The 131854-nt window shown below is 44.1% G+C and overlaps 4 protein-coding genes across 4 annotated transcripts; 1 reads left to right on the top strand and 3 right to left on the bottom strand.

Annotated features, from left to right (window-relative positions):
* Positions 1-5212: 5212 nt before the first annotated feature.
* LOC137144881 (cytosolic phospholipase A2 gamma-like) lies at positions 5213-39891 on the bottom strand. Its single transcript, XM_067535367.1, has 15 exons — positions 39874-39891; positions 39397-39513; positions 37559-37701; positions 35900-36098; positions 34073-34190; positions 33097-33237; positions 30761-30814; positions 28257-28322; positions 24807-24845; positions 22779-22898; positions 22304-22433; positions 10884-10975; positions 8566-8720; positions 6846-7014; positions 5213-5379 (listed from the first exon to the last, which is right to left on the bottom strand). Exons 1-15 carry the CDS (start codon positions 39889-39891, stop codon positions 5213-5215), a joined length of 1728 nt encoding a protein of 575 aa, XP_067391468.1.
* A 15888-nt stretch (positions 39892-55779) lies between these two features.
* Positions 55780-106801, top strand: LOC137144882 (cytosolic phospholipase A2 gamma-like). The gene is made up of 14 exons (XM_067535368.1): positions 55780-55884; positions 76462-76578; positions 79646-79788; positions 81281-81479; positions 83625-83742; positions 84511-84651; positions 87821-87874; positions 89332-89389; positions 93553-93716; positions 94091-94216; positions 100661-100747; positions 103007-103161; positions 104371-104539; positions 106518-106801. The coding sequence occupies exons 1-14, from the start codon at positions 55780-55782 to the stop codon at positions 106682-106684; spliced, it is 1803 nt and encodes a 600-aa protein (XP_067391469.1). The 3' UTR covers positions 106685-106801.
* Positions 106802-114701: 7900 nt separating this feature from the next.
* On the bottom strand, positions 114702-115688 carry LOC137144883 (olfactory receptor 10A7-like). The gene has a single exon (XM_067535369.1). It carries the CDS (start codon positions 115686-115688, stop codon positions 114702-114704), a length of 987 nt encoding a protein of 328 aa, XP_067391470.1.
* Positions 115689-125288: 9600 nt separating this feature from the next.
* LOC137144830 (olfactory receptor 14A16-like) lies at positions 125289-126245 on the bottom strand. The gene has a single exon (XM_067535315.1). The coding sequence runs from the start codon at positions 126243-126245 to the stop codon at positions 125289-125291; it is 957 nt and encodes a 318-aa protein (XP_067391416.1).
* Between the last annotated feature and the right edge of the window lie 5609 nt (positions 126246-131854).

Raw genomic sequence — 131854 nt, forward strand, 5'->3', positions numbered from 1 at the left:
TCCATCGATAATTGAAATTTATAGCTAGGCAAAGTAAGAAAAACGCTGCTTAAAAATGTTTTGAGTCAAAATCCAGTGACTAAGATTTTGTATTATGTTACAAGCAAATGAACGGCAATAATTTATTGTATATTCTTACAGGGGATGTTGACAATTTGTGTTTTAAAGGTTTATAAAGCTTTAACTCTTTTAACCTCAAAGTCTATTGTTATTAAATACTTCCCCCCATAATTTACCACAACTGTGAACATTTAAATCAATTAAAAATAAAAAAATGCTTAAAAATAAGCTTTGATATGGTCCATCATAATTATTTAGAAAGATGAATTCTGCCAACCCTATGCTCAACACAGGCCAGAGATTCTCACCCCATGATTACAGCATTAAGCAATACCACTTCTAATTGTATCTTCTTGGAAGAAATGTCTGATCTTGACTTGGAGGCCTGGTCTACACTTACCTAGCAATTCAGCGGCAGTTGACGGGAGATACGCAAGCTACGCAGAGTAGCTTTCATAACTCCCAGCAACTGCTGTGCTTCCATTCTGCAAGGGGTCTTCACTGCACTGCGCCGACAGGAACCGTGCTCCCATCTACGCAGCACTATGCCACTTGAGGGGGTGATTTTACAGACTCGACTTCTGGATCGATTGAGTGGGTCTTCACTGGCCGCTCAGTTGATCCAGTAAGATCGATCTTACGGCAGCGACTTTGCCACCGTCAGTACAGACATGCCCTAAGACTCCAAGAGATGGAGAATCCACCACACCCCTTGGTAAATTGTTCCCATGATTAACTACTGTTCCTTTTCAGCTTTGGTGTCCTGAGCACAGGAGAAAGATTGATTCCGTGAAACGCCCCTGTGCAAAGCTTGAACCTACTGGCCAGCTGTGGTGCAATTTTGTTAATGGTGATGTAGAAAGGGAATAAATATACTTGGTCTCACAGAACCATGCCTTATGATTTTGCCTGATGCTCTGTTCTTTCACTCAATATTTTCATATATATTTTATGGTTCAAATTTCGGGAAGCTCGCCCTTTCTTTGGTGTGCAAAGGAAAAGAAACTCAATATTCACTTGAAAGTTTCCCACTTGGATCACTTGTGAGCACATTTGATTTCCTGAGTTTTCTTCTCTCCTCACAGACTGGGGGCCAAGGCACAGCTTGCTGTCAGTTGGTTTGAACGTGTGTTCTTTCCCTGATCTGCACAGATAGCTGATTTTGCAGACCTTGAGAGAACAACCCAGTGCGAATTGCTGCAGGCGGAAATGTTGTTGCCTCAGTAGCGCTGGTTAGGCTCCTCAGTGTTTCTGTCCTTGAAGCTTCAAGGTTATTAGTAGCAAGGACAGCATGTTAGTTCAGCAGACTTTGATGTTACTGATAAAGAAAGATCACAGGCACAGTTCAGTGACAAAGGCTCTCAGACAGGCTTATTGCTGTCCAGACTTGGCTCTAGCGCCCCGGCTCTGTGGTTACAGGTATGCTAACACATGAGTGCCCTGCAACAAGGAACGGCTCAGTCAGTGGCAGGACTTTCTGCTGCCCCCTTGGCCAAATGAAGAATTAAGGCAAAGTACCCCGACATTTACAGGCTAAAACAAACTACTAACGTACCCATTTTGCATGCCACCTCACATATTTCATGTCATCTGTTGGTTATTGTGGGCGGGGAGACAAAGGAAGTCAGCGCTGGGCCAAATTTTGGGGGGGTTGGGAATTGGGCCCAGGCTTTGGGCATGAACTGTCCTCCGTGGGACCCCTGACTTGGGCTAAAAAGTACTACACAGGCAATAATTACACAGCAGCTTCCCAGCCGTGGAGTTAGGGAGGGGGGGAAGTAAACGCTGAAGCAGAGCAAAATGACCTGACCAATAGATACCATGGTAATGGGGTTATAATGTCGTCCCCCCCTTCTATTCCTCCCCTCACCATCTGGACAAAGAAGTGTGTTATCTCTTCTTTCTCAGACAGCATGTCTGTTAGAGAAAACTCGGGATATCTCTCCCTAGTTCTTCCCGTGCAGTTGGATCGTTAAGGTGATTTATGGTCATTCCTGCTGTCAAGATAGCCAAATTCACGGCGAAAATGCATATGTCACGCAGGTCAAGTGGTCAATAATAAACCAGGGTGGGTATAATTCTGTGCCCCCCATAGCCATTAATATTCATTGTATAGCCATTTATATCACCAAATAGGGGTTTCATGGGGAGTTGTGGAAATTTGTGTGTTTACATATTATTTTAGATAAAAAAGGTGTAAAGTAGTGAACTTGGGGCTCACTTCGTTGGACGTGTGGTGAAGGGGAATGAGTGATTTACAGGATGTAACTGAATAAATGCTCCTTATCGCTCCACCCGGCTCAATCTTTCTTCACTCGACCCTGCAACATTTTGGCGCAGCGAGCAGGATGCCGGGGTTCGGGACTGATCACCCCGACATGGAAGCGGGTAAGTGTAGTGTTCCATTCGGCTCAGCTCCTATGATGCGGTCCTGGTTGGACCACTGAGTGGAAAAGGAGGGTGGTCCATTCCTTCCTCCTGTGAGCGCTCCTGAGGAGCCTGTTTAAAGGGGATGGAGGACACCTTGGGTAGTACAAAAGCCTCCAAAGGGAGGAAGAAAGCTACATGCCTGCAGGGTTTGATGACAGGGATTTCCCTGGTGTGGAAGGAATCTGTTGCAGCTGCTGCACGGATCTCAGCTCTGCAGGATGTGGCTGACCAATAGCGTGTGCTGACCTATCAATCGGTGATGGCAACACAGCTGGTGGAGAATCGGGCATCCTCTGCACAGGAATGGGAGGATCAGGCCCTTCAAGCTGAAGCTGCTTTGGCTGAAAAGAGCCACTTAACAGCAGCCTCTCCTTCCACCCCTGATCTCTCTAGGTCAGGGAAGGCAGTGCTCCTGCCTCTATATCCGTCCCTGTCACCCCTTTCCCCGTCTGCCCTCCCCTCGACCCCCCGCCCCCTTCATATGAGGCAGCGGGTGAAAGCCCCGTTTGCCTGGTTATGGCCAAGACCATCATAACGGCCACTAATGTTGCTATTCCCCACAATCTGGTCCACTGTGGACGTGGACACACACGCTCTGGCTCGGACAGGGAATGCCCAGCAGGAAATCATAGTGTCGACCCTGGACCCCTCTGAAAGAGCAGCTCTGATCCGGTAGATCGGCCCCGTGCCAAGGGTTTTTAACCCCTTCCTCACCTGGCTGGTGGGGATGGAAAGGGCAGTGGAAACTCTGGAGGTGGGTGATGTTCCGCGAGTGCAGGATTCAGTTTTGGGACCTCTCGCCTCCTGCATTCAGACGCAGGATTGAGAGTATCAGGCCATCACTTCTGATTTAGTGGCTACTGTTTTGGGGATTCGTAGCTTAACTGCCGGTCTCTCAAAATTGCAACCCCTGCCCAAAGGATACCCCATGGCGGCTATTCACTGCATTCAAGCATAGGTAAAAGTCTGGCAATCCCCTTTCTCAATCGTATGGCAGATGCCCACTGGAGGAGGACAGGATACCAAACTGCTGGAGGCATGCAACAGGTTTTGGTCCTGCTGCCTGAATTAAGGGACCATCTGCAGCTCAACCGCAGCCCCCTCCAGGCAGGCCAGCTGTGAGCCTTAATAAATGCAGCCACCACTTGGTTGCGTCAAAAGGGCTGTCAAACAGAGGGTCGCTTGGGACAGGTGGAACCAGACACGGTTACGGGTGGGCGAGACGGCAATTGGCGGTTGCAGGAACTGGAGGAAGAAACACAGAAGCTTAAGACCCTGCAGGTGCCTCAGCTACATGGAGGGGCAGTGCAGAATAAAAATTCCATTGACCTAGATACTACCCCTAGGTGGGGGGGTGTGGATTACCTACAGAACCTCTCCAGTCACTGTGGTGAGTGTTTACACTGAAGTTCTGCAGCTGTGCTCCTGTAGCATTTTAAGTGTAGACATAGCCTATGTCCCTTTGAGAATTTAGTCCTTTGTGTTCTCACTTACTGTGGAACAGCCAGACCAGGAGGGAACAAAGCAGGCCTATTTCCAGCACGGAGTCACACAAGGTGAAAAATGACGAGGCATTATAGTTTATTGATTTAATATTCATCACACAAAAGGAAAGAAGGTTGTAAAGTGTTGTTGTCACACACAGCAGAAGAAAAATGATCTGGAAATTAACAAGTAATAAAATCTCACAACAGGCCAGATTCTAACTTCAGTGTAAATGTGGAGTGACATCATCAGCTTCAGAAAAGTTACTCCACATTGACCAGGTGTGTAAATAAGATTGTAGCAGGGCTTACAGCTGGGCACAAATTTCCTTGCTTACTTTCTTTCCCTTTGTAAAGTAGGAAACCCCACAGAGAAATCTTGCAGACACGTTTGTTTGCTAGGCAGCTGTAGGATTTTGATTCTGCACAGTGTCAATTTCTGTGCCATGTGATCACTGATAAACCAACATGTATGTATGTCTATCTTACGAATTCTATCTATCTAGGAACATTTTACCAAATTCATTATCCCACAGCCAGGGTGACATTCCCAAAAGGATTTGGATTCCAACTGCCACCATAGGCACCTGAAGCCTAGCATCAGGATCCTCTGGGAGTCACCAAACCCCCACTCAGCTGTCACTGAACCTTTCAGGTGTCTTAGCGCAGTTGACACCTAAGTTCCTGCAGTAAGTTTCTAGGTGCCTCTGGGCATGAGCAGGGCTGACCTGCTCCTGGCATACAGATGCTTTAGCCCCACAGCAGTGCATGAACTGGGGGAAGACGGACGTTCCTCCACACTGCTCACCTGCAGAGCCCACTGCAGTAGGTGAGTGAGACTGAGAAAGGCCTGTCTTTCCCGTGTCAGGAATCATTTGGGGCTTAGGCATCTGGACACCGAGATGGAAGCTGCGGTGTACGTGCCCCAAGGTAGAAACAAAGGCACCCAGGGATATTTTACTGCAAAAAACTTAGGTGCTGAGGGAATTTAGGTGCTACAGGTTTCTGCGGCAAGTGAGCAAGAGTTTTGCGAATCTCAGTGGTGCCTAAATCTGGGACATATGCACCAAAAGTGGCAGAGAGGTGCCTAAATCCCTTTGTGAATCTAACCCCAGGAAACTAACTCCTTCCTGCTGCACTCAGTAGTCACCGTGTACAGGATCGTGGCCAATGTGCCATTCAGGGCCATGCACAGATTTTCCGCCCTTCATGAACATGAGCCAAACAGCGATGTGGTTTTAAAACTCCTTGGTGGAGGAGGACACAATCTGCTGGATCTCCTCCAGAATCATCTTCTTGTTGTTGGATACATTCATCTTTGCTTTCTTGAGGAGTTGTTTGACATCATCATCTGGGTAGGACATACTGAAGGTGGGAAACTTATTTCTGAAGTTATCTATTTCACCTAGGAATAAAACGGGTGGGTAAGTGCCAAAGAGAGGAAAATAGTGGTACTCGTTTTACACTTTTACTGCTCCCAGAAGCATAGAATACAGGTGTGATGCTGTCTAGAATAGAGGTGATCATCTATAATGTTCTTGATATCAATATTGCAAAACTACAATCATTTATATGAGATAGTCCGTATCAGTTACCATCGCAAAGGCTATAATTTGCTAAATATGATAACGTTTATGTGTAGGTATCATCTTACTGTTATAAACTCTGCATATGTATGGTATATTTGTATTTCAACTTATCTGTGTTTCTGGGTGACACCCAGACAGGAGGGCAGGAGCACTAAGCCTGCTTAATGGCCCATCAAGGGAACTCACAGGTACAAAGAATCCAGTGAAAGGACCCAGGGGTTGCACCCTCTGAGTACCAGGGCATGTAAGAACATGCCTAGGGGCAGGGGAATCTGAGGCTTTTCCATGCCATGTGCTGTGGGGCTGTTTGGAACAAGCCACATGGCAAAGGGACTAAAAGACAGCTGCACCATCCCCATCTTGTCTTCATTACTGCTTCCTACCTCAGGATCAACTCATCTACAACTGAAGCTGTGAAACAAAGGACTGAGACCCATCCAAGTACTGGATGTACACCAGAGGGACTATACAAACCTGCAAACCCCACAATTCTGCTGAGAATTTGATATATATGGACTTAAAGTCATTTGTATGTGTCCGATTGCTTTGACCATTTATCATTTCTCTTCTCATTTGTTTCTTTCCTTTAATAATAAACATTTAGTTTTAGGTGCTAAAGGATTGGCTGGCAGTGTGGTATTTTGGGTAAGATCCAAGCTAATATTGATCTGGCAATGTGGCTGACCCTTTGGGAATCAGGAGAACATTTAGGTAAAGGGAATAGAGTTTAAATAACTGATCTTTTTACTGGACCCAGTTGGTGATTGGGAGCCAGAGACTGAAATGCAGTAAAGGGGACTGTGTATTTCTTGCTTCATGATAACCAGTGTGGGAGATCAGAAGATCTGTTTGTGACTGGTTGCTGACTAACTGCAGTGTTAATCACCAGTTGGGAGAATCTGCTCTCCTTTTGCAGCCTGCCCTGGCCTTTGCATATTCAGGTGGGCTACCCTAGGCAGGGAGGAGTCACACCAGGTACCTGAAGAGGCAGGAGAACAACATGGCAACTTCTGAGGTTTTCACAGAATCACAGAAATGTTGGCCTGGAAGAGACCTCAAGAGGTCACCAAGTCCGTGCTGAGGCAGGACCCAGTGAATCTAGACCAACCCTGACAGGTGTTTCTCCAAGCTCTTCTTATAAACTTCCAATGAGTCTGACGGCAGCTGAGTGGGGATTTTGTGATTCTCAGAGAGGCCTGATTCTGGCATTTAGGTGGCTGAACCAGAAATTAGGTCAATCTAGCCCGTAGAACTTTTGAAGAGCGGCATGCAGTTAAGTTACCTGGACAATTCATGCTGTTGAAGAGCGGGAAGTGCATGACGGTGGGAACGTCCTTTCCTTTGAAGATATAGCAATCAGAGGGGTTATTTGGGTTCTTCAGCTTTTTTTTATCTATCTTGGGAAATGGGATCTGATTTGCCTCACAATACGTGGCAGTTTTCTTGATGGTCTGGGAAGGAAGGAAAAGTGATTTTAAACTAAATTAATTAAAAAATGACCATCTCCACTAATAAAATGCAATGCCATGATATGGCCACGATATGCTATAAATTTAAAAATTTAAAAAAACCCTTACCTTAAGTACAAACCTTCCAAGGACCCTCTAAGGTACTGACTAACAGAGGGCCTCCATTGGAAACCAGACAAAATCCTGTTGCTATTTCTATGTCAGCAGAATTGTTGTGTAACAATGCGTATTCTGTGGCTGAGGCTTTCAAAATCTCCGAAGAGATATGGATAACCAGTTCCCACGAAAATAAATCCCATAGTTGGCTTTTGAAACCGCAGCTAAGGTAATAAGCAGGAATCGAGCCCACCCTTCAATCTCCAAAAGCAAAATTGTTTGCTTCTTTGTGTCTTTGTTTACAAATTCTCCCATAGGAAAACTTGTGTTTGATGAAAACAAAGTAGCAAAGTGTTATAGTATCTGGAGCCACTAGAGAGAGACAAAATCACATCTGGAAAAGGGCTATATGTGAGGATGTGGTTAATGAGCTTGCAGAGTTCTAAAGGACTTATTGGAACTCAGCAGCATCACAAAATCATAAAAGATGAGGATTGGAAGGGATCTCAGGAGGTCATCTAGTCCAACCCCCTGCTCCAACCCCAACTAAATCATCCCAGCCAGGGCTTTGTGAAGCCAGGCCTTAAAAACCTCTAAGGACAGGGATTCCATCACCTCCCTAGGTAACCCATTCCAGTGCTTCACCACCCTCCTAGTGAAAAAGATTTCCTTAATATCCAACCTAGACCTCCCCCACTGCAACTTGAGACCATTGCAACTTGTTCTGTCATCTGCCACCACTGAGAACAGCCTAGCTCCATCCTCCCTGGAACCCCCCTTCAAGTAGCTGAAGGCTGCTAAATCAAATCTACCCTCACATTTCTCTTCTGTAGACTAAATAAGCCCAAGTCCTTCAGCGTCTCCTCATAAGTTATGTGCCTCTGTCCCCTAATCATTTCTGCTGTCCTCCGCTGGACTGTTCCCATCCTTTCTGTAGTATACATTTTCACTGACCCCATTTCCTCCTTCTAAAGTGCTCTTGGTTCTGTAGGCACTAACAGAAATAAAAAGTAGTCATACCTATTGATTACCATTTAGGCCATCAGATAGGCTTGTGATACACACAGGGACACATCTGTGGAGTGAGCAGTTGCCATTTTGTATATAGAGGAAGCTGAACCTTGAGGAATTTCCTCTTCTTCCATGATATCCAAAGGGAAAGAGAGGTCATATTGACTAGATCATGCTCGGTCACACCCCAAACCCAAGTGATGTTGTAGAGAATAAGTTAGGTATTACCAGTGGATTTTATACCACCACATGCATCAATTTGTGATCCAAATGGCACCTTGAGTGAATCCAAATTACTGCTGTTAACAATAGCATAACCTCAGCAGGTCGCAGGTCGGGTCCTGGGTATTTGTGCAGTGCCCTGCACAATGGATTCTTGATCCTGAATGGGGTTTTGGGACACATCACCGTAAATAACATAGTTACCTCGAAAGGATCCCCGGCGCTGAAGTCGAAGGAAAGAATCAGTTTCACTTTCCTCTCTGGACGCAGGACAAGGGGGTAGGCGGAATTGATGGCAAGGCCGGCATCGATCAAGTGGATGACTTTGTCCCTGGCCAACCCAGTGGAGTGAGCATCACCTGCAAAAATCCATCCGAGTGTTGTCTGAGGCAGTGATTTTTTAAAGGGGTCACCATGAGTTAGGTGCCCAAATCCCACTGAAATTCCACATGCATTTTCAAAGGCACCTGGATTGGCAGATAAACTCTGAGTGGGATTTTCTAAAGCAAGTTAGGAATAAGGACTTGCAGCTAGCCCTGTTTACATGCTAGCTTAATCCCCCGGGAGTCTAACGAGCACAACTGGGTCCCAGATGAGCCACCTGATTAGCCCGACTGCTCAGTTAGGTGCAGGGATCTGCAGACCTACTCTTATGTCCAGCAGCAGGACGTTGGCTGCTCAAAGCATTTAGCCATGGCTGTGATAGCTCCTGCTCCTGTCCTGTCTCCAGCCTTGCACCCGCCTCGCCTTGCTCCAGATAGCTGGCTCTCATGCCTGGCCTCTGACCCTCAGCTCCGGTCCCTGATCTTTGACTCCTGCTCTGACCTCAGTTCCGATTCCTGGCTACTGATGGCTGCTGTAACCACTAGGCATGATCGACCATATCATGGTCACTGACAGGCACCTAATTCCATTTGAAAATAGTGGGATTTAGGTGCCTAACCTGCTTGGGTAATTTGTAATGATCACAAGTGACCACACTTGCAAAGATGGGCTGGTGTCCAGAGAGATGCCCAGCAGGATTTTCAAAAGTGCCCAGGACCCAGATTGTTAAAGGTAATTAGATGCTGCTATGCTCAGTGCCTAACAGATTTAGGAACTTAAATCTCAATTTTCAAAAGGAATTTAGGCACGTAGGAGCCAAAGTCCCATTGGCAGTCCATTGTCCTAAATCAGTTCAATGTTGAGCACAGCAATGCCTAATACATTAACAATCTGGGCCTAGGTATCCAACTCCCATTAACCCCAGATGTCTCTCAATATCTTTAGGCACCAACATCTCGCCCTAAGGCGCCATGAAATACCTCATCTTAATGTTGGGAAATTAGCCTCCAAACCAACTTGGTGGCACATGAGCATCATCATCCATAAACTCATTTTTGAATGAGCTTCTGGTGAGCCTCCATTTTAGGACAATCTTGGTGCCTTATTAAGAAGCTCTGACTCAGTGCAGATTCAGCCTCATACTAAAACCAGTCACATCTAATGTTTGCTTTGACCCTATTTCACAACAATGTGGGGCAAACATAGCAACAACACTTTGACAATCATCTGTCCACATTCCCTTCAGTTGCATTTGAAGTGACTTTTAATTACTTTCCACTTCAAAAGCAATTAAAGCTGGCCAAAACATGAACATAAAATCCTCCCAACCAGCAAAAATGTTGACATTTCAAAATTATTTTCATTGCCCATCGATAGAAGTTGACTCATTTTCTGTTTTTCGCAAACAACAATGATGGATAATTCAATTCAATTATTTCCCAGAAAAATTTGACATTTTTTTTCCATGAGAAAGTTGATTTTAGAAAACGGCCTTTTGCCACGTGGAATAAAAATGTCAGTTGAGAAACGTTGAGCAGATCTCGAGAGTACATCTTGCTTTAAAAATAATTGTGGACTCCTTGCAGTTTCACTCTAATAAAACCTTAGAAACTAAGTTTCCACTCTAGCTATTAGACAGTGATAATGCAAAACCAAAACAATCAGAACATTTTGTTGGAACAAAACCCCAAATTTCCCTTTTTGCTGCTACTTTTACAAGCTCTCTCTTGTGCACACAGATGTTCATAAGGCTGTGATAATTGTCAGAGTCCTCAACACCCTTCCTCTGGCACCTTGAGAAAGTTATTTCTCATTTTTGCACCCCCTTTCTCCATTGGCTCAACGGAAAAATTAAAACCTGTCACCAGATAATATGGCAAGAGGGGGTGGGGGACAATAAATATGTAGGATACTAGATACAGAATTAATTATAATTTTCATGACAATCTTCAAAGCTCTTTGTGGGCTCTCCCTTCCCAACCCCCATCCTCTGTTGAGCTTAACACCCATTACACAGTATAATGGCCACGTTGCTATTTCTCACCCTCTGAGGCCTCCTTTTGCCCATTATACAACACAGCTGTCCTTTTCTCATTCTTTTCTGTTTAATCTATTGACTGTCAAAACAGAACCTTGAAAAACAGAGCAATTGTCATGCCAGATGTATACACAGATGTGGAAAGTGCCATTTTGCTTACGATATTTGTATAGAAAGTTATTGATGCTCCCCCACTTCCAGTGGCAAACACAGTTGTAGATTTTCCATAGGAAATTATGTCCACTCCATATACTTCCTGTTGGGCAAGAAAAATCAGGCTAAAAATCAAAGCTGAAAATAAGTTAAAATAAACAGCTAGGGGAAATGTGTAGACATGTTCATAGAATCATAGAAGATGAGGGTTGGAAGGGACCGCAGGAGGTATCTAGTCCAACCCCCTGCTCAAAGCAGGACCAACCCCAGCTAAATCTGTCTTCCTTTTTTTTCTCTCGGTTGTTAGTAGGTGTGAGAGGGGGCAGGGCCACAATGGAGGGGGAAAAAACAGTGCCTGATACAGAGCAAGTCTCCAATAATTCTGCCCACTTTCAAAGGGTGAGGGACATGGACAGTTTTTGGGCTCATTGAGTAAAATCCTGACCTGGTCTGCTCCTGAAGCAGCAAAACTGACCACTGCCCTTTGCAAGGGGCATGTGGTATGTGCCCACATGGGATAAAAGCTGCAAAATTCCCAGCTCCAGGATCTTTTCACACAGAGATTTGAAATGTTGGGGTTTGGTTCTGAATCAGAACTAAACCAAATTTCAAAATATCAAACTCAACCCATGAACCAGAATCACCTCTCGGCCCAGCTCCAATCCCATCAGGGGCAGTGGGACTGATCAGAATGGAAGAACAATGAACAATGGAATGACTCACTGCCTGTGTCCAACTAACAACTGGACTATGATTGTAATGGGGCAACTCATGCGCTTAAAGATAAGCACATGCTTGTGAGAAATTGATGGAAAATATTCACTGAGATCTCTTTTAGAAATAATTCCTTCTCCTTGTTTGCATAACCATACCTAGCACAGTTGACACGGAACCAGCCACTGGTTCTGTAATAAAATAAATAAAATAATACATTAATTAATTGACTAATGAAGTCATTAATAACATTGCATTGCCAGTAATTCTGTTGAACTTAACAATTAAATTTACTTTCTCACAGGGTAGGATTTGCGTTTCTTTGCTCAAAGAGCCCTGCCCTTTACATGTGACAAAAGCTGTATGAACAAATCCCACCTGGAATTGATTGGACATATTTCAACAAAACATTTCTGCCGTGTATTTGCCTCTTTGTTGGGATGGGAACATTCTATGGAAGCAGTTAGATATTGATAGAACCACCGGAAATCTGCCTGATTTCCTGCCAGCTGCTTTACCTGGCTTAGCATATGGCCCCAGAGTTGAGGACCTCGGGGCTTTCCGGATCCAAATCTCTGGGGCAGCCTCACCATCCGTACTGCCTTTGGGTAGGAGGAACCCCCAGCTCTAGGGTCTTTTCCCAGAGAAATTTGAAATGTTGGGTTTCATTATGAATCAGAACGAGACCAAATTTCAAACTATTGAAGCCCCCCGTGAAACATCTGGGCCCAGCTACAGTCCCATCAGGGGCAGGGCGATAGGACAGAATTAAAGAACAACAGGCAATGAAATGACTCACTGCCTGTGTCCGGCTAACAACTGGACTATGGCTCTAATGCGGCAACATATGCGCTTAAAGTTAAGCACTCGCTGGGCTGGATCAAAGCCTATGCAAGGAAAGACAGAGGAATTCTTTCTCCTTGTTTGCATCACCATACCTAGCACACTTGACACTGAACCAGTCACTGGGCCTGCAACAAATAAATAAATAAACCGATTAATATAATTAATTAATTAATAACATTAGAATCATAGAATCATAGAGTTGGAAGGGACCTCAGGAGGTCATCTAGTCCAACCCCCTGCTCAAAGCAGGACTAACCTCAGCTATATCATCCCAGCAATGACTTTGTACATCTGCAGCTTAAAAACCTCTAAAGATGGAGTTTCCACCACCTCCCTAGGTAACCCATTCCAATGCTTCACCACCCTCCTAGTGAAAAACTTTTTCCTAATGTCCAACCTAGACCTCCCTTCCGCAACTTGAGACCGTTGCTCCTTGTTCTGTCATCTGCCACCACCGAGAACAGCCTAGCCCATCCTCCCCAGAACCCCCTTTCAGGTAGTTAAAGGCTGCTATCAAATCCCCCCTCATTCTTCTCTTCTGTAGACTAAACAAGCCTAGTTTCCTTAGCCTCTCCTCCTAAGTCCTGTGATCCAGCCCCCTAATCATTTTTATTGCCCTCCACTGGACTCTCTCCAACTTGTCTACATCCTTTTTGTAGTGGGGGGCCCAAAACTGGACACAATATTCTAAATGCGGCCTCACCAATGCCGAATAGAGGGGAATAATCACTTCCCGTGACCTGCTGGCAATGCTCTTCCTAAGGTAGCCCAATATGCTATTAGCCTTCTTGACAACCAGGGCACACTGCTGACTCATATCCAGCTTTTTATCCACTGTTACCCCCAGGTCCTTTTCTGCAGAACTGCTGCCTAGCTCGTTGGTCCCCAGTCTGTAGCTGTGCATGGGATTCTTCCTTCCTAAGTGGAGGACTCTGCACTTTTCTTTGTTGAACCTCATTAGATTTCTTTTGGGCCAATCCTCCAGTTTGTTTAGGTCCTTCTGTATCCTATCCCTACCTTCCAGGGTATCTACCACTCACCCCAGCTTAGTGTCATCCGCAAACTTAGTACTATCAGCAATTCTGTTGATTTATAATAAAAAGTTAGTAACTAAATTTACTTTGCCAGAAGGTAAGTATAGCCTTTGTTTGCTCAAGGAAGCCTAAGACTGCTAAATACTTAATTACCGTACATACTCCTTTAATATTTTATTATTTAGAAATAACACTTTCTCCTAGTTTGCATAAACATACCCATCACACTGGACTCTGAACCAGTCACCTGGCCTGTAATAAATAAATACATGAATAAATAAATAAATACACAAATAAATAAATTAATAACATTGCACTGTCAGTAATTCTGTTGATCTTTCATAAAAACATAATAACTAAATTTAGTTTCTCACCATGTAGGGATTACCCTTCAGTTACTCGAAAAGCCCTGCCTTTTGCAGGAGTCATGAGAGAAAAGTTGCACAGACAAATCCCACCTGGAACTGGTTGGAAACATTCCAACAAAACATTTCCCCCCATGAATTTGCCTATCTGTTGAGATGGGAATATTTTGTGGAGGGTGTGCAATGCTGACAGAACCAGCAGAAACCTTCCTGGTTTCTTGCCCATTGCCCTGCCTGGATTATCAGCAGATGGCCTCACAGTATAGGACCCAGGGCTTTCTGGGTCTACATCTGTGGGACAGCCCCACCTCATGGACTGCCTTGGGCTGGGGAACCCCATACACAAGGTCTTTTCACAGAGAAAGTTAAAAATTGGGGTTTGGTTCTGAATCAGAACAAAACAAAATTTCAAAATATCAATGCCCCGCCTCCATGAAACAGAATCACCTCTCTTTCCAGTTCCAGGTCCCCTGGGGGAAGTGGAGTAGGTCAGAATGAAAGAAGAACAAGCAGTAGAATGACTCAGAGTATGTCTACACATCTGGCAGCATTATCGGCAGTGCAGGATCAATTTTGCAGGATCAATTGAGAGGCACCGGAGACCTGCTTAGTCGATCCAGAAGTCAACTAAATATATCCATCCCCGCAAAAAGATTAATGCCTCATTGACGCAGCACTAATTAGAATTTTTGTAAGTCAATGGGAGATATACAAGCTGTGTAGACCAGGTCTCAGTGACTGTGCCCTACTAATAACTCGACTATGACTTTAATGGGGCAACATATGCACTAATGGTTAAACACGTGCTGGGCTGGATCAATGCCTACGCAAGGAAAGAGTGACCCAGTGGGGTGAACTGGTGGAAAATATTCATTGAGAGCTCTTTTAGAAATAACTTTTTCACTTTGGTTGCATTACCGTACCTAGCACACTTGACACGGAACCAGTCACTGGTCCTGTAACAAATAAATAAATAAATAACTCTATACTGTCAGAAATTCTGTTGATTTATAATAAAAAGTTGGCGACTAAATTTATTTTCTCAGATGGTAGAAATAGCTTTTGTTTGCTCAAGGAAGCCTAACACTGTTCGGTACTTAACTGCCATACTCTTTTAATATTTTATTATGCCTGGATAAGTTCTAAATGTCCTTGTGTTCTCTTAAAATAAAGCAAACTCATTGAGGGCCAGTTGAAAAAAAATTAAGTACCTACTGGTCTTTTCAAATCAGTGGGAGATAAGTGCCTAGATTCTTTTATAATCCTGGTCCATGCTTCGGGATCTTGAACAATATGGCCCTTAACCTGGAAAGACTCGTGATTACAATCTCTCTTTCTTTAGTGGAATTCCTTATTTCTTAACTTTAATTAGGCTTGGGAAGGATTAGTCTTTTATCAGTAAATTTCAGTTTTACAAGACACACATTGATTAAAAATAAACAACTGGACTGTTACTCTAGTGCAGGAATTCATGTGTTTAAAGTTAAGCACGTTTTGGGCTGGATAAACACCTATGCAAGAAAAGAGTGACTGAGTGGGATGAACTGATAGAAAATATTAATTGAGATCTCCTTTAGAAATAAGTCTTTCTCCTAGTTTGCATAAACATACTTAGCACACTTGACACGGAACCAGTCACTGGGTCTGTAATAAACAAACAAATAAATAATCAAATAAATGAATGAATAACATCGTACTGCCAACAATTCTGTTGATCTTTAATAAAAACTTACTGATTACATTTATTTTCTCACAAGGTAGGATTAGCCTTCATTTACTCAAAAATCTCTGCCAATTGAAGGGGCATGTGGCAAAAGCTGCACAGACAAATCCCACTTGCGTTTTTTTTGAAACACTCAAACAAAACACTTTTCCCTATGAACTTGCCCATATGTTGAGATGGGAGTGTTCTGTGAAAGCAGTTCAATTTTGAGAGAACCACAGAAACCTGACTGATTTCCTGCCTGCTGCTTTGCCTGGCTTATCAGCAGATGGCCTAGAGCAGTGGTTCTTAACCTTTCCAAACTACTGTACCCCTGAAGCCTGAGTCCCACCCCCACGGGGCTGAGGCATGTAACTTAGTTTCATGGCGCCCCTGTGGCTCCAGGCAATTGCCTTTCTTGCCACCCCCAATACCAGCTCTGCACTTGTGACCCCTCTAAATCCCCAGGTTGAGAAACACTGGCCTACAGTGTAGAACCCAGGGCCTCCTGGATACACAGCTGCGGGGCAGCCCCACCATGTGGACTGTCTTGGGGCAGAGAGTACCCCTCAGCTCCAGGGTCTTTTCACAGAAAAATTTGAAATGTTGGGTTTGGTTCTGAATCAGAACCAAATTGAATTTCAAAATATGGAACCTCCCCACCCCTCCTTAAACAGAATCAGTTTTGGGTCTCTACTCCAGAAAGGATAGGGACAAATTGGAGAGAATCCAGTGGGGGGCTGGAACACATGACTTATGAGGAGAGGCTGAGGGAATTAGGCTTGTTTAGTCTGAAGAAGAGAAGAGTGAGGGGAATTCGATAGCGGCTTTCAACTATCTGAAGGGGGTTTCAGTGAGGATGGAGCTAGGCTGTTCTCAATGGTGGCAGATGACAGAACAAGGAGCAATGGTCTCGAGTTCCAGTTGGGGAGGTCTAGGTTGTATATTAGGAAAGACTTTGTCACTAGGAGGGAGGTGAAGGATTGAAATGGGTTACCTAGGGAGGTGGTGGAATCTCCATCCTTAGAGGTTTTTAAGGTGAGGCTTGACAAAGCCCTGGCTGTGATGATTTAGTTGGGGTTGGTCCTGCTTTGAGCAGGGGGTTGGACTAGATGACCTCCTGAGGTCCCTTTCCAAAGCTAATATTCTATGATTCTATGAACTGATGGAAAATATTCATTGAGATTTCTTTTAGAAATAGCTCTTTCACCATGGTTGCATTACCATACCTGGAACACTTGACACAGAACCAGTCACTGGGCCTGCAATAAATAAATATATAAGCAATTAACATTTCAGCAGCAATTCTGTTGATTTATAATAAAAAGTTAGTAACTAAATTTACTTCTCAAAAGGTGGGAATAGCCTTTGTTTGCTCAAAGAAGTCAAGGGCTGCTAGATACTTAACTTCCATACTCCTTTCATATTTTATTATGTCTGGATATGATCTAAATGACCTAGTATTCTTTTAAGTTATGACAAATTCACTGAGGGCCAGTTGAAAAACAAAATCATCTAGTGGTCTTTTGAAATCAGTGGGAGTTAAGTGCCTAGATGCTTTTGAAAAGCCCATTCCATGTGTCGACATCTTTAACAATATGTCCCTGAACCTGGGAAGACCCTTGATCACCATCAGTGTTTATTTGTGGAATTATTTATTTTTTAACTTTTATAAGGCTTTGAAGGACTGTATTTTTATCAGTAAATGTCGATTTCACGAAACACACACACATTGATGAAAAAAATGCTTCCACCGATGATAATGGAAATTTCCAGAGGCAAGCAAATATGATTTAAGGATATTTACTTTGTATATTTTGACACGTGATATTGACAGTTTGTGTTTTAAGGTTATAAAGTTTTAATATTTTGAATCTCAATGTCTACAATTATGAAATAATTATTATCTTAACCTTCCTTTTGGAGGGGAAGAAAATGATGTTATACGCAGAACTCATGCCCAGTACGTCTGCCCTCTCAGAGGACGTGGTACAAGAGACGTATATTGAGTTAAAATCCTACCCCTGATCTGCTCTTGGGACAGCACAACTGAGTCCTTCCTGTTGCAGGGGGTATGTGGCAAAATCTGCACAGACAAAACCCACCTGGAACTGGTTGGAAACATTCCAACAAAACATTTTTTTCCCCATGAATTTGCCATTTTTGTTGAGATGGGAAAATTTCACGGAGGGTTTTTGATGGTGACAGAACCACCAGAAACCCGCCTGGTTTCCTGCCTGCTGCCCTGCCTGGCTTAGCAACAGATGGCCTCAGAGTCTAGGAATCCAAGTGAGCTGCCTTAGGCAAGGGAAACCCCAGCTCCAGGGTCTTTTCACAGACAAATTTGAAATGTTGGGGTTTGCTTCTGAATCAGAATGAAACCAAATTTCAAAATATTGATCCTCCCGGTGACACAGAATCACCTCTCGGCCCAGCTCCAGTCCCATTGGGGGCAGTGGGGTAGGTCAAAATGAAAGAACGACGGGCAATGGAATGACTCACTGCCTGTGTTCATCTAAGAAATTAATGGGGCAACTCATGTGCTTGAAGTAAAGCACATGCTGGGCTGGATCAGGGCCTATGCAAGGAAAGTGACCGAGTGGGATGGACTGGTGGAAAATATTCATTGAGATCTCTTTTAGAAATAACTTTGCCACCTTGGTTCCATTACCATACCTAGCACTCTTGACACTGAACCTCTAAGTGATCCCGTAAAAAAGAAATAATTCAACAATTAAATAAATGAATAAAATTGCACTGTAAGCATTTCTGTTGATCTTTAATAAAAAATTAGAAACTAAATTTACTTTCTCAGAAAGTAGGCTTAACCTTCATTTTCTCATAAAAGCTAAAAGCTGCTCAAAACTTCACTGCCATACTCCTTGAATATTTTATTGGTTTGGAATAAGTTCTAAATGGCCTTGTGTTCTCTTAAATTACTGGAAAGTTACTCAGGACCAGTTAAAAAAAAAAACACCACCACCTTGTTGGGTTTTTAAATCGGTGGGATTTAGGTGTCTAGATTCTTTTGAAAATCCTGGTTCATACTTAGATACCTTTAATCAATCACTCTTTTTTACCATCTCTATATCTTTTGAGGAATTCCTTATTTCTTAACTATTATTAAGCTTGGAAGGATTATATTTTTATCTCTAAATGTGGATTTCACAGAACACACACACACACATGAAAAAAATATGTCCACCGATGATGATAGAAAAATACACTGGTAAGCAAGTTTGATTTACAGATATTTACTTCCTATATTTTGACAACTGACGTTGACAATTTGCATATTAATAGTTATTAAGCTTTCCGTTTTTGAATCTCAATATCTACTTTCATGAAATAATTATTGTCTGACCCTTCCACCAGTTTCCCACAACTGGGAAAATTTAAATTCATAAAAATAAATACTAATTTGGAAAATAAAGGTTGATTTTGTCTGTCAAAATTATTTAGAAAATGAATTCTGTCAAGACTAACTACTATTTTCGTTAGTAAAATGCATCAAATTGGAATGCTGGAATCTGTACATTAGCCAGAGATACCAGAGTTTCCAGTGAGCATCAAGAATGTATTATGGGTAATTAAAAATTCTAATCTATGTGTTTTAATTAACCAGTGAGATTTTGGTAGGAAATAGACCTGACTGCTTTACATAAGAACATATTATTGGCTATACTGGGTCAGACCAATGGTCCAGCTACCCCGGTATCCTGATTTTTGACAGTGTCTGGTGCCAGATGCTTCAGAGGGAATGAATAGAACAGGCAATTTATCAAGTGATCTATCCCCTATCATCCAGTCCCAGCTTCTAGCAGCCAGTGGTTTAGGGACATCTAGACTGTGTTCCTGACCATCTCGGGTAATAGCCATTGCTGGACTGATTCTCATGAACTTGCTTAATTCTTTTTTGAACCCAGTTCCGCTTTTGGCCTTCACAGTAAACCCTGGCAATGAGTTCCACAGGTTGACTGTGCGTTGGGTGAAGAACTTCCTTGTGTTTGTTTCAAATCCGCTGCCTATTTATTTAATTGGGTGATCCCTGGCTCTTGTGCTATGTGAAGGGGTAAATAAAATTGCCTTGTTCATTTTTTCCACACCAAGATCCAGAAGTCGATGTATCAAAAGCATCTCCGAAAAAAGCATAGCACTGCATCGACGGATACGCATTTCCCATCAGCGCAGCGCAGTGGAGACGGCACGCTAAACAGAAGTTACAAAGTCGATGGGAGTCACAAAAGCTACTCTGTGTAGCTTGCATAACTCCCATCAACTGCCCCCGAATTTCGCTGGCAGTATAGACCAGACCAGAGACAGGATAGTGGGCTAGATGAACTATTGGTCTGACCTATTAGGGCACTTCTTATGTTCTTATTTGAAATCTAAGGACCTAGGGGAAGGGTTTTGAAATTATTTTGACACCAAAAGATGCAGATAGGTGCCTAAAGGCATTTTCAAAAGTGCATAGGCAATTTGGACACCTAATTCCTATAGAATATAATGGGGGGTGGGCACTTAATCTGCTTAGACATGTTTGAAAATGCCATTAGGTGCCTATCTGCAGCCTTAGGTACCTAAATACCTTTGAATTTCCCCCCACTCTCCCCAAAGTAATGAGTTAGGGAGGCAGTGTGGCCTAATGGCTAGAACTCTAAAGCAAGACTCAAGAACCCTGTATTCTCCCCCGAACTCTGGCACGACGTGTGTCACTTCACTGTCCTGTGCCTCTGTTTCTCCTGCTGTAAAATGGGGATAATGAGAATGGCCTCCTTTATAAAGTGTGTTGAACTTTTCTAATGAAAAGTACTACATCAGAGCTAGATAACATTATTATGAATAATAACTAGGCTTGGCAGAATCTGGTGGGTTTTTTATAATCTAAATGGACAGTATCAATGTTTCTTTTTCAGCTTTTTTTAAAAAAAAGATTATTATCGATTTAAATTTTCACAGCTGCGGAAAATTATGGGGCGAGAGACAATGATGTAATGGCAGTAGATGTGGAGAGTCAGAGAGTTAAAGCTTTATAAACCATTAAGATGTAAACTGTCAACGCCCCATTCAAAATATACAAAGTAAATGTTCTTACATCAATAAATCACACCTATTTTTACTATTTATTTGCAACTCCATTTGTTGTACCAAGCCTAATTCAGCAGTCTGAATCACTGGTTCTTGACTCTGAGAAGTTCTCAAATAGCATTTTTCTTACTCTGCCAATCTGCAAATTTTGATTATTATCAACGGAAATATTTTCCTGTGTGTGTATTGTGAAATCGACATTACCAATAAATATCTAATCCTTCCAAGACTATTAAAAGCCTTGCTGTTTCCTGGTCTTCTAATTGCAGCTGTCTGCATCTCTTTTTCCGACTACACCAGGAGAGGGGGTTATAATCCATTCTTTTGGAGATGCACGTCACCAATCTAGACCTTGCTATTGGGTTACTGGAATGAACTCTCCATGGGGTTTATATATTAAATTCACTCCAAACTTGAAACTAACTGAGGCGGAATCCAGCAACCTCTTTGTTATGCTGGAAATCCTAAACTTAGCACATTGCATCAGGGCTCTGGGATCTGCCCTGACTGCTTAGAGCTTTGTAGGGTGGAATCTGAGGCATTGGTCTGAACTTCTAATGACTGAAGTGCCTAAGACCCAGCTGAGAAAACAGTGCTCTTTGACATGCCGACAAAGTCGTACTCAGGTACTTCTCAGTGTAGGAGAGGGAGACATTTGGAAAGATTCAGGAGATCATATTTTTTAAGGCCAGAAAAGGCCATGTCTAGCGTGACTCACTGCATAACACACAGTAACTCCTGCATTACTCGCATAACGTCTGGTTGAACTAGAGAAGATATTTACAAAAGTAACATCCAATCTATATTTGTGTGGCGAATCTGCCACACACCCAGGTACATTTTCCAGTGGTTAATTTCCCCTCTGTTAAAATTTCACAGTTTACCTCTAACCTGAATTTGTCTAGCTTCAACTTCCAGCCACTGGAGCTGGCTCTGCTCTTCCCTGCTACAGCAAAGAGTTATCTGCTCTGAGAAATGTCCTTCTCAGATAAATACTTGTTTCTCTTTGTGAAGCTAAATCAGTTGAGCATCCTTAATCTCTCATTAAGAGGCTGATTTTTATTCCAAGCCTCAGGTAATTCTTGTAGCTCTTTTCTGAAACCTTTGGATTAGTGAGCATCCTTTAGGAGGTCTTTAGATTAGTAGGTTTTGCACCCAACTGTGCCATGGTTTGACTATTGTGTGACCTTCTGCAAAGCTCATTATTGCAAAGCAGTTAGCAGTTGCTTGCTGTACGAGTCACTGTATATTAAACTATATTTGGAAAGATTCTCAAGGGTGCCCCGACCTCTTTTTGTTCTTACAGAAACCAAAATAAATCAGTGAAGAATAAATACATTTTTAAAATCTTATTAAGAGAAGATGCAAAATTATTTATTTGCCTGGCTTTTGTCTTGAGTGGGGACTGGCATTATATTCTAATGCAGCTCTTTTACCATGAGAACCATCAGAACTCTCTGGTTTTTCCCCTTAAAGTGAGGAGAAAAAATATATTAGAAGAAAGAGGGGAAACAAATGAACTGATGAATTATGCAGGGAAGGAGTTAAATTACAAATTTTCTTCCATTTAGAAGACATCTGGTTCTTAGCACCCACATCTGGAGCAATAATTCAGAAAGTCAAGAGGCCAGATGCCTTTGAAAAGCCCTGTGTAAGTGAAAAAACGTTTCTATAAGACTTGCCTCCATGTTCTGTTTCAAAAATCCGGTCAAGTTCAGCGCAATCCGCCATTCTTTCTTTCCATGTCTTCGAACCCCAGGTCTCACTCATTTCACAGCACTTCTGGTAGGCCTTCTTACTCTTCTCACCTGCTTAAATAATGGGTGAAATGAAATTTGATTTGGGGCAACGGACAGAAAGCTCATTCAGAGGCACAGGGATGTACAAAGGGGGGCTAAAGCGGTTTTAGTGCCCACCTAGGACTTGGGGTCCTAACTCCCTTAGGCCTTTTTGAAAACCTCAGCCTGCATGTATTGCAACAGCCCTGGGGATCTGTGAAAAAAAGTTGTCATGGAAACAAGCATGCGGCAATTCTTTCACCTGTTAACTGGGATGACCTAAAGTGCCTAAGGAAGTACATTTTGGACCCCATTTGAAAATCCCATCTTAAATGATCAGACACAGGCACAGGTGGTAAATCTAGTGCCACCTGCCTTTCAGGATTTCCTTCAGCTCCCTGAAGACTCCCTCGCTGTCTTTCCCCTCTGAAGCTTGAAACTGAAGTTCCAGGAGGAGGATAATGCCCCGACAATGTGCACAAGTGCAATCAGTACCTTTGGGGGAAGAGAACATGGTATGATTGTCTATCCTGTGAGCCCCCGGAGGTTGAGAGAGGAAAGATTCATGTTCCCGGTGCCCAAAGTCTCTTGGGAGCAGGGATGCAACAGTCCGTGCAGGGTCAGACACCTGGCTGCTGAATCTCTTTGTACCTGGTGTCCTAGAGCGTCAGGCCCCACCTCAGTAGAAGGAGGAGTGTAATGTGTAGAACTCACCTTTCTTCCTGGCTTCTGGTCTGAGCTACCTGGGTCTGACAAGAGATGCTCAAAATATTTTTATCATTTTTTAAATGAAAATCAGCTGTTCAACCAAACTGGCATTTTGGTTAAAAATAAATTGGTTCCTAGAAGGAAAACTGGAGCTGCAAATTTTGTTAAAAATATATATATTCCGTTGCTAGGTTCCAAGGGACCATGGGGGTCATCTACTCTGTCCTCTTGTGTAACACAGTCAGCTCCACTCAATTTGATTTTACGTAAAAGATTTTGTTTTTTTTTAATTTTGAAAATGAGCCACTTTTCCCCTCAGACATTTTTCCAAACGCTGAAATTTTTGACCATACCCAAGCTTTAAAAACAGAGGGGGGGGAAGCCATTTAGGTCAGCGGTTCCCAATCTTTTTGAGGGTTTTCAACTTCCAAACGTTTTGTGGACCACCACATGCTCTTTTTTCTAATGGAAATCTAATGTATTAACAAAGAAATAATATGAACTCAGTAATAATTTCCTTGGTGAGGATATTATTATTTTTCTTTTCCATGGACTCCCTGTAGTAGCCTCACGGACCACCAGGGGTCCACAGACCACAGGTTGGGAACCGCTGGTCTAGGTTTCGGTTTATTGTCTGCGCAACCCTCCTGCCCCAGCTCCAGTCATGATGTGAAAACAACTTGAACCCTGTAGAGAGAAATGCACATGCCAGTTAGAGGTGTATTCCCGTTGGATTCCTACCTTATAGACCAGATTTTCAAAGACTCTAAGGAATTTAGGCACCTCGCCAGGACTGGAATTCAATGGTTGTCAAGCATCTAATTCCAATAAGCTTCTTTAAAAATCCCATCACTGATGCTGACATTATTCATCATCACCGTGAAGGACCCGGGCTATGATTTTCAAAGAAACCTATGGGAGGAGGTACCCACCTTCCATTGCATTTTAAATTATTTTAAATTCTTCTATCATCAAAGAACAGAATGTCATCTGGCATGGCAGTGCTTGTGTGTAGGGGAGGTTAGCAAAGACTGTGAATCATGCCCTGTGCACCCAGGAATCTAATGACCTACCTCTTCCAAGTGAAGGCGTGGCCATTTCTGATGTTCTTTCTATAAGAAACCGTCAAACAACCAGTTAGAGTTACGTAGTTACCTGCTCTCTGGCCTCCTAACACCCACATCCTGCCCGATATTCAATCATTAGCCGTATTTTCCTCAATTGTCAATGACCACATCAGCACCAACCTTCCCCAGCTCCTTCTTGCATCAGTCTGAAACACCCTCAGTACCTAGCACAACTCCAGCTGGGCTAACTCCCAACAGAGATTTGGGATGACATTCCCAGGTGGTGTGGGATTGCAATGGAAGAAGGAGCCCACAAGAAATGCCTCTTTCAGCCACACTGAAATGCCACCAGCTTAGGGTATGAGCCGCTTGGTGCCGACTAATCTCTGAGGAGACAATTTGGGGATCTTAGACTAAACGCACCCACCGCTGCTTAGCACCACCCCCATTGGTCCAACTACAGAGATAAAGGAAAGTTCCCCTCCGTCAGGTAGTTGAGGTGGAGAAGTAACTGCAAGAAACTCTGTTCCTTGCAGGGGGCTTGTCCAATTTAACTGGGTGACACTTGGTTAAGCCTGGGATGGGAGAGGTGAAACAGGCCCAGTGATCCAAGGAATATAATACCTACTTCTTCCACGTACAGACATGACCACTTTGGGCAGCTGTCCTAGAAGAAACAATGCAAAAACTCATTAGGATAATATAGCTACCTCCTCTCTGGCCTCCAAACAGCCACAGCTGGCTTTGTCCAGTCTGCCCCTGATTCAAGCACTAAAATGATCTTCCTCACCTGTCAACCTGACCCCATCAATGCACACATGGGTCCCTCCCTACATGTCCTTCTTGTATCAACTTTAATCACCACTGCTATCTGGAACAACTCCAACCAGCCGATTCTTAGCAGAGGTTTGGGGTTACAATGCGTGGTATTCCCACGTTGTGCAGGATTGTAATAGCACAAGGACACCACCAGAAATGCCTCTTCAGGCCACATGGCCAAACCTGCAGTCACTGGATTCTCCACAGGTACTAGCAGGGAAGGGTGGGGGACATTTCCCACCCATGCCCAAATAGCTACCAGTTTGGGGAGTGAGCCACTTCATTCTGATTTAGCTATGAGGAGGGAATTTGGGGCTACTGGGATAAGTCCACTTACTACGGAAAGTCACAGAATATGCTGTTCCTTGTAGACCTCCAGTAAAAAGCAAACAGCCCATTAGTATTGTCTAGTTCCCACCTCCCTGACAACCACCTCACACATTCTCCAGACTGTCAAAAATTGAGGTATCCTTGCCCGTACACCTGATTAGTTCAGCATCCTCTTTGGCCTCTCCCCCTAGCTCTCCCTTGCATCAAAATTAAATTTCTCTTCATTACTCCACCCTGGGCTACTCCCAGAGGAGGTTCAGGACTCCAGTGTTAGAAACACCACCTGGAACTGGGTTGCAAAGGTGGATGGAACCAGTAGGAAGTTGCAGCTCACACTACACTACCAACCCTGCAGTTGCTGGATCTCCCTGGTCAACAGCTACTCCCCATTCATGTTCCAGTGCAATCTGCTTTAAGATACCAGCTGCTTGTCACTGGGGCATTCTAAGAGGACACCCAAAGCCTCTGTGATCAATAAGCACATTCTGGACGCTTGGTGCATCTAAGGAAATGGTTTCCATTGGATACAGCAAGCCGGGTGAAGGGTAGACGTTAATAAACTGAACTTTGGGATTTTGGGCTGGTAATGGGAGCTAAGAATGAAGCCTTAACTTCATGACTTCACAGTTGACCTGGTTACAAATGTCCTAACAGCACTGTCTGCATCAGAAACAGCCATTTAGTCACAATGCCAACTTTCCATGGGAGCATATTGGTTTTCACAGACTTTGGAATGTGTCCATTTTGGTCCAAATTTGGATACATATTGATGTTGTCATTTCTTTTGGGGTAAAACAATTGAAACAAAGTGTTTTGAATGGAATGTTTCAATTTTAACCCCCAACATTTATTTTATTTTATTTTAAATAGATTATAAAGTCATTTTTTTAAAAAAGAGTCTAAATCAGAATGACTTGTGTCCACTTTATCAAAAGGGAAAGTGATTGACCTGAAAAGATTTTTTTTACAAACATTTTGAAATAGTTTTGTTTCATTCTGATTCAATTTTGAAATATCAGAATTTCTCTTCTGCACAAGGTTCACCCAGATGGACTTCAGAGGCACACCTTTGAAATGCCTTCTGCTTGCCAACCACCCACCACTGGGAGATCAGAAAGACATTTGGGTCCTTTTCCTGGCTCCCTATTGATTCCCTTGGAATATGGCCTTGCGATAGTCAGTTGGGACCAGATTTTTAAAGGTATTTAGGCACCTAGTGATATTTTCAGACGTACCTAGCTGCCTCAAAATAATTGATTTCATTGGGAGTTAGGCATCTATATGCTTTTCAAAATCCCATTAGGTGCTTAAATACCTTTAAAATCAGGTCCCAAGGCTGCAATTTACAACAGAGATTAGGGAAGTTAGCACCCATGTATGTCAGTGGCATTTGGGCACCTAACTCCCTTCGTCTCATTTGAAAATCACAGGCAAATGACTTATGATGAAGACTTTCAAAGGCACCAATGGGATTTGGGCACTTGGTCAGGTTTTTTAAGGTATATATGTGCCAAAAATGCAAAGAGATGCCTAGCGTGATTTTCCAAAACACCTAGATATCTAAGTTGCATTAAAATTCATTGTTGTTTGCAGTGTTGTGGTATCCATGTTGGCCCCAGGATATGAGACAAGGTGGGTGAGGTAATACCTGAAGAAGAGCTCTGTGAACCACCAACAGAAGCTGGGCTAAGAAAAGATGTTACATCACCCACCATGTCTCTTTCCTTAAAATTCATAACTTCTCAGGCCAGAATGGGCTTTTGGGATCATCTGTTCTGACCTCCAGTACAGCAAAGCCATAAAAGAACTTCTGGATTCATCCAGGATTTCCTCCCGATGTAGGTACTTATAGGTGCATAGAGGTATAATATGATCCAATGGCTGGACCTAGAAGTCAGACAAATTCATACTAGGAATAAAATGTACATTTTTTAACAGTGAGAGTAATTAACCCTTGGAAGAACTTACCAAGGGTTGTGGTGGATTCTTTAATTTTTAAATTGAGATTGGATGTTTTTCTAAAAATAACTGCTCTAGGAATTATTATGGAGAAGTTCTCTGGCCTGTGCTATACAGAAGATCAAACTAGAGGGTCACAATGGTCCCTTCCGGCTTTGGAATATATGACTGTTTTGAAAAGTTCCAGAGGGGTAGCCGTATTAGTCTGTATACAGCAAAAACAACAAGAGTCCTGTAGCACTTTAAAGACTAACAAATGTAATTTCTGCAGGCATAAGCTTTAAAGTGCTACAGGACTCTCACTGTTATGACTGTCTTGTGGATAGTTATTTCTGTCTTTTTACGTTTAGCTTATAACTCATCGGAAGTGGTGATTAAGCTGATGTGATAAAGCCACTTTTATACCAGAATAAGTGTGTCCACCTGAAGGTATAACTATTACTGGGTAACTGGTAAAATTTCTCATGTACAGAAGGTCAGATATGAGCTTTCAGGCTGATTTTATTCCTGGCAAGAGTTTGTTGAATACAGACCACAAGTTACAGACTATATTAATTACGAAGGGAGAATGAGACCATGGAAATCACATGTCATTAACGTAAATAGCTTGATTCCCCTCTGACTTGTTCTACACTTATAAGGCATACCTGTGTTGGTCACGAGTGTGAAAAAACCCAACAACATAGCTAAGACCAAAAAACTCAGGTTATATGCAGCTATGAAGACAGAAGAGTGCTTCTGTCAAGGTAGCTAATGTTGTTGGGGGAAGGAGTGGTCAAATACTGTCTGAAAAACTCCTTCTGTCTGTGTAAACTGTATCTATGCCAGGGGGGCTGTAGTGTAGACATAGCTCCTCAGAGTGGTGCAAATCAGAACCAGCTCCTTTCACATCAATGGAGTCATGGCAAGATAAACCCAGTGTGAGTTTGAAGAAAAACAGACCCATGGATCCAGAAACGGAATGACCCACCTGCTTCATGTTCTGCATTCTCCTGCTTTCCTCCCAGTCCTCCAAAAAACGTGTTGTGAATAAGTTCTCAACAATGGAAAACAAAACACATGCATTACCAGTCATTTCACACAGCTAAGGAGCCTAACCGTACAAAGTTATACTAGGTATCAGCGTACTAGGTAGGGCAAAGAGGTGTGGTCTCTCTCAGAGAGTCTCAGTGAAGGAAGTCCAGACCCCCCCCTGGTGGGAAAAAGAAGGAAAGCTGTGCTTGCCACGCTGGAAGCAGGTGTGGAGGTACCAAGACAGGAAGTATAAAAGTCGGGGCCCGTAGCTCAGTCAGGAAAAAGCCGCCGAGGAGGACAGAGGAGCTGCCAGGGCTGCTGGTTGCAGTGTACCCCGGGCAGATGGAGAATAACTCTGAGCTGCAGGTACACCACAAAGGGGGTGGAGGAAGAAGCCCAGAGGTAGCCGACTTTGGTCCGGCTGGGCTCAAGCTCCTGTCAGCAAATTTCGGATGGAGGCCCGCTGACCCATTGGTGGAACCCTCTGCCGCTGATAGGGCCCTGGGCTGGAATGTGGTGGAGTCAGGCGGGCCTGCATCCCCCTGCCCCACTGAAGCCTCCCTAGGCTACAGCCTGCTTGTTTGCCCCCCACAGCCTGAGGGCCTGGGTTATAGACCACTTGCTTGTCTCCCCCGCTGGAGGGGCTTGAGGCCATAGCCTGCCTAAAGCTTGCCCCCACAGCTGTGGCTGCGAGAGGGCCTGGCTTCCCCCCAAGACTGACAGGGAGGGACAGGCCATCCCCTCTACACTGGAAAATCACATTTGGACTATAAGGTCAAAGAGGAGTCTTTTTTTTTTCTTTCAGGTTTGAGGTTCTCTTAGAGGTAGACATCCGGGACCTGATTTTGATCTGATTTGCACTGGTGTAACTCAGAAGGAGCACAAGTAAGAAAACAGAATGTCTACCCCATGGGGAATTTTGGGCATTATGAAATATGTTTTCATATCAAATTGTTTGAAAAAGTAAAAATCTTCAGAATACCTTGGAAAACAGAAATGGTGAAAAAATTCCCTCAGAATTGTCAACTTACTACAATGTTTTCTTGGTACAAGAGTGGAGCATTATAAGGTAATATAGAATACTACATATAAATATATAATAGAAAATATAAGGTAAATACATGATATTTTAGCCAGCTAGCCAAAAAAATAAATAAAAGTTGAAACCAAATATATAAAGTTCAAACAAAATTATGAAGCCAAAACAAAATACTCCATTTTGATTTTCTAGCATTTTGAAAATTTTAGGTATTGACACATTCCTACAAAACTTTTTGACTATGACAAAACAGAATCTGCTGGTAGAATACACTTTAGTCTAAATGTCTGAACTGTCTGTATTCAGAAGTAACTCCAGTGACTTCATTGGTGTTTCTCCTGGTTCATGGTACTGTAAATGAAGACATAATTTATCTTATGGGGTTAGACCAGTGTAAAACCAGCCTGAAATCAGAATCAAGCCTAGATTTTATAATTATCTAGGTTTTATAATCTAGATGTTACCTGATCATTACTGTTTTCAAAACACTACCACAAACTTTCAGGCCCGTCCTTGAGTGTTTGCTTCCCTCTAAAATCATCAGGAACTCATCATTTCCTGCACTCCTACAGTTTGAGTCCAAAAGGCCATTACATTTCACACTTGTGCCCTTGGTTGAGCACAAATGACCTAAGTTAAACTAAGGCAGTGCTCAGGAGATGGAGCTGTTGTGTGCCACAGACAGAGAACAGGAGAAACTGAGGTGCCCCAGTGGCAGAGGTCCCAGCAATGGCAGGGAAAGATTAGGTGAGACATGCCCAGATAATCCCAGCAGCTGGCCTTCATCTCATGCTGCTGAGAAAGGTGAACAAATCCCCATGGTTTCTGCCAACATGATCTGGGGGAAGATTCCTTCCTGACCCCAACTCTGGTAATCGGTTGGATCCTGAGCATGACTCATCAACATCTAGAAAGTACCAGCATTGGGCTACCCCAGTTGGCATCCCAAATCCCAAAGGTGGCTGATCTCTGACGCTTCAGAGGAAGGCAAATAATAATAATAATATAAACATATTACAATTGTGTATCGGGGAGAAATTCCTTTCTGATTGCTGCTGGTGACTGGCTGAAGCCCTGAAGCATGAGATTATAGACTATGCCCAACTCTCATTAACATTAGTGGAAATTAATATCCAAATCCCCAAGTCAGCTTTGAAAAGCTCATCCTCAGATCGTAGAATCATAGAAATGTGGGGCTAGGAGGGACATCAAGAAGTCATCAGGTCCAGCCCCCTGCATTGTGGCAGGACCAACTAACCCTAAACCTTTCCTGACAGGTGTTTGTCCAACTTGTTTTGAAAAGCTTCCAGTGCTACGGACCCCATAAGCCACCAGAATGGTGCGGTAGCTCTTCCACTGAGAACCTGTTCCAATTCAACTGAAGACTTGACCCTACTTTCAATGCACAGGAATTCCAGTACCTGCTACAAATATTCTGTTTTCATCCATGCTTCCAAGGGCGCTTCCCCATAAAGCTGAAAATAAGATGGAAAAGACCTTATTTACAATGGCGGAGATAAGAATGCATCAAGGTCTTTTTCCATAAAACCACATAAAGAATTGGCTGGATAGGAGACCTCATTGGTTTAAAAGTGAAGGGGACGCTGGCAGGCCAATTTTTCATGAGTTGTGTGCTTTTGCAAGTCAATTTCACCCAGTGATCCATAACAGAAACGGTTTATTGTAAGAGCTCGTCAAAATTTTTCCAGTTCAATATTTTTTGCATCAGAATATACTCTTTTCTGAACATCTCAACTTTCCATGGGAAAGTATTGATCTTAAAATCTCATTTGAAAAAAATCTGAATTGAAGCATGTTGACCTTTTCAGAACAGAACGTATCGATTTTCATTTTGAAATGACCTTCCATTGCCAAACTTATTGGATTGTATAATACAGTGTAAATGAAACTATAAGAGGCAATGTTTAAAGAACAGAAGGCAACATTTCAATTTCTTAGAAATGGAAAATTTCAACTAACAGAGAATGAAAATCATTTCATGGAAAAGGTCGTAATTTTGTGGTTTCATTCTGATTCGGCATACAAACAAATTTCCAAATTTTCTATGGAATGGAAATACCAAATTTCAACCAGTCCTAATAATTAGTATTAATATTTGTAGTATCAGAGTGGATAGCTTACCCAGCCATGAAGCAGGACCCCATTGTGGTAGGTGCTGGACAGACATAAGACAGAAAGACAGTCTGTACCCAGAGAGTTTAAGAACTTTTGAGACATCCCTGCCCCACAGTGAGTTGAGGATGGCTGAGACCGGGCAATCTCAAGAGGCGGTGGTTTTCTTGTTGGTGGGTGTGTTAAATATTTTTGTTATGTTTACAATCCTGCTGGGCTTACTGTTCTCTCAGGATCATAGGAATGTAGGGCTGGAACGGACCTTGAGAGGTCATCTTGTCTAGGGCCCTGCTCTGGGGCAGGACCAAATAAACCTAGACCAGCACTGACAGGTGTTTGTCCAGCCTGTTCTTAAAAACCTCGAAATAGTGGGGATTCCACACCCTCTCTTGAAAGTGTATTTCAGAGATCAACTCCCCCTACAGTTAGAAAGTATTTTTTTCTAACAATAATTAATTGCTGGAATTGTCTTTCATTATGAGATGTATTTTGAAAATTGTCTAGGACACCCAAAGCCAAGAATAGGCTGTGTTTTGATTGCTATAGCACATATTTGAATGAAGGAAGGAAGGAAGGAAGGAAGGAAGGAAGATGGAATTTTCAAAGGAACTAAGGAATTAAATGCCCAGGGTAGGATGTTCAGAAACACCTGACTTAGGAGCACACATCCCCATTAACTTGCAGTTACCTTTATTCCCCTAAATCACTTAGGTGCTTTCAAAAATCAGAAACTCAAAACCCATTGAATTTGTGTGGAAGTTGATTGCCAAACTGTCCTTTGTCCCTTTGACACACACACACACACACACACACACACACACACACACACACACACACACACACACACACACACACACACACACACACACACACACACACTTGCCTAACCCTTTTAGACCCCCTGGAAATTCCCAATCTAAATAAATAAATATAAAATACCAAGACATGCAAACATTGGATATTAAAATAGGAAGGAGAATGGCTATGATTTTCAAAGGAGATTGGGAGTCAGGTGCCCAAATCTCACTGGAATTCAGTGCAAGTTGGGTATTCTAACTTCCCTAGGATCCTCAGAAAATCCCAGCTCTAGTGACAGGGGCAGTAGGTTCAACATTAGGAGACCTGACTTCTGTTCCTGCACATCCCATTTACAACCTTCATGACCTGGGATAAGCCTTCTGGTGACTCAGTTTCCTTCTCTATAAAATGGGTATGTTGATACTTAACTTCTGAAAAGCATGTTGAGATCTGTGGATGGGATACACTATGTATACAAATGCTGACCATGTTTCAAGAGGAGGTAAGTGGATTGAAGAAAGGATGAGTTGGTAGAAGAAGAGTGACAAAGGGGGCCACATGTGAGTGAATGTTATAATTGGGGTGGAAATAGAGGTCAGGCAACAGAAGGAAGGTTTATTGAGTTTGAAGAAAATCTGTGTAAATACAAAGCAGTGACCAAGAAAGCTCTGAGATTGGGAAGAGACCTACAAGGTTGGGTGGATGGAAACATTCCTAATAAGTCTATAATATGAAGTAGATCTTGTGCTACATTGAAATAACATGGTCGTCCTGCAATATCTATCTATCTATCTATCTGCTAAGAATCAGGGGCTTGAATACACACCTTGCAGGAAGCAGACATTTTTCTCTTCGCTGTTATTTTTCAACTTCCCGTTCTCGAATTTGCTTCCCAAGTCCTTGGTGCACACAAATGCCCCCAGCCCCGGAAAGCCAGACTCATGGGGGGTGAATTCAAACCAGGTCCCTGTGAAACATAGATAGGGTTTGTAAAAAGGGCCCTTTTAAGGGCCAGCTTCTTGTTGCCCCTTTTTGGCTGATTGCAATAATTTCTCAATCCCCTGACCATTCTATTTGCTCCACTAATGAATCCCACTCACTTTTCTGTCTGTTCCTTCACCCACTGTTATTTCTATGTCATTTTCTATGGTGACCTGCTCCATGTGTTGTCTTTGCATATCCCAGAAGTCCTTTTGTGGCCATCAAGGCACATGTCCACCTGACCTACAACAGCCTGTTCCTAACTATGACCCAAAGGGATAAAGAAAAGAGCGACTCATAATGAGTCAAATCTAAAACCGATCAATTTAACTGTAGAGATAATTAAAAAATGCAAACATCAATTTCACAACATTTTCTGAAGATTTACAGGTTCTTTTCATTTTCAAAACTTATCCTCATTTAGCAACTTATCACAATCTTATTTGATAGACATTTCTCTTGAAAAATATTTACAAAGTCGCTATTGAAACAATTATGGGAATTTTTCATTTATGGAAAAACCTGGTTTTTTTTGAAAATGAAGAACATTGCTTACCATTTTTGTAGAGTTCTCAATAAAAAATTGTTTGCAAATTAAATATTTAAATATATATGTATATATATAAAACATTGACACATTTATACAAAAAATCCCCACACTTTCTGATTCCATTCAGCCCTATGGAATAGAGACTCCACATAGAAGTGTTTATAGTAGGAGAAAGAGCAAGAGGCAACATCAATATTCATTTTTCCAGGGAATACTGGAAATTTCAGATGTAACTGTACTCATTAAAAACACCAATGTGTTATTGTTTTACCTGGGCTGTTTTCACTTTCTTTATTCAATTTGTTCTCCTCCACTGCCGCATAGATGGGGTAAGGATTTGTCCCACATGTGGAGGTGTCCTCATGTTTAGATAACTTAGTCTCATCATACTGGAAAAGTAAGAATTATTTAGCACAGAAAGACACACGTTGTGGTGATGTTCCCAGCAATTCTGTTCCTGACTAATTAGTTCAGGTTAGGAATTAGAAAGATCCTTTTTACTGAGACCATCGTCATCTTTGCTGTTGTTGCCTCATTCCGATATGCACTGTATGGACAAACAACAGAGTATTTACAGGCTAAATATTGTTAAGACTTTCAAATGGGCCTAAGGGAATGAAGCCCAGATTTTCAAAAATATTTAGGCATCTACTGTTGCAGATCAGCACTTAAAATACTTTTCTAAACCACTTAAGCAAGGTAAATACCTTAGGATACATCTATCCTAGAGAAGGAAGGTCTGATTAGCGGCTCAAGGAGACATACCCGTGCTAGTTACTCGCCCTGAATATGTACCTACGGTCCCATGCAGGTGTGTCTCCTTCAGCTGAGACTTACACTTCGGGCTCCAGGATAGACATAGCCTGAGTTACATCAAAATTTATAGCAATTAAGGAGCAGTAAAGCCAGGCAAAATTGTGTTGGCTAATAGTAAATTCAATGAAAACTTCATTTTCTGAGCACTGACATTATTTGTGAATTCAGGTCAAATTTGGTGAATTCTTTCATCTGAGGAAAAAAATTGCAAAAATTCAAATGTGGTTGGCCATTTTGGAAAGAAACATCTCAACTTTTTATTTTGAAATGGTATTTCGTTTGAAAATGTAGCTACATTTTATTAAACAAAGAGAAAAAAAAACCACCTCCAAAAATGACCTGAAACCAACCAAAAAGCAAAACAAAAAATATTTTTGGGTTGAATTAAATGTTTTATGTGACCCAAAACAAAAAACAAAACCAATTCCTTTTTTTCTTTCATTTTGGTGAGAAAAATCACAAACAAAATCTTCCCTTCAATCTCAGCCTAAAGTTTTTTTTTGCGATTTTTCAGTTCAGCCCCCATACTCATAGATTCCAAGGCCAGAAGGCCCATTGTGATCCTCGTGTCTGACCTCCTGAACATCACAGGACCAAGAATTTCCCCAAAATAATTCCTAGAGCAAATCTTTTAGAAAAAAAATCCAATCTCGATTTAAAATGGTCAGTGATAAAGAATCCATCAGAACTCACTGTCAAAAATGTAAACCATTTCTCCAGTCTGAATCTCTCTAGCTTCAACTTCCATTGGCTCATGTTTGACCTTTCTTTGTTAAATTAAAGAGACCATTATTAAAAATTCAAGAACGTGATTGAGACTTTCATGCCTTCTACTTCTCTTTACATCAGTTAATGTTCTGGAAAGTCAATGATTTTGAGATCAAATGCTAGGGTGAGATTTTAAAAACCACCAAAGGGATTTAGAAGGCAAATTTCTAGGTTACCTGGGGAGGTGGTGGAATCTTCATTACTAGCAGCTTTCAAGGCCCGGCTTGACAAAGCTCTGGCTGGGATGATTTAGTTGGGATTGGTCTTGCTTTGAGCAGGTGGTTGCACTAGATACCTCCTGAGATCCCTTTCATCCCTAATCTTCTATGATTCTATGACTATTTGTAAGGGGAACTGGGTATCCAAATCCCTTAAACAGCCTTGAAAGCCTCACTTTAGAAATGCACAGATACCTCAGTGATCTTTGAGAGCTCAAGGGAAGAGGCTGAGATTGACAACGTTGACGGAGGGTTCCGGTAGCATTGGCCCACTCTCAATTTACACAGCAACTCACCTGCTGTAACATTTTATAGACAAAAAAAGAGGCCCAGACATCAGTCAGAGAGAAGAGTTCATCTTCAGCTGCTTCTCTCACAAGTGAGTATGCCTCTTGACGACTCCATGAAAAGGTGGAAAGTGTATTGCACAGGTATTCTTCCAAGTCCTGCACTTTCTCTGTCCAGTCCTTGTCTTTGTAGAGGAGGGACATGCACCTTTTAATGAACCAGAACAGAGATGGCTGAGACTAAAGGAACAGGGTGGGAAATCTCCCTCCACCTTTTTAATATTCAGACCTTTTATTTTTAATTCAGGGAATTCTAAGTATCATACTGGCCTTGTAACAAATCTGTGACTTTACAAGATCATTAACTTGACAATTCAACCATGGCTGTCTGTCACCGTGGCCACTGGGAAATATATGACAATAAGAGAGATACAACTAAGATCCTCTGCTGAAAGCCATGGCTCCTGCCTCCCTGAGCGATGGAGGAACTCCATTATCTGCTGTTCTAGGACCGATGAGGCATTCATGAGCCATTCTGACTCTACTCAACAGAGGGCAGTGGTGAGCACACTAGTCATCCCATTCTTCATGGGACCCGGAGCCCTGGGTCCTTCTTGGGCTAATGGGGAAGCTACATTGGCAGTATGGGGTGCTACTCAGCAAGCGAAAGAGACCCCAGTTTTGGCCTTGTTTGATCAGCTAGAAGTATCCGAAGCTTTTCCTTTCCCATCTCTTTTTCCTTTGACAACGCCACTCATCTTCCTTCCTGCCAAGCCCCAATAGTGGGGCCCTGTTTGACTCTTCCCTCTCCTTCTCTCTGTGTATTCTCCATCTCTTGGTAAACCTCAACAAAACCCCTTAACAACCATACACAGGTTGCCCATTTCTCAGCTGGAACCGTGCCCTCTATCGCCCTGACTGCTGGAAAATCACTTCTCTGGTCTCCACTGAGCCTCACTTCTCCAGCTCTTGAGTCTGCCCAGAATGGCTCTGTGTCTTCTAGTCATGTCACCCAACTCCTTGGGTCCCAGCACGAGCTCGCCATGCCTGGCCAGGAGACAGAGGCCCAGGCAATGGGGCACTGGGTTAAGACTCAAGAGACTGGCCTTCCAGGCCCAGCCTAGCTGCTGTGTGACCATTGCATGTGTCATTTCAGCTCTGTTTCACCCTGCAGCCTTTCCCTGTCTGATCTAGCAGGATTTCCAAAAGACATGTAGGAGCACACGTCTCGTTGCAAATCAAAGGGTCAGTCCCTTAGCACACGTCTGCCCTGCAGTCAGGGGTGTGATGGCAGCGTGTGTAGACCGGCCTCCGCTGGCTTTGAACCAGCCACTTGCAGTGCAATGTGGCAGCACGGCTGTCAGTGAGGGCCGGCTGCCTGGCAAGGACCCAGGCTCCTAGGCAGCTTTGTACAGCCCGTGCTGTAGGCCCAGAGCTTCTCAGCCACCGGTTCCCAAGCCAGCGAGGTTAAAACTAGCTCAGGGATGTCTATGCCTGCTACATCACACCCCCTGTCTGCAGAGCAGACACACCTCTAGGCACTTTTGAAAATCTCACCCGTAACACCTTGAAAATGCACAGAGCTAACGAACACTCAGAATGCCCCAGTGAGCACCAATTCTGTGCAGGGAAACCAGCTCATTCACACAGCTACCGACAGGCACCTACCAGGTGGAACCCGATACCCCACACAGGTACATGACGGCGTCCAACAGGCCCTGATTCTTCATCTCCACCAAGGTTCCCAGCAGAGCAATCATGGCCCGCAGACCTCCGCCGGATCCTAGGACTGCGATATTGGGCACGTTATTCTGCAGGAGGGAAAAGAGAGAATGACAAAGGAACTAGGAATGTTGATAAATCTCTATTCATCAGCTCTTGGTCCAGATCCTTTCAAGCAATTCACAAAGGGAGCCTCAAGTTCCAAGACTTGTTTGCCGTGTGTTAGGAAGCATTCCTTATCTGGTGCTAATGACTTGTATCCCTTGCTGAGGTAAGAGCAAATGCATTTATCCTGCATTTTCAGCCATAATCACACAATGGTAGCCTCGTATCCCTTTGGGAACTTTGAAACTCTCAGCCTTTGTGCTTAAAATCCTATACACCAAGCCACAGATCAGGGCCTTGATTTTCAAAGGGATGCAGATAAGTGCCTAGAGAGCATTTCAAAACCACCTGAGCAATTTAGGTGCCTAACCCCCAATGATTTTCACTGGAATCCTGACTGAAACTTAGTAGATCTCTTTACAGTCCTCCATGATCAGGTCCTCTTGTTCTGTGTGATTAAAGGGAGTGGGTTTTTCTGTTTTGTTGTTTGAACAAACATGTGTAATGTAGAAGGCCTATGATTTGTGTCCAGAAATAAAGTATGAAATGCAGCTGCTCAAGAAATGATTTTTGTTCCCATAAGAAAAAATTGCTTTCTTTTTTGGAGGGGCCAAATTGCTCATCAAAAAATTAAAGGGGATGGGGGATTTGTCCAAAACATGAAAACCCATAGAATGATCCCCCATCCCCTGGGAATACCCCCCAATCAATTTTTAGGATCTCTTTATTTCAAAACTTTTGAAACATTTTGTCAAAAAGGGACATTTCTGTTTTCACAAAAAAGACATTTTTCATTAAAAAATGTGTTAAATTAAAAAAGTCAGCTCACTGTAATACCAAAGCACCAACAAGATTAGTGACAAATGAGTCACCAATGAATATGGAACCTTGAGTACCAAAAAACTCCTCAGTTTTCTTCCTTCCTTGAGCTGAAAGAAAACTACAGTAAGGAGGAAGCAGTGGAAGACTCATAGGCTGAGATTTGCAAAGCCATCAAAGGGGAGATGTTCCCAAATATGGCAGGTCCACAGGATCTCCTGGGAGGCTCCTCACGTGTCTCCCCCATGCCATCTAACAGAGTAACCACAGCAGGTCGGCAGCAGTAGTTGGCTTTTACCCTCTGTCAGGTTCAACCAACAGAGCGGGCTATGGTACGTGTAGAAAGTATGTTACATAGTCACTGTTAGTTACCAACATTAATAAGAAGGCAGACAAGTGTTGATAGCTCACACAACCCTCTATTCCCCTAATGCTATCTATGCTCTAATGTTCCCTTCCCATCTATTCACAGCTGTAGGCTCTGTCTGGCTTCACAATCAAGGATCTCAAGTAGGCACTGGCTGAATTCACATGAGCATGGTGCCCTCAAGCGGTGAGCTGCAGCAAGCCCCTTATTGCACTTCTAAGGGTGTTAATCCTTTAACTGAATGGGCTGGGGCTTCTGCTTTTAGCATTGAAGGCCCTGAGTTTGAGCCCTGCCAAAGAACATAAGGGTTGCGTGTCTGTGGCCATGGGTTGTCCCCTGGTACTTTGGGAACGTAGCGTGGCCAGGGGAACGTCTCCATGGGAAGGATTTTGGAGGCATTTCCTCCCACTGTACCAGGCACCTCAGTCACCATCCACATGGCTAACCTGCTAGACCATCCTCCTTAGCACTATGGGGCATAATGGACCCGTACCTCATCACAGGCAATTCCAAGGTGCTTGAGGCACTTCAGGACTTTCACCTTTCTGTTCCCAGTAGCTTTTTTCTCACCCTCCGAGAGCTCATGGGAAAGCCGGATATTTTTATCATGCTGCCAAGAATAAAATAAAATAAAATAATATAAAAGGCAAATAAAATATTTCATCTCTCCAGAGTCTGCCAGGGAATTGAGATTTGTGGCCTGTGCACAGACAGAAGTCCCTCAGAGGTTTCCCAGGATTCAGTCTTCATATTTCTATCATGTCTGTGCCTAGAAACCTCAGCCCAGGGCAGAGGTAGAGCTGGGCAAATGACTGATTTTTTGGTTTACTGGAAGTTCTGAGAAATCGGGAGGGGGGAGGAGAAATTGTTTGGGTCAAACCAAATCCAAAAATTGCAAAAATCTTTGTCAGATTGAAAGACACCTATTTTGTGTCAACCAACACAATTTTCTGAAAGATAAATAATTTACCTTTCTCAGCTGAGACATTTTCACAGCTTCTTCCAGATTTCCCCGTAGAGTCCTGATGATCTGGAATTCTACCTTCGGTAGCAAATGGAAGTTTCACGGAGCACCTAGATGGAAGGAACAAATCAACCCCAAACAACTGCCTTCTTCTTCCCTTTATCTGTTTCAGAGAAAAGTAACAGTTAATATAGGCACATAGGACTATCATGTGGGATTTCCAAGATGGTTAGGATCCTAAACCCTACTGAATCTGAGACTGGAAATCTTTAAAAAAATCCACTATCATTCTGGTTGACAGAACTCCCACTTCCCAAACATAAAATGAAAGAGTGAAAAATGTCAGGGATTGCATCAGGTTCAGATTTAAAAACAAAAAAACAAAACAAAACCTGGGAGTGACCTTTCTCTCCTGTTACAACAGAGAGTGATGATTGCTCAGCTTCCCACGCCTGCCCTTCCGATAAAGTTGGTTATAACCAAAGATGGGGAAAAATTGTTGTTGTTCAGATGCTTTCCAAGAGAGGCAGCTGGAAACCGAACCGTCGGTGTCTGCCTGCTGGGGACAATGCGGTCAGGTCTGCAGGGCTGTTGTCAAGCGAAATCAGGAGGCACTTGTGCAAAGTACCCACCTAGCCCTAAGTAGCTGCCGAGTCACAGTAGATAACATGCTGGGTAGGAGTTGCGCCACTCTGTTATCTCTCACCGGAGCTCTTGCATTGTTATTAACGCAATGATACAGGAGCACAAGTCATAGTTAGCAAGCAATAGCACGGGGAATGGGCTGAGCCAGTTGCTAAAATTCTGATGAAAGATGTTTTTGCTGAAATTTGTTGCTTTGTCCAACTAGAAACCTGTGGTGGAAGCCGGCCACTTTCAAAACTTCCTGCCAGCTCGCCGAGGCAGTTCCTTGACAGGGGCCTGAATGAGCTGCCATGAGGCCTGAACCCTTAGACTAGATTGAAAAAGGGGTGGCAAAGGGACATTGTGAGACTGAGCATCACAGCGCCCCACTTTTAGGCACCAGGAAAATCACTGGGATTCACAAAGCCTGAAGGAGGTGAGGGAGAAGCCTCTGAATGGGATCCCCAAAAGCCAGTGCACTAAGAAAGCCCCTGGGAGGGTGTTTCCTGAACCTGGCCCCTCTGAGGGAGTCTGGTATCTGCCTCAGCCTAAGAAGCCTCCCCTGGAGTCAGCTCCTAAGGCATTTTCAGGCTCGTGGTTGGGCTGGGGGGCAGTGGAGCCTGGTTCAGACTTGTTAGCATCGTGGTAAGGACACGCATCTGAGATATAGAAGTTCCCCATCTGCCAGGGAAGAGGAAGGGACTTGACAGTCTGAGATGATGGGTGGAAAGGGGGCCATCAATCTGTCCTGTAGCAGAGGTTCCACTCTGGATAAATAATCTCTCAGCGAAACAGGGGGAATTGATCCTGGGGGAAAGCTCAACCCACTGAGTTATAGAGAGATTCTGTCTCCTAAGAGCCTAAGAATGGCCAGAGTGGGTCAAAACCTTGGCCACCCAGCCCAGCATCCTGTCTTCCGGCAGTGGCCAATGCCAGGTGCTTCAGAGGGAATGAACAGAACAGGTCATAGTCAAGCGATCCATCCCGTCACCCATTCCCAGCCTCTGGCACACAGCAATCCCTGACCATCTGGCTAATAGCCATTGATGGACTTTCCTCCATGAACTTATCTTGTTCTTTTTTGAACCCCGTTATAGTCTTGGCCTTCACAACATTCTCTGTCAACGACTGGCCACATCCTCTGGCAAGGATGTTCTGACGGCCAAGACTATAACGCTCTCCTCCCCACACCTGTCTTTATTTATCCAAAGTGGAACAACTTCAACAGGAGCTCTGTGGTTAGGGCACTCATGGAAGAGGCACCAGAACCACGTGCAAATCTCTTCTCCCTCAGGCAGAGGTGGGTACGCGAGACAGGGGTCTCACATCCCAGGCGACTACCTGAACCCCTGGGCTAAAAGTCCTGAGGGAGGCAGCTGAGTTCCTTCCCCCAGGGGTTGTGTTGTGTGGAGTTAGGCAAGCTCAGAGCACACCTATCGGATCTCGCCCTGCAGGCGAGTTAAGCAGAGGAACACCTGCTTTCTTCCCCTGTTTTTTGCATCACTCAGGGGCTTAGGCATCTGGATATCCACAGTGAGGTAGCTGTGAAGATGCCCACAGGCAGAAACGTATGCGCCAAGGGAACATTTGCTGCAAATACGTAGGGACCCTGGGAGTTTAGGTGCCTCGCAGGTTCAGCGTCGCTGAGGGGGGGGATTTATGAATCTCAGTGGGGCCTAAATCTGGGATTTGGGCCAGTGCTGCCAACTGGGGGGAGTGGGGAGGCTGAACCCTCTAAGTTTTTGCACTTGCTCAATGTTGCATAGTCTGCAAGTCCAAGGCAGTGGCATGGCACGAACACTTTTAAGCAATGGTCCCGTAGCAAATCAGCACAGCTGCCTGGGTGGCAAGGGGGCGAGAATGTTGAAACTTGACTCAGCCGCCCGTCCACACAGACGAAGCGTCAGCCAGGCCGAATTACGAGTGGCATAGCAGCCTGGTACTTGGCACCTGTGCAATCCAGCCTTTCAGTCCCCTGGCTCCTCAGCCATCCTCCTGATCGGGAGACCATGGAAGACCTGTCGCACCGATCCTCAGCGGCCCAGCTTTACAGGGCCCAGGTCCTTGGCACCGTGCCATGCAGATTCCCCCAGAGCAGGGGATCCAGGTTTCCGAGGGCACGCAGGTCTGGGGCAGTCCTCCAGCCAGATGGCTCCTAAGATAAGCTTCATTCTCTCCCATGGAGACTTTAGAAACGTTGCGGGTTTGTTCCTTATTGAGAAATATCTAACTCCTGTGCCGGGCAGAATTTCAAGGCCTGGCAAACTTGTACCAGTATTGGGCTGTTTAGCATAAAACTTTTCATCGGTTTCTCTGGTCATGTTGTAAAAGGAGCTATAGCTAATATCTTAGGTATGTAGGGCAGGATTTTGTGGGTCCCATCTTGGATTTAGACTCCATCTTGAAAACACCTTCTTCTTGGACCTTCCCGCCCTTTTCACCTGAAGCAGGAAAGTTTTGGTGGGAAAAATTGTGATCTGCCAGGAGGCAGCCTACAGTATAAGGGCAGAACCGAGGGAGCTCTGGGCTGTCCATCTGCAAGACAGATGTACCCATGCCTGCTGCGAAGCAACAATCAAGACTTACCCACTCCTGCAGTGCTATCCTCTGGTCTTGACGTTCTGATTCCTGGCTCCTGCACTACTTTCGCTCCTCTAGTCCCAGTGGGTCTCGCCCGGTGATCTCTGTGTGTTCCTCCTTGAGGGGGACAAGCGGCCATGTACATAAAATAACATTGTTGGCCCCAAGGGTTGTTTTCCCTGGTAGTGGGCCTACGCTTTACGCCTCACAAACCATTAATCCCCGAGCAATTTCACTGGTTTTAATTGATTTACTCTTGCACACTCCTTCTGTATATCCTACCCATGATCAGATATGGCGGGGTGGGATCTGCGGGGAAGAGGGGTCCTCTGAAACGTAATTTTCCCTGTTTAACCCTAAATGGGGGTGAACAGGTTGACCTAGCTGCCTTCTTCCGAGCTCTGACATTTTGCTCTCTCTGCAATATACTGTGACCTAGCCCTGGTGTAGACATGGCTCCATGGCTCAGTTGATGGAAAGATTTTTCTGTTGACCTACCTACCACCTCTCAGATAGGTGGATTATCTGCATCAGTGTAAAACACCCTTATGTTGCTGTAGGAAGCATTTACACTACAGTGCTACAAGCACAGTTCTGCACTGGTGCGGCTGGAGTGCAGACACAGCCTCCGTCTGGTTGTACCAGTCAACCCAGAGGATCAAGATACCACGGAGAATTATCTCCTGTTGGTTGCTCCATCGTTTTGGCTAGTTAGAGTCATTTGGCCTTCACAGCTTGTCATTAATTACTGTGACTTCCTGTGGATGAGTGGGTTGGAACTGTCTGGTGTCCCCTGATGGCCACACAGAAATCCAATATGTAAACCATATTTTAGGATACAGATTAAAAATTATACAGAGCACCACCAGCCCCATTCGCCCCAGGCTGGCATGTTTAAAGGCGTCTGTGGGGGTGTACAGTGCAAAAAATAAACCTGTGACAGTGAGTGTCAAAGCCCGGGTCTGCACACTTGTGCTTTTGCTATGGCATTAAAAATGGCCATGTAGACGTTCCCTCTTGGTCTGGAGCCCAACTTTCAAACTTCTTTCCACCTAAGAGATTGGATCAGTAGCTGTGAGAAAGATCTGCTGGGTTGCCAACTCCGATTGCATCTATTCCAGGAGCTTTCCTTGCGAGACATATTGGCTGTCAGGGCTGAGTTTACTCTGAAATAGAGCCCTATGTGGACGCAACATTTGTATCTGCCTCCGATCTGCTCTCCACAAACATGGTCCGTGTATATAAAGAGGATATATGCGGATTTGCAGGGCTCTGCTCTGCAACTCATCTCACTGTGGAGAGAACACTTCAACATTTCAACGCCAACTGGTACATCTCCTCCAGGAATGTCTGGAATTAACGAGAAGCTGACAGCAAGATACGTCAGATCCACAGGATCGGTGCTACCACCCTGCTTTTGAACAGTCTCTTGGAGGAACCCCTTTCGTGTACCAGACCCCCCGAGCTCTCACTCCATGGTAGGCCACACAGCCTCACCACCTCCTAAGCTGAGCTACTGGGCTCCAGCACTCCTGTTTCACTGAGTCTAATAGACTCCCGGTGGAGATGTGTACATGCACCCCAGCCAGTAAGTGTAGTGACAGCCCAAACAGAGTTTTCCAAATGTGGTAGGATTTATTATTCGACTAGAACACAGCACTGGAAGTCCTTAGGTTATCAGGGAGAAAGAAAGATTAAAGCATCACCTGTTTTGCTCAAGCCCAGCATTTGACCAGCCAAGCTCCAGTGAACTCCATTATCAGGCTGTCTGTGTCTCTCTTTCTTCCTTCCTTAATCAATTCCCAGGTGAGAGAGCTCCAAATTTCTTCCAGAGTCCACACTTATCCCTGCTGGCCATATCTTAGACCTGGTCTATACTTACTGGGAAATTCGGCTGCAGTCGATGGGAGTTAAGCAAGCTACGTAGAGTACCTTGCGTAACTTACGTCAACTTCCTAAATTCTCTCTGTGGACACAGAGCTATGCTTTCCTTTGGAGGTGATTTTATTGAATCGACTTCTGAATCGATTTCGCTGGTCTTCGCTTCCGCTCAATCGATCCAGATAAATCGATCTGATGGTGGCAAATTTGCCACTATCAGTGAAGACATACCCTTAGCCCTTTGTCCTTGAGCTGGGGTCTCTGCTCAGTTTCCCTGCTGAGAGTGTCAATCCATGAGTCACTGGAGTGGGCATTGTCTCTCTGGACTCCTTGTTGGTTTCAGCTAGTTTCTTAATGATGCTGTTCATGACAGAGAGGTGACTCTCATCCCTACATCTTAGTCTGCCCTGAGAGCAAACATAGTCCTTTTCCACCCACTGGGAAACCATGCAAAGTAGATGGGGAAATGGAGGCACACATGGGACTCAAAAATATTAAAACAAAACCCTCTTTCTGTAACAAGATAAATCTGATTCACCATTCAATAGTTCTTTGGAGATTTTCCTGTGACTATTCCCCTGGATTGCTCACAGCCGTATCCAGGAGATTAATCTTCAATTCCTTGAGGGTTCGAAACCCTTGCTGGTGTAGATCATCTGATTGAACTCAGTGGAGCTAGGCAGGTTTACACCAGACAAAGAGCTAGCTTACTAGTTCTGTTTCTATTTGTCAATATAGAGTGCATTTTCAAAGCCACTAATGGAAATGGGGTGGCAAAATCCCGTCATCAGCTTTCAAAATCCCACCTATAAAAAGTTCTACCAGTTGCTCTTCTGATGGAAATAATACAGCCAATCTTTGACGACCACACAGTAAAATATCAATACAGTGCCATGAACAAATGGCAGAGCTTTCCTAAAATCTTATGGTTACCAGCTGAATGGGTGAATTGTCCGTTCACACTAGGCATGTGTGAGTTTAATAAGGTATGACATGCTCCTAGTCTCAATTTCTGGAGAAAACTACTGATATTTCTGTATACCAGTTCCTCCATAGCCCATGGATAAAGAAAGGAAATCTCAAGTCGCAAAGAAGAGAGAGTTAAGAAATGCCTTTCCCCCCGTTAAAAAGGAAAAAAGGTTGCTTTTTAGGTTTTTTTTGTCAATATTTGTCTTTGATTTTCAATGGATATTCATAAAATCAAAAAGCGATTCTTTTCCTATTTTTGTTTGATGGAAATTAAAAACAAAACACTTTGAAACCAGAAATTTTTTGAGAAACTGGACCTTTTCACAAAAGAATGAAAAAAAGCCCTTTGTCACACAACCAAACTAAACAAACAGAAAATCATTTATCTATGAAAAAACACTTTAATGGAAAACATTTGTCCAGACAGGAAAATAATAATAAGACTGTGAAACAGCGGAATGGAAATAGACTGGGAATCCATTGCTGACGTTGGCCATAGTGCATGGATCTTGCCAAAACAGACTGCGGCTGGAAATGCTGGTCTGCAGAAGCTACAGTGGATGATGTGCTTAGTGTCGGTTACAGGATACAATCCTTTGGACTAAAAATAGGTCAAAGTTCCCCAAGCCAAGGGCTCTTCCAGCTGGTGCAGTTATGGCTATGGAGGTCATTCAGCTGGATTTATACTGTACAGTTCTCTTTTTGGCTGCTTTGTCCCCCACCTGGTATTGGGACAAAACCAGATCTGGTTCTGTCTGCTATCAGACAGGGGATACCATTTTGAAGAGCGCACCGCTCAATGGGCACGATGGCATGCTCTTTGAAATGGCATCACCCGTGCAGCAAGACCTGGTATGGGCCATGCATACAAGCTCAGGCTGTCAGTGACTGGCCCGTGCTTTTTGTGGAAGTGACACTCATCTGGGAACAGGCAAATGGCTACCATCCATCTCCTAGCCAATGGTCCACCAGGCAATGATGTGCCACCATCACTTCTGACTGTCTTTGACTGCCCCAACTCTGTCTGTCCGATGCCCACTTTGCAGCTGAGTGCCCTGCAGGTGGCTTTTCAGTGTGAGAACAAGCGAGGTTTGAACACATGAGCTTGAGGAGTGTAGGCGAGCATCTTAACCATGTAATCACCACCCCTTAAGTGACTAGAAAGAGGTAGAGGATTAATATGATAACATAGATGTCCTGAATGCTTGGTTCTCTACGCCTGCACTGGTAGCTGAATGACTCACATTGCTTAGGGTAAGTCTTCACTGACGGTAACAAATTCGCTGCCATCAGATCGATTGTTCAGGATCGATTGAGTGGAAGTGGAGATCCGCTTGATCAATCTGGAAGTTGATTTAATAAATCTACCCCCAGAAAAAGAGTAAGGCTGTGTTGATGGGAGGGCATTTCCCGTCGAAGCAGCAGAGTGGAGAAGCCACGCTAATTAGAATTTTGGAAGTTGACGGGAAATACGCAAACTACTCTACGTAGCTTGCATATCTCCTGTCGACTGCCGCCGAATTTTGTATTAAATGTAGATCAGGCCTTAGATAAGGGTAGACTTCCTGGAGGGATAGAAACTTGACTCACTGACATGGCTGAGAAAGCAGCGAAAGAGCAGATCACATTTCAGAGAAGAGGGAGCTGCAAAGACTTGGTTTTACTTTTTAGATCCCTTTGATTAATTCCTAGTGGATGGTAATTGAAATTTCAATCTCCTTTCGCCTCCTGCACCCTTCCTTCCTCTCTTTCCTTTCCCTCCTTTCCATTCCTTTCCTTTGTTTGTCTTTTTTTCCCTGTTCCCACCTTATTTTTGAAAAACAAATCAATATAATATTGTTCAAAAGGAGGATTATGAATTAAACAACAGCAAAACAAGCCCCCTCCCTCTCCGTTAGTACTGCTTGTCAATATTCTCTCCTCTCAAGAGACAAGCTTCTGCCCCAAATCCCCTCTTAGCTCTTCAGGGCAAACAGCAATGACAATTGCACGGGGTCAGTTACGGCAGCAGAGATGACTTTGCAGTGAATACAGGGAAGGGGCAGAGGTGTTGAGTAAGACGCTCAGTTCTGTATAGTCACCATTCAGGGTAAAGCCACATTTCAAACGCGGTTCTCATGTGGGGAAACAGTATACCACAGCTTCCCCTGAAATGGTCACATCAGGAAATTCATCAGAAAAACTCATTTTGTGGGGAAAATTAACACACATACAAAAGCTTTCACCGGTATTTTCTTGGTCCAGAAGGTTTAACTCTTGAATGGCCACCTCCTTTTTCAATTAACATGTCTATAAAGAACTTGCAAAACTGAGGTGCTATCGGTCCATCCATCTATCCACAGTGTTGCTAATTGTCTACTTCCTCTTAAGTGTTTTTCTGCAGCACACTTTATCCCCTTATGCATAACAATCCATTCCTTCTTGTATTTAGCTGTGACATTCTGGTTATGGTTATCTTTCCAGACCTGAAGAAGAGTTTTGTGAAGTTTGAAAGCCTGTCTGTTCCGCCAACAGAAGTTGTTCCTATCTATCTATCTATCTATCTATCTATCTTGGGATTCCCAAGGTATTTAAGAGATATGGGAGTTAGGTGCACAGGTCACCTTTGCTGGAATATGCTCCAAAACATGTTTTAAAGACCCCGCCATTTAAGGTTTTGTTTTTGGTCCATTTAAGTGGCCTTCCTTGCCAGTTCTCATGAGTTTAGTGCCAGTTTCAACCTATTTGGAATCTTCATATGTTCTCAATCTGCATCTGCAGGGCCAGTCCTTACAAAACTCCTCAGGTAAGCTATAGCCACCTCTGACTGAGGTGTTTCTGTGGATTCTGTGCTGAGGACAGATGACATAGATTGGCTGGGGATCCTTTTCTGTCAGCTAAGGGCACTGATTTCTCAGCTGCTCAGGGGAATTACACTGAAAACACTTTCTGGGGCCCTTTTCGTTCACAGGAGGCTTGTGATGGGAATTACTAGGAGAGGAATGTTTCTGGAGAAGTGAGTGGCTAGCTTCCCAATCACCCTACTTTTTCCCAGGAGTAAAACAAAATCCCCCCTTTAAATGGGGTTTGTGTCCTCTTTCTATGTCTCATTCTCATTAGATATCTGGATTTGTTCAAAGGCATTAACAGTGTAGCCATCTCAGCTACTGATTTGACAGATTTATCCTGCCGACACTGTTTTACATCACCATTGCATAGACTCAAGAAATGTTGTCAACCAAAGAGATCAAACAATTGTTCAAAAATTTCAACGCCTTTTCCCTTTGGCCATTTTTCTCCTTAGATCACAGCTCTTTGCTAAGAACAAATCATGCCAAAGCAGCTTGATTTCCTTCTTTGACAAGGTAAACGATTTGGCAGATGAGGGAACGCAGTGGACGTAATATACCTGGACTTCAGCAAGGCTTTTGGCACAATCCCAGAAGACATTCGGATAGGTAAGCTGGAGAAATGCAGGCTTGGTGAAACTACCATGAAGTGGATACCTAATTGGTTAAACAACCACAAAGAGTATCTATTAATGAAATGATGTCAGATTGGAGGGAGATCTCAAGTGGGATTCCAGAGGGATCTGTTCTGGATCCGGTGTGGTTTAACAATGATCCAGACGCAGGAATAGAGAGCATACTGATCAAATTTGCAGATGACACAGAGCTAGGGGCATTGCCAACACTTTCAAGGAGAGAGCTCAAATTCAGAGGGATCTTGCTAAATTGGAGAACTGGGCTAAAGACAACAAAATGAAATTCCAAAAAAAGGCAAATAGAAGGTGTTACACTTAGAGAATTAAAAACAAATGCGCAAATACAGAATGGGGGATAACTGGCTTAGCAGCAGCATGGCAGAGAAAGATCTGAGAGTTCCATTTTTAAAAAGGCATTGTGTAAAACAGGTAATTTAACTCTTGGTACAAAACTAAAAACAAATAATGATGTTTGCTAAATTTACAGAAATGTGTTAAATAAAGAAATCTGCATGCATGTTCCTTTCAATTGGTGTCATCAAAGTTTGTTTGTTAAAACTTTATTTGGTTTAACAGCATTTTGACTTTCTTAAAAAAAAATAAGGAAAAGAGTGTGGGGAAAAATCACCTTCTTATCTCTGGTATAAAGTGTCAGGTGTTTTACATGACCTTTTTCTTTTAAGTTAGCATGTGTGTGTGTGTTTTGTGTAAAGTGTGTCAATTTAGAGCTTTCCTTACAGGCTACAAGTTTTTAGAGAAGTTCTGCTTTACACAAAATGTAAAAGGCTGGCATATTTGATAAACTTTGCTGGCTTTAACAGAATTTAGACATTAAAGTTCGACATTAAAGAAAAAGGATGTGGGGGAGAAACAGCTTGTCTTATCTCTTCGCAGCTGTTTTCCGTAAGCTGTTTTTATTTTAAGTTAAACTGTGAGTGCTTAGTATAAAGTGTGTCAGTTGAAATCTTCTTAAACAGCAGTTTTCCTTTAGGCAAAACTTAAAAAAACTAAACAATATTTTTAAAGGTTCTCCAAAAACTTGTGTTACATACGGTGTTTGACTCTTCATTCTTTGTTTAAAGAGATGCATTTTGAAAACCGGCCACCAGTCTGTCACTGTCTGAAGTGGCTCACAAGTGTGAGCGCCTGTCTCAGGCCAGCCTGGCAGAAAATAGGGCAGATACCCCAAACTGGTGGTATGTTTTATAATTAGATTTCACCTTACCAGTAACAAATGTATCACCGGGGCCCCCTTTCCTCACCTCCTTTGTCCTCCCACTGGCCAGAACAGGCTGGCTTCCAAGATGGTGCATCCTCCACCTCTCTGGTGGCATATCCCTCTTGCCATCCCTTCTCCCATGATGCAGAGGTGCGGGCTTGAAGAGAGGGGTCTCCCACATGCCAGAGGAGACTCTACCCACTGGGCTAGCAGTCATGAGGGCATTCCTCTTTCCCCCTCCCTGACTTCTTCCAAGAAACATGTTTGGCTCCCCACTCCAAGAGAGGGTTCAGAGCTGAGCGTTCCAAGCCAATTAGATTTCACCTTACCAGTAACAAATGTGAACCCATGGATCACTATACCAATCTTGCCATGGCATCACAGACACTCCCCTTAGACTCTGGAATCTATCTTACCACCCAAACAAACTGAATTTTGTGATAAAAGGTTATTTGAAGCAAAAATCACACTGCATCCGATTTCTCCCGGTCCCAAAAGACCAGTCACTTGCCCCAGATCATTTTGTACTCCCGATCTTACACCAAAGACAATGGTGGCATCCATAGCTATAGTACACTAATTATGGGTTTATTAGGTACTGTGACAGGGCCAGACCTGATGGCTACAGGACAGTAGTGGAGGGGATCTATATTAGCCCCAGAATTAACAAATCCCTGTTCCCTGGTTGATCCAGCTGGGGCTATGCTGGGGTACTTAGGCCAATTAGGCCAGCTGAGGCCAATCAAGGAGCTTGCCCCAGCAGTTAAAAGCCTCCCTGTCAGGCAGACAAGGGCAGCTGGAAGGGAGTTAGGAGGAGAAGCTGAGCTGAGCTGAGCTGAGCTGAGCTGAGCTGAGAGGAGCTGAGCTGAGCTGAGCTGAGCTGCTACGCTACGAGCTGCTACAGGACTTGGAGCAACCACTGCCACATACTACAACCCCAAAAGTTACCAGAGACAAGAGGGGGCACCTGTCTGGCCACAGCCAGGGACTCAAGGCACAGGCCTGAGGGAGAACCCCTCCCCACCCAGTTCCAGGAAGCAGACTGTGAGCAGTGGGGCCAAGAACAGGCTACCTAGGGAAGGGAGTAAGTCACGGACTGGGCAGTTTGGAGACTACTCCACACAGGGTCCCTGGGTCGGGGCCCGGGGCAGAGGGCAGGACCAGGCCCCCCCTACTCCCACCCAGGTGTATCATAGTCGTAGCCGAAAAGGGCACAGTACCCACGAAAGGGCTGAACAAGCCACCCTCACCATAGTAAGAAAAGGAAATGAGAGTTATTGAGAGGTTAAAGTAGGTAAATATAATAGGTGAGTCATAGTTTGTAGATCCAAATGGTGGACTACCACTTTCCCAAAAGTCTTTTTCAGGGTACCCAGGTTGTCACTGGGGATCTCCACTTTTCATCTTGCATTCTTTCCTGCAAGAGTCCAAAGAGTCCGGAGATCTTTTTTTTAATCTATATTTATAGCTCGTGTACACAGAAAGCAAGCTGACAGTGTCTCTACCCATGTGGGCTTTTCCTTTGATGGGGAATGCATGTAGTCTTTTGACCACTGGTCATCACTTTCTTTGAACGGTTAAAGTCCTTCATTATCATTTCACAAGCTATCATGATGAGTACATAGTGACAGGGGTATGAACAATGTAAATGTTTGCTATTATATTATAACAGAAGCAGATAAGTGAAAACAATGCAAGAAACATTCCACTTGTTTTCATGAAGTTTAAACATCAAACACACGCTTACACAAACACTTTGATCTCTAATAATACACAAGTGAATTGGCCCGGTATGTGGGTATATACTCTGGCTTGACCTGGTCTGCCAGCATCACAACAGGTCAAAAGCTACGCCAACTGGGGTGTTGTGATTGGCTCAAGAAAATATGTTCCATGATGTTCCTATAGAACAGCTCCTGACATGGTGTGACGACGTGGAGATATTCTTGGGTTTTTCTCTGAGTGCTGTGTGTGTGCCTCAGTTCCCCCATATGTTGCTCATGCATTTCAATGGTGGGGCGTGGTTCGTGATCATTGCAGAGGCCATGAGAGAGCATATGGGCCTTCCCCAGTCATATGTACACAAACAGTGGCCAGGACCCCCTGCCCTGGGTCAACCAAGCGGAGACAGGAGGGGGTAGAAACCTTGTCCAGGACGAAGACAAAGGACTGGAGAGGGGAAAAGGGATGGCTTGGGGGTGCGTAGCTGGTGGGAAGGGCAGTCCCCCATAAGTGGGCATGGGAGTAGGGCCTGTGGATGGGCTCTGAGGCTCCCTATTGGTGACTGCTGTAACTTCTAATTAAGCTGCTAACTAGGTCTTTCTACGCTGTGTTCCTGAGAATTAATAAACCCTTGTTATTTCCATCCTGGCTGTGAATCGCTTCTGGAGGCAAGATGGGGTGTACGGCACCTTTGGGGGTGTGTAGGAGCGCCCCAGGGTCTCCTCCAGGGGGAGTCATAGTGGGAGCTCATGAGGAGCAGGGGGGATGACCCCTCTGAGACCAGATTGAGGAGGTGGCTGCACGGGTGCGTGGAGACCCTAGGGGGCAGAGTCTGAAGCACTAGAGTCCTGCCTGGCTGTGTCCTGACTGGTTCCAGAGCACGGTTCCTGGGGGAGACATAGCCAGTGGCGCTCAACCTATTTCCCACTGTGGGCCCCATATGCAGCTCTCTCTGTGTTATGTGGGCTGCATCCACACAAATCCAGTGTGGCCCCGAGGATGTGACACAGGCTGAAACTGTGTGCGGACTGGGCACCAAGTGGCCCGCGGTCCACAGGTTGAGAACCACAAGTCTAATGGAGCTAACTGCTGCAGTGAAGACAAGCCCAAATGACTTGGGAGTTAACTCTCATTGATTTTCTATGGAACCTAGATACATAGATTTTTAAGCCCAGAAGGGATCATTAGATCATCTATTCTGACCTCCTGTATAACAGGGGCCATTAAATTTCATCCAGCTATCCCTTTACTGAGTCCAGTAACTTGTATTTGATGAAATCTTATCCTCCAGAAAGGCATCCTATCTGAATGTGAAGCCATCAAGAGAAAGTGAATCCACCACTGCCCTTGGTGCTGATAGTTTATCACCATCACTGTTAAAGGAGGTGCCAACTTTTTTTATCTGAATTTGTGAGGTTTGTGATTCTTGCCCTTGAGTCTCATTTTTCAAAGTTTAGGCTCCTAAGCCACACAAGAAAAATTTACCCATGAATAAAATATGTATAAATTAATAAAAATGTAAGAAACCCAGGTTGTCCATGGGCTATCTATGGTCAAATATTTAATGCAGTTCTTTGGAAACATTGTGTGGTTTCTTCATGAAAAATTTGGAAGCAGAAAAAAAGTAAAATTACTGTATGCATCACTTGGACTAAATTATTCATCCATCTCTATGGATGCTAGCTTTGTTAGACCTTGGTATGACCTTTGTATCAGCTGTGTTAACCATTTTGTGCTTTAATTTACAACAAACAATGAGACCACAGTGAAACATATCAACCTGTTCTAGTACTGAGGCTATAAGGTAAATAGGAGAAGACATTATGGATCATTTATTTAATATTCAGAAGGAAGCAGGGTTGCAAAGTTGCAAAGTGTTATTACCACACAGTACAAAAAAAATTGATTTGGCATGTAACAATCCATAAAAATTCATCATTCTGAACAACAGGCCAGAGTGAAATTGTGTAAAACTTGTGGCAAATCTGGAGTAACATCATCAGCTTTAGTAAAGTTACTCCGTGTTTACCACTGGTGTAAATGAGGTTGAAAAATAGCTCAATATCTCTTGCTCACAGCTGGGCACCAATTTCCTTTCTTATATCCTTCCTTTGCAAATTAGAAAAACCCACAGATTCATTTGTTTGCCAGGCAGAGATAATATCGTGATTCTGCAAAGTGCAAATTTCCGTTAGAGTGGTCTTAGGTAAGCATTGACAAACCATCATGTACGTATATGTATTATTAAAAAATTATCTCTCTATCTACCCTAGGAAATTTTCCTAACTCATCAATGGGGGCTAGCTAAGTACCTTAAGTATTGTGACTCTGTGAGAGAAAAAAAAAATAGATACACACTCCAAGTAAATTGCTAACATCCCAGAGCATAATCAAAAACCACTCTAAATCAAGTGGGAGTTACAACTGCAGAACCTCTTAGAGTCATTTCATTTTCTCAGGATTTGCCGAAAAAACACCTGGATTTCATCAGTCTGACCCTGTAAAGTATATGCAGTTTAGAGCTGGTCACACTTTTTATGATAAAAAAAAGACCAGTAAAAGAGATTTTATAGAGAGTATTTAAAAAAAAAGTTTTGCAACAATATTTTAATTTATCATTAACAAAAAATCCCAACACCCCATAAACCATTTTTTCAGTTTGTGTCAATGGAAAGCAGAATTTTTTTCAATTAAAATAAAGAAAATATATCATGGAAAACTTTCACTGATTTTTTAAATTTGCTTTAAAGTTCATTTTTGTTGATTTTTTCACATAGAAAAACTCATTTCCTTATCAGTTTTAACTCTTTTTGCTTTAACTTAAGGAAATCAGCTTGTTTTTTCTGAAGACAATGAATATATTGACATCATTACCAGGACCTTGCTTGAGTCTGTGTTTCCCAGGACATATGTGCGGAGATTGACTGCGGGATCATGACAATGTAGCGAACACTTTCTTTAGGAGTCTCAATGTATTGGTTCCTGGTTGTATATAACACAATTATTAAGGTCTTCTAAAAATGGTAGTCACAGGAATGAGGAGCAGATGGAAACATCCTTTTGCCTCCTGCCAGGGGAAGGGATTCTCGGAATGGTGGAGATGATACAAATATAGGATGTCAGTGATAACCGAAATTAGGGCCCTGGAGGACAGGATGAAAGTTAAAAGTTCCATCAGGGGGGCATCACTGCAGCAGAAATTTATCACAGGGGTTAAATCACAAAAGAAATGGTTAATTTCAAAGGATCCATGGAAAAATAATTGTGATATGAAAGATGTTCTAGCTGGAGGCAAAAGCTACTATTAACAAGGCTTGAATTCACAAGGGTTGAATAATGCAGTGTTTTACATATCACTAAATGCCAGTCGTAAGACATCACTGCTAGGAGAAAACACTGTGTAGCTGCAAAGAAAGTAGAGAAATAAAATGGTGTCATACAGTCCCTAACAGAAATGGTTCTGTTTCCAGTCAGGAAACTGGACAGCATCCTGGGCAGGATGGTGGAGGAGCAGCAGGTCTCCAAGCAGGACAAGTTCCCCAAGAAGAAGTACATGGGGGTGTGAAGATGCCGATCAACCAAGAAGTACATGGGGGCGTGAAGATGCCATGATGAGGATGTTCCTGGCCACACTCACAATGTAGATCACTAGAAATAGCAGAAAGAGAAGGATTCTTCAGCTCAGATACAGTTCCAGATCCCCGGAGCATGAATTCCAAGATGGACGTTTGAATTCCCCAAACCCTTAAATATAATTTGTAGAGCTCTGAGTTTATTCCAAACTGTTCGAAAACCCACTCCAGATTTCCTCTTCCCCTGTTCATCCTAAACCAACGTTTCAGCTGAGAACATAAAAGCTGTCTGGAAGGATAAGATTTTGACTCCTAGAAATATTGTGTCTCCTTTTCTACAAGATTATTTTAAAAAGTCTATTTATCTGTTGACCAACATAATACAATGACAGTTCAACCTATGTATGGAGGGGAGAAGTGAGCTTTATAATACCAGCTTCCAGAGCCACTCAACGGGAGTTAGGGTCAGATTTTCAAAGGTGACTAACGAAGCACATGTTCTCCCACCTTCCGTTGAAAGCAATGGGTGTTATTCCTATTGAAAACACCACTAGGTGCCCATCCCCTTCTTTAAACCTAAATCCCTTTAAAAATCTACCCCTTGAGAGGCAGTAGCTAGGTTGATGGAAGAATTCTCCTATTAACCTTGCAATGTACATACAGGGATTTAAGCCAGTTTAACGATGCTCATTTTTCACACTCCTGAGTAATGTAGCTAGGTCAACCAAAGTTTTATGTGTAGACCAGCCTCAGTTCTGTAATGCAATCAAGAGACTGTCTCGTCTACCTTGAAAACAAAGGGTCGTTTCTTCGGTGGCTCATCAGGCTTCAGACATATCTAGGGCTATGAGCCTCGATGAGTGATCCTACAAAAGTCAACAAACTACTAAAGAATCCCCATGGCATTGGATGCCTTGAATGCCAGTGTCAGTTGGTGGGGATCCAAGAAGCTTAAAATAACCAACCAATCTTTCAGTGCCCTTGCAGGTAAACTTCATTGAATCACAGATTTAGGATCCAGTACAGATATCATTACTTAGCACCCCTTTTCTGCAAACCCTTCCATCCTTTCTTGAGTAGTCCTTTTCCAGGTGAGCTGTACCCACCAAAGACATTGAATAAAGGTCTGCAAAATCCATAATATATTTTAAGGGCAGGATGAATCAGTTTAATGGGATCTTCAGCATAACACAGGGCAGTGTATTTCATCCACAGATTCCTGCATCCAGCTCAGCAAACTATGCTGAACTGGAATGTGTCATTCAGAAAGGTATCCAAACTTGACTTTGGCTGGCATTTTAAAGAGAGCTGGAGGGAATTAGTGCTTGATTCTGACTGAATCTCAGTGGGATTTGGTCACGTAACTAAGGTGGATATTAGGGCTCCAAAGACGGAGAATATGGCCTATCATTTGTCAAGATGAGGGTAAAGCCGTTGATCCTTTCCTGGAAAAAGTCCCGTAGTAGTTCTGATGTATATGGCTCTGTAACCAGGACTGTAAGACAGGATCTATGGATACAGTGCCTAGGCTTGTGGAATGCCCAAGGATATACTGAGGTTACCAACTGTCAGAGAGTATTGGAATCTGCTAAGGGGACAACACTGGTGCACCGCTGAGCCAGAAATGTCAAAAGCTCTTCTCTTTCTTGATGCTCCTATGGCTGTATGGAAACCAGGCCCTAATCCACCTCACTCCTCTACTGAATTTGTCTGTGTATTCTTCTTCAAAGCCCTAATTCAGCAAGGTACCTATGCACACGGTTCTGCTCTACTCGGCAAAATATGCCTGTTTTTTTTTAACTTGGCAGGCTTAATCTGGAGAGAAGAAAGCTGAGGAGCACTTGCTAACTGTCTCCAACTACGTGAATGGTGTTATAAAGAGGACGGGCATCAGTAGTTCTCCATGTCCAGTGATGGTAGGAGAAGAAGTAACGGGTGTAATCTGCAGTGAGGGAGATTGAGGTTCAATAACAGGGAAATCTTTCTCTAAGGCTATTTCAGCTCTGGAACAGGCTTTCAGAGGAGCGGGGGCGGCGGGAATCCCCATCATTGGAAGTTTAAAAAAAAGAGTTTGACAAACTCCTGTCAGGGGTGCTCTAGGTTTCCTTGGTCCTGCCAAAGCGCAGGGCACTGCACTTGATACCCCTTGAGGTCCCTTCCAGCCCCACATTTCTAGGATTCTATGACCAGCTGTGGGAAAATGAAGGGAGTGGGAAATGGGACCTTTTCCCCTCTACAGGGTGAGGCTCCCTTCTGGCCGCAGGGCGGGGCACTGCCTGCCTCAGCGGAAGGGGAATTGGTTAAAGAAATTTTCCTGCCCTAGGTGGCACCAGTTACATTTTGGCCACAAGTTGAGTGGCTCAGTGGGGCTTGGGAATGGGCTCAAGGGTGGCTGGTGAACTCTCAAGTGGGGCATAGCATAAGACACTGGGGCTGCCCCACACCATAACTTCCCTGTAGCCTCACACCTCTGGGACGGCTTCATCCTTCCCCCTAACTCCCATCCACTTCGCTCTGGCCCCTGAGCTCCCCATCTTCCCTTCTCCCTGGCCATGGGGCTCATGCTCTGCCCTGTCCCTGCATTCGCCATCAGCCCCAGGCTCCTGGTGCTTGTTCACCTCCCAAACCCTTAGACCTCACCCTGCCCTCCCCCGAGCCAGAGCTGCAGATGAACTAGCTCAGCAGAGTGTCTCTTCCCCTGCCCTTCCCACATCTCTCCCTCCTTCACCTTTGTCATTGTTTCCTCCAGCTTATCTCCCCTCCATAGTGCAATCAGGGGAAGAAATGATGGGCAGATGGCCAGGGAGATATGGGTGTCACATTAAGCAAACAAAGCGTTTCATGAGAAATACCTAAGAACTGGGAATAAAAGGAAATAACCTGCCAAGTGGGCTGGGGAGTGGAGAATCAACAGGTGTGTTGGCCAAGATGTGGGTTTCAAATGGCTCTGCCGTTGCTCCTTGATCCCACCTTTCAGCCCCCACTAGGCAAACCCGTCAGAACAACCTTGGACCATGATCGGATCAAGGTGCGTTTCTGCCAGCCCTGCAGAGCAATCTCCTGAAGCTGAGGGATCCCCGGGAAAAGGGCCCTTCATTGCAGTTGGACAAGTGAAGCCATGATACTGGCCTAGTTCCCTTTCCTCTACCCCCACTGCCTGCGTTGGGCACCCAATGAATTCAACTGGGGTCGTGCCCCTGGCTGTGCGTCAGGCCCTACATCCACAGGGGAGTGTGTTTTTAATCCTGTTTTGAAGACATGTGGGTGGCTTGTCCAAGGCCCAGTGCTTATTTTAAGAACACTAACACACAGGTGAGCCGGCCTGGTTATTTCCAGTCCATGTTCAGTTGTGGCCTAGATGCTTTGGTATGAGCTGGCGCCCGGTCTGCTGGAGTCACACTTGGTATCACTTGAACCTAGGTCCTCTTGTTAATGAACTGGTTGTACTTTTACCATAAATCCATCTCTGTGCTGCACCCTCTTCAAAATGGGGTTATAAACATACTCCCTATGTCAGTGCAAGGCCTGATACACAGCCACAGGACAGACGCCAGTTGGTTTCACTGGGTTGCCAAGGCAGGCAGTGGGGGCTAGTGTCACAGACTCCCAGGACCTGTGCTTTCTCCGCTCCTTATGGCCCCTGGGAGAGGCTCCCTTCAGTTTCACCTTCTCGGTGATCACACACTCTGTCTCGGGGTTAAGACCTACGCTCCACCATCTCCTGCAACCGCACCTGTCTGAGCCTTCAGCACGTCTGTCTCTCATTGTGGGCCCCCTTGGGGCGTCAACTCGCTCTGGAGCCCTGGGACCTCCAGAGGGAAACATGCAACCCCGATCTCCAGACTTCAGTGACTCTCAGCAAAAAGAGAAGGCTTTAATGAACACAGCACAGGACACTCTCAGGGCCTTGAAGCTTGGACAGTCTCAGTATAGTCCGACTGGGCCTGTCCCAGTCCACATGGGCTTTGGCTGCTCTTTTCCCCCCATCTCAGGATCCCCCTCCTTCCAGCTGACCACCCTTTCTCCTCTTCCCTTAAAACCCCTTTCTCTGTCCTTTATTCTTCTTTTCTGGGTAAACAGATCTCTTGAGTCCCCTGTCTCCCATCCAACTGGCCAGAACCATCTGTGACTAACTTCCATATCACCGGGGCCCCCTTTCCTCACCTCCTTTGTCCTCCCACTGGCCATAACAGGCTGGCTTCCAAGATGGTGCATCCTCCTCATCTCTGGTGGCATATCCCTCTTGCCATCCCTTCTCCCATGATGCAGAGGTGGGGGGCTTGAAGAGAGGGGTCTCCCACATGCCAGAGGAGACTCTACCCACTGGGCTAGCAGTCATGAGGGCATTCCTCTTTCCCCCTCTCTGACTTCTTCCAAGAAACATGTTTGGCTCCCCACTCAAAGAGAGGGTTCAGAGATGAGCGTTCCAAGCCAAGGGAGGCATTGAACTCCCTGTGAGGGACAGCCCGCTCCTCGGCGTCTCCCAGCGAGAGCTGGCTTCCATAGATCCCGTTCTTAAACGTCTGTCCCTCCCCACTTATTGCAGCTGGGCCTGAGCACCTAATTCAGGCTTGGGGGATGCCAGCGTTTTTTTAGGCACCTAAAAGTTAGGTGTGGTGTCTCTCAGCCTAAGGGCTGGTCTACACTGAAAATATACATCAGCAGAGACGTAGCTATGCTGGAAATATACTCTGGTGTAGATAGCACAAGGTCGACCTAGCTACTGCCCCTCGGGGAGGTGGATTACCCACAGAACCCCTCCCATCACTGTCCTGAGCATCTACACTGAAGCCCTGCAGCTGTGCCCCTGTAGCATTTTAAGTGTAGACATAGTCTATGTCCCTTTGTGAACTTAGTCCTTTGTGCTTTCACTTACTGTGGAATAGTCAGACCAGGAGGGAACAAAGCGGGCCTATTTCTAGCACTGAGGCACACAAGGTGAAAAATGATGAGACATTCTAGTTTATTGATTTAATATTCATCACACAGAAGGAAAGAAGGTTGTAAAGTGTTGTTGTCACACACAGCAGAAGAAAAATGATTTAAAAATTAACAAGCAATAAAATCTCACCAACAGGCCAGATTCTAACCTCAGTGTAAGTGAGCTCCAGAAAAATCTCTCCACATTTACCAGGGGTATATGTAAGATTGTAAGATGGCTCACAGCTGGGCACAAATTTCCTTGCTTACTTTCTTTCCCTTTGTAAAGTAGGAAACCCGACAGATAAATCTTGCAGGCACATTTGTTTGCCAGACGGTTGTTTATGGCTCTGCACATTGTACATTTCTGTGTTAGAATGGTGTCATGTGATCGCTGAGAAAGCAACATTTTTGTATGTGTGTCTTACAAATTCTATCTATCTATCTATCTATCACTTTCATCATAATCATAACCTTTTTAACATGAATCTATTGATTATTGATATGTCATCAAACCTATTATATATGAATCTATCTTTCTCTCTATCATTATAAACTATCATATAAAATCTAACGTTCAATCATCATAACCAATTTATATGAATCAATCTATCTATTCTCATTGTCATCTGTGGCAAGGTGGGCTTGTTTTGCCCCGTGGGTCTGCGCTCCTTACGGCTATGCCGGTGGTGCGGCTGGGTGGGAGCAGGGGGGGGGCCCGGTCCCGCCCTCTACCCCGGGCCCCGACCCAGGGACCCTGCGAAGAGTAGCCTCAAACAGCTTAGTCCAAGGGGCTACTACCTTCCCTGGGTCACTCTTCTGTAGCCCCCCCGGCTTGTGGCTCTCCTTCAGGCTCTCCTCCGGTCTCCACACCTTGCAGCAGCTCTGCTCCGCTCCGCTCCGCTCCTCTCCTCTCCTCTACTGACTCCACACCTTGTAGCAGCTCTACTCAACTCCCTCTCAGCTGCCCCCATCTGCCTGACTGGGAGGCTTTTAACTGCTGGGGCAAGTTCCTTGATTGGCCCCAGATGGCCTGATTGGCCTAATTGCCCTGGAGTGGCCGCAGCTGGATCACCCAGGGAACAAAGATTTGCTAAGCCTGGGGCTGATATATATGCCTTCCAGCACCCTCCTGTAGCCGTCAGGGCTGGCCCCGTCACACATCATAATCTATTTATATGAATCTATCTTTCTCTCTATCATCATAACCTAGTGTATAAGAATCTCTCTATCTATCTATGAACATTTTACCAAATTAATCATCCCGCAGCCAGGGTGACATTCCCAAAGGGACTTGGCTTCTAACTGCAATATTAGACACCTGCAGTTCCATATTAGGTCCTACTAGGATTCACCAAACCCCACTCAGCTGTCGCTGAACCCTTCAGGCGACTTATCTCAGTCAATATAGCAGAAAGGGGGAGTCTGAAGCATATGACCTGATGTAAGCCCCAAACAAAATTCAAGCCCTGCTGATATAAAGCAAAGTTAGCAAGAGTTAGGCTATGAGGAAAAGTCAGGCCCTGTTACAAAGCAGTTGCCTGCTCACAAGTTCAGTGAACTTGGCAAGAACAAGGCTAATATTGCAGAAGCACAAACACACTCAAGAAGTGTTAGGCAAAGGACACTTGCATAGCCACATTCCAGAAGGATCATGCCAGAACACCCCAGTCCCTAGCTGCGGTATAAATGCACTCCCCAAAGATGATACAGGGACAAGCCGACCCCTCCGAAAGATAAGGTCAGGCTGGCAGGGTGATGGATAGAGATGTTTTGATCAAACCAACATGTGCAAGGGTGAAGGATGTTATAAAGAGGACATGGATCAGTAGTTCTCCATGTCCACTGACAGTACACAAATATAGTGCCCAACTTCAAAAAAGGGAAGAAAGAGGATCCAGGGAACTACAGCCATTGGCCACTATCTTTGAAAACTCGTGGTGATTGGGGTAGGTCCCGGACAATTGGAAGAGGCAAATAGAGTGCCCATCTTCAAAAAATGGAAGTTGGAGGAACCTGGGAATTACAGACCTCTCAGCATCATCTCAATCCCTGGAAAAATCATGGAGCACATCCTCAAGGAATCCATTTTAAGGCTCTTGGAAGAGAGGAAGCTGATCAGGAACAGTCAAAATGTATTCACCATGGGCAAGTCATGCCTGACCAATCTGATTGCTTTCTATGAAGAGGTGACTGGCTCTGTGAATGTGGGGAAAGTGGTGGACATGATTTATCTTGACTTTAGCAAAGCTTTTGATACAGTCTACCACAGTATGCTTATCAGCAAGTTAAAGACGAGTGGGTTGGATGCATGGACTATAAAATGGATAGAGAAATGGCTAGATCATTGGGCTTAACGGATAGTGATCAATGTCTCAATGTCTAACTGGCAGCCGCTCACAAGTGGAGTGCCCCAGGGGTCGGTCCTGGGGCCGGTTTTGTTCAAAATTTTTATTAAGGATCTGGAGGTTGGATAAGATTGCACCCTCAGCAAGTTTGCAGATGACACTAAACTAGGGGGAGTGCTAGATACCCTGGAAAGTAGGGATAGGATACAGAGTGACCTAGACAAATTGAAGGTTTGGGTCAAAAGAAATCTGAAGAGGTTCAACAAGGACAAGTGCAGAATCCTCTAATTAGGACGGAAGAATCCCATGCACAGCTACAGACTGGGGACCAACGGACTAGGCAGCAGTTCTACAGGAAAGGACCTGGGAGTTACAATGAACAAGAAGCTGGAGATGAGTCAGAAGTGTGCCTTGGTTGCCAAGAAGGCTAATAGCATATTGGGCTGCATTAGGAGGAGCATTGCCAGCAGATCACGGGAAGTGATTATTCCCCTCTATTCGGCATTGGTGAGGCCGCATTTGGAGTATTGTGTCCAGTTTGGGCCCCCCACTACAAAAAGGATGTAGAGAAGTTGGAGAGAGTCCAGAGGAGGGCAACAAAAATGATTAGGGGGCTGGAGAACAATACTTATGAGAAGACTCTGAGGGAACTAGGTTAGTTTAGTGTGCTAAAGAGAAGAATGAGGGGGGGTTTGATAGCAGCCTTTAACTATCTGAAAGGGGGTTCCAGGAAGGATGGAGCTAGGCTGTTCTCAGTGATAATAGATGACAGAACAAGGAACAATGTTGCAGTGGGGGAGGTCTAGGTTGGATATTAGGAAAAAGTTTTTCCCTAGGAGGGTGGTGAAGCACTGGAATGGGTTACCTAGGGAGGTGCTGGAATCTCCATTTTTATAGGTTTTTAAGCTGTGGCTTGACAAAACCCTCACTGGGATGATTTATCTGAGGTTGGTCCTGCTTTGAGCAGCGGGTGGGACTAGATGACCTCCTGAGGTCCCTTCCAACTCTAATCTTCTATGATTCCATGATTCTAAGATGTAACGGCTGTGATATGCAGCGAGGGATATTTCGGTTAGATGTTAAGGAAATCTTTCTCTCTCTAAGGCTATTTCAGCTCTGGAACAGGCTTCCAAGGGAGATGGGGGAATCCCCATCATTGGAAGTTTTAAAAAACAATTTTGACAAACTCCTGTCAGGGGTGCTCTAGGTTTCCTTGGTCCTGCCACAGCGCAGGGGGCTGCACTAGATACCTCTTGAGGTCCCTTCCAGCCCCACATTTCTAGGATTCCATGACCAACTGTGGGAAAATGAAGGGGTTGGGGAATGGGACATGGATCTTTTCCCCTCTATGGGGTGCTGGCTCCCATCTGGCCGCCAAGCGGTGCACTGCCTGCCTGAGGGGAAGGGGAATTGGTTAAAGGACTTTTCCTGGCTAGGTGGCACCAGTTACATTTTGGCCACAAGTTGAGTGGCTCAGTGGGGCTTGGGAGTGGGCTCAAGCGCGGATGGTGAACTCTCAAGTGGGGCATTACAAAAAAACACACCTTAAAATCCCTTTAGCCTCACACCTCTGGGACGGCTTCATCCTTGCCCCTAATTCCCATCCACTTCCCCTTGCCCCTGAGCTGCCCCTCTTCCCTTCTCCCCGGCTGTGGGGCTCATTCTCTGCCCTATCCCTGCATTCGCCATCCACCCCACGCTCCTGGCGCTTGTTCACCTCCCAAGCCCTTAGACCTCAACCTGCCCTTCCCCGAGCTGGAGCCACAGTTTAACTAGCTCAGCAGAGTGGCTCTTCCCCTGCCCATCCCGCATCTCTGCCTCCTTCACCTTTGTCATTGTTTCCTGCATAGTACAATCAGGGGAAGAAATAGAGCCTGGCCTGGCAGATGGCCAAAGAGATATGGGATGTGACACTCAGCAAACAAAACCTTTCATGAGAAATTCCTAAGAACTGGGAATAAAAGGAAATAATCTGCCAAGTGGGCTGGGGACTGGAGAATCGACCGGTGTTTTGTCCAAGATGTGGGTTTGAAACAGCTCTGCCTGTGCTCCTCTATCCACATCTACAGCCCCCGCTAGACAAACCTGGAGACAAAAGCTCCGAGCAAGGTGGGTTTCTGCCAGCCCTGTAGAGCAATCCCCTGACGCCGAGGGATCCCGGGGAAAATGGTCTTCTGTTGTGGTTGCAGCAGTGTTTTGGCACAAAAGAAACCACAGTCCCGGCCTACTTCCCTCTCCCTTACCCCCATTGCCTGCTTTGGTGACCCAATGAAATCCACTGGGGTCACGCCCCTGGCTGTGCATCAGGCCCTACATCCACAGGGGACTGTGATTTTAGTCCCGTTTTGAAGAAATGTGGGTGGCTTGTCCAAGGTGGCAGAGGGTGTGCCTATACTGCAGAGTCCTCCCTGGTTCTGCCACGTTTTACCCCAGTGACTGCTGCACGCTGCTAAGGGTTATGCCCCCTCCACCCTGTGTAGATGCGGAGAAGGAAATGCCAACGAGGCAGCAGAGCGCACCCGGGAAATTTGTCCCTGCTCAGCCATTAAGGCTGGTCTGAGCGGGATGGATCACTCCTCAGGTGCCAGAAAAGCATCTCAGTCCAGCCCTTCACCCCTGGCTCTGGCCTGTCACACAGGGGTGCTGGGTCCATAGCTGAGGGCTTGGTCTGTAAACCAGGCCTCATGGATTTGATTCCCTCGAGGCTAAGGGGTTCTGATCTCAAGGGGTTCCCCTCTCCACGCTGATGGGCTGTGGACACCCAGTGGTCCTACACTGAAGGTAAAACCCTGCCATTTGTGTCAGACTTTTCGCACTGAGGCCCGACTGACATGCCGAACATTTCAGCATAGACATCTCTGTTTGACTGGCGCAGCGACAGGGGCCGCCCTGCACACGGCCATGTAATGAATGAAAACATGAGTGGAAAATGGAAATCCTGTAGTAAATTATGTAAATTTTTATTAACTAAGAAAAAGATAGAAGAGAGTTATTGACAAGGTCAAAGCAGGTAACGTACACACACGTGAGTTACAGTCTTGGCTTTCAAAGGGCGATAGAGCTCCTGTAATGTGCAACCTCTGTAGGTTCTTTAAGGCTATCTCTGGCGAAACAGCTGGGGCTTTTTTGCTTATGTTTAGAAGTTTTTGTGTCCTCCCAAATCTCAAGCACCATAGAGACCCCAAAATCTCCTTATCGGGGATTTTTATTCTCTTCTCCCCAGAGCCTAAGCTGATGGGACACATGTTCTTGCTTGTCTCTCCTTCATGGGTGTAGGGGGAGAAATCAGCAAAGTCCTTTGTCCTCTGAGGTTTCACAATGGATTATCTGATGTCTATGGGCCTTCTTTTGCTGGGCAGGAGGTAATCCCTTCTTGGGCAAACCAGCATTTCACATTTGCTAATGCTTCTCTCCCAACTGGGTTTACAGTTCCACAGCTAACACTTTTGCAATTACAGGGTCAATACTTAAATATGTTTAAATATCACCCTACAGCATGGGCTATGGATGTTATAAATGACATTACTGCATGCAGAAATTTAAAGGCATTTCATGAAGTGTAAACACTAGACGCCATTTAATAAATCCAAGGCTTATTTTAACAATACTAACACACAGGTGAGCCAGCCTGGTTATTTCCAGTCTGTGTTCAGTTGTGGCCTAGGGGCTTTGGCATGAGCAGGGGTAGGCCCCAGCACTGTGATTTAGGCCTAAACCAGAGCAGGCCCAAACCATAGAAACGTATTTAAAGCTTAAGGGTTAATCCTCACACTGAAAGAAAACCAAAACTGGGCATTATGGATAGAGATGTTCCGGACACATTAATTGTTTGTTCATGCCATGCCAAGCTCCACTATGATAATTGACGGCTTAAACATATGAGTGGGAACATCTTGCCTGAACATTTTGTGACTTAACATATATGACACATTGGGGTCCTGTTTGGAAACATCTATGTATAAATGTTGGAATATCCTGAAATCTAATTGTGATAATTTACAAGTGCAGAAAAGTGCCCAATGCATATCAGGAATGTAATAGATGTGTAAATCATGGGTCAATGGGACGGCAAATAAAATTTCTTCCATTTCCTTTTAGTAAAATTGGTATTAATAAAATTGATGTAGGTATAAGAATGTTATTATGTTAGTAAGTATAAAATAATATACCAATGTAATGGAATAAAAATGTAATGATTTTTAGTAAGTATAAATGAGAAGTGCATGCAGTCTGCTGAACTAAGACGGCAAGGAAGTAATTGCTGAGATAGTGGTTCTCAGCCTCCAAGGGCAGGAAGGAGAGAAGATGCTTTTGTTTAAATAACTTTTACAACCCAGATGGCTGAAAATCAAGATAACCCCGGAAAACAGGGGAGTTAACACCCAAGAACAGAAACAAGACAAAGAGTGAAACAAAAATAAAAAAATAATAAAAAAGCTGTCACACTTGCAATATCAAATGTAATTAACAATGCCATCAAACAAAAAAACTATCTATCTAATATAACAAAATCCATAAACCAGAATAAAAATAAATTAAAAAAATTAAAAAAAAAAAGAACCTGGACTTTGGGCTCGTTCTGCAAACCCCAAGGAGCATCCTGTCGTGACCGACAGAGCCTGGCTCCATCCTTGTGTCTGAATCACCTGGCCAGTGATTCAGCTCGAGCAGCACAGGTGCTGGTAATTATATCCCACCTGCAGAACTGTGTGTGTGTGTGTTTTAGGCAATAGCTTTTTAAAAAAAAATTCTATATTCATAAAAAACGTGGCATACTGCCTTGTCCCCTGAATAAGATCCTGCTGTTTATTTCATAAGTGTAATATTGGTGCCTGGTCTGCCAGAGTCACACTTGGTATCACTTAAATCTAGGTCCTTTGGTTAATGAACTGGTTGTTCTTTTACCACAAATCCATCTCTGTGCATAAGTTGCACCCTCTTCAAAACGTGGCTATAACCATGCTGCCTTTTCCAGTGTAGGGCCTGATACACAGCCACAGGAAAGACAGCAGTTGCCACGGCAGGCGACTGGGTTCCCAAGGCAGGCAGTGGGGGCTAGTGTCATGGACTCCGAGGACCTGTGTTATCTCTGCTCCATAAGGTCCCTGGAAGGGGCCCTCTTCCGTATCATGGCCCTTCTCAGCGATCACACGTTCTCTCTCGGGGTAAAGGCCTGGGCTCTGCCACCTCCTGGAACCACACTTGTCTGACCCTTCAGCATGTCTGTCTCTCGCTGTGGGCCCCCTTGGGGACTTCACTTGTGCTGCAGCCCCGGGACCTCCAGAGGGAAACATGCAACCCCGATCTGCTGACTGCAGTGACTCTCAGCGAAAAAAGAAGGATTTAATGAACACAGCACAGGATGCTCTCAGGGCCTTGAAGCTTGGACAGTCTCAGTACAATTGAAAATCAAGATTTTATGTTTTTTTTGTTTTTTTTTTAAGATATGCAGCAAATTAGAGAATTGGTCTCAATTCAACAAGATGAAATTCACTAACGACAAGTGCAAAGAACATCACTTAGGAAGGAAAAATCGAATGCACAGCGATAGAATGGGGAATAACTGGTGAGGTGGTCGTCCTGCTGAAAAGGAGCTGGGGGTTATTGTGGATCACTAATTGAATGAGTCAATGACATGCTGCCGCTGTGAAAAAGGCTAATATCGTTCTGGGGTGCATTGACAGGAGCGCTGTGTGTGAGAGGCAGGAGATAACTGTTCCCCTCTTCTCGGCACTGGAGAGGCCACAGCTGGAGTGCTGTGTTCAGTTCTGGGCACCACGCTTTAGGAAACATGTGGATGAATTGGAGAGTCCAGAGGAGAGCAACAAAAGTGATCAAAGGTTTTGAAAACCTGACCTATGAGGACAGGACTAAATATGTCCGGTTTCTTCAACTGGGTGGATTTAGTCTGGAGAAAAGAAGGCTGAGGAGCATTTGCTAACTGTCTTCAACTATGTGAAGAGTGTCAGAAAGAGGACTGGCATCAGTAGTTCACCATGTCCACTGACGGTAGGAGAAGAAGTAACGGGCATAATCTCAGCGAGGGAGATTTAGGTTCGATGTCAGGGAAATCTTTCTCTAAGGCTATTTCAGCTCTGGAACAGGCTACCAAGGAAAGTGGGGGAATCCCCATCATTGGAAGTTTTAAAAAACAAGTTTGACAAACTCCTCGCAGGGGTAGTCTTGGTTTGATGGGTCCTGCCACAGAACAAGAGGCTGCACTAGATACCTCGTGAGGTCCCTTCCAGCCCCACATTTCTAGGATTCTCTGATCATCTGTGGGAAAATGAAGGGAGTGGGAAATGGGACCTTCTCCCCTCTACAGGGTGCTGTCTCCCTTCTGGCCGCAGGGCGGGGAACTGCCTGACTCAGGGACAGGGAATTGGTTAAATGACTTTTTCTGCCTAGGTGGCACCAGTTACATTTTGGCCACAAGTTGAGTGACTCAGTGGGGCTTGGGAGTGGGCTCAGGGGAGGCTGGTGAATTCTCAAGTGGAGCATTACAAAAACCCCTGGGGCTGCCCCACACCATAAAATCCCCTTAGCCTCACACCTCTGGGACATCTTCATCCTTGCCACTAATTCCCATCCGCTTTGCCCTGGCCCCTGAGCTGCCCCTCTTCACTTCTCCCCGGCTGTGGGGCTCATGCTCTGCCCTCTCCCTGCATTCGCCATCAGCCCCAGGCTCCTGGTGCTTGTTCACCTCCCAAGCCCTTAGACCTCACCCTGCCCTCCCCCGAGCCAGAGTCGCAGATGAACTAGCTCAGCAGAGTGGCTCTTCCCCTGCCCATCCCGCATCTCTGCCTCCTTCACCTTTGTCATTATTTCCTCCACCTTATCTCCTCTGCATAGTGCAGTCAGGGGAATAAATGGAGCCTGGCCTGGCAGATGGCCAAGGAGATACGGGATGTGACATTCAGCAAACAAAGCCTTTCATGAGAAATTCCTAAGAACTGGCAGGGGCCTCCTTCAGTGTCACCTTCTCGGTGATCACGCAGTCACTCTCAGGGTAAAGACCTGGGCTCTGCCACCTCCTGCAACTGCACCTGTCTGAGCCTTCAGCATGCCTGTCTCTCGTCTTGGGCCGCCTCAGGTCATCCACTCTCACTGGAGCCCCGGGACCTCCAGAGGGAACCATGCAACCCCGATCTCCAGACTGCAGTGACTGTCAGTGTAAAAAGAAGGGTTTAATGAACACAGCACAGAACGCTCTCAGGGCCTTCTAGCTTGGACAGTCTCAGTACAGTGCAACTGGGCCTGTCCCAGTCCACATGGGCATAGGCTGCTCTTTCTCCCCAGTCCAGGATCCTCCTCCTTCCAGATGTCCACCCTTTATCCTCTTCCCTCAAAAGTCCTTTCTCTGTCCTTTATTCTTCTTTCCTGGGTACACAGATGTCCTGAGCCCCCTGTCTCCCATCCAACTGGCCAGAACCGGCTTCGGCTGCCTTCCAGATCACCGAGGCCCCCTTTCCTCACCTCCTTTGTCCTCCCACTGGCCAGAACAGGCTGGCTTCAAAGATGGGGCATCCTCCGCATCTCAGGTTGCTAAGTTCCACACTGCCCACGCTGTTGTCTGAGGTCCAGCATCCTAGGCCACCTCACACCTGGTCCTCCACAACAACAAACACCCTTTCCTACCTCCTCATTAAACAAACACACAGGGAAATGACGACACATGCCCTCTTCATGCAAACCATGAAGAACGTAAAAAAAATCCCTCACTCCAGCATAGCTAGAGGTAAGGACCTGGGCCAGGATCATACCCTCACTTGTCCCACCCACTGCTGCACCAGAAAAAAATGCCCTTTTCCGCAGGATCCCTCGGCATCAGGATTTCACTCTGCAGGGCTGGCAGAAGCACACTTTGAGCTGATCACAGTCTGAGGTTGTGTTGCCGTGTTTGCCCAGGGGTGATTTCCAGCTCTGAGCTCCTCAGAAAAGGATGAAATGAAGAGCTGAGTGGAGAAGGAGGCAGCAGAGCACATGCGGGAAACCTGTCCCTGATGAGTAATAAAGGCTGGTCTGAGGGGGATGGATCCCTTCAGAGATGTCAAGAGAAGCTCCTCAGCCCAGCCCCTCACCACTGGCTCTGGCCTGTCATACAGGGGTGCTGGGTTCAGCACCTGGCTTGTAAACCAGGGCTTGTGGCTTTGATTCCCACTTGGCCAAGGGGTTCAGCTCTCAAGGGATCTCCTCTCTGCGCTGATGGGCTGGGGACACACATTGGCCACAGACTGGATGGTGAAACCTTCTCTGTGTCAGGTTGTTCACACTGAGTCCCGACTCACATGAAGAGTGAATCAGCCTGGTCACCTCCCTGTGACTGGCAGAGTGACAGGTGCATCCCCGCACACAGCCATGTTGTCAGTGTGCAGTTGTCAGCGCAGGCTGCGTTGTCAGGTGCTGTCGCAGCTCTGCACAGGTAGCCGAGACGGTGCTCACGATCGAATGAATCGACACGACCACGGATTCGCTGAGCAATGAAGGCACCTGGGCCAGGTTTATTGCAGCTGAAGCACAATGAGAAGCGATGTATAGAGTATGTACCAGTATATCAAATATGAGTGCTCCATTACAATGGACTCGGCATAACTTAACAGTGGGACTTTCCGTTATCCCCCTAGGCCGGACGATATCGGTCCCTCTGACTCCCTCTTTTATACACTGTTACAGACAGTTCCATTCTGCCCCTTCGATGTAGGGAGCTGCCATCCTCTTGACATAGTCTGATACCACCCCTCACCTTGTACTGGATGGTCTGGGCAAAACAACTCTATTTGTCGTCTTATCAGACATTTCTATCCATCAAAGTGTCATTTCAGGGGCTCAGGTAGCTCTTGTTATCTCTTTGCTCCTAGTACCTTCCGTCTCTGCTATATATTTTTAGATAGTAGTAATGGTGTGATAGTTGTAATGTTTGGAAATATGTGTGTTTGCAGTATCAGCTCTTTATCGTTTCAGTGATATCGTAAATTCCCAGCCTGACGCCTGTTTCCTTTTCTTTATCACAGACTTGAGCAACCTTTTGCCTTAGCCTGTTATGCTAGGTTTCAGGCCTCATGCTCTCACTTTCTACTAGACCATGTAATGAATGGAAACAGTTCTCAGAGTTTTCAGTTCTCAGACATTAAGGTGCACAAGAGACTCTCATGTGTGGGGACTAGATAATTAGGACTGAATATTAGGATTGACAGCTATCGATGGACATGTGAGGGCAGCAAGGAGGGAACCAAGGGCAGGGCTAGCAGAGGGTTGAGAGTTGGGAGTGAGGGGTGCCAGCAGAATAGGGGGGCCCAGGGCTAGGTTAGCAGGGGCTATGGATTGGGATTAGAGATCACTGGATTTAAAGCTCACAACTTGGCCAACACTACTGTGGTTTCTCTACTCCCCACCCCAGCGCACAGCTTATCTCCTTTTACTCCCAGTTCTTAGGAATTGCTCATGACCTACTTTGTTTGTTGAGTCATATCCCACATCTGCCTGGCTTCCTGCCCAGCCGGGCTCCATATAAAGGACACCAAAGCTGGAGGAGTCTCAGCGACTTTCATTTCAGCAGAGATCTGGATCCAGCTCTCCAACAGGAGCCCCAACCAACGACTGGGTGAGTTGATGACCCAGCTGAGGACAGTTGCTGAGGCATCTGTAATATTCAGCTTCAGGGTCGGCTGATGTTCACCTGAATTCAAGTGGCTAAACTTGGAACAGCTGGGATACCCGATACTTGGTCTCTAGCCCTAGCTCTGGGAGGGGAGTGGGGTCTAGTGGTTAGAGCAGTGGTGGTATGAGACTCAGGCCTTATGCTTATAGGAAAGAATATGCCATCTAGTTACTAAATAGAGAATAAGAATATTACTGTGTAAGGCTCCTTCACTGGTAACAGATCCTGCAGACCCGCAGAGAATTATACCTGGAGCATAACAAATTGGGAAGGGTGGGTTACACCCAGAGCACTACGGACTGGGAATGGGTGACCTGAGCTCTTGAGTGTGAATTGGGTACGAGTAGGTGCCTTTCCCTCGGAGCCCAACGGATTGGGAAAGGGTGGGGGTGCCTTAACCGGGTTATGCCTTGAGCCCTATGGATTGGGGTGAAGGTGGGTGTCCTAGTGTGCGGGTAACAATTCGAGCAGTGGGCTCGGCTGACCCCACTATGGCTCCTCTGAGAACTGGAGCAGGAGTTTCCACCCGTTTAGATCTTACCTCTGAGCCGCAGAATTTCAAAATGCAAAGCGGGTGAGAGGGTTGGGTCAGTTCACAGGGAGAGGGAGGCTACGGCTGTCTGCTCATTTGAAAACGTCTCTTTGAAGGGCAGTAAAATAAAGAGGCTGGGTTGAGAGAACACGATCACCAGAAGGCGACATTCAGTGTCCTATGCCGTGCAAAGCTGCCGTGACCGTTCGACTAGCGCAACTTGGGTCCCCTGCAGGATACTTGTAATCCATTGGAACCAAGCACACGCGCTGCTATTCCTGGAGAACTTTGGCTGGGATTTGGAAAGGGGCGTAAGGGAGTTAGGGGAATCTCTTGTGTGATTTGGGCACCTAATTCTGAGAGGCCCCTTTCAAAATCCCAGCTCAGCTCCCCCGTCTGGCAGACTCATAAACATCTGGGGATCAGCTATGAGACAGATGGGTAGCACATGCTGAAAGATGGGTTACAAACAGGTTCTGAGTGTGGGGGTGTCTCTGTGGATTAGTGTTGAGGGGGGATCCATTGTCTAACCAATGGGGAAATTTGAGACCATTCCTTGCCTTGCTGCATCTCTGCCTTGCCCATTTTCACAAGACGCCCTGCAGAGCTGGGGTGTTCACACTCTGAACCACCCTGGCTGAATGTCCTCCTACCAGAAAAATGAATAGATTTATACATTTTAAAGCCAAAAATGTCCTTTGATCATTTAGTCAGACCTTCACAGGCCAGAGAATTTCACCCAGTTCCCTCTGTACTGAGCCCAATCACTTGTGTTTGCTAAAGCATCTTCCACAAAAATATCTAATTTGGTTTGGAAGCCTCCAGAGATGGAGAAGGTGGAGTTTTTCCCCTTGTTCATTTCTTCCAATGATTACTCATCCTCTCCACTAAAAACTGCTGCTTTATTTCTAATTTGAATGATCTAGCTTTATTTTCCAGCCATTGCTTCTTTCTCTGCCTTAATCCATGTGATTAAAGAGACTTTGAGTATCTGGTGTTTGTTCTTATGAATGTTCTCATATACTTTCATCAAGTCACCTCTGAGTTTTCTTGCAGATAAATTAGCAGATTGAGCTCTTTAATTCTCTCACTCTCAGACATTATCTTCAGCCCTTCAACCACTTTTGTGGCTCTTTCAGAAGCACAGAATCATAGAAGATAAGGATTGGAAGATAAGGATTGGACCACAAGAGGTCACTAGTCCAACTGCCTGCTCAAAGCAGCACTTCCTTTCTGCACCTCCTATTTATCAACATCCTTTTTGAAGGTGGACCCAGAACTGCAGGCAGTATTTGCAGTATTCCAGGATCAGTCCCATCAATGCCATACACGTGGGCAAAGTCACCTTCCTGCTCCTACAGTCTAAAATGGCTAGAGTGAAACAACTGCAGAAGTAAAGAGAAAAAGAGGGTTTAAGATCGATCCATTTATCTGCCATATAAAGAGATCCAGCATTGCTGTTTCCCATGAGAGAGCTGAGGACAAACAAACAAAAAAAAAAGGTTGAATACAGAGTTGTTGCTGTGTGGGTCCCAGGATATTAGAGAGAAAAGGTGCGTGAGGTCCTATGTTTTATTGGCCCAATTTACGTAGGTGACAGAGACGAGCTTTCGAGCTTACACAGAGCTCTTTTTCACGTCTTGAATTTTCTCTATCTCACCCAGAGAAATTGGTGCAATTTCTGGTGCAAAAGTTTATGCTGCAAAAGATATTATCACACCTACTTTGTGATTCAAAATAATAGTCGGCTGTCAGAGTCAAGTTCTCAAGCTTTGCATAAAATAAAATAAATCAACCATTGACTCCTTATCAGTCCAAAGTGTGTTACACTGATTACATTGCAGGTGTGTTAAAAGAGATTTCAAAGTGAACTGATACCATGGCTTGAGTGAGGTATAAAAGAGCAAACATGACACTGTAGGTAAAAGAGATAACATGGTCCTCAAATGGATAAGGGGGGGGTGTATCAGTGATGAACCGGCAGATGACTTAGCCCGTGTATAAAGTGTTGGTGACACAGTTCCAATATCCCCATTTGAAAACGGATGTTATCAAATAGGAAAAACTGCTTTAGTGATGATTTGTGGTCTGGAGAAAACTGCCTTGGAGTGAGAGATTAAAGAAGATCACACTATTTAGTTTATGCAAGATGAGGTTGGCAGATGTCTTGATGGTGATCTCTGGCGGACTACCTGGGGGAGATCACTTCAAACAATCAGACAGATTTCTAACGTGATAGCAAAAGCACAGAATGAGACCCAGTGACTGGAAGCTGAAGCTAGACTGATTCAGACAGGAAATAAAGTGGACATTTTTAAGGGAGGGTAACTAAACATGGGGATAACTAAGATTGCGACTGGGCGCATTCCCCATCACTGGGGTCTCTAAAGGGATACTGCTTTCCTTCAAAAAGATCTTATGGGGCTGTATTCTGCAGCAGTTCACCCAATAGGATCATAATAGGCTCCTAAGGGCCTTAAAGTCGACCAAATCATCGAAAAACCAAAAGCTTCATCTTTAAATACTAACAAATCAATGTGGAGTCACGCATGTGGCTCACCAACTACAGCCGTTAGTGCCCATTCTACAGGCTGAGATTCAGTAGGGTTTGGGCTCCTAACTCCCTTAGACGTCTTTGGAAATCCAACTCGATAGTCCTATGATCCTATATTAAATGTTACTTTTCTTTGAAACAGATACACGAAGAAGAGAACAGTTGTTAAAGGCTGACTTGGTCCTCCCATCTAGGCACTGCCTGTAGCTTCCACTTGCCACTGAAGGGAGAAATCCAAATCACCAGGTGCTCTAGAGGGGAAAGTGGAAGAAGCTGTGACAATGTCTCAGGTGAGAAAGGTAAATTATTTATCTTACAGAAAATTGTGTTGGTCGACGCAAAATAGATGCGTCGCAAAATAGACGCAGAATAGAACCTTGCCTGAGGTTTCTAGCACAGCCGTGACACAAATATAAAGACTGACTCTTGGGAAACCTCTGAGGGACTTGTGCTATCTGTGCACAGGTCTCACATCTCCACTTCCTGGCAGCCTTTGGAGAGATGAGATATTGTATTTGCCTTTTATTTGTTGATTTGATTTGATTTTTTTAGGAAGCTATAAAAATCCGGCTTTCCCATGAGCTCTCAGAGGGTGAGAAACAAGCCACTGAGAAGAGAGAGGTGAAAGTCCTGCAGTGCCTCAAGAGCCTTGGCATTGCCTGTGATGAGGTACGGGTCCATCATGCCCCATAGCGCTAAGGAGGATGATCTAGCAGGTTAGCCATGTGGATGGTGACTGAGGTGCCTGGTACAGTGGGAGGAAATGCCTCCAAATCCTGCCCCATGGAGATGTTCCCCTGGCCACGCTACCTTCCCAAAGTACCAGGGGGGCAATCCATGGCCACCGACACACAACCCTTTTATCCTCTTGAAGGGCTAGCAGGCCTTCAGAGCTAAAACAGAAGCTCCAGACCCTTCAACTAGTAAAGTAATGCCCTTAGAAGTGCAATAAGGAGCTTGCTGCAACTATCTTTGCATTGGGGCAGTGGTGAGCAGTGGAAGCAAAAACCTAGCTGGCTTCATGACTGAGCTTGATAAGTGTATGGAGAAGATGGTTTGATGGGACAGCCTAAATTGGCAATTAACTGATCTTTCAGGACTAGCGGTAAATATACCTAATGGCTTGTGAGGGGATGTTAGATGTGGTGGGTTCTGAGTTACTACAGAGAATTCTTTCTGGGTGTCTGACTGGTGAGTCTTGCCCACATGCTCAGGATTTAACTGATCGCCATATTTGGTGTTGGGAAGGAATTTCCCCCCAGGGCAAATTGGCAGAGGCCCTGGGGGTTTTTGCCTTCCTCTGTAGTATGGGGTACGGGTCACTTGCTGGTGGATTCTCTGTACCTTAAAGTCTTTAAACCATGATTTGAGGACTTCAATAACTCAGTCATAGGTTAATGGGTGTGTGAGGTTCTGTGGCCTGCATTGTACAAGTCAGACTAGATGATCATAATGGTCCCTTCTGACCTTTACGTGTATGAGTCTATGAGTCTCTAGAGGGCACCATACTCATGTGAATTTAGTAACTGCTTCCTAGAAACCCTTTATGGAGTGTGCGTATATACCACTGTGATCGTGAAGCCAGATAGAGCCTACAGCAGAGAACAGATGGGAAGGGGACATTAGAGCATAGATAGCATTAGAGGAATAAAGAGTTGGGTGAGCTATTGATACTCGTCTGCCTCATTAATAACATCAGTAATGAACAGTGATGATGTAACAAACTTTCTACATGTATCATAGCCCCCCCTCTGCTTGTTGAACCCAACAAGGGGGAAAAACTGACAACTGCTGCCCATCTGCTGTAGTAATTCTGTTAGCTGGCATGGTTGAGACATGTGAGAAGCCTCCCAGGAATCCTGTGGACCTGACCTATTAGATGGCATTGCAAGTCTCAGCCTACGAGTCTTCCACTGCTTCCTCCTCACAGTAATTTTCCTTCAGCTCAAGGAAGGAAATCATAGAATCATAGAGTTGGAAGGAATCTCAGGAGGTATCTAGTCCAACCACCTACTCAGAGCAGGACTAACCTCAGCTAAATAATTCCAGCGAGGGTTTTGTCAAGCTGCAGCTTAAAAACCTGTAAGGATGGAGATTCCACCACCTCCCTAGGTAACCCATTCCAGTGCTTTACTACCCTCCTAGTGAAAAACTTTTTCCTAATATCCAACCTAGACCTCCCCCACTGCAACTTGAGACCATTGCTCCTAGTTCTGTCATCTGCCACCACTGAGAGCAGCCTAGCTCCATCCTCCCTGGAACCCCCTTTCAGGTAGTTAAAGGCTGCTATCAAATCCCCCCTCATTCTTCTCTTTTGATGACTAAACAAGCCTAGTTCCTTCAGCCTCTCCTCATAAGTCTTGTGCTCCAGCCCCCTAATCATTTTTGTTGCCCTCCGCTGGACTCTCTCAACTTCTCCACATCCTTTTTGTAGTGGGGGGCCCAAAACTGGACACAATACTCTAAATGTGGCCTCACCAATGCCGCATAGAGGGGAATAATCACTTCCTGTGAACTGCTGGCATTGCTCCTACTAATGCTACCCAATATGCTATTAGCCTTCTTGGCAACCAGGGCACACTGCTGACTCATATCCAGCTTCTTATCCACTGTTACCCCCAGGTCCTTCTCTGTAGAACTGCTGCCAACTCGTCGGTCCTCAGTCTGTAGCTGTGCATGGGATTCTTCCGTTCTAGGTGCAGGACTCTGCACTTGTCCTTCATGAACCTCATCAGATTTCTTTTGGCCCAATCCTCCAGTTTGTTAGGTCCTTCTGTATCCTATCCCTACCTTCCAGGATATCTACCTCTTCCCCTAGCTTAATGTCATCTGCAATCAACTGTGCGGAATTTTTTGGTTCTCAGGGTCCGGTATTCATCGGTGACTCATTTGTCACTAGTATTGTTTGTGCATTAGAATTACTCTGGACTGATGTTTTGCTTTCAATACATTTTTGAATGAAAAATGTCTTTTTTGTGAAAACAGAAATGTCCCTTTTTGAAAAATATGTTTAAAAAACTTTTGAATAAGGAGATCTTAAATATTGTTTGGGGGTAGTCAGACGATGAGGGATCATTTTGTGGGTTTTCCTGTTTTGGACTAATCCTTCCCCTTAAATTTTTTTGATGAACATTTTGGCCTCTCCAAAAAAATAAAACAATTTTTTAATGGGAAAAAAATCATTTGTTGAGCAGCTGCATTTCATATGTTATTTTTGAACACTAAGAATTGTCCTTCTACATTACACATTTGTTCAAACAAAAAATACTAACTCGCATAAATCATGGAGCACTAGGGGGCCTGAACATCGAGGACACTAAAGAGCTCTAGTAAGTTTGAGCCATTGGGATTTAGGAACCTAAATAGCTCAGGTGGATCTGAAATGCCCTCTAGACACTTATCTGCATTCCTCTGAAAATCGTGGCCCTGGTCTGGGGGTTGGTGCATAGGATTTTAAGCACAAAGGCTCAGAGTTTCAAAGTGCCCAAAGGGATTCTGGGCTACCACTAAGTAATTATGGCTGAAAATGCAGGATAAATGCATTTGCTCTTAACACAGTAAGGGACAGATGTCATTAGGCACCAGATAAGGGATGCTTCCTAACACACGGCAAACAAATCTTGAAACTTGAGGCTCCCTTTGTGAATTGCTTGAAAGGATCTGGACCACGAGCTGAAGAATAGAGATTTATCAACATTCCTAGTTCCTTTGTCATTCTCTCTTTTCCCTCCTGCAGAATAATGTGCCCAATATCGCCATCCTAGGATCCGGCGGAGGTCTGCGGGCCATGATTGCCCTGCTGGGAACCTTGGTGGAGATGAAGAATCAGGGCCTGTTGGACGCTGTCATGTACCTGTGTGGGGTATCGGGGTCCACCTGGTAGGTGCATGTCGGTAGCCATGCGAATGAGCTGGTTTCCCTGCACAGAGTTGGTGCTCACTGGGGCATTCTGAGTGTTTGTTAGCTCTGTGCATTTTCTAGGCGTTACAGATGAGATTTTTCAAAAGTACCTAGAGGTGTGTCTGCTCTGCAAAGAAGGCGCGTGATGTAGCAGGCATAGACATCCCTGAGCTAGCTTTAACCTCACTGACTTGGGAACTTATAGCAGAGAAGTTCTGGGCCTACAGCACGGGCTGTACAAAGCTGCCTAGGAGCCTGGATCCTTGCCAGGCAGCTGGCCTTCACTGACAGCCGTGCTGCCACATTGCACTGCAAGTGGCTGGTTCAAAGCCAGCGCAGGCCGATCTACACACGCTGCCATCACACCCCTGACTGCAAGGCAGATGTGTGCTAAGGGACTGACCCTTTGACTTGCAATGAGACGTGTGCTCCTCCATCTCTACTGGCAATCCCACCATTAGCTAGAGCAGACAGGGAAAGGGTGGAGGGAGAAACAGAGCTGAAGTGACACGTTCAAGTTGCAGAGCTGAGACTAGAACGCTTGGTGGTCTAGGACTGATTTACACTCCCACAGCTGGTTATAACCTTGCCAGTGAAACCGCAGCTTCAGTTTCCTCAATATAAAGCTATTTATTGGAAAGCAGGCATCACAGACAAACAGCAAAGGCTATACCATGCCTCTCCTTAATAAGCCTCAGTTTCCCACGCATAGATCCTCAGTAACTGTGTTGGCTCTACACAGTATCCTGGTTAGCTAACAAAGCAGGTATAGCTACCGCTTCTAAGTGGAGACTGTTTCCCTTCTTCATCCTTCCTCCAGGTACTTGGTCGTTTTTTTGAGTTCCTTAAATCAAGGTGTTGGCTACCCCAACTGCCATTGGTTCTTCTTCTTCTTGAGTACTTGATCTGTTTAATGGTTCTTTGTGGTAGGGTGTTGGCTACCCTGAGACCTTCTGGTTCCAAAGTCCATCTTCATATATAAATTGGTGTGTGTGTATGTGTGTGTGTTAGTGTTACCACTGCCATCTCCTGGGCAGAACCATAATTGCTCCTACCCATGTCATAGACCCTGTACTGACAGTGTAGTTTCTTCATTAGCTCAAAAAAAGTCCTGGGCTCTGGGTGAGGCCTGATTAGTGTGCCCAGCTCTGTGGGGTAGAGTCAGAATGGTTCATGCATGCTTCATCGGTCCTACAGCAGCCGATAATGGAGATTCTCCAGAGCTCAGAGTGGTAGGGGCCGTGGCTTTCAGGAGAGTCCCTTAGCTCTATCCCTGTTATTGCCATAAATTTCCCAGTGGCCCTGGTGACAGACAGCCACGGATGATGTCATAGTTAAGTCACAGATTTGTTACAATGTCAGTGTGCTAATTATAATTCCTTGTATTAAAATAAAAGCTATGAAGATTAAAAGGGGTAAGGGGGATCCTATTCCCTTAGTCTGAGCCATCTCTGTTCTGGTTCATTAAAAGGTCCATGTCCCTCCTCTATGATGACAAGGACTGGACAGAGAATGTGCAGGAGTTGGAGAAAAAACTGTGTGATGCACTTGTCAAAGATTCATGGAGTTGGCAAGAGGCATATAATATTACTAGCCAAGCAGCTGACGATGAGCTTTTCTCTCTGACCGACACCTGGGCCGCTTTCTTGGTCTATCAAACATTGGAGCAGGTGAGTTGCTGGGTAAATTCAGAGTGGGTCCAGTCAGAAATCAATGGATTTACTTAATATATTCCTTGGTGTTCCTCTCAGTCTGTGATTGGATGGATTGCACGGTCAGCAAGTTTGAAGATGACAGTAAGCTGGGGCGAGTGGTAGATACGCTGGGGGCAGCGATAGGATACAGAGTGAACTAGACTAATTGGAGGGTTGGGACAAAAGAAACCAGATGAGCTTCAACAAGGACAAATGCAGAGTCTTGCACTTTGGACGGAAGAATCCCATGCAGTGCTACAGACTGTGGACTGACTAGGTAGGCAGGAGTTCTGCAGAAAGGGACCTGGGGGTAACAGTGGACAAGAAGCTGGATGTGAGTCAGCAGTGTGCCCTGGTTGTCAAGAAGGCTAATGACATGTTGGGCTGCATTAGTAGGATTGTGGCCAGCAAAGTGAGGAATTATTCCCCTCTAATTGGCAGTGGTGAGGCCACATTTGGAGTTTTGTGTCCTGTTTTGGGTCCCCCCCCACTACAGAAATTATGTGGAGAAATTGAAGAGTCCAGGGAAGGGCAATGAAAATGATTAGGAGGTGGAGCACATGACTTGAGGAGAAGCTGGGGGAACTTTGCTTATTTGGTCTGGAGCAGAGAAGAGTAAGGGGAGATTTGATAGCAGACTTCAACTACCTGAAGGGAGGCTCCAGGGAGGATGGAACTAGGCTTTTCTAAGTGGTAGTAGTTGACAGAATAAGGGGTAATGGTCTCAAGTTGCAGTGGGGGAGGTCTATGTTGGATATTAGGAAAAAGTTTTTCACTAGGAGGGTGGTGAAACACTGGACTGGGTTACCTAAAGAGGTGGTGGAATCTCCATCCTTACACATTTTTAATGTGATGTTTGATGAAGTCCTGGTTGGGATAATTTAGTTGGGGTTGGCCCTGCTTTGAGCAGAGGATTAGACTAGATGATCTTCTGAGGTCCTTTCCAACTCTAATCTTCTAAGATTCTATGACTTCAAGGCTGTTTAAGGGATTTGGGTACCCAGTTCCCATTAAAATGAGTGGGAATTTAGCCTCTAAATCTCTTAGGTTGTTTTGAAAAAAATGTCACCCTAGCATCTGATCTGGAAATCCTTGACTTTTCACAATATTAACTGATGTAAAGAGAGCTTGAAGGCATGAAAGTATCAATCAGTCCTGAATTTTTAATAATGGACTCTTGAATCCAGCAGAGGAAAGTTCTAGCTTGATCGAATGGATGGATGTTGAAGTTAGAGAAATTTAGACTGGAAAATAGGTGTACATTTTTGACAGTCAGAGTAATTAACTTTGGAACAAATTACCATGAGTTGTGGTGATTTGTCCACCACTGACCACTTTTAAATCAGTATTGTATGTTTTTCTAAAAGATTATTTAACTCAAAACTATTTTTTTTAGGTTTTTTTTGTTAATTTCAGGTCATTTCTGTAGTTTTTCTTTTTAAATTTAGCTAAATTTTCAAATGTAATACCACTTCAAAGCAGAAAGTTGAAACTTTTCATTTGAAAATGGCCAAAACAAACCATTTAAACTTATTTTGCAATTTTCTTCTCAGATAAAAAAATTCACCAAATTTGACCTAAATTCACAAATAATGTTACTGCCATGAAAATGAATTTTTCGTTGAATTTGTTATTTACCAAAAAAAAAAAAAAGGCCTCGCTTTACTGCTCCCTGACTCCTATTAATTGTGATGGAACTCAGGCAATGTCTACACTGGAAGTGTAATTCCCAGTTCCAGGAGACACATCCACGTGAGCTCTGTTTGAAATCCTATGTACGAACCATAATGGGTAGCTACACTAATATTCTTATTCTACTAGCTCAGATATATCTCCTCGAGCTGGTAATCAGACCTCCTTTCTCCATATTTAAGTGCCTAAATATTTTTTAATATGTGGGCCTAATTCCCTGAAACCCGTTTGAAAGCATACACCATGGAATGTAAACACTCCATTGTTTGTCCATATAGTGCATGCTAGAATAAGGCAACAACAACAAAGATGAGGATTGTGTTAGTAAAAAGGGTCTTTTCTAATTCCTAGCCTGAATTAATTAGACAGGAACGGAATTACTGAGAACACCACCACAACATCTGTGCTAATCAATTCTTACCTTTCCAGTACGATCAGACCAAGTTATCACAACACCAGGAGGCCTCTGCAAATGGGACAAATCCTTACCCCATCTATGCAGCAGTGGAAAAAAAGAAATTGAATAAAGATAGTGAAAACTGCCCAGGTAAAACAAGAACACACTGGTGTTATTAGTGAGAGCAACCATGCCTGAAATTTCAAATCCTCTAATGAAAAATAACTACTGATGTTGCCTCTTGTGCTTTTTCCTACTATAAACCCTTCGAGGTGGAGTCACTATTTAATAGAGCTAAATGAAATCTAACAAAGTATTTTTCAGTCTAAAAATGACCTATTTAGAAAACATGAGGGGGTTGCATAATCCTGTCAACTTTATATATATATAATTTTTAAACAAATTTTATATTGAGGACTTTACCAAAATGGTTATCGATGTTCTTCAGGAAATGAATAACTTGTCATTGTCAGGAAATGAATAATTCCATTCACTGTTTCAACAGCGACTTTGAAAACATTTTCAAAACAAATGCCTATCAAATCAGTTTTTGATAAATTGCTAAAGGAATTTTTAAAAGAATCAATTTAGAAAATGAAAAGAATTTGGAAAACTTCAGAAAATGTTTTCAAATTGATGGTTGGGTTCTTGGAGGGTGGGTGGAAAGTGGCCATGATGGCCACAAGAGGAATTCTGGGGTATGCAAGGACAGCACATGTTGGCCTAGGGAGGAAACAGCAGATCATGGCATGAAAATGACCATGGATGAAGGAACAGACTGAAAAATGAGGAAGAATTCACTGGTGGAGGAAACAGAGTGTAGGGGACTGGGGATGACAAATTATTGCCTTCAGTCAGAAAGGGAACAAGAAACTGACTTGAAAGGATCCTTTTTCAACCCCAATGTATGTTTCACAGGGACCTGGTTTGAATTAACCCCCCACGAATCTGGCTTTCCTGGCCCGGGGGCATTTGTGTGCACCAAAGGCTTGGGAAGCAAATTTGATAATGGGATGTTGAAAGAAAAGAAGGAAGAGAAAAATATCTGCTATCTGCAAGGTGAGCATTCAATTTCTGATTCTTAGCTGAAAGATAGATAGATAGACAGATGTTGCAGGTCCAGCATATTATTCTAATGCAGCACAAGTCTACCTCAAGTTGTAGAGATGTCAGGAATGTTTCCAGCCCCCCAACCCTGTAGGTCTCATCTCAGTCTCAGAACTCTCTTGCAGTTGCTTAGAATCATAGAATATTAGAGTTGGAAGGGACCTCAGGAGGTCATCTAGTCCAACCCCCTGCTCAAAGCAGGACTAACCTCAGCTATAACATCCCAGCCAGGGATTTGTCAAGCCTCAGCTAAAGAACCTCTAAAGATGGAGATTCCACCACCTCCCTAGGTAACCCATTCCAGTGCTTCACCACCCTCCTAGTGAAAAACTTTTTCCTAATGTCCAACCTAGACCTCCCCCACTGCAACTTGAGACTGTTGCTCCTTGTTCCGTCATCTGCCACCACCGAGAACAGCCTAGCCCCATCCTTCCTGGAACCCCATTTCAGGTAGTTAAAGGCTGCTATCAAATCCCCCCTCATTCTTCTCTTTTGATGACTAAACAAGCCCAGTTTCCTTAGCCTCTCCTCATAAGTCTTGTGCTCCAGCCCCCTAATCATTTTTGTCGCCCTCTGCTGGACTCTCCCCAACTTGTCTACATCCTTTTTGTAGTGGGGGGTCCAAAACTGGACACAATACTCCAAATGCGGACTCACCAATGCCTAATAGAGGGGAATAATCACTTCCCTCAATCTGCTGGCAATGCTCCTCCTAATGCAGCCCAATATGCTATTAGCCTTCTTGACAACCAGGGCACACTGCTGACTCATATCCAGCTTTTTATCCACCGTTACCCCTAGGTCTTCTTCTGCAGAACTGCTGCCTAGCTCGTCAGTCTCCAGTCTATAGCTGTGCTTGGGATTCTTCCTTCCTAAGTGGAGGACTCTGCACCTTTCTTTGTTGAAACTCATTAGATTTCTTTTGGCCCAATCCTCCAGTTTGTTTAGGTCCTTCTGTATCCTATCCCTACCTTCCAGGATATCTACCACTCCCCCCAGCTTAGTGTCATCCGCAAACTTGCTGAGGGTGCAATCTACCTCATCTTCAAGATCATTAATGAAGATGTTGAACAAAACCCGCCCCAGGACCGACCCCTGGGGCACTCCACTTGTGACCGGTTGCCAGCTAGACATGGAGCCATTGATCACTACTCGTTAAGCCCTATGCTCTAGCCAGTTCTCTATCCATTTTATAGTCCATTCATCCAACCCATACTTCTTTAACTTGCTGATAAGAATACTGTGAGAGACAGTATCAAAAGCTTTGCTAAAGTCAAGGTATATCACGTCCACTGTCTTCCCTACATCCACAGAGCCAGTCACCTCATCATAGAAAGCAATCAGGTTGGGGAGGCATGAATTTCCCTTGGTGAATCCGTGTTGACTGTTCCTGATCACCTTCCTCTCTTCCAAGTGCCTTAAAATGGATTCCTTAAGGACCTGCTCCATGATTTTTCCAGGGATAGAGGTGAGGCTGACCGGTCTGTAGTTCCCTGGATCCTCTTTCCTCCCTTTTTTGAAGATGGGCACTATATTTGCTTTTTTCCAGTCCTCAGGGACCTCCCCCTGTTGCCACGAGCTTGTATCTATCCAGCTTTTCTTCAAACTCATTCTTCCTTCCATAGCATCACCCCTATTTCCACCCCACTCATGACATTCACTCACATATAACACCCTTTGCTTATCCTTCTTCCACCACCTAACCTTTTCTTCAATCCACTTAACTCCTTCTGAAATGTGGTTAATATTAATATAAATAGTGGATCCCATGCACAGATCTCAACATGCTTTTCAAAAGTTTAGTGAGCATTGAGATATTCTTTTTACAGAGAAGGAAACTTAGTCACTGAGAGGAGAAGTGGCTTGTCCAAGATCATGAAGGTTGGAAAAGGGAGGTGTAGGAATAGAGGGCAGATCTCCTATTGTCAAAGCGACTACCTTGTTCCTAGAGCTGGGATTTTCTAACGAGCCTAGGGAAGTTAAGAAAAACAACTTGCATTGAATTCTATGGGGGGTTGGCAGACAACTCCCACAATCTCCTTTGAAAATCCCAGCCAGGAATATTCATCTTCCTATTAGTTATCACCCAATGTTTGCATGTCCTGGTCTTTTATATGTATTTGTTTGTTTAGATTGGGAATTTCCAAAGGGTCTAAAAGGTGAGGTGCGTGTGGGCAGGAGGCAGGGAGAGATTTTCAAAGAAACAAAGGACAGTAAAGCACCCAACTCCCACACAAATTCAATGGGCATTGCGGTTGTGATTTCTGAAAGCACCTAAGTGATTGAGGAGCATAAAGATCATTTGAATTGAATGGGAATGTGTGCTGCTAAGTCATCTTAGCACTTTTGGAAATCCCATCTTGGGTGTCTATCTCCCTTAGTCCCTTTAAAATTCCAGCTTCATTCATTCATTCTAATTTGTACTATCCCATTCAAACAGAGCCCATCCTAGGCTCCAGGTGCCTTTGACAATTCTTCAGAATACATCTCCTAATTATCCTGGGAGAAAAAGCTTTTTAAGTAAAAGATAAGCTCTGGAAGAGACTTCCAAGAGAGGTTGTGGAATCCCCATCACTGGAGGTTTTTAAGAACAGGTTGAACAAATACGTGCCAGGGATGATCTAAATTTTCTTGGTCCTGTCTCAGTGCAGGGCACTGGAGAATATGACCTATCAACATCCCTTCCAGCTCTACATTCCTATAATCCTGAGAAAACAGTAAGCCCAGCAGGACTGTAAACATAACAAATCTATTTAACACAGCCACCAAGAGGACCACCACTGCCTCTTGAGATTGCTCTGTCTCAGCCATCTCTCAACTCACTATGGAGCAGGGATGTCCGAAAAGTTATTAAACTCTCTGGGCATGTATTATCTGATGCAAAAATAATATTACACTGGAAATTTGTTCCCCACCTCTACTTACAATAAGATTGTTTGAGTTATGGATCAACATGTGAATCAAATTGCAAAAAGCACAAAACCCATCAGAGAATGGACTGTGAGTGCTCCTTTGACTTTTCAGCCAATCCAGGCAACTCTTTACATAGTATTAAAGGGAAAGGCCTTCATACACTTTTACCTGCACTATTGTAAATGAGATCTTTTCCTTTTGATTTTAGGTGTATGGGGAAGCGCCTTGGCAAGCATGGAGAAAATAATAGAATATTTACTAGGTACTGAAATTTCTGTGTACTGAATGAAGGTAGGGTCGGGTCATCAGTTGAATGGGAACAGGTTCCAAGCAGAAGCGCTACCTCACCATTCTGGAGCAATGACCCTAGTTCCCTATTGTTTATAAGAGTGACATTGTCATGTGTCAAACAGTCACTGGACCAGCAGTAGCCTAAAGTAGCACATATGTGTCTGCCAGCTGTGGAGTGGTTGGAGTTTCAAGGGTGCCAAAGGGAGACAGAGCACCGAACTCTCATTTTTGCCTTCCAGCATCTCCACATTATTATAGATTATTATAGCTATATAGATTATTATATAATATATATTATATTCTATATATTATATATAGATTATTATATCTGTTATAGATTATTATATCTAAACCTGAGACTTTCAAAGATGGCTTGGGCATCTTGATCCTAATTTCGGTTTTGCAAGTTTCAGTTCAGATGAAATCCTGATTTAGAACTGCAATTCTGGACTCACTTACCCTTGCATAAATCAGGAGCAAATGATTAGCGATTGATGGAATTATCTCCATTTATACCAGTGTAAGTGACATTGGCCCATTGTATTGGGGAAATCCAACACTAAATGGTTCCTGATGATTTTAAAGGGAAGCAAACACTCAAGGACTGGCTTCAAGATTTGGGGTGCTATCTTGAAAACAATGATCAGGTAATCTCTAGATTATAAAATCTAAATAATGTTAAGATCTAAGGCTTGATTCTGGCTTCAGGCTGGTTTTACGCTTGTGTAACCCTATAGTGATGAATTGTGTCTTCATTTACGCTACCATGAACCGGGAGTAACACTAATAAAGTCAATGGTGTTACTTCTGAACAGAACCAGAGTGAAGTGTTTTCCACTAAAAAATGCTGTTTTGTCATAACTGAAAAGTATTGGGGGACTGGGTCGATTCTGATATAATTTTTTATTTAAAATTTCCAAAATGCTACATGGAATATTTTGTTTAGACTGTATAGTTTTGTTTCAACTTTATCATTTTATTTAGTTTCAACTTTTATCTATTTTTAGTTATCTAGCTAAATATATAACACATTACATTATATATTATTTTATATATTTATATGTAGTATTTTATATTACTTTATGTTGTCGGTGTTGTTAAATACCGGTGTTAGTACTTGTCAGTGTAGGCTGAATGAGTGTGTTCCCATGTAGGTGCTGTTCCAGCTCTGTGCAGGTAACCGAGACAGTACTCACAGTCGAATGAATCGACATGACCACAGATTAGCTGAGGAACGAAGCACCCAGGCCAGGTTTATTGTGTGTGGCACAGTAAGAAGCGACCTACAGAGTATCTGCAAACTTTAAAAGAAAAAAAAGATTCATCTTTAACCATTAAAATCCAAACATGATTTCCTAGGTATATAATTAAGGACTTTAGCTATGTGAAATGACTCATAATGCATGTGTTTTGTTTTTTGTTGTTCAGACCTCATTTTTAGACGACAAAGAGGAAAACAGGAGAAAGCAATATTTAAATCAGGTGGGTCATTCTCTTTCCGAAACCATGGGCCTTTAAAAAAAAACACACTGGGCTTATGCTGCTATGACTCCACTGATGTGAAAGGAGCTAGTTCTGATTTGCATCACTGTGAGGAGCTATGTCTACACTACAGCCCCTTTTGTGTAGAGGCAGTATACACCAACAGAAGGAGTTTTTCTGCCAGTATTTGACCACTACTTCACCTAGCAACATTAGCTCTGTTGACAGAAGCACTCTTTTGTCTTCATAGCTGCATCTAAACTCAGGTTTTTTTTCCATAGTTATGTTGGTAATTTTCACACCCGTGCCTGACACAGGTATGCCTTATAAGTGTAGATCAAGTCAGAGGGACATCAAGCTATTTCCATTAATGACATACTTGATTATCATAGGTCTCATTCTCCCTTTGTAATAAATGTTAATATCTGACCTTCTGTACATGGGATATTTTACCAGTTATCCAGTTATAATTATACCAGAATAACCCTCATGTGGACATTCTTGTTCTGGTATAGGAGTGGCTTTCTTGCATTAGCTTAAACCATGTACAGTGAGATATAAGCTAAATCTAAAAAGGCAGAAATTATTATCCAAAATAGAGTAGTAGATTCCAAGGCCAGAAGGAACCATTGTGACCATCTACTCCAACCTCCTGTGTAACACAGGCCAAAGACCTTCTCCAAAATAATTCCTAGAGCAGTTATTTTTAGAAAAACATCCTATCTCAATTTATAATTGCCAGTGATGGAGAATCCATCACAACCTTGGGTAAGTTTCTCCAAAGGTTAATTATGCTCACTGTTAAAAGATGTACACCTTATTACAAGTCTGAGGATATGTCTACATTGGTGGTGGCACTGTCCGTGCCGCTGTATCGATTCTGTGGGATCGATTCAGCGACAGTGGAGACCTGTTCAGTCGATCCAGAAGTCAACAGCATTAATCCACCACGGCAAAAAGAGTAACACGGTGTTGACCAGAGAACATTTCCAGTCAGCGCAGCATAGTGGGGACACATCAATAAGTAGAAGTTAGGAAGTCAACGGGAGATATGCAAGCTAACCTATGTAGCTTGTATATCTCCCGTTGACTGTTGCCAAATTTCACCGGCAGTGTAAACCAAGCCAGAATTTGTCTGGCTTCTATGTCCAGCTATTGTATCATGTTATAACTTTAGAGGTATCTATAAGTACTTACACTGGAAGCAAATTACAGATGAGTCCAGAAGTTCTTTTGTGGCCTGTGCTATTCAGGACGTCAGAATGGATGATCTCAGTGGCCCCTTCTGGCCTGAGAAGTTATGAATTGTAATGTAAGAGACAAGGTGGGTGATGTAATATTTTTTATGGCCCAAAATCTGTTGGTGGAAGGAACAAGCTTTTAAGGTTCACAGAGCTCTTCTTCATATACTGCCTCACCCACCTTGTTTCTCTCACATCTGGGACCAACATGGGTACCACAACACTGCAAACAACAATGAATTTTAATGCTAGTTAGATACTTAGGTGTTTTTGAAAATCACACTAGGCATCTCTCTCCATCTTTTGGCACATAAATACCTGAAAAAACCCTGCCCAATTGCCCAACTCCACTTGGTGCCTTTGAAAGTCTTCCTCTTAAGTCATTTGTCTGTGATTTTCAAATGAGACCAAGGGCTTTAGGTGCCCAAATGTCATTGTCATTTAACTCCCCTAATCTCCATAACAAATGGAAGCCAAGGAACCAGATTTTTAAAGATATTTAAAAAACTGGCACTAACAGACAATCCAAAGGCCATATAGGGAATCAGGATGGAGCCAGGAAAAGATTCCAAATGTTTTTTTGATCTCCCAGTGGTGGGTGGTTTGCAAGAAGAAGGCATTTCAAAGGTGTCCCTGTGAAGTCCAGCTTCTGCAGAAAGGAAATTCTGACATTTCAAAATTTAATCACGGTGAAACCAAACAATTTCGAAATTTTGAAAAAAAAATCTTTTCAGGTCAATCAAAATTTTCCCTTTTGAAACAGTGGACAGGATTTGTTCTTATTCAGACATTTTTTTGAAAATTTAACTTTGTATTCTGTATCAAAGAAAATAAATGTTGGGTGCTACAATTGAAACATTCCATTCTGATAAGATACATTTCAACCTAGCAAAATACATTTTTTCCCCAAAAAGTAATGTCATCAAAATCATTATGTTTGAAATTTCTACCAAGGTTGCCTTTAGATGTAGCAGAACATTTCCTTAGATGTGCAGAACTTTCCCAGGGGCTTTGGGTGTCTCCTTAGCATGCACCAGCAACAAGCAGCGTATACCCTAAAGCAGATAACACTGGAACATGAATGGGAAGAAGCCGTTGACTAGGGAGATCCGGCAATTGCAGGGTTGGTGGTTTAGTGTGAGCTGCAACTTTTTACAAACTCCAGCCACCATTACAACCCAGCTCCACCCAGAGTTTCTGACATTGGGGTCCTATACCTCCTCTGGAAGTAGCCCAGGGTGGAGTTATGGGTGAAGAAGAGAAATTAAATCTTGATGCAAGGGAGAGCTGGGGAAGGGGCCAAAGAGGATGCTGAACTAATCAGGTGGACAGCTGAGGAGGCCTGATTTTTTGACAGGCTGGAAGGTGAGTGAGGTGGTTGTCAGGGAGGTGATAAATAGACATTACTAATGGGCTGGCTGTTTGCTTCTTATACATTGTCTACAAGAACAACCAAATTGCCCCTTCAGAGCTTAGTCAGCACCAAGCAGTTCAAACCCCAAAGCAGTTGCTCATTTGAACACCTCTGTCCTTCTCTGTTTGTACCTGTGGAGAATCTGATGATTGCAGGTTTGGTAGCTTGGTTGGGAGTGAGATTTCTTGGGGGCCCCTTGTTCCATTGCAATCCTGCCCCACCTGGGAATGTCACCCCTTGTGATCTCAAAGCTCTGTTGGGAGTTGGCCCGGCTGGAGTTGCGCTAGGTACTGAGGATGTTTCAGATTGATGCAAGAAAGAGCCATAGAGTGGGACCAAAGAGGCCATTGATGGGATCAGGTTGACAGGTGAAAAAGATACTGCTGATGTTTGAATATTGGACAACTGGCAGGGGCAGACTGTAGGTGTTAGGGGCCCAGAGAGCAGGTAACTACATAACCGTAACAGTTTGCTTGATTGTTTCTAATAAAAGGAACATCAGAAGTGGCCATGCTTTCATTTGGAAGAGGTAGGTCATTATATTCCTGGGGGCACAGGGCATCATTCACAGCCTTTGCTAACCTCCACCCGTACACAGTGCTGCCAGGCCAGATGACAGACTGTCCTTTAATGATGGGACTTTCCAAAGCATGTAAAATGCAATGGAACCTGAGTACCTGTTTCTGTGGTTTCCTTAAAAATCATAACTTCAGTCCTTCAAGATGCTGATGAATAGCTTCAGCACCAATGGTAGGATTTTTTAAAGGAGTCCACTGAATTCCAGTACAAATTGGGTGTCTAAATCCCTTAGGCTCCTTTGAAAATCAGATCCTAGATCTATAGGGTGGGGACCCAAATGGAATGCACCTCTAACTGGCATGTGTATTTATCTGTACAGGATTTGGGTATTTTTCACATCAGCACTGGAGCTTATGGAAAAGTATTTTCAGTGGGGTTTAGACAATAAACCAAAACCAAGACCGATTTTTTTTCTGTTTTTGAAAACTGGCTCTGATCAAACTTTTCAGTGCTTGGTCAAACGTATGAGGGGAAAAATTGCTCATTTTCAAAATTAAAAATAAATAGAGTTCTCTGTGTCTCACAAGAGGTCAGACTAAATGACCCCAAGGGTCCCTTCTGACCTTGAAATCTACCAATAGAATATTTTTTCACTAAAATGTGCCCTTCCAGTTTTTCTTCTAAGAACGAATTCTTCTTTAACCAAAATGCCAATTCAGTTGAAGAGCCATTTTTCATGAAATAAATAAATACATAAATATTTTGAGCAGCCCTTGTCACACCCAGGTAACTCAGACCAGAAGCCAGGTGTCATGGAAATGTGAGTTGTAAACATTACACTTCTCCATCTACTGAGGTGGGGCCTGATGTTCTAGGACCCCAGGTACAAACAGATTCAGCAGCCAGGTGTCTGAGCCTGCACTGACTGTTGCATCTCTGCTCCCAAGAGGCTTTGGGCACTGGGAACATGAGTCTTTTCTCTCTGTCTCCAAGGGCTCACAGGATAGATGGTCATACCATGTTCTCTTTCCCCCCAGGTACTCTTTGCACTTGTGCCTGTTGTCAATGTATCCTCCTTCTCCTGGAGCTTCTGGTTCAAGCTTCATCTGGGAAAGACAGCAAGGAAATCTTCAGGGAGCTGAAGGAAATCCTGAAAGGCAGGTGGAACTAGATTTAACTCCTGTCCCTGGGTCTAATCATTTAAGATGGGATTTTCAAATGGGTCTAAAATCTACTTCCTTGAGCGCCTTAGGAAATCCTGGCTATCTGGTAAATGAATCGCTGCGTGCTTGTTTCCATGACAACATCTCTGTATCTGCCAATATTGTCACAACCCCTAAGGCTGTTGCGATACAGGCAGGCTGAGGTTTCCAAAAGGGCCTCAGGGAGTTAGGACCCCAAATCCTATTGCTTTTCAATGGGAGCTGGGCACCTGAACTGCCTTTGAATATTCCCATACCCCTGAACACCTCTAATGAGCTTTCCATCGCTTGTCACAAACTGAACCTCACTTCACCCATTATTTAAGCAGGCGAGAGCAGTAAGAAGGCCTTCCAGAAGTGCTGTGAAATGAGTGAGACCTGGGGTTCGAAGACCTTGGAAGAAAGAATGAGGGCGTGCGCTGAACTTTTTGAAATGGAATTTGGAGAAATGCAGAGTAATCCACAGTCACTGGCCATGACAGGCAAGTAAATAGTTTTGCATCTTCTTTGAAAAGTTTTTTTTTTTAATGTAGTTGTTTTTCATTGATTTATTATTGTATCTGCAAAAACAAAAAGAGGTCTGGCACCCTAGACATTCCTAACAAATATACTATAATATACGGTGACTCATACACCGCCAACTGCTTTGCAATGATGAGCTTTGCAGAAATTCCCGGAATAGTCGAGCTATGGACACAACTGGGTGCTAAACCTGAGAGACTCTCTGAAAGGACGCTGATAAATTCAAAAAGTTCAGAAACGAGCGACAAGAATGACCTGAGGCCTGGAAAAACTCAGCCTCTTAATGACTGATGAAGGAATTTTAATTAATTTAGCTTAACAAAGAGAAGGCAGGAGATGACTTGATCACAGTCCATAAGCACCTACCAGGTAGGAGATTTCTCAGAGCAGATTGCTCTTCCTTTAGCAGATCATGTCAGAGCCAGCTCCAATGGCTGGAAGCTGAAGTTAGACAAATTCAGGCTAGAGGTATAATGAGAATTTTTAACAGAGGAGAAATTAACCACTGGAAAATGTCCCTAGGCGTGTGACAGAATCTCCACCAGCAAGAGTCTTTAAATATAAATTTGATGTCACTTTTGTAAAGGTGTTTTCTAGTTCAGCCAGAAGTTATGGGATTAATGAGTCATAGAATATTAGAAGATTAGGGTTGGAGAGGACCTCATGAGATTATCTAGTCCAACCCCCAGCTCAGAGCAGGAATTACTGTGTGAAATTCACTGCCCATGTTATGCAGTGAGTCACACTAGACATGACAGTTTCTGGCATTTAAAAAAATGATTCGATGAATCTTTCCAAACATCTCCCTCTTTACAATGAGAAGTACCTGACACGCCACATCTCCTGTTGCCATTACATAGCTGTCTCTCTCTCCCTATAATTTTCTGCAGCTGTGAAAATGTAATCAATAAAATATTTAAAAATGCTTATAAAGAAACATTGATATTATCCACTGAGATTATGAAAATTATATATATATATATATATTTAATAACAATAATACCTAGCTGTGATGTAGCACTTATCATCAGAAGAGCGCAATGCACATTACAAAGGAGGTCACTCTCATTATCCCTGTTTAACAGCAGGAAAAGTAGAGGCACGGGATGGTGAAATGACACGCCCAATGCCAGAGCTGGGTACAGGACTTAAAGCTCTTGAATCCCACCCTAGTGCTCTCCCCATTAGACAACACTGCCTGCTGAGGTCATTGTCTTATGGGGGAAATTTCATCTAGGGCTGCAGATAGGCACAAAATGGCATTTTCAAACATCTCTATGCATGTGAAGTGCCCAATCCCTATCATATTCTATAGGAGTTTGGAATTGCCTGTGCACTATTGAAAATCCCATTAGGCAGCCACCTGCATCTATAGGTGCCTAAATACTTTCAAAACCCTTCCCGTGTGTCTTAGTTTTCAAATAAGAACATAAGAAGTGCCCTAAGAAGATAGATCGATGGTTCATCTAGCTCACTATCCTGTCTCTGACAGGCTGGTACCAGACTCATAGACCTTAAAGACAGAAGGGACCAATATGATCATCCAGGCCACAGAACATCACCCACCCACTCCTGTAATAGATCCCTGACCTATGACTGAGTTATTCAAGTCCTCAAATCATGGTTAAAGACTTCAAGGTACAGAGAATCCACCACCAAGTGACCCCGTGCCCCATGCCACAGAGGAAGGCAAAAAATCCCCAGAGACTGCTAATCTGCCCTGGGGGAAAATTCCTTCCTGACCCTAAATATGGAGATCAGCTAAACCATGATCATGTTGGCAAGACTCATCAGCCAGACACCCAAGAAAGAATTTTCTGTAGTAATTCAGAACAGACCCCATCTAACATCCCATCACAGGCTATTGGCATATTTACTGCTAATAGTCAAAGATCAGTCAATTGCCAAATTAGGCTGTCCCATCAGACCATCCCCTCCATAAATTTATCAAGCTCAGTCTTGACACCACCTAGGTTTCTTGCCCCGACTGTTCCCCTTGCAAGGCTGTTCCACAACTTCACTCCTCTCATGGTTAGAAACTTTCCTCTAATGTCAAGTCTAAACTTCCTGATGGGCAGTTTATATCCGTTTGTTCTTGTGTCCACATTGGCACTGAACTTAAATAATTCCTCTCCCTGCCTGGTATCTATCCCTCTGACGTATTCAAGAGAGTAATCCTCTTCCTTCAACCCCGGCCAAAGAGCTCATATCAGTAATCATATCTCACCTCAACCTTCTTTTGGTTAGGCTAAACAAGCCAAGCTCTTTGAATCTCCTCTCATAAGACAGGTTTTCTGTGCCTCGGATCATCCTAGTAGCTCTTCTCAATTTGAATTCATCTTTCTTAAACCTGGGGGACCAGAACTCCATGCACAGTATTCTAGATGAGGTCTCAACAGCACCTTGTATAATGGTACTAACACCTCCCTATCTCTACTGGAAATACCTTGCCTGATGCATCCTAAAACTGCATTAGCTTTTTTCACCGCTACATCACATTGGTGGCTCCAGTGATCAAAATACATGCCCAGGTCCTTCTCTTCCTCTCTCACTTCCCACCGATCTCTCTGCAGCTTATAGCGAAACTTCTTTTTATTAGTCCCTAAATGCATGACCTTGCATTTTCCACTATTAAATGTCATCCTATTTCTATTTCTCCAGTTTACAAGGTCATTCAGATCTTCTTGTATGATATCCTGATCCTTCTCTGTATTGACAATACCTCCCAAATTTGTGTCATCTGCAAACCTTTTTAGCATATTCCTACTTTTTGTGCCAAGGTCAGTAATAAAAAGATTAAATAAGATTGGCCCCAAGACCAATCCCTGAGGAACTCCACTAGTAACCTCCCTCCAGCCTGACAGTTCACCTTTCAGTATGAACCGTTGTAGTCTCCCCTTTAACCAGTTCCTTATCCAACTTACAATTTTCATATTAATCCCCATCATTTCCAATTTAACTAATAATTCCCCGCGTGGAACTGTATCAAATGCCTTACTGAAATCTAGGTAAATTAGACCCACTGCATTCCCTTTGTCTACAAAATCTGTTATCTTCTCAAAAACGAAAATCAGGATGATCTGGCACCATCTACCTTTTGTAAAGCCATGTTGTATTTTATCCCAATCACCGTTAACCTTGATGTCCTTTACTTTCTCCTTCAACATTTTTTCCAAGACCTTGCATACTACTAAGGTCAAACTGACAAGACTGTAGTTACCTGCATCACTTTTTTTCCCTTTCTTATAAATAGGAACTATGTTAGCAATTCTCCAGACATACGGTAAAAATCCCGAGTTTACAGTCCTTGCTAATGGGCTTGCAATTTCACGTGCTAGTTCCTTTAATATTCTTGGAAAGAGATTATCCAGGCCCCCCAAATTAGTCCCATTAAACTGTTCAAGTTTTACTTCTACTTCAGATGTAGTAATTTCTACCTCCAGACCCTCATTCCCACTAGGCATCCTACCACTATCCCCGAGATCTTCATTAGCCTCATTAAAAACAGAGGCAAAGTATTTGTTTAGATATTGGGCCATGCCTAGATTTTTCTTAAATGCCACCCCGTTCTCAGTGCTTAGCGATCCTACTTCTTCTTCCTTTGTTTTCTTCCTGTTTATATGTCTATAGAACCTTTTAATATTGGTTTTAATTCCCTGTGCAAGCTCCAACTATACTTAGCTTTTGGCATTTCTCACTTTATCTCTACATCTCCTGACCTCCAAGAAGTAGCTTTTCTTGCTGATCCCTCCCATCTTCCACTCCTTGTAGGCTTTCTGCATTTTCTTAATTATCTGTCTGAGATGCTTGCTCATCAAGCTTGGTCTTCAACCCTTGCCTATGAATTTTTTCCCTTTCCTTGGGATGCAAGCTTCAGATAACTCCTGCTACTTTCACTTGAAGTAATTCCAAGCCTCTTCTGCCTTTAGATCCATGAGTTCTTCAGTCCAGTCCACTTCCCCAACTAATTCCCTTATTTTTTTTAAAGTTAGCCCTTTTGAAATCAAAGACCTTAGCCACAGGTCTGTTTTTGTTTTTCCTTGCATTTAGTCTCAACTGAATTAACTCACGGTCGCTGGAACCAAAATTGTCCCCTACAACCTGTTCTTCTATGAGGTCCTCACTACTCACCAATACCAAATCTAAAATGGCATCCCATCTCGTAGGTTCAGTAACTATTTGGTGAAGGAATCCATCAGCGATCACATCCAAGAAAATCTGGGCCCTGTTATTATTACCAGCACTTATCCTCCAGTCTATATCTGGGAATGTAAAGTCTCCCATAATCACACAGTTTCCAGCAGTATTTACTTCATTGAAACATTAAGGAGGTGTCGATCCATGTACAAATCGGATCCTGGTGGTCTGTAGCACACCCAAAGCACTATACGAGGGGAAGCTCTAACAGTTTTCTTCCCCAATGTGATTTTCGCCCAGACAGACCCTGTTTTAGCTATTCCATCACTTCAGATTTCCTTATAGTTTACCTCATCATTCATATACAATGTTTCTCCACCACCTTTGCCTTTATTTCTGTCTATCCTAAACAGTACATAACCATCAATACATGTACATCAGTTGTGACTACTATTCCACCATGTTTCTATTATCCCTATAATATCTGGTTTCTCTTCCTCCACCAGTAGCTCTAGTTTCTCCATTTTGTTACCCAAACTTCTCTCATTGGTGTACACGTTCTTAATTTTTGCTGTCTGGCTTCACTCACATCCCTTACCCTATTTGGCACAGTCATTCTACCATCAGTATCACCTTGTAGACTGGTATCTACACTACCCTTCCTCTTATTGTCCATTCTCCTACACACTGCTGTGTCCTTTCTTAGTTCATTTTCTTTCTCTCCCGGGGGAGTGTACAGAAAAGGACAGTTTTGCACAGATCTACCTCTGACTTACCCTCCTGGCTTCTGGCAATCAGAGGTTTGTGGTTGCCCCAAGCATGCGTTACCTCCCTGGTTATCTTAGCTAATAGCCATTTGACCTGTCCTCTGTGAACTTATTTAGATCTTTTTTAACCCACTTGTTCTTTTGGCTGTTACAACATCTCACAGCAATGAGTCCCACAGCTTAATTGTGCATTGTGTGAAAAAAGAATTTCATTTGTCTTCTATTAAACTGGCTGCCGGTTAATTTCATCGGGTGAATCACAATAGCCAGACACACATACCCTCAGTCAAAGAAGCGTAAGGTATCTCTGCTGTATTTTTGGAGTCGCTTCTCCCAACCAGACAACACTGCCTTTGTCTTATCCAAGCTGAGGGACATATTTTCACAGATATACATTGTGGGCTTTAGCGGAGTTATTCTGAATTACACCAGCTGAGTATCTGGCCCTGCATCTCCACCAGCTAGTTGATGTCCATGTCCTGGTCTTTGAGGAAGTTGAGTGCTCTGGGTAGGTCAGATGAAATGGAGATATAAAGCTGGGTGTCAGACACTGCACCTGCCCTCCCATAGGCCTTATATGCACGGTAGACATTAAGCGTGACAAGATGGAATCCCATAGAACTCCTCAGGTAGATGAGAAAGCATAAACTTTCATACTGATATTTTGACTCCGAGGGGCATCAAAAACCCTTCATGAGGTCCAGTATCATAGATTCATAGGTTCCCAGGCCAGAAGAGACCATTGTGGTAATCTTATCTGACCTCCTGTACAACCAAGGCCATAGTACTTTCCAAAATAATTTGGATAGCAGATCTTTTAGAAAAACATCCAAACCTAACTTAAACATTTCCAGTGATGGAAAATCGAGCACAATCCTTGGTAAATTATTCCAATGGTTAATTCCTCTCACAGGTAAAAGGTACACCTTACCCCTTTGCATAGCACATGAATTAGGAGTCATCCAATGCCATTCATAGGCAGCATTTTTAAAACCAATACAAGTAAATACTTCTTCACACAATGCACAGTCAACCTGTGGAACCCTTTGCCAAGGGATGATGTGAAGGCTAAAAGTGTAACTGGGTTAAAAAAAATGCATCAGTTCCTGGAGGATAGGTCCCTTAATGGCTATTAGCCAAGCTCGTCAGGGATGCAACCCAATGCTCTAGATATCCCTAAACATCTGACTGGTAGAAGCTGGGACTGGATGACAGGAGATCACTTGATAAATTGCCAGTTCAGTTCATTCTTTCCGAAGCACCTGAAATTGGCTGCTGTCGGAAGATAGGATACTGGGCTTGATGGATACTGGGCTGGATGGAGCTTTGGATCAACAAATACCCATCTCTGCCCGTGCTCACACCTACTAACAACTGAGAAGAAAGAAGAAGATGTTTCCTCTAGTTATTGGCTTTTACTTACTTTCAGCTTTGATTTTTGTTCTTATTTTTCTTGCTTAACTGGAATTTCAGCAAGTCCATGTACAACGTTGTGGAAAATCTTTATCTGCATCTGCCATTGGAGATGGGGGAGCACCAATAACTTCCTGTACAAATGTGGTAAGCAAAATGCATTTGAATGGCACTTTCCAAATCTGTGTGTACTTCCGGGGTGTGAATTGCTCTGTTTTTCAAAGTTCTGTTTTGACAGTCAATAGATTAACCAGTAAGCAATGAGAAAAGGGCGGCTGTGTTGTAAAATGAGCTGCAGGGGACACCAGAGAGTGAGAACATAAAACCAGCCATATTGGGTCAGACCAATAACCTTCATGGGCTGGGGAAGGGGCGGCTATACTGTATAATGGGCACCAGGGGCAGCAGAGGGCGGGATGAGATGGCTATATTATAGCCTGCGAAGAGCTTTAAAGATAGTGGCATGAAAATTATGACCAATTCTATATCTAGTAACCTACATACTTATTGCGGCCACATTGCAATATTACCTGAATGCCTCATGACAGCTGAGAATTTCCTGCAAGACAGAGAAATCTTATTACTCCTGTTGAACTGATGGAGAACGTAGGAACAAAAATGAGAAATGACTTTCTCAAAGTCCCAGAGGAAGGGTGTTGAGGACTATGAAAATTATCACTGCCCTGTGAATTTTCTTGTGCACAAGAAAGAATAAAAGGGGCAGAAAATAGGAAATTTCTGTTTTTTGTTCCAGCAAAGTTTTCTGAATATTTTTTAATTTGCATTATCCACACACCGCTGATTGAAAGCTGGTGTGGAAACATATTTCACAAGATTTTATTAGAATTTATTATCTTTAAGGCAAGAGGTATTCTCTAGAGCAGGTCAACATTTGTCAAATGGTGCTTTGATTGTGAGTGGAAAATGGCTATTTTGTAAAATTAACTTTTTCATGGAAAAATGTATCAAAACATTCTGGGAAATTACTGGGTTGCAGTCAGTGTTATTGTTCTTCATGAAAACTAGAAAATGCTTCAGCTTCCATCTCTGTGGAATGAAAACAATTTCAGAATTTCAAAATTTTTGGGGGGAGGAGGACTTTTTTTCAGGTTTTGACCAGCTCTATTTGCCTTTTTGAATGTTCATGGGAAGTAAATAAAAGGGACGTCAAAATCAACTGAAGGGAATGTAGGGCTTTTCTTTGGACAGATGATTGTCAATGTCTTATTGCTGTGTTTGCCCCACTGTATTACATGCTCTGTTTTAGTATGAGGCTGAATTTGCAATGAGTCAGAACTTCTCAATAAGGCAGCCGGGATTCTCCTAAAATGGAGAAATACTGAATGATCCTTCAAATATGTGTTTATGGTTGATGCCCATGTGCTACTCAGCCTGTTTAGAGGCTAATATCTCAAAATTAGACCTGAGGGCATGGAGCCTAAGGACAAGGCTTTTGTTCATAAAGATACTGATAGCCACCTGGGGTTAATGGGAGTTGGACACCTAGGCCCAGATTGTTAATGTATTAGATGTTCCTGTGATCAGCATTACAACACCTAACTGATTTAGAACAATGGAGTGTCAATGGAGTGTCAATGGCTCCTAAATCTCTTAGGCACTGAGCACAGCAGCGCCTAACTATCTTTAAAAATCTGGGTCCTGGGAATTTTTGAAAATGCTGCTGGGCATTTCTCGGTATCATTAGACACTTACCATCACCTGTGGTAATTACAAAACACCCAAGCAGATTAGGCACCTAACTCCCATTATTTTCAAAAGGAATTAGGTGCATGCCATGGACCAGGCCATGGGTGGTCAAGTCCAATGGTTAGAGCAGGAGTTAGGCCTAGTTGTTAGATCAGCCGTCAGTAACCAGAAATTGGCACTGAGGGTCAGAAGCGGAGTCAGAGGTGGCACTGAGGGTCAGAAGCGGAGTCAGAGGTCAGGGGCCAGAGCCGAGGGTCAGGGGCGGAAGTAGTGGCCAGGAATGAGAGCCGGTTACCTGGAGCACGGCAAGGCAGATACAAGGCTGGAGACAGGGCAGGAGCAGGAGCTATCTCAGCCATGGGTAAATGCTTTGAGCCGCCATCACCCTGCCGCTGGACATAGGAGCAGGTTTGCAGATCCCTGCAGCCAGTCGGGCTGTTGGGATAATCAGGCGGATTAGCTGGGACCCAGCTGTACTCGTTAGACAGCTGGGGGATTAAGCAGGGCTAGATGCAGGTCCGTATTCCTGACAGTGTCTAACCTGCTTCGATACCTTAGCAAATCCCACTCGGAATTTATCTGCCAGCTTAGGCGCCTTTGAAAATGCATATGGAATTTCAGTGGGATTTGGACACCTATCTCATGGTGACCCTTTGGAAAAATCAGAGCCTCAAACAACACTTGGATACATTTTCACAGGTGACTCCAAATTCACTGACTTGGCCAAGGACCAAGTCATCCACCTGATCGATGCCGGCCTTGCCATCAACTCTGCCTACCCCCTCGTTCTGCGCCCAGAAAGGAAAGTGAAACTGATCCTCTCTTTTGACTTCAGCAGCGGGAACCCTTTTGAGGTAACTACTGTTATTTATTGTGATGTTTCCCAAAGCCCCAGGGAGGATCCAGAATCAAGTTCCCAAAACTCCAGTCAGGTTCAAGCAGTGCATAAATACGCAGGACTTGACCCATGACCCGATGATGTTACACTGTTGTTAGCAGCAGTAAATTGGATTACCTCAAGATGCTACATGATCACAATTCGATGTGTGTGGTGGTGTAGGCTCCACTTGGAATATCTCCATTATTATCTGAATGTTCACTTGGGTTCGGAGTAAGGGAGTGTGACCAACCACGGGTCTAGTCAAGAGAATACGTGACTTCTCTTAATTTCTGAATTTAGTTCCTTAAAGCTCTGTTTTTTTCTGTTTAAAAAGGGCAACTTCTTACTCCAAATGTGTGCCCTTATGTGTATCACAAGGCAATATGATGCCTTCAATGTTAATCAATAGATTTGGCCACATTTATTTCTGTTAATACCTACGGAACCAAGAGTGCCCCCACAGGAGGAGATGGGGTCAGTGGAAATGTGAACTAAGTTCCAATAAGTCAGTTACAACTCTGCAGGCTCACTAACCTCACATATCGCTCATGCTCCAGATGTGATATTGTCTCCCTTTCGCGGCCCCAGCTACTACAACAATTTGCTATTTTGTTTATACCAAAAGCAAGTTTTCCTATGGATTTAGTGCAGTTTGGTTGTTCTGTGGTCCATGGAATCCTGAGGCGCCACAGATTATTTCTAAGATTTCCAAAGAGGTCTGCACCTCCACTCAAAAATTTGTAGGGGTCTTCAAATAAAAAGAGGTGAATATTTTCTTTAAAAGTACAAACACTTGCGTTTTTGGAGTGGGAAGTGCGGATTCAATTCCTGCTTATTACCTTCGGCTGAGGTTTTCAAAGCCACCTAAGAGATTAATTTAATTGGATACCCACATCTTTTAGCAGGTTTTATGAATCTCAGCCATAGTATATGAATGTGGCTGTAATTTGTTACTCAAAGATTCTGGCTAGAGAAATATGGCAACAGCCTCGTGTCTGGTTTCCATTGGGGGACATCTATTAGTCAGTTCCTTAGAGGCTTCTTGGAAAGTTTGTATACCTTAGGCTAGGTGTATTTTTAACTGTCTAGACTGGAAACATGAATGGTGTCATATTTTATTACTGGAGATGGCAATTTATTTATTTATTTATAGATATTAAAATCACTTTTCCCTCCTTCCCAGACCATCAAGAAAACTGCCACATATTGTGAGGAAAATAAGATCCCATTTCCCAAGATAGATCCAGCAAAGCTGACGGAAAAAGATAACCCCTCTGACTGCTACATCTTCAAAGGAAAGGACGTGCCCACTGTCATGCATTTCCCGCTCTTCAACAAGAAAAATTGTCCTGGTAATTTAATTTTAAACCACTCTTTTAAAACTCTGTGGGTAAGATTTACAAAGAGAGTTAGGCACCTCATTGCCATTTTTGCCACCTAAATGTCAGATTAAGGCCTCCCTGAGATTCACAAAACCCCCAGGCAGATGCCACCAGACTCTGTAGCTTCCTAAACTTGCTCAGCACCTAAGTTTTTTCAGTCAAGTTCTCTCAATGCCTGTATTTCCGTCTCTGGGCATGTGCACTGCTGCTCCATCCGAGGCATCCAGATGTGCTTTGTTCAACATCTTCATTAATGATCTGGAGGATGGGGTTCATTGCACGCTCAACAAGTTTGCAGATGAGTGGTAGATACCCTGGAAAGTAAGGATAGGATAGGATAGGATAGAGTGACCTAGAGAAATTAGAGGGTTGGGCCAAAAGAAATCCCATGAGGTTCAACAAAGACAAGTGTAGAGTCCTTCACTTCGGATGGAAGAATCCCATGCACAGCTACAGACAGGGGACTGACGGGCTAGGTAACAGTTCTGCAGAAAAGGACCTGGGGGTAACAGTGGATAAGAAGCTGGATATGAGTCAGCAGTGTGCCCTGGTTCCCAAGAAGGCTAATAGCATATTGGGCTGCATTAGTAGGAGCATTGCCAGCAGATCACGGGAAGTGATTACCCCCCCCTCTATTCGGCATTGGTGAGTCTGCATTTGGAGTATTGTATCCAGTTTTGGGCCCCCCACTACAAAAAGGATGTGGACAAGTTGGGAGAGAGTCCAGCAGAGGGCGACAAAAATGATTAGGGGGCTGGAGCACATGACTTATTAGGAGAGGCTGAGGGAACTAGGTTTGTTTAGTTTGCAAAAAAGATGAATGAAGGAGGATTTGATAGCAGCCTTTAACTACCTGCTTTGTCTCTCACAGCTTGTTGCCAGGACAGTCCCAGGGACCTAACACTAACTGCAGGGGACAGTCCCAGGGGCCTAACACTATTTCAGGTCTCTCCACTCCCTAACCCAGAGAGACGTCCTCCTTGTAGGCCCCTTCTCCTCCAAAACTCCCACCTTCATGAAGATCACCCAGCTCCCTCCCCAGCTGGGACTCCTCTTCATTTAAGTCTGGCTCTCCCTCCAGGTGCAGTCTGGTAACAAAAGGCCCCCATTGATTCTTTCGGGGCCTGTGTGGGCTACATTGCCCATCACACCAGTGTTTAGTGATAGATTAGATAGATAGATAGATAGATAGGCTCCTTAAAAAGCATGAGATGGATTTGAAATAACAATTTTTTAAAGAAAACAATACATGTTTGGTCATTTGTGTTTGTTTTCTGGTTTCTGAGCCTTTACAGTGCATTAAGGTGACTTTTCCAAGATTTTCTCTTAAACTTAAGGACTGGAAATTTCCTTTTCAAAATATAAATCAAAGCTGAGATCCTCACCTAATCTCTTGTCTCCAGGAGCTGAAGCTTTAAGGAACAAAACATGAAATATTGTGAGTCACAGTAAGACTGAGGGGGGACCTGATAACAGTCCTGAAATATGTTAAGGGCTGCTGTAAAGAGGTTGGTGATACATTGTTCTCCATGTCCACTGAAGGTAGGACAAGAGGTAATGGGCTTAATTTACAGCAAGGGAGATTTAGCTTAGCTATTAGGAAAACATTTCTAAAACTCTAAGAGTTGTTAAGCTCTGGAATAGGCTTCCAAGGGAAGTAGTGGAATTCCCATCAGAAAATTTTAAGAACAGCTTGGACAAACACCTGTCAGTGTTGGTCTAGGTTCACTAGATCCTCCCTCATTACACAAAATTGGAGTTGCTGACCTCTCGAGGTCCCTTCCAGCCCAGAATTTCTGTGACTCTGTGAAAACCTCAGCACTTGACCATGTTGTTCTCCTGCCTCTTTAGCAATGCCTGTATTCTATGCTTCTGGGAGCAGTAAAAGTGTAAAACGAGTACCACTATTTTCCTCTCTTTGGCACTTACCCACCCCTTTTCTTCCTAGGTGAAATAGAAGACTTCAGAAATAGGTTTTCCACTTTTAGTTGGTCCTACCCAGATGATGATGTCAAAGAACTCCTCAGGAGAGCGAAGATGAACGTATCCAACAACAAGGAGGTGATTCTGGAGGAGATCCAGCAGATTGTGTCCTCCTCCACCAAGGAGTTTTAAAACCACATCACTGTTTCGCTTGTGTTCTGGAAGGGCAGAAAATCTGTGCATGGCCCTGAATGGCACATTTGCCACGATCCTGTATACTGTGACCACTGAGAATTTAAATTCATGAGGGAGGGGTTAGTTTCCTTGGGTTAGATTCGCAAAGGGATTTAGGCACCTCTCTGCCACCTTTGGTGCCTAAGGCCGAGATTTAGGTACCACTGGGATTCACAAAACACTTGCCCAGCTGCCGTGGAAACCTGTAGCACCTAAACTGCCTCAGCACCTACATTTTTGCAGTCTTTGGGAGTCTTTGTTTCTGCCTTGGAGCACATACAATGCAGCCTCCATCTCACTGTCCAGATGCCTAAGCCCCAAAGTGAATCCGACCCGGGAAAGACAGGCCTTCCTCTGCCTACTCACCTGTGGGGCATGAGAAGAGAGATGATCTCTCTCATAACTGTTAGCCCAGTAGTTAGCGTACTCACCTGGGCTGGAGGAGACCCTAGGTGAAATCCCCTCACTGCCTGAGGGGGAGAAGGGATTGGAAGAGGGATCTGCTACCACTGTGGTGAGTGCCCGAACCACTGGGCAGTGGGACAGTCTGATGGCGGGGGGGCTTCAATCCCCCCATTGAAACTCTTCCACTGCAGATTAAATAATTACAGAGAAATTTGGCCAGAAAAAGAGAGACCAAGTGTGAGAAGCATGAGAAGCCTGATGGCTGCAGCCCTGACCTGTGAGTTCAAAGACGCAGGTTCTAGTCCCCCAGTGGCACAGCAGTGGGGGCCGCAGGTGAGCTGTACAGAGGGATACCTTTCTTCCCCTGGTTCATGCCCTGCTGGCTGGATGCCTAGAGGAAGATCCTTCTGGAATGTGGCTATGCAAGTGCCCTTTGCCTAACACTTCTAGGGTGTGTTTGTGCTTCTGCAATACTAGCCTTGTTCTTGCCAAGTTCACTGAACTTGCGAGCAGGCAACTGCTTTGTAACAGGGCCTGACTTTTGCTCATAGCCTAACTCTTGCTAACTTTGCTTTATATCAGCAGGGCTTGACTTTAGTTTGGGCCTTACACCAGGTCCCATGCTTCAGGCTCTCCCTTTCTGCTACATTGACTGCAATAAGATGCCTGGAGGGTTCAGCGACAGATGATTGGGGATTTGGTGAATCCTAGTAGGGCCTAATATGGGGCTGCAGTTGCCTAACGTGGCAGGTAGGAGCCAAGTCCCTTTGTGAATGTCACCCTGGCTGCGGGATGATTAATTTGGTAAAATGTCCATAGATAGATAGAGAGATTCTTATACAATAGGTTATGATGATAGAGGGAATGATAGTTTCATATACAATAGATTATGATGATAGATTGTTAGATTCATATAAAATAGATTATGATGATAATGAGAATAGATTGATTCATATAAATTGGTTATGATGATAGATTGAAAGATAGATTCTTATATAATAGGTTTGATGATAGGTCAATAATCAGTAGATTCATATAAAATAGGTTATGATGATGATGATGAAAATAGATAGATAGATAGATAGATAGAATTTGTAAGACACACATGCAAAAATGTTTCTTTCTCAGCGATCACATGGCACAACTCAAACACAGAAATATACAGTGTGCAGAGCCATAAAAAGCTGTCTGGCAAACAAACGTCTCCACAAGATTTCTCTGTGGGGTTTCCTACTTTACAAAGGGAAAGGAAGTAAACAAGGAAAGTTTTGCCCAGCTGTGAGCCATGTTACAATCTTATGTACACCCCTGGTAAATGTGGAGTAATTTGTCGAAGGTGATGTTGTCACTCCACATTTACACTGAAGTTAGAATCTGGCTTGTTGGTGAGCTTTTATTTCTTGTTAATTTCCAAATCTTTTTTTTTTTTTTTGTGTTGTGTGTGAGACAATAACACTTTACAACCTTCTTTCCTTTTGTGTGATGAATATTAAATCAATAAACTATAATGCCTCATCATTTTTCACCCTGTGTGCCTCCATGCTAGAAATAGTCACACTTTGTTCCCTCCTGGTCTGACTGTTCCACAGTAAGTGAGAGCACAAAGGACTAAATTCACTACGTGTGCTCCGCCGAGATGGAGGGTTCATGGTTTGAGATCTCGGTGGTGAGAAAAGAGCAGTCCAAGGAGGAAGTGCCCCACACAGTTAGTTTATTTAATCAACACTCACGCTGCTAGAGGCATAGATCAGTCTAAATGGCTATTACAGCTCTCAGGCAGTTAGAGGTACAAGTCCGGCACTTACCACAATCAGGAAGAGGGAGCCCATTTTCTTCCAGTAAGCGAGTTGCCCCACGGATTGGCCCTGCTTCACGCAGCATCGTCTGTGCACACTAGGGTCCTGTGGAGAACTCCAAGGCACGGCAGCACTTGGGGGTCCTAATATACCTCTTCCCCCTACTCCTAGCAATAAACTCATTGGTTACTTCATAATTCACTGAGAGATTGGTTGCTGGCACCTGTTTTTCCTTGCATTATTGGTGCGCTTTTGTCACCCAATCAGCTATAAGCTGTGGTTACTTGTTTTTGTCTTTAGCTGCTCTATTTCAAGTTCATATCTAGCTCATGGTGCGGTTAGCATATTTTTGCTATATCTCAAGTTCATATCTAAGCCATCAGGCCTAGGCTTGTCACTATGCTATGATATCACGTCACAAAATTCTTCCACATCCTACACTATGTCTACATTTAAAATGCTACAGCAGCACAGCTGCAGCGCTTCAGTGTAGACGCTCGCTACAGCGGCAGGAGGGGTTCTTTAGGTTATCCACCTCCCGAGGGGCAGTAGCTAGGTCGGTGGAAGAATTCTTCCATTGACTTAGCACTGTCTACACCAAGGGATATTTTCAGGATTTGAAGTCAGGACACTAGATGAGGAGGGCTCTGAGTTACTACAGAGAATTCAGAGAAGTGGTCTCTGACTTAGTGAGAGAGTGCTTCTGGCCAGCCACTCATGGGATTATGCAATAGAATGACCCCAGCAAACACCCCCCGTCTCAGATGCAACCCTAGGAACAGCCATCTTACGCAGTTCAGTGCTGCCCACTGGACTCTGCAAGCCCATGTATGTCCATCAATTTATCAAAGAAATTGATATGTGCCAGCTCTGTCACTTTAAATGAGGTCTCTACACACACATCCACACCACATCCACTGCTTTAGATAAAACAAACAATTACGTTTATTAAGTACAGAAAGATTTTAATTAATTATAACCCAGAAGAATATAAATCAGATATAATCAAAAGTAAATAAAAGGCAAATCACTTAATAAAAGGCTTAACACTTCAGGAGCCTTAAAGTCTTAGATGGTTCTCACCACCGGCTGGTTGGTCAGCCCCCAACCAGGTTCTCCCCCATCCCATGGACAGTCTTGATGTTGTGTTGTAGATGGATTGGAAGAAAGAGCTCCAGAGACCAAAATATCTTCTCCCACTGGGGTCTGGTCATGGGCAATGTCTGGCATGGTTTCCCCCACTTCAGTGAAATGTGCATCACCTTATCAGATGCTTAGGCCAGTCCATTGTTCCTGAAAGAGCTGGGTTGTTTTATGCATGCCTTAGTGAGGTGTAAACTACCTTCTCTGCCTTTAGTGTTCACCTGGAGCTGTCTCAAGCCATGCGTGGCACATATTTGGAATACTGCAACAAACACACTGCTATAACAATAACGTTCAGTATGTGATGAGCATTTCAAAAACACCTTACACGGCATACTTTGCCTCAAGCAATACACAGTTGCACCATAAGGGTGAACATGAATGATACACCATCACACCTATAAGGTTGTACATGGGATGCAGGATGTCACCTGCTTAAACTAATAAGCTGAGACTTAGGCAATAGAAATTCCAATGGGAATTGCTTGAGGCCAGGAAAAGTAAAGCTTTGAAGTTAAAGCATTGGGTTTGGATTTGTCTTTTTCCTACCGTATAACAGACGGATGAACAGTCTTCCCTTTTGGTATATGGCCTGATACCAACTCTCAGAGACTAAAAGTTACTGGGTTACGGAACCCTGGGTAACATAACCACAGAGCCAGGGTGCTAGGACTGTGTCTGGACAGCAAAAAACCTGGCCGAGTGCCATTGTCACTGAACTGTGTCTGTGATCTTTCTTTAGGAGTAACATTGAAGTCTGCTGAACTAACATGCTGCACTGGCTACTAATAAAATTGCAGATTCAAGGACAGAAGCAATGAGCAGCCTAAACAGTGCTACTGAGGCAACAACATTCCCGCCTCCAGTACTTAACCACACTGGGTCATACTTCAGGGTCTGCTAAATTGGCTATCTGCGCAGAGCTGGGAAAACACATGGCAAGAACATACACATGCAAGCCAACGGACAGCAAGCTGTGTCGTGGCCCCCAGTCTGTGAAGGGGAAAAAAATATGCATGAAATCAAATGTGATCCAAGTGGGAAAGTTGCAAGTGAATATTTCATATAATTTCTTTTCATTTGGGACCCCACCAAAGAAAGGGCCATAAAATACAGATGAAAATATTAGGTGAAAGAACAGTGCATCAGGCAAAATCATAAGCCATAGTTCTGTGGGACTAAGAATATTTATCCCCTTTCTACATCACCATTAACAAAGTTGCACTACAGCTGGCCAGCAGGTCCAAGGTTTACACAGGGGTGTTTCATGGAATCAATCATTCTCCTGTGCCCACGACACCAGAGATGAAAAGGAAGTGTAGCTAACCATGGGAACACTTTACCAAGGGGTGTGGTGGATTCTCCATCGTTTGAAGTCTTAAAATGAAGACTGGACATTTCTTCTGAGAAGATACAACTAGAAGTGATACGCTTAATGCAGGAATCATAGCATGAAAAACTCTGGCCTGTGTTGTGCATAGGGTTGGCAGAATTTATTTTTCTAAATAATTGTGATCAATAATATCAATGCTTATTTTTAAGCATTTTTTTTGTTAGATTTTTATTGATTTAAATTTTCAAAGTTGTGTGAAATTATAGGGGGAAGTATTTAATGACAATAGACCTTGATGTTAAAAAAGCTAAAGTTTTATAAACCATTAAAACACAAACTGTCAACATCCCTTGTGAAAATATACAATAAATATCCTTCAGTCAAGAAATCATATCTTTTTTGCTATCATTTGCTTGTAAAAAGCCTAATTCAAAATTTTAATCACTGAATTTTGACTGTAAACATTTTAAGCAGCATTTTTCTTACTTTGCCTATCTATAAATTTCAATTACTATCATCGATGGAAATATTTGTTCTCAGTTTCTATTTGTACAGTGAAATTGATGTTTACTGACATTTACTGGTAAAAAATCTAATCCATCCAAACCTAGTTACGGAGGGGGTCAGACTGGGATGAGCAAAATGAGCCCCTGTTGCCTTAAAACTGAAGAATCTCTGAATTACTGGATTTGTAAAAACAGAGAGAAAAAAGCAAAAATGCATCCCCCGAACTACACACTGCCACCCAAACACACATAGATCCTTCTGGCTTTCCTGAGAGGCCTTCCCCTAACCCTCTTCTTTCTTGTTGTGATGGAAGAGTTTTCAGATGATGGACAGTTCAGTCTTCTAACTACAGCACTGGATGGCACTGTCAGACACTATCTATAGTAAGGGGCAGTGTAGCCAATCATTGTCATTAGGCCTAGTTAAAATTATTCCAGTTGAAGAGCTTTCCATATAAAAACGCTGATTCAATGCAGCTGAAATGTTTTGTGGGAATGTACTGTTTTAGTTCAAATTTTTTAGGGGGAATTATTTAAATGTTTTATTTTGACTTTATTGTTTTAACTATTATATTATATTAATTATATTATATTATATTATATTATATAAACATTGAAAAGTTTTGCCTGCAATATAATATATAATTAATATAATATAATATAACCAGAACTATAGTGAAAATAAGACCTGAGTAGTTAATTGCTCTATTCTTAGTCCAAAGCAAAAAGGATGTTGCTATTGTTGAGGCAATGCATGATGGGATCAAACATCTTGGTTGCCAGACAGCGAGAGGGTTGTGGGGGGAGTTTTGCTTTATTTGTTTCTAAGAGGTTCTAAAGCTACAATATGCAGGGGCAGGAGTAGAATTGCTTGTGATGGTGGGGGATATTGTCAGATGCTGGCTCCACGTGCGTTCTCCCAGTGTGTATGCTGTCCCAGCTCTGTGCAGATAGCCGATACAGCAGACCAACACTGGGTTACCCAATAAGACCAGAGATCCATTTCAGTAACCAAGGCACCAGGCCAGGTTTATTGCCAATGAGGCATGCCAAAAAGCGCCCTGTACGTGTTACAAGTACGCTTAATACACGTATGCCTGTTAAAATGGACCAGCGCAGTAAATGGCGGGACTTTCCGTTCCTCACTCAGCCAGTCAAAGACACTCCCTTTGAGACCCTCTTTTATACACTAATACAAACAAGTTACATATCACCCCTCTGACGTGCTAGATACCACCCTTTACCTTGTACATGCTGATTTGATTAAAACCACTCTATCCATCAACCCATCCTCCTGACCAGATCGAAAAGAGGGCTCAGCATGTTCTTCTTATCTTTGGGGAGTGCACTTGTAACATGCTTGCTATCGGGGTGTGTGGTAGCACCGGTCTGGAATGCTGTTGAAGGAGTATTCTGTACCTAACACTTCTTTAGGTGTGTGTGTTTTTGTAGTACCAGATCTGTTCTTGCCAGCTACTGTGTGTCTGCCAGCAGGTTCACAGCCTGATTTTTGCTAACTTTGTTTTATAACAGCACGGCTCAACTATTTTAGCTCAGGCCTCAGGCCCGGCCTGTTATTTTAGGCCTCATGTCTCTGGCTCTCACTTTCTACTACAGGGGCCAATGATCGGCAGCCTTGAGGTTCATTCCTGGTTTATGTCTTTTGTTTTGTACAGGTCGTGGGTCTGGATTTCAGCCAGCTACCTGCAGTGGTCAGGAAGGGAATGTTTTTTCCCTACCCTCATGTATTGTTCTTTATCTCCTTCCTTGGAAGCATCAGGGATGGCCATGGCTGGTGATGAGACACTGGGGGAGAGGTCTAGGGCTCTGAGGTGGCACCAGGGATTCTCTTTCTCTCTCTCAGGGGCTTAGCTGGCTGACTGTTGCCCACGTGACCAGGGTCTAACTAATCTGTGGGGTCAGGAAGAATTTGCCTCCGGGGAGTCTGACAGTGACATTGGCGGCGGGGGGGAGTCCCTTTCCTCTGCGTCGTGTGGGATGCGGGTCACTTGGCAGGATTATCTGGGTGTATCTCACTTAATTATTTTCCTGCCATTGCGGGGGCCTCAAGTCCTCGTGCACCCAGTCCCTCCTGTTCTCTGCCTGGGGCATGTAACAGCCTGGTCTCCTGAGGGCTGGCACACTTAGGTCTCCTTTTGGTTGCTGGGTTCAGTGTGCAGGTACCGGGGATGCTGGTGGCCTGTGCCATGCAGGGAGTTGGACTCGATGAGCCGGTAGTCCCTTTTGTCCTCATTCAGGTTTGCAGGGCTCAGACTGAGGGGCTAAATATAGTCGTGTCGATGTCTGGGAGTGTGCTGGCACCTGGGCTGTGAGACCCATCCCCGCTGCAGGCCTCCAGCTGATGCCCAAACGTCTACACTGCAATTTTTAGCCCTACGGTCCAAGCCCCACGAGCCCAAGTCTGCTGCCCTTGGCCAGCCACAGCCTTGCCCTGGGTCTTTTAGTTCAATGTAGACATGCCCCCAGTCCTCACAAGCCTGGGTGTGGATTCCCCTGGCTAGAAATGAGGCATTGCAGTGCCTGAGTCCCCCTGGGGATCCAGCCTTAAGTCATTATTTCACATGCTTGCTACGTTTTAATCTATGGAATTCACCGGAATGTCCTCATCTGCCCACCTTCACCAAGGAAAATACAGCTCCGTTTTATTCTGAACATGAAGATCCGGGGTTTATTGATCTCACAGTTTCAGATGTTGTAAGTACCAAAGACCTAGCATGAAATAAGGGCTACACAACATCTGAGCATTAACCGTAAATCAGCTACACTCATCTTTATTTTGTCTTTCGAAAAATACAGAAGCATTTCTGAATTCTTCCAAAATGCACACATTTATTGACAATGTTTCTCAGAGCGTCTTTCACCTCTTTGTTTCTCAGGCTGTAGATGAAGGGATTGGCCATAGGAGTCAGAATTGTGTAGCAGACGGAGAACACTTTGTTGAGGTCTCTGAGTGTGTTGGTTCTTGGTAGAAGATACACAATGATCAGGGTCCCATAGAAAACTGTCACCACAAGGAGGTGGGAGGAGCAGGTGGAAAATGCCTTTTGCCTCCCGGTGGTGGAAGGGATTCGCAGGATGGTGGAGATGATACAAACGTAGGATGTCACAGTTAATGCAAATGGGGGCAGGGTGAATAAAGCAGCCACAATGGTAATTACCAGCTCCATCTGGAAGATGCCATTGCAGTAGAGGTTTATGATTTGTGTGGATTCACAGAAGAAATGATCAATTTCTTTGGGACCACAGAAAGTTAATTGTAACATAAGAGAAACAATTATGATAATAGCTAGAAATCCACTTATCCAAGACCCAGCCGCTAGCTGGAGGCATAAACTACCATTCATAAGGGTTGCATAATGCAGGGGTTTGCATATTGCTAGATAACGATCGTAGGACATTGCTGCCAGGAGATAACATTCGCTGGCTGCAAGGAAACCAACAAAATAAAATTGTGCAATGCAGCCACCCACAGAAATGGTCTTGTCCCCGGTCAGGAAACTGGCCAGCATCCGGGGCAGGATGGTGGAGGAGTAGCAGGTCTCCAAGCAGGACAGGTTTCCCAGGAAGAAGTACATGGGGGTGTGAAGGTGCTGATCAGCCACAACTAACACAACAATGAGGATGTTCCCAGCCATGGTCACAGCGTAAGTCAGAAGAAGCAGCAGGAAGGGAAGGATCCGTAGTTTGGGGTTAGTCCCAAATCCCAGGAGGATGAATTGTGTGAGGGAGGTTTGATTTCCCGGTTCTGTGTCTGCCATGGGGGAAATGAACCAAATTCTGCAACAGAACAAGAACGACATTTGTTAAACATCACTATCACGTTATCGATTGAAATACATTTCTGTTCAAAGTCTCCCCTCTCCTTTCAGGCCACCAGCCCAAATATGGGGCTGAGCACACAGGCTGAGGGCTGGGAGTGAGACAATGGTGGCTGACGACATCAGAGAGTGAGTGAGGAAAAACTGACACACAAACGTGCTGCTAAGGAAGCTCAGATTTGAGTAAAGACCCTATTTTATCAGACTGACAACGGACTAGGCCTTGCTCTCTTCATTCTGCTCCAAAGAGCTCCCACTAGTGGTCTGCAGTGGGTTAACCAGGTCACCAGGAGGAGTCTGACGAATGAAGAGGTGGGCACTGGATTCCCAGAGTTCAACAAGACTCGTTGGGGCTGCAAAACACTCCACAATTTTTCTGGCAGAGAATCGGCTTGGTTTGGACTTCAGGAGCTTCCTTTGTCCTTGACAGAAACCAATGCTCCATGAATGTGGTTGTGCCAGTCCAAACCCTTACCTCCTAAGCCTTTTTCATAGAACCATAGAAGATGAGGGTTGGAAGGGACCTCAGGAGGTCATCTCATCCAACCCCTTGCTCAAAGCAGGACCAGCTTGAACTAAATCATCCCAGCCAGGGCTTTGTCAAGCCTCACTTTAAAACCTCTAAGGATGGAGATTCCACCACCTCCCTAGGTAACCCATTCCAGTGCTTCACCGCCTTCCTAGTGAAAATGTTTTTCCTAATATCCAACGTAGACCTCCCCCACTGCAACTTGAGACCGTTGCTCCTTGTTCTGTCATCTGCCACCACTGAGAACAGCCTAGCTCCATCCTCCCTGGAACCCTTTTTAGGTAGTCTTGTTTGATTTCATTTGTGCTGTATCATATAGAATATTATTCATGCTGCTATGTGATCATCACCCATTAATGTTTGGATTCCTCTGCCAAAAGATATTGTTGATTCAAACTGCTTGGTGTCATTCTGAAACTGGAATGATAAAAATCTCGACATCTATGTATATTTCCAAGAGATATAAATCCACGTGATTCAGAAAATATGCCATTCATCATGTCTAAGGTATTTTTTTTTGTTCTCAATTCCTTTTTATCTCCCATCCCTCCTCCCATTTCCCACTCTGAACTTCCACAGCTTTAAAAAGTTACTGAGAGGTAAAAGGAAAAATGAAAGTCTGGTACCTTGCCATTCAGTAATTTTTGAAAATGTGAGGATTTCTTTTTAAATTTTCTGCATGACAAAAATAAAATAAAAAGACTAAAAGCAGGAGAAGACTGAGAGAAATTGTCAGTATTCATTTTATTTCAACAGAATGAGAAAGAGGAAAAAACCCAAAATATTAAATATAGCGTATTCATTTTTTAAAAAAACATTAAAAAATGTAAACTTCTTCCTGATAAATCAAAATAACTTTCAAATGTTAACATGTGTTATGAAACTGCTTTGCCATTTTTCAACTACCTCTAATGACAATTAAGCAAGGAGAGAGAAAACAGCCTAAAAATATTGAAAAACTGTAAGTAGGAATTAGCTGACATGACTAACAAAGCAAATTTAGAATTTCAGGGAGGAAATAAAAATGGGAAAATTTAAAGTTACTATTAGATAATATATCCTGACAGTGAGAAGAATCAGGCTGTGAAACTGCCTTGCCTGGAGGCCACTAATTAGACTGTGGAACTCATTGCCACAGTAAGTTGTTTGGGCAAGATTCAAAAAGACTTTTATATGAAAAACAGGAAAGATTTCTTTTCTTGAAAAAAAGACGCCTGATGGGGGATCTGACAATAGTCTTCAATTCCATTAAGGGCTGTTATAAAGAGGATGGGGATCAATTGTTCTCCATACCCACTGAAGGTAGGACAAGAAGTAAGAGCTTACTCTGCAGCAAGGGAGATTTAGACTGGAGATCTGGGGGGGGAACCCTTTCTATTTATAAGGGTTGTTCAACACTGCACAAGTTACCAAGAGAAGCTGGGGAATACCCAACATTCGACGTTTTTAAAACAGGTTGGACAAACACGTGTCTGGGATAGTCTAGGTGGTCCTGACTCAGCACTGGGGGAGGGACTAGATGACCTCTCAGGGTCCCTTTCATCCATACAAGTCTATGATTCTATCTGAGGTTTAACAACAGTTCTGGAAGGGATCTTACACCTTGCAGTTAAGGGTTTAAGCCCATCTGTAACTATTAGAGACCAGGATGAGACCTAATGTAGGTGGGGGGCAGATCATTCCAAAAGTGTTACTCCATCGTTTTTACACCGTCCTCTGCATCCTCCTGGGCTGAAAGTGTCAGAGACAGGAGACCCCGGGACCTGGGATCAGGTCGTCTGGAAATCTCTGAGCTCCTCATTTTTGGGGCTATTTAAAAGTGGAGCGGACACTAATAAATGTACTATTGGAGCCAGTCCTGGCAGAGAGATGGGCCGGAGGGGATGGAGTTTTCCTTTCCTGTCTTTGGAGTCTATAATTCTGTTCCAGGTTCTGCCAAGGATGGCGAGCAATAGCAAGACATTTCCCCTCTCTCTGCCTCAGTCCCCCCGTCGGTTACATGGTGATATTAACACTGACCAGCATCTCTGTGGGAAGGCGAGACTGAACCACCACTGATTCCACATCCCTTTGAGCACATTGCATGGCAGATCCTATCTTAGCGCGTGGCAGCAGCGGTATGAGGGATAACACTCACCTTCACCCACAGGATATTCAGCCTTCAATCTGGCTTGGAGCTGTCAGGGTTTGGTGACTGGGATTCAGGTTCTTCTATCTCATTTCTCCCCAAAAATTAGGTTTTCTCAGTAAAGAGACCTGGATCTCCCTGATAGGATGAGCAGGTGCTGAGATCTCCCTTGGACCATGTTCTCCTCCCTTTGTTGATGGGGTGTGGTTGCCTCCTCATAGAACCATAGAAATGTAGAGCAGGAAGGGACCTCAAGAGGTCATCTAGTCCAGCCCCCGATGCTGAGGAAGGATCAAGGAAACCTAGACCATCCCTGACAGGGGTTTGTCTGACCTGTTCTTAAAATCTTCTGACAATGAGGATTCTCGGTAATCTGTTCCAGTGCATAACCCCTTAGAGTTACAAAGCTTTTCCTAATATCAACCCTCAGTCTGTTCAAAGTCAACCAACTTTGAACTGATTCCTTCTATTCCTACCATCAGCTACATATTTGTATCCTTTGTGTCTCCCCTAATGCCACTTCTGAGGCAGGTTTCCATTGGCTATGACTCCGGGGAGTTCCTGCTGGGTGTGCAACACACACGGCACAAACACCAGCCTGCTTAGCTCAAAGGAGCTCTCTCCTCTCTGCGGGGTGAGTGAGTTGCATGACTGAAAGGTCCTGCTGCATCTAGGAAGGGTCTGATCCTGCTATCCCAAAGCAGATGAATAATCCTTTCTTATGTGAGTGCCCCATTCCTGTCCTCTTTAGTGAGACAACGTGCCTCAGTTAGTGTTGTCCACATGGGCCAAGTACCGTGGGCTGGGCTCTCAAAGTGAAATATTGTCTGCCTGGTCCACAGTTTGCAAATTAGACATTTCAGTCAAGCACTTCAAAGCAGTCTCAGGGAATTAGGCACTGAACCACCATGAAAACTAAATTGAATCTGGGTGCCTAACTCCCTTAGGCTCTTCTGAGAACCCCAGTCTTGGTGGGGTGGGGAGTGGAAACAGCAAACCACAAATAAAAGCTGATGGAAACGTTTTAATTATGAAACCTACTTTCTAACTGAGCCAAATACGCCACTCTGGCAATTAGATTCACACACTGAGGATTTATGACAGCCAACAACACAGAGACATAGGAGAAAGAGTGGATAGATGGTCCAGTGGTTAGGGAGTTATACGAGCCCTTGGGACCTCTGTGTTCCAGGCCCTGCTCCACCAAAGATTGCCTGTTTGACCAAGGCAAACTCTGTGCCTCAGTTTCCTAGCTGTATAATAGAGACAACAGACATTTCCCACCTGCTGGGGGTGTTCTGAGGAGAAACACATTAAAGCCTGTGTGTCACCCATGTCCTACACCGATGGGAGCTATTAAGTACCTTCGGGAGAGGCAGGGCTGTCTCATGAATGAGAGTCGGCACACACCCAGAGGAAGACTCGATGTCTAGCTGGCAGCCGGTAACAAGCGGAGTGCCCCAGGGGTCGGTGCTGGGGCTGGTTTTGTTCAACATCTTCATTAATGATCTGGAGGATGGGGTGGATTGCACCCTCAGCAAGTTTGCAGATGACACTAAGCTGGTAGGAGTGGTAGATATGCTGAAGGGCAGGGATAGAATACAGAGTCACCTAGACAAATTGGAGGATTGGGCCAAAAAGGTCTGACGTAGTTCATCAAGGACAAGTGCAGAGTCCTGCACTTAGGACGGAAGAATCCCCTGGACTGCTACAGACTGGGGACCGACTGGCTAGGCAGCAGTTCTGCAGAAAAGGACCTGGGGTTACAGAGGACAAGAAGCTGGATATGAGTTAGCAGTGTGCCCTTGTTGCCAAGAAGGCTAATAGCATATTGGGCTGCATTAGTAGGAGCATTGCCAGCAGATCGAGGAAAGTGATTATTCTCCTTTATTCGGCACTGGTGAGGCCTCATTAGGGGGCTGGAGAACAAGACTTATGAGGAGAAGCTGATGGACTTGGGCTTTTTTAAGCCTGCAGAAGAGAAGAATAAGGGGGGGATTTGATAGCAGCCTTTAACTACCTGAAAGGGAGTTCCAGGGAGGATGGAGCTAGGCTGTTCTCAGTGGTGGCAGATGACAGAACAAGGAACAATGGTCTCAAGAGGCAGTGGGGGAGGTCTAGGTTGGATAATAGGAAAAACGTTTTCACTAGGAGGGTGGTGAAGCACTGGAGTGGATTACCTAGGGAGGTTTTTAAGGTGCGGCTTAACAAAAGCTCTGGCCTGGATGGTTTAGTTGTGGTTGGTCCTGTGTTGAGCAGGGGGTGGGACTAGATACCTTCTGAGTTCCCTTCCAACCCTAATCTTCTATGACTCTGTGACGTGAAACTGACCACGCAGCAAACATAGTGTGTGACACTGGGGTTATGCCTCCAAACAGACTGTGATCTGAACTGACCGTTCTGGGGAAGTGGAACTGGAATGGGAGTAGGGGGCAGATGCGGCAGTGAAGGCAAAGAAGAGAGGGTCTCAGGGAGGGGCTGTCTGACAGTGACTTATGAGCACCCTGACTTGCCTGCTCAGGTCTCGCTCGGCAGAGCAGTGGAAAGTGATTGGGCTTAGCTAAGACCAGGGGTGGCACCAGCCTCTTCCCAGCCGGGAAGAGTTGAGATGGACTAGGCAGAAAATTGGGAGGGGCTTTGCCCTTTTGTCATGAAGTCTCGTCTTCTCCCCCCACCCTCTGGCCAAGTTGGAGGCCGGAAGCTGGGGCCGGGCAGTGCAGGGTGGCTGGTACCATGGTGCTCATGACCATGTCACTTCCCCATCCCCTCCTCCTGCTGGTGGTGATGATCCCCGGGACCCCAGGGCCAGAGCCAGGGGGATGCTTGTGGGGGCTATAGACACCCCAAAATTTGCCTTAGCCCCCCCACTGCGTAGCTACCCCGTAGCGGCTGGTGGCTGGTTACCCAACTATGAAGGCAGAGGCAGTGGTGCAGGAGTAAGACCAGGTAGGTGGCCCCAGAGCAGCTTCCATCCCATGTCCTTGTCCCACAAGTGTGCCAACCAGAGAAGGTGGTGGGTCTGGGACTCCCCACAGTGGCCCGAACTGACCTGTTCCGGCCCAGGCTCCTGGACCCTGCCTCTGTGGTCGCTGCTCCCAGAAGACTCTGCTGGCCCCCTGAGCTGGGTCCCCCTGTCCAGGTGGTTGTTATCAGCCACAAGAGTCGATGGGTGGCAGGGAGCTGAGGAGGAGACAGAAGAGGAGACAGAGGAGCACACGCACCATGGCACCATCCAGCACAGCGGCCGCCTTGTACTGCCCAGCTCCAGCTTCCAGCATCTGACCCGGCCAGGGAACGGGGTCTCTGGGGGGAGAGAAGGAGTCAAGGCCAGCACTTACTTGAGAGGGTGCAGGAATAGGGGCCTGGAGAGGGGCGGGGCCTTGTGGTGAGGGTGAGGCACAGCCCCCCCCCCAATTTTGCATCTAGCCCACCTAGGGTGACCAGATGTCCTGATTTTATAGGGATAGTCCTGAAACAGAGAGCTTAGTTTTATGTAGGTTCCTGTTACCCCTCCACCTCTTATCCCAATGTTTCACACTTGCTATCTGCTTAACACAGCTTGGATGCATGCCCTGGCCAGATGTCCATGGATTTTATAGGGATAGTCCTGAAACACAGCCTTCAAAGCAGCTTAGTTTTATACAAAATGAGAACACTCAGGTTACCCCTTCTCAACCATGAACAGTTGATAGCATAAATAATATCATAGTTGGGGAGCTAATATTGGAAAGAATGCTTGACCGAACAGGAACTTTGGCTGGGATCCCATCCTGGCCTTCCTGATGGCCACACAACAAGACTATCGTGGATTTGAGGTACCGGCCATTATCTGAGGTCAAGAAAATCACTTCTGCAAAGTATGTAAAAAAGGAGCAGGTGGTAGAAAATCTGAAACCATGTAGAAGAAAAGAGTGGTTTGTGCAGACGGATACACATGCACATTTCTGTGTGAAAACACATCTATCTATTAAACCCAGCTGGGTTCCAGAAGTTAGCATTTGGATGCATGCCCTGGCCAGTGGGGGCATGGACCGAGTCCCAAATCTTTTTGTTACGGTCTCACTTCTACTCATCGGCTTTTGTGTCTCCAAAGTCTTGTTTTTAACAATGCATAGTGCCACTTGACTTGTGATTTCTCAGATGTAATTGCATTTAGTGAAACTGCCTAACGAGTCTCTGGGGAGAAACCTTTCACACCATGATGAAGCACTAGTTTACCTGTCGAACAGATGATGGTGGAACAGCTTGCCAACTGGTTTACACGGACGTAACTCCACTGGCATCAATGGGCCAGATCCCCAGATGGTGTAAACCAGTCTAGGTCCATTGGATCCAATGGACAACATGCTCATCTGTTGTAAATTGATAGCTTTGTTGGATCAGTGGGCCGGATCCTCAGTTGGTGGACATCAGCATTAGCATCACTGGAGTCAATGGGCCAGATTCCCAGCTGATGCAAAGTGGTGTAGCCCCATTAAAGTTAACAGAGCTATGGGTTTACTGGAACAGAGAATCTAGCCCTATAGCTGCCCCCTTTCTTATCCCTTATTTTCTGCAGCCACATAGAGGTCTCTATAGAGTATAGCTGCCCTTTTTTCACCCCAGATCTTCTGCTGACCTCTCATCAGCATTATTCAATGTAGCGGCTCCTTTGTCACATCCTATCTCCTCTCAATCACCCAGTACAGTACGCATGCTAAGTTCTCATCAGTAACCCTACGGAGCCATGCAGCAGCATTTAGACAGCCTATCTTCTCCCTTCCCAGATGGAGGCTGGAAGATGGTGGATCTGGCACCGTAAAAATGGATTTGTTACCTAGTTCTGCCACCTATTTGCTGTGTGGCCTGATGGTAGGAAAGAAGAGGAAGAGGGGATGTCCGGCATTCTCTGTTCTCATGCTAGTGGGCTTGAGATCACAGACAGCTCCCCCTTGGGGTGAAAGCCTAATTTTTCATCTCATGTCTATGGTTACAGTTTTTGAGGTGCAAGAGATTTAAGTCTCTCCACAAGTTCTTAATCTATTGAAATATTCCCCGGTGAAAAAAGTTGTCTAGTTATTCCCCAGAACCTGTCTGTCACCATCTGAACCCCACTGAGGTCTACCACAGGTTGCGACTTTCTTTGAAAATGTGTTTTTAATGGCATAAAACAAGATTTTTTGCACAACCTCCATGAAAATGCAGCCTTTTGTGTAAACTAATTTTATTTTAGCATGAGTTTCTTATCAAGGTAGCACCCTCCGACACAGAGAAACTTTGCAATGCAACCAGACCTTGTGTTTTATATGAGTAGCAGACTGGCGAGAGGCAAGGAGTGGGGAATGGTGCCTCTTTCTCTCTCACCCCCTAGAACTGGCATCAGACCCCCTATTCTGGCATTTGCATGGTAGCTGGGAGTAGAATGCTGCTCTTTTATCCACATTACTATCAGCTGAAATGAAGTTACAGGACACCCTCACTTGTGATGGTCTTTAAAAGCTGCATGGAAAGAGATACACAGAGGAAGCTATTTTCAGTGCATGCACAACAATGCACTGAGATCAAACAAGGAGTGCAAGGCACTCTATGCTCTCCTGACCCCACCGATCAAGCCTCTCAGATGTAGCCTGATAAACTAGGAAGTTGATGCACTGAGCAAAGCTCTCAGTGAGTTTTGTGGCTTTGTGAAGAATTCAGACATCCCTAGAAGATTGTTTTAGGCTGAAAAGAAATGAGGAAGAATCTATCTATCTATCTATCTATCTATCTACATATCAGGGTTGGTCCTGCTTTGAGCAGGGGGTTGGACTAGATGACCTCCTGAGGTCCCTTCCATCCCTGATATTCTATGATTCTTTACACCAAAAAAGGAGAAGACCCAGAGACTGTGTATGGAGATAGAGTCTGATCTTATTTACAATGGTGCATGTCACAGTTCACGGCAACTGCACCTATGCTTCCCTTCAGTGGTCCAGCAAGGGCACTCACTCTCAATCCAAGTCATCACCTTTTTTGGGTGGAGACCTGCATCTCCCTTCCTCTTAACTGGGCTATTTCCAGGCTAAACAATTCTCTCCCTTCATTGAGTTAGTCCCAGCAAAAGACTGTCTGCCTCATCAGATCATTCTTGCTGTCTTCAACGGAGACAGTAAACCATGTAATTGCTACAGTTATAAATTACCACTATTCTTTTAAAATAGGCACATTTTACTATTATGGTGAAAGCATTACAGAGAAAACATTAAATCAATAAAGAAACTTCACACATGCAAATTAGCTTCCCAAAGATCACCCCAACTCCCACATGATCTCTGGCAAGGGTTTATTTGTAGTTTGAAGTTCATTAAACCCTTTGCGATGAACAATAACAGTCATGACTCTCTGAGTCACTCATTTAACCAGTTTGGCCCTTTGAAGAGACCATGACTAAGGAGTCAACCAGACAATGGGTTCTCCTCACCATGGGGAAGCTTCAAACAACTAATAACAAGGAGGGATTATATTAGCTAATCCCTCCTTTTAAGATTTCCTGGTAAACCCACTTAATACTAAAATTTCACATTATTTCAAACAGTTCTTTGAAGTTCCCAATATTTGCCAAAGTTTACATTTAGTCAAGTTTCCTACAGTTGTCTCATACAATCACACAATAACACAAACAATTGCAAGTTGAATACAATGTGCCCCAAAGTATTATTTCAATAAGATTTAACTTTATCAATAAGCTTTAGCCAGGATATTTTCATATATGTCACCGTGTACTCATACTGAAACTCCATTGACTTCAGTGGAGTTTGTCTGGATTTTTACTTCTGCATAAACGGATTGCACGCTAAGCTGTCATGGAGATAATTCTGTTTATCAGTTGATTACATTTATAAAGAAATCTAGAGTAAAATCACAGTCAAGGGAGAAATATGGACATTTTATTCATGGTGAATAATCTCCAGCCTATCAGTTTCCTCAGGGCTGTTTTGATCTCCTTGTTCCTCATACTGTAGATGATGGGATTCATCATTGGAGGCACCACGGAATACAGAACAGCCACCATGAGATCCAGCCCTGACAGAGAGCTGGAGGTGGGCTTCAGGTAGGCAAACATGAAAGTGCAAAGGAACAAGGTGACCACAATGAGGTGAGGGAGGCAGGTGGAGAAGGCCTTATGCCGGCCCTGCTCAGAGGGGATTCTCAGCACTGTGGTGAAGATCTGAACATATGACACAATTATAAAAACAAAGCAGCAGAACCCTAAAAAGGCGCTAAGGACAACAGCCCCAACTTCTCTGCGGTATACGTCAGAGCAGGCCAGCTTGAGGAGCTGGGGGATTTCACAGAAGAACTGATCCACTGTGTTCCCCCCACAGAAGGTTAATGCAAACGTGTTCCCGGTGTGTAGTGCGGAGTAGACTATGCTGCTGAACCACGAACTGGCTGCCATTTGGACACAAGCTCGCCTGTTCATTACAGTCTCATAATGAAGAGGTTGGCAGATGGCGACGAATCGGTCGTACGCCATGACAGTGAGGAAGCTGAGCTCAGCCACAGCAAACAAGAGAAAGAGGAAGACTTGGATGATGCACCCAGAATAAGAAATTGACCTGGTGTTGGTTACTGAATTGACCATGGATTTAGGGACGGGGACAGAGATGTAGCAGAGGTCTATGAAGGATAAGTTGAGCAGGAAGAAGTACATGGGGGTGTGAAGATGGCGGTCGAGGGCTATGACTGTGATGATGAGAAGGTTCCCCATCAAGGCTGCCAGATAAAGCACTAGAAACACCACAAAGTGTAAAATCTGCAGCTCCTGCACCTCAGAGAATCCCCGGAGAAGGAACTCGGTCACGGAGGTTTGGTTGCTCATCTTCCTTCTCAGTACACTGTGTCCTGCCTGTGGAGGGAAGGACAGGGGCAATGGTCAGAGTGACAGACAGAATGACTCTGATTCTCGACTTAATAATATCTCAGAATACGAATGTCAAAGGAGCACAGCATTCCTCACTTCCACTGAATAGGAGCCTGACAATCTGCTCCGGTGTGTTCTCACACTGGTGTAAATTAGATTAGCACATTTAAACTCAATGAAGCTGTATCGGTTTACGCCATGTAAGGATCTGGTCCAAGCTGGGGCTTGATAAAATTCAGTATGAAGGTTGTAATAAAGTACAAGTCTAGAGAAACTGTCCTAGCAGACAAGGTCCCTCTATTGCAACAAACAGCAGGCTTAAAACTTGGGCTCGAAACAAAAATACTAAAATACCAACACTGCCTGGTTCACACTTTCCAGGGAAATACAACCTTGACTCACCCATGGTGCTAAACGGCAGCTCATCTGTGATGATTCCTCACCAATCTCTGTATAAAGATGGCTTGCTTCCTGCTTACAGACTGATTTATGGCACCCAGTCCCAGCTGCGCTTCCATCTCTGTGCAATGACGGACTCATAGATCGCTCAGTTACTGCTGTGTTGTATCATTCACCTGTTTCTTTATGTCTGTGCCATACAGGTCAATGATAGTCAGGAAACTTGGGTTCTGTTCTTGGCTCTGCCAGGGACCTGCTGGGTGACCTTGGGCCAGACACTTCCCCTCCCCGTTCCTCTGTTTCTCCTCCCTACTTTTCTCTGCTTGTCTGCTAGGACTGGAAGCTCTTGTTGGGATGAACTGTGTCTTACTAAGTGTGTGCTCTGAGCACCTGTTGACTGCCTTTGAGTTTAGCGGATAGCAGTGTGGGACAGAGAATATGGTGATCAATCAAGGGGGTCTAGGTTCTTGCCCCATCAATTTCTACGTTTTTGGTCAGGGTCATGACAGACAGGCTTTGGCTGAGGGTTTCAACTCTGCGTGCCTCCGTTTATAGGTGCTGGTAAGTTTAAAACATATTCTGTGGGTTACTAACTTTGGTAATTATTCAATTTTACCATCCTGCAATTATCCCTTTGAAAGGGAAATAAACATGGTTGCAACGGAGTGACTGGGTTCAAAATTGTGGTATTATTGGCCAATATTAATGTTCCCCATGATAGTGTAAAGCTACGTTTTCAGCTAAGTGTGTCAGATACTTTCTGCTTTAATTATTTACAAAGGAAAATTGGGTTTTTGATATATCATTTTCTTTGGAAAGCTGACAATTTTTTATTGTTATTTCAGATGAAAAAAATCCATTTTCAGCAATTTTTATCTGAAATTGTTTAGTAGTCAGATGCCAGAAACCAAAAATATTTTAGTTTGCACAAGTTCTAGGAAAAGTCCTTTTTTTCTGCTGAAAAGAAAATAAGTCAGACTGGCTCTTGCTGTTTCACTAAATGGATCATAAAAGTCTTAAAGAGTTCCAACAGTAATTCATAGTTTTATGATTAAAGCTACCCAGTATATGAATACTTTGAAATATTTAATGGAAAGTTCAAACTTACTGTGTTGGTCTCTGCAGAAATTTTACCAAGCCTTTGGAAATCCACTGCTAGGATTCTTTGATCATTCGCTCTCTGTCTCTCTCAGGCCCCCATCATGGTTTTATCCAGCAGCTGTTTCCATGCCCCTTCACTGGATTTCCTGAGTTGCTGACAGGGATCCACTCCACAGAGGGGTGGTTCCTGCTGCCCTCCTCGGGCGGTTTGGCAGATGGACTAAATGGGATGAGGGACTCCCAGCTGTAGCGCTGATCCTCGCTTGTGCAGGCTTCAGACACAATCACAGCCCAGGATGTCCCTGCTCTTGGGCTAAATATCTGAATCCGGTCTCCAGGGCTGTGAGCCCAGATTTGATATCATCTCGGGAGCAAACCATCCTGACAACCTGCCCCAGATGATCCTAATCCCACAGAGGGGGAGCAGCACCTGCCTTGAATCTCAGGTGATGGCAGCATCCCTGGAAGGATCCTCGGCTTTAGAAAAAGTCACGACAAAGACCCAAAGGGTGTCTCATAGACTCACAGGCTCTAAGGTGAGAAGGGACCAATATGATCATCTAATCTGACCTCCTGCACACAGAACCTCACCCACCCACTCCTGTAATAAACCTCTAACCTATGACTGAGTTATTAAATCCTCAAATCATAGTGAAAAGACTTTAAGGTACAGAGAATCCACCAAAGGTCCAAAGTTGTCTAGGAAGCAAGTCTAAGAGGAAAAACAATTGAAAACAGTTGGCAGTTTTTCAAAAAGATATTATTAAGGGCACAAGAGCAGACTATCCCATTGCATAAGAGAGATTGGAAATATGGCAAGAGACCACCCTGGCTTAACCAGGAGATCTTAAGTGATCTAAAAGTCAAGAAAGAGTCCTACAAAAAGTGGAGACTAGGTCAAATTACAAAGGATGAATATAAACAAATAACACAGGTATGCAGGGACAAAATTAGAAAGGCACAAAATGAGATTAAACTAGCTAGAGACATAAAGGGTAACAAAAAAAAATCTACAAATACATTAGAAGCAAGAGGAAGACCAAGGACAGGGTAGGCCCGTTACTCAATGAAGGGGGGAAAACAATAACAGAAAATGCAGAAATGACCGGGGTGCAAAATGACTTCTTTGTTTTGGTTTTCACCAAGAAGGTTGGTGGCAATAATAGTTTTTTATGTTTTGTTTCATAGACTCATAGCTTCAAGGCCCAAAGGCATGACTGTTTTCATCTAGTCAGACCTACTGTATGACAAAGTTACTTAAATAAAGGAAGCGGTCTTAGGAGAAAAGGGAAAGTCCTCTTGTGGATTAGTAACTGGTTAAAAGAAAGGAAAGAGGAATAGGAACAAACAGTCAGTTTTCAAAGTGGAGAGCGGTAAATACTAGGATCTATACCCTGTACTGGGGCCAGGGCTGTTCAACGTATTAATAAATGATTGTGGAAAAGAGGTAAACAGTCAGGTGGCAAAGTTTGCACGTGATAAAAAATTACTCAGTATAGTTAAGCCCAAAACTCACTGTGAAGAGGTAAAAAACAATCTCACTGCACTGGGTGGTCAGGCAAGAAAATGGCCGATAAAATTCAATGTTGACAAATGCAAAATAATCCAGTGGAAAATATAATCCCAATACTGCAAGAATAAGGATGAGATGTATATTCACTGTTACCACTCAAGAAAGAGAACTTGGAGTCATCATGGATAGTTAATCACCTGGAAGATGGGGTAGATTGCACCTTCAGCATTCATTCAAAAATGTATTGAAAGCAAAACATCAGCCCACAGTAATTCTAATGCACAAACAATACTAGTGAAAAATGAGTCACCGATGAATACTGGACCCTGAGCACCAAAAAATTCCTCACAGTTGATTGCAGATGACACTAAGCTAGGGGGAGTGGTAGATACCCTGGAAAGTAGGGATAGGATACAGAACTGGAGGATTGGGCCAAAAAAAATCAAATGAGGTTCAACAAAGAAAAGTGCAGAGTGCTCCACTTAGGAAGGAAGACTCCCATGCACAGCTATAGACTGGGGACCGACGAGCTAGGCAGCAATTCTGCAGAAAAGGACCTGGGGGTAACAGTGGATAAAAAGCTGGGTACGAGTCAGCAGTGTGCCCTGGTTGTCAAGAAGGCTAATAGTATATTGGGCTGCATTAGGAGGAGCATTGCCAGTAGGGTGCAAGAAGTGATTATTCCCCTCTATTCGGCATTGGTGAGGCCGCATTTGGAGTATTGTGTCCAGTTTTGGGCCCCCACAACCAAAAGGATGTAGACAAGTTGGAGAGAGTCCAGAGGAGGGCAACAAAAATGATTAGGGGGCTGGAGCACAGGACTTATGAGGAGAGGCTAAGGAAACTGGGCTTGTTTAGTCTGCAAAAGAGAAGAATGAGGGGGGATTTGATAGCAGCCTTTAACTACCTGAAAGGGGGTTCCAGGGAGGATGAGGCTAGGCTGTTCTCGGTGGTGGCAGATGACAGAACAAGGAGCAATGGTCTCAAGTTGCAGTTGGGGAGTTCTAGGTTGGACATTAGGAAAATGTTTTTCACTAGGAGAGTGGTGAAGCACTGGAATGGGTTACCTAGGGAGGTGGTGGAATCTCCATCTTTAGAGGTTTTTAAGCTGAGGCTTGATATAGCTGAGGTTAGTCCTGCTTTGAGCAGGGGGTTGGACTAGATGACCTCCTGAGGTCCCTTCCAACTCTAATATTCTATTATTCTAGTTCCCTGAAAACATCCTCTCAACTTGCAGGAGAAGTCAAAACTGTTGACTATGCATTGTGTGTAAAAGTACTTCTTGGTCTTTGTTTTAAACTTGAAACCTTGGAGAAAGAAAGATAGAATCACCAGGATAATGAACTTGAAGTATCTTTCACATAAAGCCAGATATCCTCCCAGGTTTCTGTTGTGATAAAAAGGCTAAGTTCTTTTTCCTATTTTTTGTTGAGACTGTGACTAAGGGGGTAATCGAAAACATTAAGGCACCTGTAAGTAATACCTACAAACTGACTTTCCCCCCACATTTCTTAACATTGTCTTTTACAGGTGAGAGAGTTTAAACGGACCAATTGTCCCCTGTGCGAGCATGAAACAAGGAAGGGTGAGCCAGTGGTAGCTGATATTTATTATCCTTTTAATCAAAGGAGGCCAGTCTATCATCTTGTAGCATAGCTTAGATTTTTGTTGATCCTTTTTCTATTTGTCATTAGGTTACCTCCCACATTCAGTAAGGGGCCCACACTTTTCCTGACCTTCTTCTTGTTGCTAACATAGCAGTAGAAAATCTTTTTTTTACCCTTCACATCCCTTGCTACCTGCAACTCGAATTGTGCATTAGCCTTCCTGATTTCACCCTTGCATGTTCGAGCAGTATTTCTATAAACCTCCCTAATCATCTGGCCAAGCTTCCATGTCTTGTAAGCTATCTTTTTGTGTTTAAGCTTACTGAAGACTTCTTTGTTAAACCAAGCTGGTCACCTGCTATATTTGCTATTCATTCTGCACATTGGGATGACTTGTTCCTGTGATCTCAGTAAGGTTTCTTTAAAATACAGCCAGCTGTCCTGGACTTCTTTCCCCCCCATATTAGCCTCCCAGGGAATCCTGCTCTTCAGTTCCCTAAGGGAGTCAAAGTCTGCTTTTCTGAAGTCCAGGGTCTGTATTTTATAAACATTTACCTAATTATTTTATTACTTATTATTATATATGCTAATTACGTACATTACATTTTTACTTTTAAAAATATTCTATTTTTACTATAGTAGTTAAAATAATTAAAACAACATTGAATAGAAAAAAAAATATAAAAACATACCCCTTAGCAACAAAACAATATACCCCCAAACATTAAAAAATAACATACTGTTTCCACTACCATTATTTATGTGCAACTGTGCGCATACATGTTGTATATTTTGTTTTATATACCGTAATAAACAAAAATGAAAACATCTGCAAAATTACTTAACAGTCATTTATTTTTGCCAATTAAAAAATATCATGCTACAAAAATCAAAATAACCAAACAAACCAACTAAAACTATATTAAGACTATTAAACAATAATCAAG

This window comes from Emydura macquarii, unplaced genomic scaffold (genome assembly GCF_026122565.2).
Source record: "Emydura macquarii macquarii isolate MOO-44397 ecotype Brisbane River unplaced genomic scaffold, CSIRO-AGI_Emac_v2 contig_3487, whole genome shotgun sequence".
Taxonomy (NCBI): domain Eukaryota; kingdom Metazoa; phylum Chordata; order Testudines; family Chelidae; genus Emydura; species Emydura macquarii.

Bases quoted from the DNA above. Each gene is read 5' to 3' on its own strand.
- LOC137144881 (XM_067535367.1), bottom strand. The intron at 34,191-35,899 runs GTGAGTTGCTGT...TTACTTTTCCAG, and splicing joins TCTATAAAATGTTACAGCAG to TATGATGAGACTAAGTTATC. The intron at 7,015-8,565 runs GTAACTATGTTA...CTTCCTTCCCAG, and splicing joins GCGCCGGGGATCCTTTCGAG to ACCATCAAGAAAACTGCCAC.
- LOC137144882 (XM_067535368.1), top strand. From the start codon at position 55,780: ATGGTTCTGTTTCCAGTCAGGAAACTGGACAGCATCCTGGGCAGGATG. The intron at 93,717-94,090 runs GCAGGTGGAACT...TTATTTAAGCAG, and splicing joins GCTGAAGGAAATCCTGAAAG to GCGAGAGCAGTAAGAAGGCC. The intron at 94,217-100,660 runs GTAATCCACAGT...CTGGAATTTCAG, and splicing joins GGAATTTGGAGAAATGCAGA to CAAGTCCATGTACAACGTTG.
- LOC137144883 (XM_067535369.1), bottom strand. From the start codon at position 115,688: ATGGCAGACACAGAACCGGGAAATCAAACCTCCCTCACACAATTCATC.
- LOC137144830 (XM_067535315.1), bottom strand. From the start codon at position 126,245: ATGAGCAACCAAACCTCCGTGACCGAGTTCCTTCTCCGGGGATTCTCT.